Below are 144,179 nucleotides of genomic sequence, written 5' to 3' on the forward strand. Positions count from 1 at the left end.
CTTGAGGTCACATCTTTGACAGGGTCATTCAGGAAGCCTGTGTTCATTCAGTGGGTCCCCAGCAATGTTGTTGTAGGTGGCAGCCCTGTGCTTGAATCACAAATGCTCTAGTAGACAGAAGATAAGAAGGAAGTGACTATAAGACAGGCAACTATTATTCAGTCTTATTACAGTATAGTTGCTCAGTACGGTCTATGTGGATTTGCCTAAGCGGAAAAAATATGAAGCAAATGTTGATTGTACTGAAAAATAATAGACCTCATCATCTGATTGTACATGTGATTGTAAAGAAGAGCTCATTTTCAAGCAAGACTTTTCAGCTGCATACCAAAGAAAATTCTTCTTGGCACAAAACAATTCAATATTTTTATCAGGAACCTAAAATTAGAAATAAAATCATAGAATAATTTTGAGAGGTCATCTAAGTTTTAAAATGGCTGGTCACTGGCATGAAGAATTTAGGATCCTGAAGAGTAAGTACTGAGCATAGCAATATATCTGGAAACAAAGAATGCAAGTCATGACTTTAAAATAGGAATATTCTTTCCAGAGAAGCAGTGACTCTGAAAAAGGCTGTAAGGACAGGGAGAGGTTGTGGTGGGTAATCAGCTCATATGAGTTCCTGTTGTGATGCTCTGCCCAATAAGAGCTAAGGCAAGTTACATGTGTATTTTATGCTGCCATGAGCAGCATTGGAATGCTGTGTCCATCTGCAATATACACAGCCTCGAAAGGATTTTGATGAATTGGAAGAGGTTAAGAGAAGGACCACAAGAATAAGTATTAAAAAAATATATCTTTGCATAGGCTTAATGTTCTTATTGTGTTTTAGCCACCCAAAGAAAAGGTTAGAGTGCTATGACCACTATCTATAATTTTACTAGCTAGGAAACAGAAAAGATTCTTCAGACTAGCAGACAAAAGATTAACAAAGTGTGATGGCTGAATGCTGAGGTTAAATGAATTCAGACTAGAAGCTGGATGCAACTTTTTAAGTTAAGGTTAATAAGGGTCGGAACACCTTATCAGAGGCTGCCATGTCTTCCTTGGAAATATTAAAATCAGAATTGGAAATTTTCTTAGAAATGATATGTTCCAACTAGAAACAAAACCAGAGAAGTCCAATGGCAGTGGGTCAGGCTGAGCAACCACACGTGCTGCATAACTGCATTTTGGGTGTGAACACACAGCCCCTCTCAAGCCCAATACATGCACATCAACTCCAAACCATCCATGCACACATGGACACGTACACCTGGAGGCTCAGCTCAGCTCAGAGACCCTCCCAGGCACAGCAGGCCAAGAGGCTCAAGCACAAACTGCCCCTTAATATTCGGTACTACTTCTGCCCTCTCTCTTTGTGTGGGACATAAGACACTGACCAAAGAAGGAAGCAACAAAGCTGACAATATGCTGACTTACAGCTGCCAAACACAAACACGGTGCTAATACTTATCTTCATTATGCAACTGCAGCTGGATCCTTGTGGTGAACCAGGTGGCTGATTTTCCAGGATTAGAAGGGTGGGTTTTTGTTGGGAAGGGTCATGGGTGGGAGAAGAAGGTTTGTTTTGTTTCTTATCTTGTTTTGTTATGCTTTCTTTTAAAACATGTCATCACATGGTTTCTGTGTTTTGAAGTAGTGGACTCCTGCTCTGGGTAAAGGAGAATGGTTTTCTTACAAAGGGGATGGGTGAATTTTTATGAACCATGGAAAGTCATGCTGTTCGTTGGCGGGGCTCAAGTACACACATTTTTCAGTTCATATTGGAGAATATAAAACCCATTAAACATCAGGGAGGGAAGGAGGTTGCCTGTTGGGGTTGTGATCTGGACCGTGACATACACATTTCAAAATGTACTCTTGGGAAGAAAAAAAATCTGAAAATTTTATAGACTAGGGAGCAGAGAAATAGAAGGGATCTGAGAGAGGGGAGGTAATCTGGGAAACAGCCTTGAAATTATGATGAAATTTTTATAACTCAGAATAAATAGGAGAGCAAAGGTTTGGGTTGATTTAGAGGTTTCTTGCCCTGTTCTCCTAACACATTGCTTTTTACAGGATTTTGAAAGGTAGGCTGCCTCCATAGGTGTGTGTGTTTTATATAATGCTTTGTAAATCTATCTCAGGTCAGAAGAGGTAGGAGTGAATTTTTTTAGCGTGATGTGTAGTGGAGGTAGTGCAGTTCTCCTGTAGACCTGCTCTGATTTTTCTCTCACTGAAGTTCATGTGATTTGTGGATTTTGATAGGACCTGTCAGTGCTCAGACCAACTCAATATCAAGCTCCTCTTTGCTCTGCCAGATGCTACACCTGCTGGGCACTCCTTCTGCTCATTTCTTTGCAAATTTCTTTGCAACATGGCTGCCGAAAGTTGTCAAGCCTCATATTTGACCATATTCTGGGTGTCTAGCAGGGCGGGAAATAATTTCCTGTGGTACAGTATAGTATCATGTAATACAGCTCCAGGGATATTTATCCACTCCCTTTAACTCCCCTGGAACAATGGTGAAAATGGACTTGTGAATACTGAAGGATTTCCACCATTTCACTTCCTGAAATGGAAACCATAATGAAATACCATGCACACTATAGTACCATATAAGCAGGAAAACTAGACAAAGTCTTCCATTGTACCAATTTGGTTGTTGCTGGAGAGGATCTGCCCACTTCGGTGTAACAGGATGTACTGCATATTTTGTAGTTTTGCCCAGTGCTCCAACCCCTGTGGGCTAAACCTTTTCAACACAGAAGCAATAAAAGAAGGAAAAGTCTGAGGCCCTTCTCTTATACCACTTTTATTTTAGGGGGATATTAAATACAAAGAGTTTCACTCTCAGTGGAAATTGGCCAACTAACTCCAGGATACTGTGTAATCATTAGGAACTGGAAAAACTCAAACTGCCTGTCTATAGTGGCTTGGATAAGACCTGCTGGGTGCATTCCAGAAATGAATATTACAGCTGTGATGAGACTTATGATTGGTCTCTTCTTTCAGGGTGAACTGTGCCCTTATGCACAAGGCCAGCATAAGTCCTATGCAGACTTGAGACCCTTGAGACCCATTTTAGCCCTCAAAATAAGGCTAACATGACATTTAAATGTTATGTGGATCTTCTGACTCTTTCGACAGGAATGCATGCATTAAAGGATATGTGTTAATCATTAAAATGTACACTTTTCATCATTAAAGACAGTAAAATGCATTCAGAAAATGACCTCCCTGTCTTACATATATGTTCTTTTATCATTAATTTGTGCAGTATCCCAGCCAGCAGAAGTGTCTAAAACATTTGCATCTGAAAAGACATACAGTGCAGCGTTCAGCTGGCACTGCAGCCTGTTTGTGCCCTTCTGATGCTCCTCGACAGCCATATGATTGTCAGCGTTAGCAGGCAGTGCATTTCAATAGGAGGAGATACAGAGAGCAGAACAGCCAGCGGTAAGGACATGATATCCACTCTGTATGGCTTTTGGTGGACCTATTTGGGCTAGTTTTAGTCCAGGCCTGTGATTTGTGTGCTTGAAGACACCTACGTGGTGTAAACCAAAGCGCAATAAGTGGATATGATTGGGAGAGTCACTTCAAAAGTGCACTGGTGATAGATGTACCGTGTGTCCATCTATGGACTGTCTTTGACAAGGTGCAAGAAGACAAAGAAATGCTCACAAAATACTCCCCCGTGCAGATTACTGTTACAGAAGTGTCTGCAGGGAAAGCGAGTAGCAGGCTCTCCACCTTTCCCTTTCACAGCAGAGATTTCTGTTGCAAGTGGGGATAAGCACCACGAAGGTTTGTGCCAGGCAGTGGTGCCACCTGCAACCACTCCTCCTGCCTCCTGTCTCAGAGGACCTGCAAATTCCTCTCTCCACGAGTTTTCAGGGCAACCAGGATTCAGACGGAAAAATGTGTGCACATGGCAACCAGAACTTGATATCTTAAGTGGTGCAGCGTGTGTATTAATGCCAGGTGAGATCTGGCAATTGAATGTTTGTTTTAAATTTCTCTTTAATCACTCTTTCAGTTTTACCTTTGAAGTCCAGGGAAGTACATTTTCTGGTTTATGCCTCAGATGACGTGGAAAAAGATATTCCACCTACAGCACTGGAATATCATTTATAGATGTGTAAATTCATAAAGCTGTGCTTCTAACAGTTTGCCTCCTTGGAACTATCCCAATTTACATCAACTGAGAACTTGACTCATGGTTTAAAAAAAAAAAAAAAAAGATTTGAGGCATTTCTTTTATTATAATTGCTCCAGTATTTCAGTTCCAGCTTTTTCAGAATATATGCAAGAATATATACCCAGCCTATGTGCAGAAAAGAACAAACAAGACTTGGGTAGGGGTTAGGAGGAGGATATTTGGGTGCTAAATCAGTATTGAACTAGTTTTTGCTTAGACATGGCTCAGTAGAAATTTTAAGGCACATCACTGACTGAATGGGTAGATTCCTGAGCAGAGCAGGGAGGACAGGGAGAAGCTGAATATACAAATCTTTGGAAAAATATTTAAAGAAATAATGGTAAGAAGGAGTAAACTTTGGAGGGGTACAAGTACACTTGGATTTACTTAAGTTCTCCTTTTCCACTACAGATGTTCTGCTAACTAGAGCAGAGATGTTCAGAGACCACATATTGGCTGTAAAATCCTAGGGCTGAGATTAATTAAATGTCTGCTGCTCCTCATACAAACTAGACTCCAGAGTTTTTCAGACCTTCTAGTCTTCTGAAAGAACAGCTGTAGAATACATCATGTTCATATCTTGTACTCTTAAAATGTATTTTTATAACAAGTGTCATTTTTTTATAAGGAAAGTTTAACATCTTACCCTTCCTCTGATTATCTTGCTGCTGTTCAGAAAAAAATCATAAGGGTTCGATACTTACTATAATAACATCTGATACTTCCTGCAGAACATTGCCTCCACCCAACATGTGTTTTAAACAGAATTCATAGTAGGTTCAGTGGTCACAATTATTCATGTGTGTTATGGTTAATGTGAGTTCATTTCTTGTATCAGTTGTAGGAAAGTGAGGGACCCCCTTCTGTTCCATTCTCTGGGTCGACACCCAGGAAGTACAATTTATCATTCGTGCCTTCTTTTCCTCCCGACTGGACAATGTCCTAGCTTCTTTCCATCGGTGAACAAAACCCTCTTCTGGATCCTGCTATGAAGGCAAGTGATATATTTTTATTATGTGATATATTTTAATTTATGATTAATCTTACAGAAATCTCACTAGCTTTCCCTTTTTCTCCCCCATAAGTAGACACCCTAACAATTTGATTTCTAGCCAGGCCTCAGGTAGTTTCCCATTTTAATTTGATACAGTACTCATAAATTCACAATATTTTTGTGCTGCTACAATAAAACAATACAGCTATTTAAACTGTGCCCAACCAACTTTAACGCTGTACCCCTTAAGGCTGCTTCCTTAGCCCTTATAGAAAAATGAAGCTGATGTCAAACGTAAAATTTTCAGCCTGCTGGAACTGTTATATACTTGATACATTACTTACACATGCCACTTATAAAAGCAAAAACCCCAAGCCAAAGGTGTCTCCTTCGCTGCCCGCATGGCTGTAGTTGAAGAAGATGTCATTGACCATAAAGAGGCAAGTAAAACATTTTGCCTTAAAGCTGCAGTGCTTCACACCAAAAAGACATTTGTTACTAAGACACAACTATTTTAAGCTCGTGATTTTATTATACCTGAAGGCACTTGTATTCTAAAACTAGCCAATTACAGCAACTGCAGCTAGTGGTTGTATGTGATGGTGGCTTGTCGGGGCACAAAGTTACAGCCTCGCTCACATTATATAGGAGCTTGCACACTGAGGAACACCAGTCTATGCCTTTTCACTGTGATAATATCTTTTAATTGTTTGGGTTTTCTACAGTAGGCACTGCTTGATCCTTATGTAAATAATTTAGGGTCTACAACAACTTTGGACTGGAATCATCAGAAATGCTGGCCCCATACAGTCCAGAAATGAGAGAATGTGCAGCCCGCAGCAGCTTCCCGCTACTGCCTTAGCCACAAGCAACATGAGAAAGATGGGGCAGCTAGCCCAGTCTCCAGAAGCACTCAGTTCCCGGCCTGTCTGGTAAGAGTGGCGGGAAGGGTACACCAGTAATGGTGATGTTGGCTTGTTTATCAACCACAAACCTATTTCAGTATCAGTAAGCAAGAGTTAGAGTCACTCAGAACTATCAGGAGGCATCTCTGTCTGAATTTGTTTTCAAGAGCGTTTAAGCCACTTAAAGACATTGTCCTAATGAGAGACAATTGTTGACAAAACCCCTGTCCTCGGGTAGGGGTCAAAGGCTGTATAGCTTATTCCAAATGCCAGTGTGTCTAGTCCTTTCCAAAACACTGAACAAAAATATTCATCTTTAAAAGTTCTTTGCCAAATGACTTATAATGAGTATTTTATTTAATAATGAGCACTTTAGAAATAAATGTCTTCAGTGGTTTTAATGCATCACCATAGGAAAGCTTTAAAACCGGTAGACTTGAACATTATAATCATAATGTTTGGACTGTTAAAACTGCTAACAAGATCAATGAATCGAACCCATGGTGAATTTTAAAAGCTGCAAAGTATCGCTGATAGATCTGTAGGAGGTAAAGATTTGAAAACCCTCCTGTGATAAACGAGCTTGCTCTTGCTGATATGCATATTAAAAATGTCCCATAATGTTAGCCGAGGCTTCTGAGTCTCAGTGGAGACAAAGCTGTCACCCACTACGAGGCATGTTGCTACAGATATAGATGCTTAGATTGGGACTTATCAAAACCTGGGTCCAATTCCCAGTCAAAGGCCTTTGTTGATCACAGTCTTATCAAATGTTGTGTATTTGATATTACTTCAGTATAGTTACCTGAATATACTGAGCAGGCTATTTTCTTGGGTTTGATTTCATCTTCTTGGCCCTATAATTTTATAGAAATAACTAATATCTCCCCTAATAATTCATATCTCCCCTGTGCAATTACACAGAAATGTCAGACATTCTTAAAACCAGAATGGCAAAGCCTAAACAGAAAGTAATCCCCAAGGCAGAAGAGTTAAGCAAATGGTGAAAAACAGAATGTGTTGGGTAGGAACTCTCTATTAGACATTAACAGCTATCAGGGGACTGTAGACAGATACAGCACTAATCTGTTGATACCTTGGATTCATGGTTTTCCACTCCTAGTGATATGACTGAGAATCAAAAAAGGGGTGACATCAGACAGGACCCTTCTATAAGCCCATTTGAGGGAAATGTGGACAAAATGATTAACAGCTTTGTCACTATCTCAGTGTCCTCTCATTCATAAAAGTGTTTACAATGCTCCTCAGAAAAATTTCTCATGCGGCTAAAATACTATCTAATCAGGAATCCCCAGCTACTGGGGCTGTTACTTGAAGGATCCTAAAGCTTTTCATGGACAAACCCAAAGGGTGAAATGCAGCCTTAATGAAAGCGGCTTGCAGCTCCATTAGACTCAAGGGGCCTGGCTCTTTTTACATCAGGATTGAATTTGGCGCAAAGTGTACAAAACCTATGTTGTGCCTTAAAGCTAATTGAGGATTTGTGTCTCTGTATCTTTCAGCTGGGAAAGGTCAGTTCAGTGATTTCCAGGTCAGAACTGTTTGACAAGGATTTAGTGCCATCCACAACTTGGGACATGCTAACAGGCTTTCTTGTTTAAAGGGAGTGCTGTAACTGTAAAAAGGGGCTAAGAGGGCAAAACTGGGAGGACAAAGAAGATGACTTGTTTAAGTGATTTATCCTTAAACTTCAAGATTCTCAGAATAGAAGCATAATTGACCTATCTTTCCCTTATTGCACCACTGAGTTATTACAGTTTTGAAACATAAATAGGAAAGACTTCATAATCTATGGGGCAGTCTGTGCAGGCTAATTCAGACCTTCCCAGAAAGCCCAGATCCTTGCATGGTGAAACAGGGCATTGTGGAAACTTAACCAAGTTCTCCTGTAATTTGGGAAATCAAAGACAACAAAATAGACAAGCAGTGAGATCCACCATTTAATAACTGCTAACTCTTCTCATATTTTTCTTTTTCCTGTACTGGACAGTTGGAATTATGCTGTGGCATGGGAGAACATTACACTGGCCTCTTGTGTGCCATATTCCGCTTCATGGACAAACTAACACTTTTTTTAATGGGAGTTTCTGAGGTTGTTATCCAAACTGCATTCCTTTTCCCAGATCTGATCTTTAGCACATATCCCAGAGGTATCTGAGTGTTTGGACCCAGACATGCATGTGAATCCATGGCCTGACCAGGTCCCACTGAAGTCAGTAAAGATCTTATTGGTGGTGAAGAGATATCCACTTGGTTCAAATGAAAAGTAAAAGCTGATCAAGAAAAAGTGGGAGACAAATTTCTTTCTTTTATGAAAATATGCCTTCTTCTTCTCTCCTTCTCTCCTTTTCGATTTTTTTTCTTTATAAGTAGTTAAAAGTAACTGGGAAAATGTGTACATTTGAAAAATGTTGAGTAGTCCTGGAACACAGCACAAAAGGTGTCATGTGACCTTTCTGATGTAGAACTCTTAATTTTGCAATTTACTGTCTCCAGTCAAGAATTAAATTTTGGTGATAGTAAAATACTGAAAAGTAGAAAAAGAAGTACCAGGACTTTGAGAACGGAACTTTTATTTTCAGATATCACAGTTTCTGGAAAAATGGAAAAAGAAAAAAGAGCACCTGCGAAACTTTGGTACGTTAAATCTTCCACACTATAACCTCAGGCTGACCTAATTTAAGATTGGGCAGCTGCTAATGTAATCATTTACCTGGCAATATTAATTTTTGGAAAAGTCCGTGGCATTAGTTAACCTGTTCTTTACAGAAGCTTTAGACTCTCGGAGCAGCCTCCAGAAGTCGAGCAGTAACGTGTCATCTTTGCGTAGCCTGGCACTGTGGTCCTGACCCTGCGGCGTGTTGCAGGTGTGTGTGTAATTCCCTCGAGGACAGAGCGATCGGGCTGCGACGTTGTTTCCAGGCTGGGGCGAAGACTGGCCAGCGCGTCCCTTCCCGAGTCCTGCAGCTAGAAAGCACCTGCCTTGGGGGGACCTGAAGGGCGCCCGGAGGAAACACACCGTGCGAGGCAGCACTTTTTGCTTCCCGCGTGCCTCTGCTTGGCTCAACGAGGGAAGAGGCACCTGGGCCGCGCCGCTGCTGGGTCCCCGAGCGGGAGCCGGCGGAGGTGGGACTCCCTCGGGTGTCGCGGTCCCTCGGGGCCCAGCGGGACCTCTGCCCCCAGGCGAGGCTGAGCCCCTCGGGCAGCGGGCAGCGGGCAGGAAAGGGGCCGATGAGGAGGTGAATCCAGGCGCCTGCCCTTCGTGGTGCCCTTGCTGAGCCCGCAGCCGCAGGAGGAAGAGGGGACGGAGCGTGTGCCGGGCCGCGGGGGGACGATCTCAGCATCTGAAGTCGCTCGGGAGGTCAAAGCAAGCATTAACCCTTCCCCGCCCTCCTTCCTCCCGGGGAACGTGGGGGTGTGGGGGAAACTGCAGCCCGCCCCGACGGGGTGACAGCCCGCTGCCAGAGGGGACGCACGGGGCGCGCAGAGCCGCGGCCGCCCGCGCAGCGCCGCGGGAGCCGCCCGCAGCCCCGGGCTCCCGGGGACTTGTTGCCAGCCGGCACCGCGGCGCATCCTGGCGTGCCGCACACGCCGCTCTGCAGCCCGGGATCCCCGGGGGCAGCCCCGGCCGCTTCCCTCGCCTTGCTCCAGCGAGGCATAAACCCGCCTCTCCCACCTAAAATTGCAAAACGAGCGACAACGTAGGGCAGGAGAGAGGGGGACTTTGCGGGAGGTGAGGTAAGCGCGGCTCGGCCATCCCCGATCAGTTGAGAAACAGCGCACACCGGGTGACACTGTGGCTTTAAATGATTCAAAGGAAATCTTGTGTTTTTCATACACAAACATTTTCTCCCGGTCTCTCTCCCCTCCCCTCCTTCCTCCCTCTCTTTCTCTCTCCTGCCTCCCTCTCCCTCGCTCCCTCTCTCCGTTTCTCCTCCCCCCTCAGCCCCCCCTCTCTCTTTCCCCCTCCCCTCAAGTTTCTCTCTCTGTCTGATTAAATGAGAAGGAAGTGTGGGAGTGGTGGTTTTGAAGCTCTCCCTTTAAGAGGCAGCCTGCAGTGACGAATTGTTGAAATTGCCATTGCAGGATGGCATTCCGCTATAAATTCATTGTTCCACCTCCTCTCATCTTCACATTTCTCTCCCTTCTCCTCTTGTTCACATCGACGGACTGGGGATAACAACAACAACAACAACAGAAAAGATATAGGGAGGGGGCTTTTACAAAAATCCGGGACGTTTTCCGCTTCGTGGGTCTTTTTTTTTTCTTCTTCTTTTTTTAAACCCTCTCACCGGAGACGATCGAGGCTTTTTTTGGTGCTTGAATTTCTTCTCTCCCCTCCTCCTCCTTCTCTTCAAAACTAAAGGGGGCAAAGGAAGGAAAGGGAGCCACCGGAGCCCGGGAAAGTGCCGAGTCGCAGCAGAGCTGCCCCCTGCCTCTGCTGCTGATGGGGATGATCCAGTGACTACAGCAGAGAAGTGGACGAGGAGTGGGAAGTGCTCAAACTTCTCTGCCTGCCGGGTCCGAGCCACCTCTCTTCCTTTTCCTCTCCCCCCCCTCACCTTTGCCTCCCCGGCATCAGTGATTTGGGATTTCGCTCCTCTCTCTCTCCTTCCATGTGCGCCCGGCTCTTCCCTGCAGAGAAACACAAAGTTCACACGCGAGCTGCTTTTGTTGACATTTTTGTCTCTCCCACTCACACTTGACTCAGCCTCGGGAGGCAGAACTTTCTTTTTCTCTTTTTTTTTCCCCCTTCTTCTCCTCCTTCCCCCCCCTTCTCCCCTTCCCTTAACTACGTTGCTGCACGGGCTCTCTTCACCCGCCCCCCCCATCATCATCATCACTATTACTATTATTAATTGCCACTGACGGCGAGGCAAGCATGCTCCTGAAGTTTGTCTCCCTGCTGCTGGCCGCGGAGCTGCACCTCGCCCTGGCCCAGCCGCCGCCGGCTCCGGCGGCACCTGCCGACGACGAAGCGCCGCGGCCGCGGCCGCCGCCCCGCGGCGCCCCGCGGCGGCCCCGGCCCGGCCCTGCCCCCGGGCCGCCCCGCCGCCCCCCGCCGCCCCGCGGGGCCAGCGGCGTCGTGCGGCGCCTCGACCCCACCTACGCGGGGGGCGGCAAGGCGGGCTACGTGCTCTACGCCGGCGGGCAGCGCTTCCTCCTCGACCTGGAGCGCGACGCGGCGGCGGCGGCGGCGGCGGCGGCGGCGGCGGCGGCGGGGGGGGGCGGCGGGCCGGCGCGCTGCTACTACCGCGGCACGGTGGACGGCAGCCCCCGCTCGCTGGCCGTCTTCAACCTCTGCGGCGGGCTCGACGGCTACTTCGCCGTGCGCCGCGCCCGCTACACCGTGCGCCCGGCGCGGCCCCGCCGCTCCGCGCCCGGCCCCCCCCGCATCTACGGCGAGGGCCCGGCCCGCGCCCCGCACCTCTTCCGCCGCCACCGCTTCAGCTTCGAGACGGTGCCGGCCCGGCCCAGCTGCGGCACCCGCGACCCGGCCCGGCCCCCGCCGGCGGCGGCGGCGGCGCGGGGCGGCCCGGCGGGGCGGCGGCGGCGGCGGCGCTCGGTGTCGCGGGCCCGGCAGGTGGAGCTGCTGCTGGTGGCCGACGCCTCCATGGGGCGGCAGTACGGGAAGGGGCTGCAGCACTACCTGCTCACGCTGGCCACCATCGCCTCGCGGCTCTACGCCCACGCCAGCCTGGAGAACCACGTGCGGCTCGCCGTGGTGAAGGTGGTGGCGCTGGGCGAGAAGGACAAGGAGCTGGAGGTCACCAGGAACGCCGCCGCCACCCTCAAGAACTTCTGCAAGTGGCAGCACCAGCACAACCGCCTCGACGACGACCATGACGAGCACTACGACGCCGCCATCCTCTTCACCCGCGAGGTAGGTCGGCCCCCCTCGCCTCGTCCCCGCTGCCGAGGCACCCCCGCGGGCCGTGGTTGTCCCCGAGCGCTGTGTCGCGGCTGCCCCGGCAGCCATCTGGCTTGCCCAGTCCTGCACACTGCCCACGCCGGCAGGGACCCAGTGAGCCCAGAGGTTGCCTCTCCCATCGCCTCCTTGGCCTTTCGTTGGGTTGCTGTGCATCTTGGGGACGGGCCCCTTCATGTGGCTCTGCCGGGAACGGATGCGCGTTGAGCACCTGATAAACTGTGTCCCCCTTGCCTTTCCCCATCAGCGTCTGCAAGGTGACCCCCAGCACAGGTCTGTGGTCATCCTGGTGACTGCGGTGCTGGGACCTCTGCCAGGATTGTGCAGCAGTGTTAATTTGTCTGATCTAGACACGTCGCCACGAGGGACTAGGCTGAAATCGCCTAACTTATCTCTGTTTGAGAGATGACGTTGTTTCCTTTCCCAGTGAGCTGTTTCACACACATCCCCCTTCCCCTTGGGGAGGTGGTCCACACCAAGAGCTGATAGTGCTCCCCTGGCTGAATTAATCCCCCATATGTGCTGTGAGCAAAACTGATGGAGTACACCTTAAAAGAGCACACGACTTTCTTGTCGAGTCTGCTGACGTGCTCTTCCCAGCATGAAAGAATAGCTTCGCTGAACCGGAAGCCGACAACACTTGTGGTTCAAGGCTAGGACGTAAATGTAAACCTCAGGTAAACAGAGCTGTACCAGTTCAGTGCGTCGGGCGGTGGGAAGGGGATGCAGCCTCTTTCTTGTTCCTTGAGTGAAAAATGGGCATCCTGAGCAGCTGCAGATCTGATCCTGCCAGTCTTACCCATGCAGAGCCGTGCATCACTGCCTGCCCGGTTGTTAATTATTTGACTTGCCAGAGGTCGTTAAGGGACATCGCTCTAGCAGACATGTGACAGAGTTTATGCAATGAGGTTCTTCTGTAAGAATATCCCTTCGGTGGTTTGGGTTTGGTGGGTTTTTTTTCTTCCCCGAGTACGAAAAAAATAACTGCATGACTTTCCGTTAGTTTGAGTTATCCTGCTTTTCTACATCATAGGAGGCTGCCAAAAAGGATGCTTTGGATGGTTTGTGGAAGGAGTTGCTCCAGAAGGGGGAGAAGCTCCTGGCTTGCTTTTATAGCTGTAAATAGTTGAAACATTAGGTTCTGTGTCAGTCAGGCATCACTTGTGCAGCAGGAACCTTTTTTAGCAGTTTAAAACCTATCAGTTCAATTTGCAAGTTTTCATTTTTTTATCATTATAATCTGAATGAAAGCAGGCTACCTAGGCTGGGTAAGAATGCTCTTCCTTTTTGCTATAAACAATCCTTTTAATGGGTTATTAATTAAGCCTGGGCCAGAATCCATCACTCTTTCATTAAAAAGTGTGTTTCTCTGCCAGTATTCCCATTTATTTCCATGGGGTTCATTACAATTCAGAGACTCTTAGGGTGGCAGATTGTGAATCTTAACATTAATTAATAAGAATGAGTGTAATGCGTAGCTATTTAACAACACTTGAAAGTTAATTTGGATTAAGATGGAATGTGAATTTGAAGTGCACTTGCTTTACAGGTCATTATCTTTAATTCTTTGCATGGATGCCCTCGCACCAGAATAAGAGTGCACTAATCAGTAATTTACTTTCAGAGATTCCTGAGTAATGCTTCTTACGTGTGTAGGCTTACTTCATTTGGATGTAAACAAAATTAACAGAATGTCACAGTTCCTGTGGTCTCGTTCCACTCTTAAGATACCAATATTGTTTGCATAGTTACTTAACGACATACATGCTTTGCAAGAAAGAAAGCATAGGTTTCAATTTGCTTGGTTTATATCTTAACATGCTTAATTACTGGATTTGCTTGTCAAACAGCATAATTCAGTATAACTTAATCTACTTCAATGGTTTGCTGCGTGGAGAAGCAGACTGTTTGGCCTTGTATTTCAAACTCATTGGGGTGGCTTGAGAGGGGTGTTTGACTCCATAAGAGCAAGACTGTAGTTTCTTACTGCATGCATTCACAGATGTTCTTTGTAGGGAGTATGTGTGAATCCACACCATTTTTATATGCTTACACTCAACATGTCAAAATGGCACATATTGGTGCATATCAGAATATAAACATTAAAGGGGTTAAAGAATGAAGAAGGATCAGAGATGCTTCCCATAGAAAACAGCCCCATTTTGAGCTAAAGAGAGATTTTTTCCAGTTTAGCTTTTCAATGAGAGTAACAGCAACTGGCAGGAGGATTCAACTTTTACAACTATGTTTTGAATGTATGAAGTTCGTTGCTTAGCTACTAGACGCCAAGCCATGGCTCCCTCTGTGTTTTGATGGGCTCTGAATACCGTCAAGCTAATTTTTGTACATCCAGATGTCTTTTTCTAAATGGCTTGTTTTTCAGGCGTGGAGTTAAAGTGTGAGGTACATTTTCCATCTTTGTTTACTAACTGAGGCCACCTTGAACTTTGTGTCTCTGCGTCAACAGAATAATATTTGCAAATCATTTGTCAGCCGAACACATGTCCTCAGCTGCATGTAACTGTTTATGTGTAGTTAGAATCTAAATTATGCATGCCTGTTGCCATACAGGTCTCTAATATAATAATTATGTTCATTCTGGAGCAACATTTACTTGGATGCTATTTTTGACACCAAAAGATAAATTAATAAGCATTGATAGATTGAATATACTGGTGACTCTCTTTTGTTGTAAAATTAGCGCCAGTAGTTCAAATTGTGGTCATCATCATTCATATTACGAGTATTTTCCATGTAAAAAGACTTTTTTAGTCTATATGTCTTTTGATAAGGACTTTTAAGCAATCATGCTGCAGAACACAAAGTAAATAGTAAATAAATAAAGACATAGTTCAGTTTGGGGTAATGCAGGCAAAGTGTGTTAAAACTATTTTAACATTGATTCCCAATATATATAGCTATCAATGATGGCAAGGACCATATAACTGTATTCATTAGCTGTAGTGAGTCGTACATGTACTCTGTAACTACAAGAAAAACTACAGTAACATGTCAGCATTATCACTCTTATAGGAAATTGTAAAAACCTGCAATAGGCACAGAAGTTATATATCCCTAAATACTGCAGAAACTAAGTTGGGTTACATGATGATTATTTTAAATTCTCAAAATCTAATGAAGAGAAATGTATTTTCCCAGTGATCCTGAGCTGTCATTTTTTGCCCACTATGACCAGAATCAAGTTTGACAGAGGACTGGGTTATCAGTACCAAATTGTCATTGAAAGTGATATTTTTTCAATAAATCCTGTAAGAGCTCTCATGAAGGCAGGTTGGTCTTAACAGCCTCAGAGAATACATGAATCCCCTGCTGTTCAGTTACTTTATGGTTGAGTCCTTGACAATAGTTGTAAATCGTTAGGCCACATGCATCCTCAGTGTGTCTTACACAAACCTGAATATGGTGATGCAAGGATTTACATCATCTGGTGGCCAAGTGGGTCCTCCTCGCTGTGTGGAGGCAGAAGAGTGGCTGTGTGATGGGAAGGAAGAAGAAGAGCTTGTAGACCGCCTTTCCCTTGGAGATTAGCTCACTTTGTTCTCAATGTCAGTGAAGTCAACAGCAAATTTGGAGTTTGGTCCATTTCAAGCTTTTTGATTGTGAACAGTTCTTTGAAGCGGGAAGCCAGTTATTTTCTGCCTTAAGTTTATTTATTGACGCAAAAAATGCATGCCAGATTAATTGTCACAGTGAAAACATCCATTAGATATGAATTGCAAACTGCACTTGAACTAAAACTGTTCTTTCCTGAGGTCAAACCTTCTCTGTAATTATCCTGTAGAATTTACCCAATCTGTTTCATTAGTAACCCTTAGTTACATTTCGAGTGAACTTTTGAAAGCATTTGGACAAAATCCAGTTCTCTTCCTATCCATTCTCCCCAATTCTAAAGTATATGAAAATTAAAATAGTTATTTCTCACAGTAAATACAGGCAACAAGAACAAGAAAAAAAATACTTTCCTAAGTGCTTGTTAGTATAGTAATAGTACCGTCATGCCTGGATCTAACAAAAAAGCTCCCATACTAGAGCCAAAGGCCACTGTCCTGCCTTTTTCCACACAGTAATTATATGGGTCTTGTGTGTGTGATTTAGTTTAACTGTCCATCTGACAGTGCTGTTGAAATTTAACAGCAAGCTTTGGATTATCTCAGCTCAGTAGATAATAATTTCATTGATTAAAGCACATGCTTTCTTTGGCTCTGGTTCTTTTGGTTTTTTTTTTTCTTTGTTTTCCTTCCTAATATTATCATATCATCCCAATTATTATCCTGTATTAGAAAAACAGGTCACTGTACCAACTGTCAGTAGAATATATTTCACTAATATTTACTATTATTACTATGAAGAAATTATAATGTGATGTCCCTCCCGCTTTCATAGCTTTTTCACCAATCCTGTTGCAACTCTAACACATTTAGAAGATGTCCTTTGGGAAAATAATAAAGTGGGACTTTATTTGTGTGGGAGAATGAGCATGGTCCATACTAATCTATGGAGATGGTGTGGAGTTGCTCCACAAAAGAATTATGGGTTAGGCAAGTTAAATGTTTTTCCTTGTCTGTTGTCTCAGGGAGCCTGGCTGGAGTCCTTCCTTGCTTTACGATGATGGTCAGGCCCTCTCCCTGGTGCCATGATCTGGATGTCCCGATGAGCAAACCCACCAGCATTTCAGGAGCACTGCTTTTCACAGCAGGCTCCCTCCAGGGCAGCGTTCCACCAATTGGGCTCTTACGGTCACTCTTTAAGTTTCATGCTATCAGTTGAGGGATAAAATAGATCATTCCCTAATTACTTTGTTCAGTTAGCCCTAACTACCAGTATACGATTTTTGGACTGTTGATTTCAGTTTTGCATCCTTTTTGCCTTCCAGACATAAGGCACTCCTGGAGTGACATCAGTAATCCTTTCTCTTTGGATGAACCTTAGTCCTTCTATCTTCTTTTTATGAACGCTTTTCTCACAATGCACCATTTCATGTTTCTGAAAAGTTAATAAACTTTCACCTACTTTCTGCAGTTGAGCACAGGAGGCTAGATTTGTAGATCCCAAATACCACGCGACTCCACCCTCCTTTTATATATCTGTGGTTGAAACACTTGTGCAGGAAGTTGGAAAGTCGTATTAATTCCTTCCTCCGCTTGAGGGATTTCAAGTCTGTATCGCCCACCTCCCCAGAGAGGTCCTTAACCAAGAAGCTGGAAGCTGTTCCAGGTGTTAAGGAAACTTTCCACCCCTCCAACTGAAGCTGTGTCACTATTTAGCAAGTAATTCAAGATTCATTTGGTGAGAAAGAGAGAAATCATGGCCTGAAACTGCTGATTGGAGTGCCTCACTTAGAGCAAGGCCTGTGTTCCCAGTGCATAGGAAGATGACTGTTTCTGTAATTTGCCAAAGGACTGTTCAGTGTAAAATACAGAAGCGGTCTAGGGAATAAGGACCAAAAATGAAGTCCCCTCACCAAGTGCCGTAAGCAGTAGCTGCAGTCTGGTCCTTGGCAACCTTGGCACACGGGCAGCAGCAGGAGCCCCAAGCCCCTGCACGCACAGAGGTGCATGGACCTTCACAATAGACCTCGCCTGGTGGCTAGGACTCTCTTCTAAGGAACATGCTTCCACGTGCCCTCATTCAAATGAATTTGAAGCTAGATCACCGTCTTATTGGGCAACGGCTTTAGCCACTAGGCCATTGTAAAGAAACCAGAAAAAACAAACAAACAAATGCACTGAGATGTAAAAGCTGTTAGCTGTGCTTTAAAAGAAGGTAATGTACAACTGTGTTAGCTTAACCCTGCCAGTTTCTTTTAGGTCTGATCTGAAAATGCCTGTCGGTTTGGGTTCCCTCGGGGGACAAAGGCTGAGGAAACATCACCTATCGGGACCCTAATCAGGCTCTAGCATAAGCTAAGTGCTAAACTGCTCAGCATTGTAAAACTGTGGCACTTTCAGGCCTGTAAGGTCACACACTGCAAACCCTGTGAAGGATAGGTAGCTTAAAGACCAGAGGACATGTGAGCCAATTACTTATTGCTTCCATTCTACTCAACTGCCCCTGCTGGTGCTTAAATCCTGTTGTGGATCCAGTCCACAGGCTCTGGTCTAATATCAGGTTACACTGAACAATTTCTTCTTGTTTTTAGGCCTACTGCACAAATCAAAGAATTCCAGGTAAAATAAATGAACCACTTCAGTAGGGAGCCACGATAGTTATCTTCATTCACTGCAATGCCATGTATATATGGCAGACAGCCAGCTGTTCTTGATGCACTTAAGAATGCCAAGAAAACTTGGCCTTCAATAAGCTGTCTAATTAACTACCAGTCTTATGATGTACAGCTCATTTTCCCTAAGTCATTCCTTTGCCAAAGCTTAAGGCTTAACATCTATTGTCTCCTGTGTAGCAAATGCATTTGCTATTCATTCTTCTATTTTGAAACTACTGTAATCTAGATCAAAGGCCAGACTCTGCATTCCTTCTTCAGAAATATTGAGAAATGCTTATTCTTAGATGCTTCTACTGCTATTTGGAGACAATTAAATGAGATCTGAAAAAATGATTAACTCTGTAAATGGAAGCTATACACCATGGCAAAATAATGGTTGGAAACTAATTTTAAGTATCATGTGAGCCCCTTCTTTCTTAGTGCATTTGCTGGAGTTTGAAAAATTGAAGAGATCCACATGGACTTATTAGATGGCATCACTACATCAGGGCCTGTTATTAAGAAAAAAATGATTTTCAAGGGCAATAAAAACTTGTAACATACTCCCAGAAACTTTACTTCAGAGGAGTCTGAGACTGCTTTCCAAGACTGCTCAGGAAAGCTAAAAATGTGGTTATTGTTGCTGGTAACAAACCATCCATGGCCAGTAAGGTTGCAGGAAGAATAAGTCAAAAGAAATTTTACCCTAAAGATTTCAGTCAGTGGAAGTGTAAGCAGGTGTGGTTTTCGATAACATCGCTCAAAATCACGCTGTTGGGAAAGACCATATAACCAGGGAATGATGAGTTAAGAAGGAAAATACCTGAAAGCAAAATTTTCAGAATATTTGTCTCAGAGATGCCACTTGATACGCTTAAATTATGTGTATAATATATGCCATGCGATCCTATAAATAGAAATATATTAAGCTCAAATCATGTAGAGGGACGAGAAAAAATGAGAATAAATGAGACTATGAGTTGAGAACGTAATGGAGCTGACTCTTTAACGATCTGCCTAAGTGAATATTGATAATGTCAGCATTAGCTTAAAAGATGCATCCTCGCGCAGTCACTGAGCACTGAAGCCTGCAGAGAAAACCAGACAGCTCTGTGCACACTCTCTTTTGAAAACTTAGCCAACCCATTCCCCGTTCGGTTTGCAGGTGGGCAACCTGTAGACTTTCCTCCAGTAACAGCTGCATACAAAGAAGCTAAGACCAGAAGATATTTCCAGTCCCCATTTCCAAGATGCCGGCTCCTTTGCAACTCACCTGCACAGCTGCCCAGCTCGAATTCAGAAACGGAGGCTGCAAGGTCCGCCTGCGTCTCTCCCTGTTGGTGGGGGAGCAGTGCGGGTGTGCTCACTCCCCTGCCTGAAGGAAAGGCACTTTTCCCCTATCACCGTCCACAGCTCTCTGTACGCATGTGATTTTTCTCCTCTCTTCCCCCTTGCGGGGGATCTGTGGTTCCACCTTCTTCCCACCATCTGAGGACAGCTGTATTCCAGCTGCCCGGTGGGTGTCGGAGGAGCTAGGTAATTTTACAGATAAGCAGTTTTCAAAACCACTTATCTCCTGCTTTGGGATTTTCTTGTAGTGACCAGTAAGTAATACTGCCCTTCCAGAAATTCATTTCATCTGACCCAAAGTTCAGTTGTGCCTAATGAAGGACTTAAAGAAAATGTAAAGCTTTGTTTTGTCTCAAACCAACTGTTATGTAAATGAGTGCTACCTGGAAAGTTATTAGTACGATGCTGAGCTGTTTAGATATATGTCATACTTTGGGAAATCATGAAAATGGAGAAACAATTTGATGAAGTGACTGAAATTCTGAGAAAAACAGGGCATGTAGAGTGATGTAGTGTCAGTAACATATAACATGAAAAGTAACAAAACATTGCTATATCCTTTATTGCTTGCATATATACATAGCTGTCTTTTGATGTCTGATGAAGGTGGTGTAATGCTGCCTCTGTGCATAGCTTTGGGAATTTTGAGAGGAATATTATTAACAAGCCAAGATCGATCAATGGCTGATTACCGTTACCATCCCTGTCATAATTTTGCAGACCCAAAGATCCAATCAGAATTGGCTCTAACAGAAGTTTATGAAATTGCCTGCTTAGAAAGACTCTACCGTTTTAATTATTCTTGTGTCATCAAATCAAGGCAATCATTATGAGATCCAGTTGGGTCCATGTAAATGCTGGTTCTGATATTGCCATAGCTTCTTCCTGTATGTAGACAGAATTAAGTCATGCACTGGCCTAAGACTACTATGTGCTGATATAATTGTGCCCATACTGGGAGTAGTACTGATGAAAATATGTAAGTAAAAATGACACCCTAGATATAAAAGTAGCCCAAATGGCTCAGAAACTGCATGTAGAGAGAGAGCCTAAATTAATGTATTTTATACCATCCTTGCCACTATCTGCATGAGAGTAATTTAGACCTCCTCCAAGAAGCTGCTTTCTTTCTGATTTATGTGCTTTTTGGTACTAGTGTAAGAATTTCAGTTTAACAGCTTGTGTGGATTCAGTTAAAGTTACACTGGTATAAAGGTATCTTACTTCCTATATAGCTTACACTTATTTATCTAGAAGATCAGTAGTATCACCGTAAAAAATATTTATGTTGATATTATGCCCCTGTGGGTTTTTTGTGTGTTATTACCTGAACTATGTTGCTGTAGGTAAACTACTTAAAATTATTGTATGTAAAATGTACCCTTAGATTCAAATGGCCAGATTCAGAAGTGATGCATAAAGGGCTGTATGGATATGAACCTAAGCAAATGTAATAGGAATTTAAGTATTGCCTCTTCCCTGTCAAATATGCCCCAGATGATTAGACGCTGTAGTAACATAACCTCACTTAGGACCTCTTCCAACATTGGTCCAGAGATGTTAAAAATGATAATAATTATATTTGCCCAAATAAAACTTGAAAAAAATTACATCCATTTTAAAAGTACTTGAAAATGAGCATCCGTATCCTGTACCTTCTGATAACCCGTACAGAGCCAGTGGCAAAGTCTGGGGCAAAGTCTTGATATCCTACTAGGATATCAAGGGTGGGAGCTAGTAGGGTTGGAGAGGGCTCTGGAGTAAAATTCCTTGCGTATTATGTGTATTTTTACAGAGTGTAAGGGTTTTTTTTTAACCCATGGATTATACCTGTGAAAATTTGGGAATTTAAATATTTTTAAGCCTCTTCCTTCTCTTCTTGTTCATTGGTATTCCAGCATTTAAATCTTGGCATTAACTAGACTTACAGAATAAAGTTCCCAGACACCCCTATACCTGGAAGGCAGAAGAACTGATCCTGAAATTCCTGCTCTTTTTATGTAGTATTGCTAAATTACTTCTTCATTTTAGCTTGAAATTTCCTTTATTTCATCTTGAAAAAATATCCATTTAGACTTCTCTCTGTTATGTAAAGAGATGTTCTGTATCTGTGAACTCAGTGTGGTTTTTTTCAACTTCAGTGGGATTTCAATCCATGCATTTTCAAGTTGATCTAAATTTGAAATTGTCATGAGTGTGTCAGTGAACACTTTTGACCAAGAGCCTCATTTAGGCTATCTGTCATTGAGATGGATTAGTTGTGAAAGGCTTCATGAAAGAAACGCTTTCTAATAGGAGATCTGAAGAGAGGAAGGGAGTCTGAACAATGCATGGAAGCTATCGTTTGAGGGGAAAAAGGTAGTCCTCAGAGGGATCATTTTGATAAGGACATTTGATAATACTGACATGTTTTGAAAATGACATTTTCATTCAACCACAATGAAATGTTTAGGTATGTTCTAGATAGGCATGATACCTACTTTTCCCTCCCAACCAAAAAGCATATACATGTCCAGTCAATTATGACTAGTATTCTTCCTCTGCTTCAGGAGAAACACTGAGAAGTTATTACTGGTTATTAAAACATGGTATGTCTGACCCAAGCTCCTCTTTTATTTTTTTCTTTATTGTTTGTGTCCTGGAATGGCAAAAAAAAGAAAACCCTAATGTTACCTGCATGCTTTTTAGAGACATCCCGTACCTACTGGTAGAGAGCGTGTAATCCAGTTGTTGTGCCAGTAAGACTAGAAATCAAGGGACTTTTCATGCTCTGCCCTATCACTGGCTCTTAAGCAATCTTTGAAAACTGCTTAAATACCTGGTGTGTTGGGCAATACATTATTAATCATTTTACTGCTTTACAGGTGTGGTATGAGGTTTTACTATGTAACAATCTCACTTCTTTAGGCGCAAGTGTAAGATTAGTCTTTTGAAAAGAGAGGTAATGTTCTGGTTAGAGGAATCTGAAGCTTTCTCTCTGTGCTTTGGTTCATCTCCTGTAAACAGAGAGAATCCCTCTTCTATTTTTATCATCAGTGAAGAAATGTTTCTACTACATGTATGTTCAGTACCTAGCTCAATATGAGTTGGAGCCTGTGCATGCACTGCAGAAATACAAATCTAAATAACAATGATTAATTACAGGTTCTATCTGAATCCCATTAAAGTCAATGAGAAGACTCCCACTGACTCTAGCAGGGATGGAATTGTGTCATCATGCTTTTAAAGTGCACTGAGATCTTTAGATGGAAGCTAATATTGTTGTTTTTATCCTGGTCCTGCTGTTTGCAAAAGGCTGGTGACTAACTTGTTGTTACCTACGGGTGTAAAAATTTATTTTAATGATTTTTTTTTTCCTTTCCCGGACAGGATTTATGTGGGCATCACTCATGTGATACTCTGGGAATGGCAGACGTTGGGACCATATGCTCTCCTGAGCGCAGCTGTGCAGTGATTGAAGATGACGGCCTTCATGCAGCTTTTACAGTGGCTCACGAAATTGGTATGCAGTGCCTTTTCTGTTCCCTTGCCAAATTAAACACTTGTAACAGCTGCATTAGTAACCAAAATACTTTGCAATTAATTCCAGATTTCCCCTGGTCCAGATACTCACTTGGGGATTAAGGCTGTATACATATGCACTTCAGGGTTAACTAATAAGGGATCAGAAGGCAAGTGAAGGTGCACAGTAGGTGTTTCCTTTCTGGCAGTGTCATTTTTTAAGCAGTAGTTGAAGTGAAAATTCAAAGGCTGCTGCTACTGTCCAAAAGTGTCAATACATGTCCCTGTTGAGAAAGCATTCAGTCTGTCTATCTTAATGAACATGCATTTAGTTCATATATACTGGAAAATAACTCACCTTGTTGAACTACTTGCATGGTCTATTGTTTCAAAACATTTACTTGGGATGATATATTCCCTGCAGAGAAGTGTTTTGTGGAGAAAACAGCATTCTGATCTTTTTTATAAGTCTATTGAAATTCTACCTTTATGGTAAAATATGATACTAGTGTGAATCCTGGAGTCAATGAAACAGTTTTTAGATAGAGATAGAGATTTGGTCAAAAAAACTATTTAATTCTGTGTCAGTTTCAGCCTTGGTGGACAGTAATTTACTGTAGAAGCCTTGCATGTCCCCTTCAGAAGGATTTAAGACAGAATTAGTGATAGAAGAAAGCTTCTTTTCTGGGATATTACATCTGTCATGATATATTCCTTGAGAGAGGCTGCTGCCATCTTGGTTGTTTTTAATTTACTAACGTTTCATGAGCTGTGTTCACAAGAAATATGTATGAGGGCTATTCACTTTGGTGAGTGAATAGCAATTTAAAAGTGGAAAATAGTCTCTTTTTTTTTTCTAACATTCTTGGAAGGAAATAACAAGGAAAGGGGAACTTTCAGAGAGAGCCAGTTTCTGAATTGCCTTGTACCTCATGCCAAACCAAAGTAAAGTTTGCTTTGGGAGTATCATTGCAGTAGTTCAGTTTTCAAGTAGGTAGCAGGTAGAGCCCCAGAGTTCTGCGCTGTCCATATACCTGTCTCAGCAATCAGAGGTCACCAAGTCTGAAAAAGCAGCTGGCATCAACGTTCAGTGATCCTAACTCTACTACTCTTACGTTGCCACAAAGAAATGGAATCTGGTGGCTGGAGGGGTCTTTTGTGCATGAAAGTATAAAATATTATGGCAGAAAGAGACCCCAAACCTGAAATTTGCTTAATAAACAAGATGCTTTGGTAATAAGAGAAAGCCATCTGAAATCACTAATTCAGAGCATTTGCAGATAGGTGCAACCATGAGTTGAATATAACAAAATCATATGAGTTCAGTGGCATCAATGCTGTGAAGGTAATGACCCATCACAAACCTGGTCTTGAACTGGGGCAAATAGATACACTGGCAAATTTAGCCTGTCATTCAAAGGCCAGTCTGCCAGAGGGACTGCTTGTATCTTCTTACCTCCGGAAGTGGTACATACTGCTGAAGATTAGTGGATGTTGGCGAGGTTGGATGAGGGACCTTCTTATGATGCTAGTGTTGATGTACCTGTTGTGTGACAAGGTTGTTAATGCGTCTCGACTACTGTTTTATCAGCAATAAATACTCCTTTTAATATATCAAAAATGAAAGGACATAGATCAATAAAGATAGGGATGGGCAGTAAGTAGACATATTATTATCTTAAACTTCACACAAAGAAAATGTAAAATGCAAGTGAATTATTTTTAGTGATCTCGAAGCACATTTTTGAAAAAGAGCCATTTTCATACCTAGAAGTTTACAGGAATCCATAAAAGCTATAATTTTCAATATAAAAAAGGCAAGAATTGAAACAGTTGGATAAATAAGTACCCTAATGGACAAAAAACTCTAGTTTGAGGTTGTTTAAAATAACATCCCTTTTTTTTCTCCTCACCATAAGATTTTAAGAAAGGAGGGGTGTCAAGTCACAGAATGATCTTTGTGTGTGTGGCCCAAAGTGGGAGAAGTTGAGAAGAAAACACAGCTAAAATTGCTTATTTTGAGTACTTGCATTAAATTAAAGGTCAAGGAAGGATGAAAAATAAAAGTGTGGCATGGATACCCTTTAATTAAGCACTTTGGGAAAAGCCTTGCTTTATTTTGGTTGGAGACCAAATTTCTTCCTACAGTCCTGGAGTCTTAAAAGTCCCCCCTGTCCTGTGGGTAGGGTGTAGCTTTCATTTTACAGCAACTTAGTTATTCAGTGGAATTCACCTTGCAGAGTAGATGCCCTGCAGGCAGAGGGGACTCTAAGGACTATAAACCTAGCTGCTCTTTTCTGTCTGTAGGATGAGTAAGGGGAGCCGCTAAGCAAATTGGAGTCACTGTCTGCAGCTTTTTAAATAGCCCTGTCGTGTGTGCACCTGTAGTAGATGCAGCATGATTAATGTGGACTTGATCCCGAGAATGGTTGTGTGTCCTCCCTTTGACTTCAATGGGATCTGAACGTTCCTCTTTCCTCACTGAAGGATTCAAGAGCATTTTTCAAGATCATATTCTTTCTCTGGAAGACAACCAAAGTAAATGGAACTGGAGCTCAACCTAACAGGATGATGTACAACCCAAGGGTTCAGGTGGGATACATGTATAGGAAGCCAAAAAGCAGCCCACTACAGAATAAAGCTTGCCACTTCTGCTGCCAAGGTTTCTACCACATCATGCCTCAGATCTTTATTTTATTGCTTCAAATAAAATAGATGAATTTTGACCAGTGGTTTTTAAAAGGAAGAGTATGAGTGAGTGGCAACAGCAGGCAAAATCTCCAAAGAGCTATAAACAAAAGCACAGAAAGAAATAGATACACCTAATTCATTGTACACTGGTTAGCTGACAGTTGATAAGGTATGGAGACTCATCTGTAAAGACTGGCAAGGACCTGAATCTTGCCCTAATTGTGTGTAGGAAAATCTGGAATGATTTAAGTGCAGAAAATGGTGATAATACAACAAAAAAATGTACTGATAAGGAGGCCTTGTATCTTTGAAAGCGATAATCCAGTTTCTCCCCAGAGTAGAAGGAAGCAGTGCAAATAGCATGAATGTTATTTTTTAAATCACAGCCTATAAAGACGTTTTGCTACTAATGCTGAAGCCATAAGTGGTTATTTTCTTGCAGGGGACGTGCTGCTATCAGTGTGGACAGTAGCTCTACTGTCACAAAAATAGTTTTATTACTGTCGTGCTATACAAATAGAAAGTGAAATAAGATGACAAATACACATATTCCAGAAAGAATCAGGAAAAGGCCAAACCAATAGGTTATTGGTATGTCAATAGGTTAACGACATGTGCCTTGATGGAAGTGACAACTGAAGTGGAGTTACTCTTTTGTTGCAGTTTTAGAACACCTTGATTAAAATGAAACAATTCTGGGAGCAGTTATATAGTAGATTCTTTATCCGTAAGGAAAACAGTATTTTAGAAGTAGTTTCTATTGGAAAGGTAAGCGGAAAGCTTTTTATATATTAAGGCTTCCATGTTATTTTGGCTCTGTCAATTTGGAGTTCATTTCCTGAACATTTCTACCTTAATGAAGGTTGTCAAGTCTTCTGGATTCTTGCCTGAACTCCTGAGTTCAGCTCTGTGTTGTGCCATATTGGTGTTTTTTGTGACTTTAAGCAACTCCTTCAGGGTAGGCCTCTTTAGCTTTGCAAGGGTATCTGAATTAGCTTGGGCATGGTATGTAGACATTGTGTGAGTCTTTGTGATCATCAGTCCGTGGTCTGTGAGATAAAGATGCTTCATTACTTCACACACCTCCCTAGTTCACAGAGATGTCTGGAGAAAAACATTAAAGAACCCATGATTGCCCTCAGTCTCAACATTTATTTAACCTTTTTCCTAGGTCAATCTTCTGTTATGTGATCAAGCTGGTATATTGCTCTTCCATGTATTGTCTATTAAAATAACTGCCAGGAAATAAAAGTAGATAGGTTTAATACTTACTCCAGTACTCAATCTTTTTCTTTTCTTTTTTTTTTTTTTGCGGTTTTGTTTCTTTTACAATGTTGACGTATAAGCCAACCTGTGTGCTGCCTGAAGATAAGCATGATCTGACACCATTAAAAGACACAGGCAATCAATTTGAAGTTGATGCTTAACATCTCTTCTGACAGGATATACCTTATACATTACAACTCCATATTTTGTAGCCTCTTGCTGCCTTTGGGGATGCAGTAGTGCTCAGAAGCTTCTGCTGACTTCAGCCCCTGCTGTGCTGGAGTCCCGTGTGCTTCAGTGCGGACAGCCCACATCCTAAAGGGCTCATTGTCTACAAAAAAATGAAATGGGAAGAGTTCAAGAGGAAATAAGTGGAGCTACTGCTCGTTCTGTCAATACGTAACTGGAGTATGGAGATTTAGTGATTTGCCCAAAATCACATAGGAAGTCTCAGGGAGAGCCAAGAATTAAACTCATCTCTTGAGTTTCAATCCAGTCCTTAAATATAAAAGCATTCTTCCTGCAGTCTGTAAGCAGACAAAGTTCTGATTTAGTTCAGTGTGGGTTACGTGGGCCTAATAACTTGCAAAAGTATTCATAAATTACATGTATCTTTGTTCTTTCCATCAACCTCACAGAACATCTTGGGTTTTTTTGGGGGGGAGGGGAAATAAGAGATACAGAGAAAGATCTGCCTTTTTGCTCAGTCTTAGTGTTCATCTGACCTTTTGCAAAGTTCCTATTTCTCTGTTATGTAATCATGCTGGCATGCTACTCCTGCTTGTATCCATCTGAGTAGTGTGGTTTACTGATGTTCTTTCCAGTATGTTATTTTTAGAATGTAACTTAAAATTTGCTACACAGAGCTAATTAAACCTCTGTTTATTAGTTTTCTTTATCTTCTTTCATGTGATTTTAGTGTAGAGAAGGAAAGACTGAAGGGGGACATAAAAGCAGTCTTCAAATAGGTAAAAAATAGTTGTAAAAATGCAGGTAATAAATCATTCTCCATGTCCACCTGGGACAGTGCAAGGGAAAATGGCCTTACACTGCAGCAAGGGAGATTCACTTTAAACGTTAGCCAAAATCATCTAACCGTGAAAACAATTGGGGGAGACTGCCTGGGGAGACTGTGGAATCTCCATCGCTGATGGTTTGCAGGAGCAGCCTCAGTAAACGTCTGTCCAACATGGCTTGGGCGTACCTGATCCTACCTTAGGGTGGAGGGAACAACACGATGGCTTTTCTACACTCACAGCCTCATTTGTTATGGTTTTGTGATGCTATCACAACTTCATCTTCAGCTCTATTAGATACATGCATGCTTAATAGCCAGGAACTATACAGAAGTCAAAACTAGTGAATAATGTGTTTAATACTGAAACTTTTTCAACATGCCATCATTCTGTGGCATTTGCCATCATTGAAGACAAAAATATCGTGAGTGCTGTGCACAAAGTTTAGTGCTTTATTATACAGCATAATTTTATGTGAAAGGAGCCATTTGAGAAGGGAGGTATCACTCCTGCATCCTTACTTAGGCACTTCACTGAAATACACCATTATATTGAATTCTGAGTGGCTTGAAAGTAGCTGTTCAGAACCTGACCCTGAGCTGGTGCTCTGAGCCTTCTGTAGAAAGAGGGCCATGCGTATCATGTATAACCTTATATAATCTTTGTATCTAAACCACATAACTCTGACCGTTCTCCAGAAGGAACCAAAACCAAGAACAATGTGACTGGTATTTAAGTAGTAGTCTTGCTTTAAATTAACATAGAAGAGTCAAAAAATACTTTCTTTGTCTAGTTTCATGTTTTACCACATGTGCTTATTTTGTATACACTCAAAATTAAATTCATAGTCATCTTGTGTTTGCCACTGCTGAACAGGCAGCCCTTTGATTTTAGGGCTGTCAAGACAGAACAGATAAAAACAAGCTTCAGACTTGACAGGAACAAATCTTCTGTAGCCCTCCAACTCAAGGGGTATGCATTGCCAAGGCCACAGAATCTCATAGGCCCATGAAAAATGGCGAAGGTTGTCTGGCTTTCATGCTACTTTTCCTTCATGACAGATGAAGTTTAGACAAATATCCAGGTAGACAGAATGGCTTTCTTAAAAAAAGAGAGAGAGAGACTGTACTCATCAAAACCGTCTCTGAAGCCATACATCAGGAAAACTAATTCCTTCTCTTTGGACCTTTTTCAAAGTTCTGTTTAAAATTCTGCTAGCAAAAGCATTCAGATTAAGCCCTCATGAACATATCCCCTTTGGTTAAGAGGAGAAGATAAGCACTCATCACTAAGTCTTTGTGAGAGGTGAAGAGTAGGTCTGAAACTTTAACTGATGTTTCAAAACACAAACATGAGCTGTACAGATGGTTGCTGGTTAACGCCAGTTTAAATTTTGGCTAAAAATTCTTGGCTTACTCAAGGATATTTTTATTAACTTGTAATATTATATATAATATATAATAATTGTTCCACCTGCTGCACGTGTGGTATTAAAACTAATCTTTTCTTAGTGAAGCTGAGACAGTTTGTAATGGGCTTTGTATGGAAAAATGGAGAGATAGAAGGGTGAAATGGATATGATTTAGAAAAATTGGATCCCCAGGTTCTGAATATACATGAGCTTTTCTTTATCTACCACTTACTTTTAAGACTGAATAGATTAGGAATCTTTGCCTTCTTACAGGCTGTGAAGCAATTTTGACAGAGAAGTAAGGGAATTAAAAGCAAAATTCTCAACCAGAGACTTAAGGAAGTGACTCAGACATAGCAGCATCATTGCCTGAGTTTTGCTGTCTCAGAGGTTTTCTGGAGTTGTGTTGATCTTTGTATATGAGTAACCTCATGAAAGAGTACATTAAACAAGGGCTATGCTTTGAAAAGCTGCTATGGATCCTGAAACATAATAACATAAAGCCATATATACAGAGTGAGGTATCAGTGCCTCTGCAATCTTAAAGGAATTGAGCATGAAACTGGGTCTTGCCTCATGTTTTAGAATGATCCTTGTTATCAGTAAAAGTGCACTTTGGCCATGTGTGTCTGTACCCCTAACCTTCCATATTGCAGGGGAAAGCAGGGACTGCTTTCCTCCCTGACAGATAAGCATTACCAATATGATGATGTAGTTTTCATGCAGACAGAACTTCAAGCATAGAGAGAAAGGCTGAGTTTGCCAAGAAATAAGCAGCGGGCAATGCAATGTGTTCATTCTTGCACTCTCTACTCTCCCAGAGTTCATTCATTCACCGTGAGCTATAGCAAATGCTATTCTTTGTGAGTTACTCTGAGTTGGAGTGATATAAAATGGGAATCACCATATCCCACTTTTTCAGTAAATTGATACTCCTCTTCTACATGCCCCACAGATAAGGATAGTGGATGTAGCAAGGACCTCCGAGACCACATCTTTTAATGATTACTTGAGACTCTGTGGACATAATGGTCTCCAATTGCCTAGTCTGCATTGCTTGGACAGAGTTTTGTCAGCAAATCCACTCTCAGACAGGGTTTATGTATCTGTGATCTCCCTCAGAAGCCTGTTATAACAAGCCATTCTAGTAGAGGTTTGTTTCATATAAAGTCTGCAGGACTGGTATATGAATGTCTGATTGTGGCTTTTTTTATGTCTGCTCCTGAAAAGAAACTGCAATTCAGACTATTGTTTCATTCAGCCTGAAGAATTCTTTTCATCCAGAAATGCTAAAAAACTGCCTCTGGGCTGGAGGTTTAAAAGAGAGAGTGATTTTTTTTTCTTTTGCAAGTGATGGATAGCAGTCAAATAAGAGAAAATTGGAAGGAAAGTTCGAGTATGAACAAAGGGGAATAGCCAGTTTTAGATTCTGTGCATGTTTTTTGCAAGCTTGTGTAATTCAAAACATTTCTGTTATATAAAATACAACTTTATAAATCATTAGTGCTTAGGTCCATCATTTTTTATGTACAATTCCCATGACTTCAAAAGCTGACTTGAAAGTCCCATGACTTTCCACCTATGAGTGATATCAGGATGTGGTTCTTAATGAGGAACCAATTGCTTGCACAAGTTAGAAAAACAATACATGCAGAAAGAAGTGGTTTTATTTTAAACCACTCAATTAAAAATAGAAATAAAAAAGCGAGAGGATGATCCAGAATGTATGGTCTGGTGATTAGACCAAAGAATGTCGAGCAAAGAGGTTCCTGAGTCCTGATCCCCTGAGAGCAAGTGACTCACTGGCTAACCTTGGGCAAATCATTTGACCTTCTTTTGTACCTCAGTCATCCCCACTGGAAAATTAGGTGAAAGGCATTACCTCACTGAAAAACAGATGCTTCATCCAAGCTGAGCTTTTCTAAGAAAACAAATTACAATGCCTGTAGCATTTTTTAGCATGCTGTGTCACTTTGCATGTGCCCTGTGGTCAAATACAGTGCAAGAGCTGTGCTTTGGCATGCTATTCAGTTCAAGCACAGAGATCTGTAGATGTCCATAAACAGCTTTTTTTTTTTTTTTTTTTTTTGCTGAAGAGTCACCATGATGTGCTTTTTTTTTTAACAAAAGCTGAGTTTTGCTGCTATACATTGGGACTGCTTTTCATTTACTCCATTCCTATGCTTGAGACAGGAGTGGAAAATAAATATGATCAGAGTAATTTTTGCACGCTGTTGATTCAGAGAACCTGGCAACGTGTTTTAAGAAAACTTAGAAATATCCAAACTTCTGTTTTGCTTTTCAGTGCCCTGGGAAGAAAATAGCTGCAGCTCAATGTACTTTGCCACACATCCAACATAACTATGATGTGGTCCATATATATCCCCAGAGCTCTTTGGTGCGAATTCTCCCTTTGTGTCTTGGTATTTAGAGAGGATTTAAGTTTTAGCTGATTGTAATAAATGCTTTAGAGTATTCCCACCTTACTTCAAGAATACATGCCCCAGTCCTACAAGGTGTAGGAATTCCTGTTGATCCCATGGACTTACTATCTTCTGTTGGGCTGTAATAGATATTAGTCTTCAGTAGGTGTTGGGGGTATAGAGGCTTGGGTAGTCCAAGGTCCACTATCAGGAGTACAGACAGTGCAAGTGAACTGGGATCCAGGGCTTGGTGACTGATGTTTGACTCCTTTCATTTCTTGCTTCAGGATCTAAACAGACTGAGCCATGCCAAAAGTCCCTTGCAGGTGACATTCCAAAATACTGCAAGGCCCGAAGTCCACATGTTGCTTTGATGCTGGTTTTAACAGATTACTAATGTAGTCACACCTTCTCTCACCTCAAGGTGGGAAAGAAGGTTGCTAAGAAAGGCTCTCAGTCCATTTAGATGGTTGGTCTTTTTGCTGCTTAGGAAGAAAACAATTTACAGGAAGGTCAGCTCCTCTTCACTTGCATAAGGGTAAACCCTGCCCCCTCTACATCTGTTTCTTTTACCATTTTGTGCATTCCTACAGCATAACTTAACCAAACACCATCCTGCTGGTAAAATTATGTCATTTTCACTCAGTGGGAACTGTCAACGCCAGTAAGATGCTTCATTAAGGAGAAAACATCAGATGATCTACTAACTCATTCTCGATCAGACGTCATTTTACACAGCTGTTGGGAGCCTTTATTTCTTTTTTCAAGGAAAAGTTTGAAGTTCATAGTAGTACAAAATGGTGTGGTGCTAAAATTGGCAAAGTTTTTAAAAGCCTTCATTGTAAGATTCGTGTTCCTTATGTCTTAGTTTTTACCCATAGCTTTCACTCAAATTATGCTTACACGTAGGATCCCTTGAAGGATCACCTGTAATCTTTTCAGTTTGGCTCTTTTGATAGGAAGCATCCTACCAGCAACTGCCAGTAACAACTGTAATGTCCTGAGCTCTGTGTGGTAATGTCAGCGTGTTCATGCATGCAAGTGTCAGTGTGTGTCTGCGGGGGAAGCTTTCTAGACAAGAAGGGAAATGTCCTGTCTTTATCTCCTGGATACAGAAAGACAGAGGACACAGGTATAGAATTACTTTGTGTTGCTCCTACTCCTGTGCTAGAAAGAGCATACTTCAACTCGGCAATATTTAGAGATTAGAGATAGCTGTGATATTCTGAATTTTGATCAGTTTTAATGAAAAACAGAAAAGGTTTTGCAGAGTCATTGGAAGTCTGTCATATATTTTAATCTGTTTTGGTCTGGTCAGAATGTTTTAAAAGCTGAAATTAGGATGGAGAGAGAGGATTGTGATATGAATTAGAATTTTTAGTTCCATAAAATGCTTTGAAAATTACATTCTCAGTGTTTGTAAACACACATACAAAGTTTACAGAAAAATCTTTGTGGTTAGATAGAATACATATATTCAATGGCATGCACAGATACTGCACTCATCACTAGTGTCACTGATGGCTAATTTAGAAGCTTGAATACTGGCTGTCAGAATTGCATATTTTGTAAATCATTTGCTACTTACTACCTTGCTTCCTTGTGATAATTGTTCAAAGAAATTTTGATACTATTTTTGCAAATATAAATAATGAGAGATTTGCAAATGCTTTGGGAAGCCTCTCCTCAAAAAGATGAAGTATGCCAAATAAGTGACTAGTTCTCATCATGCATTGGAACAGTGGTCTAATTTAATATAACAAAAGTCCAGGCAGTTAATGAGGTATGCCCTTGGTTTACCCCATTTATCATTGTAAAGTACAGAAGTTATGCTGTACTCTAATTAAAGGTGAAGCTGGTAGCTTAACACTTTCCATAAGAAGACCCTGTTTCACTCTCCTGTGATTTTCTGAAGTATTTGGGCTAAAATGTTCTGTGTTGGATAGTTGCCTGAGAAGCATTTAATTTTATTTATTTATTTTGAACTTTTCTACAGAGACTCTCCAGCTATTTCTGAGAGGGAGATTGATTTGCAACCATTTTATTGAGAAATTTGCAGTCTCTATGCTGTAAGTGAAAAGCTTGAAATTTGGCTGCAGGCTTTCTTGTATGTGAGGCATGTTCCTTTTTCTGTGTGTACAGAGGGGGAAAAAAATGGAAGAAAAGTGCAGTTTCAGGCCACAGTTCAGCAGTGAAATTCTGTGCAGCAGCAAGTCTCAGATGTGCTGCAGCTCGGGGCTGGAGGGTCGGATCAGTGCTGGAGAAAGCACTTAGGAAAGACAAAGGCGTCTTTCCTAAGCCAGGACTGATGCAGTTGGTGCAAGGAGGAGACTGCGCCCCCAAAAACCGTGTTAAAAGTGTCATAGGTAGCAGAGAATCTCATAGATGTCAAAGTTGCACATTCAGAAGCATCAGCACTAGCAGGACCTGTGCAGATCTGCATTATATTAAGTCTTGTTATATGATCATGTTTATGTGGGATCTCTGTCCCATAAGCTGAACAAAATTGTGAAAAGTGAAGTATGGTTATGCAAGAATGGAGTTCTTATAGAGAGTGAGGTTGCATCTGAAATGGGTAGGTTTTGCAGAACGGTATCAGAGGGCGTTAAGACACTTGAGTTCTGCCCTACAAAACCAAGTCCTTCGTGTCAGAGTTTTGGATGGTTCTGAATGGTGCTATGAAATGTTGAGTACTCTGAAAAGCTAAGTTCTCAAACTGCTGATTCACACCCAACTATTGTTCATATCCTATGCTGAACATACATTGTATGCTGCATAATGTTAATCAGTTTTACTTTTAAGAACAATCCTACAGCTTTTATTATTCAAATAGAACTATTTAGTACCACGTCCAATGACTTAGAAATGAAACCCCTTTTTCAGTAACAGGACCTCATTATCTTATTTCACAAACATGCTGCAGTGAAGTAATTTCTTGCAATGTTACAACTATGGTCTGTCTTGAGACATTAGATATAAATGCATTCTTCCTGCAACCTTTAAGCATACAAGCTGTCTCAGTGAAGGCTGCTATGGTGAGACTTAGGTCTAGCCAGCATGATATTTCTATGCTTGCTGGGCTAATTTTGTGCAAATATTCCTGTTTAATTGATTGGAAATATATGCATATTTAAGTGCACAGATTCAAGTAAATCATAAGAAACTGGCTGAAACTCCTAAACACCTCTGCAAAGCAGTGTGTGTGCAGACCTGATTTAAATGAGGAACTGCACCATACATTCAAGGATTCAAAAAGAGCTAGTACATGTGGCTAAGGTGCTGTCTAGTAAATGCTTGTTTGAGTTAGCATAACACTGGTGAAACTGGCTACAAGGAGTTATTTAACATCAGCAGAAAGTGGTTGTAGTTATATTACTACTAGGCATGTGTTGAGGTTCATTAACACGTCAACTGTGCTTGTGCTTCTTCTCAGATATGAGGTGTGACCTGGTGCCATTCACTGCATTAGCATGAGTAGTACAAGCATGGAGATAACATCGTATAGAAAGACAGCCAAAAATAACATTGTCTTCATATTTCCTGAAGACATTCTTTGTTGGTGTGTAAGACTGGCAAAGTCAGAGGCAGTCCTCATTGGCAAGGGAGCTGCTGATTCATGAAGTGCTTAGCCCTATGACACTTTCAGAGGATTTGCTCTGTAGATTAGAAGTGGTGCACTGATTATATGGTTATTCTGTGAGAGGAATGTGGCTGTTTGAAATAATAATCGTACTAGGGTATTATTTTGTTCAACACCAACACTTGTCTTAAATAAAACAAAGCAGAGGTTGTCATCTATTCAGCAAGCAACTGTTTACATCGATTTTTACGTGATGTTATATCAGATTGAAACTTGACATTTGCCTACTGATATTCAGCTGTTTCTGAATGTAGAATAAAGGTAGCAGAATCTGTCCCATATATGATAAGTATGGCCAAAAGAAACTCTTTATACCTATTGGAAAAAATAAGCCAAAACCTTGCATATAAAACATGTTGGTAATTAGGCATGCATTCAGTGTAAAGGTTTGATTCATTACATTCTTGCAGCAATGTATTCGTGAACTTAACAATGCAGCATTGCAACAGCAGACAGTAACAAGGAAAGGGGTTTTAATTAGTTTGACTCTCATCAGGGTTAACCCAGGTTGCTTGAATAAATTCTTACTAGTATTTATTACACTGCAGGGCCTTTTCTTCAAATGGGAGCTGTATCTGAATGATACCAGTGAAAGTGTGCATGTGAGGGGAAGAGGGAAAAAAAGAGGCATGCTCTCTTCATTCTCCTTCCCACCTCCCGTCCGGTGGGGATTCAGCAGCCACAGAAGTAAGACTGGCTGTTCCCATTCTTAGTCATCACTAGCAGAAGTAGAAATGGCAGATCAAGGTCCTCTTGTCACTTTACTGCAGCTCCATCCTTAGGTCAGGGATCCAGCATCAGCAGGGGTGAGGCTGCCGGGTAACTTGGCTTCTCTCACAGGACAGAAACCCTCATCTCTCATCTTCTGCAGTTTTAACACTAATTTCTGGTCAGGTGGCTATTTCCTAATCTCAGATATTGCTAGACAGTGGGTGCTACCCCAGTCTCTTTCCTCTTGACTTCTCCCCCACACAGGTCAAAACAACATAACAGAAAGTTTATATACGGCAAATAGATATTTACTGATTTTCTTCTTTTCTGGCCTAGACTGTAGGTACTATTATTGTTATTACTGTTGTCATGGCTGTTACTATGAATATCAGTATATTATATCCTACCATCAGCATTCCTACTTTTGTCACCTTTCAGCTAGTCTACAGCAGTTACACTTAAACATGAAGTCTATGGTACACAGAAGGCTTTCAGATATTGCAGAATAGTTTGCATTTCTTCATCCACACAGGCTATTGTGGGGGCATAAGATTTATTTCTGTGCAGTGGCTTTCATGGGTGGTCTCTGTTCTTATCATTAAAGCACTTACGCTCTAACCCTGGATGTCTGGCTAATCATCTGCTGACCTCGGTTGAAGGCGATGAATGATAACTTCTGGCTGGACCTTTCTGCAGCTTGGTACGCATTCGTAGTCTTCTACCCCTTGGATAGTAAGCTGGCTGTGAGATAATCCAATATGGGAGTGGAAATTAAAGTTAAAAGAAGTTCGTTGCCTGCAATCTGTTATTGTTGCTCACAGGCTAGAGAAGGTGGGGACCACTGCTCTACCATAAAGATTGCTGTTGCCTTTCTAGGAGCTGGTCTGGCACTGGAATAAGCTCTCCTAGGTATTAAGTATTCTCACGAGCTTCATCATCTGCTGTTTTGTGTGCACATTTGTGTTTTGTAATATAAATATCTAATACTGTGTATATTTAAAAGTAAAAGCCCACAAGACTAAAACTTTAGCCAAAATAATAATAAAAAGAAAACCTCACACAAAATAAGACGCACTGCCATACATGGAAGAGACTATGTGACAAGGTTATTCTGATTGTTTGATGTATTGTAGAGGGTACTCACGCTTCAGGGTTGCGTACGGTATAAGAACCCTTGTACAATTTGTTTAGTCATGTAGGTACTTATTGCATAAATATTAGCATTTGTGTACACTTAGAAAGATATTGTAACACCTTTCTGAACAGTCACAGAATGTCTTTATAGAGTGAGGTATTAGTCTTTCTTGCTACAGATGATTTTGAAAGCAGTAAGAACTAACTTATTGACTAACAAAAGTGGATACAGTTCACTTTAGTCTTCATCATGTTTAAATCAGCACGGTTTGATGAAATGTCAGCCGATGACGCTACTTCGCTGCTACATGTAGTGGTGTAAATGGGCACAGCTCTTTTGTCTTCCAGCAGAGATACTGCATTTCAGGTGGCCTGCTTTGGATGGCTGTTAGAATGAACTACACAATTCATTTTACCTTGACTATGAGGTCCAGCTGGTAAATTCTGTTAAGGATAGCAGTATCATTTTATTTATTTATTTCATTCCTGTAGGACACTTGCTTGGACTTTCCCACGATGACTCCAAATTTTGTGAGGAGAACTTTGGCTCCATGGAAGACAAGCGCTTGATGTCCTCCATTCTCACTAGCATTGATGCTTCCAAACCCTGGTCCAAATGCACTTCAGCAACTATAACAGAATTTTTCGATGATGGTCATGGTATGTACTATCACTTCTGGTGTCAGCTACATGCCAGTTTTTGCTGTGAACCGTTTTTGGAATATTAACATTTTATATCAGCTTTTTCATTCCATGCTCATCTTCAGGACTATTTTGGAGGTGCTTGCAGAAAAAGTCAAAGGTCTCAAAGACTGGCAAAGGCTTTGTGTGGTTCACATGCAAAAGAAAAGAAAGAGTTGATACAGTGTGTATTGGCAAAAATTTGGTTGGGAACATGACGATGTTTTTTAAAAGCATGAAATTAGTTTTGTGTTTCCAAATGCCACAGAAACAAATTCAGAGATTACTTTAAACAGAGGACACAAGGAAATGCTTTGGTTCCTCACAGAAATTAAAGTGGGTGTTGTGGTCTACTGAGTGTTAGACTACATATATAAGCAGAGTGTATGCAGATAATTCTTATTACCATTAATGGCATTTATTATTTTTATAAGGCAAGTGCTAGAGGGGCCATAAGCAAGAATTAGACAAAATGTGACAAAAGACTTCTTCCGCCCCAGGAGCTTAGCTTCCAGGTCTTTTAACTAATATTTGTAAAATATGTCCTTTATTCTTTGGAGAATAAGCTCAAAACTTTAATTTTCTGAAAAGTTAATAATAAAGCATAGTCTGCACTTTTAAATGAATTTTTAAGTCTTCACTGTGCTCCCAAAGCAACTGTAGTTCTTAAACAAGCCATTCAAATTCCAAAATGCTGAGATAAAAATGACATAATTGAGTGAATGGACCAAGTTGTTATGGTAACTGAAATACTTATGGATAAAAAGTATGGTATGCCAGCTGAATGTAAAGGTTTTTTACTTTTAAATATTTTGCTGGCTAATTTCAGTGCTCTCCAAAATATTTTCTCCTGTATTCTCGTATCTGGAGAATTACTTCATTTTTTCTCTCAGTTTTATTAGACCCATTAATCTATGCTGTCCTATTTTATAGTCCATATTGCTCTGGCATTGACTTAATTTTAGCAAGTTGGTTTCCACATGTGTAAGAGATCTTTCCTTTCTGAGCTCAGTTACGTTCATTACCTTTTGTCTCACCTGGGAGTTTCACAATATATATTCTCTGGGGTGAGAAGGGCACCTTAGTGGCCATCCCTGTATGACCTCTTAGAGCAAGAAACTCTGAGCCACAATTCCTCCTCCGTTCCTCTCCTGCTGCAGGCTGGTACGAAGGGTGTTTTTGTCTTTCCCTTTTTTTTGTGATCTGGCTTCTTCTCCATACTGGGCATCCAGCCAACTACTTTCCCAACAACAAAGCAAGCAAAGACCTCACCTTTGGCTTGTGTGTACTGGGAAATAGTTGAAATTTGGGCCTTTACCCATGAGCTGGTCCCAGTCTTCCCAGTGAGGGGAGCTGTAACAGTCAAGCCTACAGTTCTAAGAATATAAATTCTGCCAATTTTTTCAGTAGAAGTAGGCAACAGCTTCAAATCTTTCTGAGTCACATTATGGTCTCCTTGTTCAGAATGAGTGTTGCCTTCCTGTACAAGAAGTTTAACGGTCTTCAGTGGCCGACAAGTCTCACCAAGTTATGTATATTATATTGCACATGGCGAGCTTAGGATCTATGAGTTTGTTAAGAGATGGGTTAGAGTACATTGCCATTTCTAATACTGATGAGTAGTTATCCTTCAGGCATATAGTCTCATAAAGTTACCAACATGATGAAATAATTCTTAGAAAATTTGAGCCTGTAGTCTTACGTGGGAATTGGTTTTATTATTGAGTCTATTGGTGTGATTTTAGGAAGATAATGTTTAGGGAATCTGTTTTCTTGATAGATCAGGCCTTCAGAGACCTGTTTTCAAAGTAGAAGTCTTGCTTTTCTGTGAAGTTTATCATTTTTCAGTAGCTATTTAAGTCAAAGATTTGTCTTAACAGAACACAACAGAACACAAACACTATCCATGAAACCAAACAAAAATGAAAGTCAATGATTTAAATTGCAGTTTCTCCAAATTATTGTGCTAAAATGACATGCAAGATTTTAGTTTTATTTTCTTTGTCCAGCCAATGAATGAATCCATAGCTCCATAATTCCCATTTATAATGTATACTGAGTGTACAAGACAACTACAGAATCCTAGTAGAGCATGAAGCCACCTTTCTAACTGCATTGTGCTGATAATAAAACAGTGTAAATGTGCCATATTTCCATGTTTCCTTCAGAATAAGTATGTGTCTGCGCATGGATTGTTCATTTTTTCCTCGGCTGGGACAGGTGTACTGTAGTGTAGTTATAGTGCTTTCCCTCCTTTTTTCTTTTGGAGACAGTGCTCCCCTGCAGTCTTCAAATAGAAAAAAAGAAAATCCTCTGTCTCCCAAATGCTGCTAGGCAGAGAAAAAAACTTAACTATTCATTCAGGTGCAATTTTGAGCACTGCTGTAGGTATAATGGAGATGAGGAGGGTGCAAAATAGCAGTTACAACCAAAGGAAGAAAGAATATAGCTATTCATATGCCTGGCTTTATTTTTTGTTTGTCTGTGACTTTATTTTATATAGTCACAGGAAGCTAGTGTGGGAAACATTGAAGAAGAGGAGATTTTTCCATTCTTTGATACACAGCATAAGTAATTTATATTGTGCTTTTGGTCTGAACAGACATGAGCTTGTGGACTGTGCCTTGTGACAAACAGGGCATGCAAGTATTGATGTGAGAAAGTAAATAAATTAAGTACTTCATCTGCTACTTCTTATGGCTAAGCATAATGAAACTTGAATGAAGTCCAGAAATTTGGATTTTTGAGTAGGATTCTATTATAAAAGAACAGTAAATATTTTATCAAAGCTTTAAGCTCTTATTTCTCATATAGCTTTTGATATTCACCCCAGACTGCTGTAACAGAAAACATCAGTCTTGACTCTTTAATTCTGTAACATCAATTTGTCAAGTTTTGTGGTTCCCATTTTATAAATTTGGAAAGTGATGTTAGAGAGGGATTCATCTTATTAAATGTGGGTATTTACTACGTAGATAGCCACACCTCAACTGGGTATTTAAGTTTCCATCACAGTGAAGAGTTGTCTTATCAATGGCATCAATGATTTGTTTGATCTTATTAATTGTATCAGTGGTGCCACATTACACTATAAACTCCTTTGCTTGTACTGACCAGTGAAAACTCTGAGAGCTGACTGAACTGCAGACACCAGCATTACATACAGTTAAAGTGAGATAAACAAATCCCAACATAAATGTCTCATCCAGGTCTGGGGAAAGTCAGGGTGCTGATTCCCTGTCCCCTGTGGCCCAGTCTGAGAACTATGATCATTATCATCATGATTTCACCATGAGATTTACACTCATGAGTTGACCTCACTCAGCAGTTTGACATTTAGGAAGAAATAGTTCAGTTAGTGTCCAGAAGACAGGTGACATTTATTTCCATCTGCTTTTAGCCCACTCTTTCCTAAGGTACTAATTGCCTTTATTGTCATGTCAGCCGCTAGCCTGTGATATGATTGCTTGCTGCTTACTGTGTTTAGTCAATGCGCTTGGTGCTCTGCGTATTCTGAAAAATAAGACTATTCCTATTTTAATTAATTTATATCCTGCTTATCTGCTTCCTGCACAGATTTTATTCTGCCTGTTCTTCCAGGGCATATTGCCCATAACACTGAGGAGAGATAATGAGGTGGCTTGATTAGCACTGTCATCAGGCAAGAATGTTGCTCTTTTCCAGGGTGCACAGATGTTCCTTGGGACTCAGGACATAAAATAGGAATAGTAATATATACATGCTCTGTATATTGTAATGTAGTGAATTGAAGCCCTCTCTGCCCTCTCAACCAGGGGGCCCAGGACAAACCATTCTCCAGCACTTACCTCCATGTTTTCTGACCATTACAAAGTAGGAGGTTAGACTAGCTGGTGGTGGAAGCACCTGCACTTCACTGGAACCTGTCTAAACAGAGATTAGCACTGTTGCTACCTATAAATGTAAAGGCAGTTTTTTTCAGTGCGGAAGCCTTAGGGGCCTTTCCTATCTTCAGTTTTGAATTTATCGTGTGAGATGAGCTGGAATGTATGGCTCTGTGGTGTTTGTGTTTCCTCAGAGCGATATCAGTTAAGGAGAACTTTGAAACTCACTCCCCCTCTATTCTGGGGGGGAAAAAATGCTGTATTTGCTACATAAGCTTGTGAAACCTGTTTACTATTCAGGGATGAAAAATACCCAAATGGGTGTTAACTAATGACTGACAATTCAAGTATATGCAAGAATGTGATTTTTTTTCTCTCTCTTTATATTCAGATTTTCCATCATGTCAGTTAGGGTGGATCATAGTTAGTGATGGGTGGCAGAGTATCTATCTGCAGAAACTATGTGTTATTGTCACGTTTTAAAATATTGAATAGTGGTTGCACTGTGGGAATTTTATAAACACTGCACTATATACTAGTAGTGTATACCTCTAAATGCTGACATGGTAGTGTCCTCTTGTCACTGCCCCAACGCTATGCTAGCTTCCTCCTTTGTACAAGGTATATGAAGTAGAAGGGCATTATCGTTCTCTGCTTTTATAAGATGTATTTTTGACAGAAACTGTTGCCAATTATTTCCTTTTCAGAAACCCCAGCAACCTACCTTTATGGAAAACATCTGTGCTTCCTCACTTTTCACCATGTCTTTAATATTTTACACTACGAAGAACTTTGAACAGTAGGGTACTTTTAATTACCTTTATTTCTTTCCACTTATCATCAGTTAGCATTGGCACACCTTGTCTTCATTAAAAAAGTCAGCATAATCCAGATTAAAGATAAAAGCAGGGTAAATCAGGGTCAGCAGAGGACAAATGGAACAACAAGTTTAACAAAGTAGAGGGTTTTCAGCAGTAAGTAATGATGCAGAAAGGATTTTTGGCTGAATATAGCTAATTGGCCTTAATCTTTAGAGGAAAAAAAAAGAATAGTTGCAGTAAATGTGTGTTCTGAAGGGAAAATGCAAGCCATTGTTTGAGTGATGGGGTGTTTGGTTTGTTTAAATACACTACTATAGCTCGAACCTCTATTCTATTTGCCTAAATGGTGAGATTTTTACAGTGAGCCTTTTTTACCCATGGTCCAACTGAATAATATTGGTGTGAGTTGCAAAGTGTGATAAATTGTGGTAAATTATTTTGGCCAAGGATAAGTGAAGCTTGTCCAGACCACATAACCCTTTCATGGGGTGTAAAAGAGGTTATATTGAATAAATAATTCTGCATGTCAACAAATAAGGTTTTCAGTAGTGAAAAAAAACTTTCAGTAGGTCCTCAAGAATCTGAATGTGAATTCTCATTTTTAGAATGAGTAGCAGACAAATTTTAACTTCTGCATTATTTCTCAACACATATATTCTCTTCTGTATTTTATGTATATGATCTTTATTCTTTTTTTTCTGATTTTTTTATACAATGTATAGTTCTCTTCAAAATAACTCCAAAGTAGAAGTATCATTCCTTACAAGGAAAGCCCAGTGCAGACTTACTGCCAACATTAACTTTGATATGTGGCTTATATTTCTCCTTTGATTCATTTTGTTTTTTCTTTTTATAAGGGCCTCACTGGCTACAAGTCTGTTTTTTTTGTGATTTTTCTGGCTTCCCTTTAGAAACTTTACCATTTCAAAAGTGGTACCACTCAAAATTCAAATGACAGCTTTGCTTACTTTGCCGTGCGTCCTGAACATTCCTTAAATCACAAATTGATAAACAGGACAGACTGTATTCCGAGTCAATTCAAATAAAGGGAACGGAATGAAAGGCCGAGGGACTTGAGTAAAATTCATTTCCAGTCTTGGACTGGAAATAAACAGACAGCTTGACACCTGGTACACTGCTGAGAGAGAACAGAGTTGCAATAATGCGACCTCATCCAAAACCTGATGATACCTCAGAGAGCCTTTCTGCTAGCGTCAGTGTCCTTTGAATGAGGTTCACAGTCATTATCAGCCTGCCTAACTTGAATGACAAATTTGCAGCACTGCAGAGAAACCTAGGAAGTGAGTAATAACAGACTGGCTTGCTCTTTTAGGCAACTGTTTGCTGGACCAACCAAGAAAGCAGATCTTGGGCCCCGAGGAGCTTCCGGGACAGACTTACGATGCCATTCGTCAGTGCAAACTGGCATTTGGACCTGAATACACGGTGTGTCCTGGTATGGATGTGTGCTCTCGCCTGTGGTGTGCAGTTGTTCGCCAGGGTCAGATGGTCTGTCTGACTAAGAAGCTGCCTGCTGTGGAGGGGACGCCATGTGGAAAAGGGAGGATCTGCCTCCAGGGAAAATGTGTTGACAAAACCAAGAAGAAATATTACTCGGTAAGTTACCAGCTGTGACCCTAGGGAATTTTAGAAGGCGTAATCCTGAAAGGCTCTGATTTCCATGGGAGTGAAAGGGACTTGACAGTGTCGGCTTAAGAGCTGCTTTATTTTTTAACATGTAGTTGGAGTTTTACTGGTGAGGGATATAGGAAAAATGCTGCTGAATTTGAGGAAGCATGTTTTCTTGTTCTTGAAGTATGAAAGCCTTCATTCCTGGCAAACTGGGAGCCTCCCTTTAAAACAGAGGAATTGCCAATTCAGTAAGTCAGGTCTCAGGACAAATGGAACGATTGTCAAGGACCTGTTCTTATCTCCCTGACTTCTTGGCACTGGACTCCAAAGTAAATTAAATCTGTAAATTTAATTTACAGCTCTCATCAGAAGGGCCCCAGGGACTTAATTTAGTGAAGAGAAAGACTGATGAAGCTCATCCAGGATGGCATTTCTGGAGCAGAAAAATTTGTACCCTCTGTCAGCTTTCTATCTCTGAAGAGTCTGCAGGCTCATGAGAATTGTCCAGTGCAGAGTTTGGATACTTTTACATTAACTGAGTGGACAGTCACCCTGCCCCTTCCATTATACCTAACTTGCAGAGCTTTGTGAAGATATTTACAAAATATGAGAATAGTTCAAATCAAGCTACAGCCTTTATAACACTCTTTTTATAAAATATATTTCTTCTTCATGCAATACTTGTAATTGGTGCACTGTTCTATTTAGGGAGCCAAATTAGCAGAGTTGCAAACTATATCTGATGGCTCCATCTCTTGCCAGTATTCTTGGAACTTTAACCTCTTGGTTCAGAAGCAATTTTAACTTCACTCTTGTCACCAAACTTCTTCATCTTATGCCTTCATTTCCTGCCTTTAGAAAACTCTGAAATTCAATCTTATGTTTTTTCAGAGAGAAAAATAGAGGCAATCGCCTAATCTTGGAAGACTACTAATGTAGTTTGGGCAGATGATTCACTTGGTGAAACTGGGGATATTGGCTTGTATTTGTAGCATGTGTGTGAAGTAGGTCTTTGGAAACAAAACTCATTAACATAAGACATGTTGAACTCTTGTTCCTTCAGAATGGGGATTCAGGTATGGTTATGAATCCTTGCATAAGTTGGTTAGATTGTGGTTAGATTCTGTAATACAGAACAATCCCTGAATCCCCTGTAGCTAGTTTAAGTGGGCCTGTTGGTGGGATAGCAAAAAATGAGAGGGCATATATGAGAATATAGTTAGTATTCCTGGTGCAGTGTGTGTATTCTGGGAAATATGCTGAAGCTGGCTGTGCAGAATGAAGCCTAGTGTTGCCCTAGCCTTACGTGCACAATGCCACTTGAAATGTCATCAATACATAGAAAAAAGGCTCCTCAGATGGAGTTGCCTTTTATCCCTAATGAAAATGGCTGACGAAACACCTTTTTCAATTGAGGAAAACATTACCAGTGTCTTTGATATTTAATTATTTACCCTTATTCACATTTGGATGATGCCCTTACTTCCCACTGTTCCATATGTTTCAGGCTTCAAACCATGGTAACTGGGGGTCCTGGGGACCTTGGGGACAGTGTTCCCGTACCTGTGGTGGAGGAGTTCAGTTTGCTTATCGTCACTGCAACAACCCAGCTCCCAGAAACAACGGCAGGTACTGCACTGGCAAGAGGGCCATCTATCGTTCCTGCAATGTCACACCTTGTCCAGCAAATGGTATGTTGCATAGCTGCCGAAGTGCCTCCGTGCTCCAGCCTGTGTGTGCCTAGATGAAAAATACTGAACATCTACTGAGTCCGCTATAGTTTCTGCAACACATAATAAGAATTACTTACCACAGCAAGACATTCAGCATTAATACAATACCCTAATTCTTCCCCAACCCCCACCCAGACCCCAAACAAAAAGGATAGAGATTGCAATGAAAAGAAATTTCACTCCTGAAAAAGGAACAGTAAAGCACACTGTAATCACTTAATTCTTATTATGTCTAGGGAAGGTTTCCAAGCTAAAACAGTTAAAGAATTTGAAGGCCTGTTAGGTAGTAAAGTAAAGCAGAAAAATGATATAACTTAAAAATTATGTTAAAACAAATCAAAAATTGGAATAATAGGTAGACATAATGATATTTGCAGCATGTTCTGAAATAATCACTAATGATACAAATAATTCTACAGCTAAATCTTTTCGACAAGAGCAGTGTGAAGCAAGGAATGGCTATCAATCTGATGCAAAGGGTGTCAAAACATTTGTTGAATGGGTCCCCAAGTATGCTGGAGTACTTCCTGGAGATGTTTGCAAGCTCACCTGCCGAGCCAAAGGAACCGGCTATTACGTGGTATTTTCTCAGAAGGTAATGGAATCTTCAATTATGATTTCAGGTCTCGGTTTAGAAGTGTCCTGTACCGTAAAAAGCTTTCTAGGTATATACTACACATAACTGTATACTAAGCTGTATACTAAACGTAACTTTAATTTAATCATATGATCCAAGGATTTTACCATGTGATTAGATATACTGGTTTGATCCTGGTTATAAATTAGGACCAGAGGTGGCCTCTAAATTAGGTATGTTTTTCCACATCTAAATTTGTAGGTTCATAATAATATGTGTCTATTAGTGTATTCTGCACTAATCTTTCAGTGGTGGATAAAGGAAAGGATTTCTGCCTGGAGAGTCATTTGTGACTCTGGGGCTTTCTGGAGGAGGGAGGATAACATGAGTAAAAGAATAAATTTTACCCTGAATTGTGTTATGGGAATCTAGAGTAACTCATGTGAAGCCAATTAGTTTATGTGGTCAGTTTATGTTACATCAGATGCAACTCAAACTGAAATGGCTCCCACACTTACTCTTGCAATTTTCTTCCTCTAAATGTTATGAGGATGAAGTAATTGATACTGTGAACTGAAATGTTCAAATGAAAGGCTGTCTAGAGGTACTGTTATTGCTATTATTAATAAGCTATGAAATCGTCATTAAAATCAGGCTCATTTTAGTGTCTTATGGTAGAGTTGTCTGTCATTACTTTCAGCCCTTCCACTAAATTTCGGCTGCTTTGTTAGAACAACTTAGTCTCAGCTGCCAAACTCTGTACTGGTATTCAGCTGGCTAAACACCAAACAAGCACAAATTCATTAACTGGATTCATACCTATGATGGAATGAAACACCTCTTCAGAAATGCTCTGAGTATTTGTTCATCTATAATATAGTTTTAAATGACTTGCAGTCTTTGTGATGTGGGTGATATAAATAAACTCTTTATTTGCCAATCAGCTTCACAAAAGCAAATCTTCTCCATGGCGGTTTTAACTAACAGTCAGTTGATTACCTAGGTAACTGATGGAACTGAATGCAGGCCGTACAGTAATTCAGTCTGTGTCCGGGGAAAATGCATCCGAACTGGTTGTGACGGCATCATTGGTTCAAAGCTCCAGTATGATAAGTGCGGTGTTTGTGGAGGAGACAATTCCAGCTGCACAAAAGTCATGGGAACCTTCACCAAAAAGAGGTATTGATCTTGAGTACTAGTACATATATGTTGCTGAGCAATTAGTAACTCGTCTTGTGTGACTTCTTTCTGTCTCTAAATGCAATTAATTCTAAATTAAGAAAGGCAGTCCAAAAAACTACATCGCCTGCGCTTTATTGCACTTTTTGGATGTGTAAAATTGGCCTCTTAACAACACCCTGGCTCTGGCAAATAATCACATGGTAAAACACTCTACCCAATTCATTTCTGACAGAGTACCGCTGATACAGGTGAGCACCCAATAATATGAAGTCTGCTTGGAATAAGTTGCAGCATCTTGTGCTATTTGCTGACCTTGCGGTGTCGGATGGCTTGTGGTTTCTGGAGGAGAGAGGGAAGGGAAGAGAAGGATGAACCAGGAAGTTGTTGGGGCCAGAATAATCTGGGAATATGTGAAACTGCATTTCCCAGATGGTGCTGTGTTAGTAAATTGCCCACTGAGAACGTTTCATCTCACCTGACTTTGAAAATGAATAATGAATACTTCCCACCTCATTTAGTGACACAGATTACCTATGCAGATAATGGAGAGAAGCAGGCAGCTTTAGAGCACTGCTGTAATGGTCTTCTACAGTAGGTGAGAGGAATTAATACCCTAAAAATGCCTTTTCATACTACTCAGTATATGTGGAGCTTAGATGACTAGATGGGATGTCAGAAGTATGCATAGGCTTAAACGTGGCATTTTTTTCTATATCCCTTTGTACTTACTGACATCATATCAATCTGCAGGTGAATTTTATTTTTTTGCAGTTAAAATATTTATAGCAATTTTCCATAAGAAAATTTTACTGTCAAGAGTTCAGTTTTTGACTATAATAAAAGTAAAACAAAAGCAACCACCCCACAATATTTGCCTGCCCATATTTCACAGCAGCAGTAAACTTCGTAGCTGGATTACCAATGTCAAGTAAGTCTGCCTTCTGTGTGAATTCTTGTTTCCCTCCCTCTTCACTTCTTTAGGCTTATAGATAAATAAGGATTTCCTTTACTATCATTTATGTAGATTCCATGGTCCTACAGGACTGTAATGATCTAATCTTAGAAAATTTCAGCTGATGATTTCTACTCAGTATCTTGTGACTGAATTAGCATACCATCTTTTAAAAAGCACATGACCTTGATTTAGTTTTATATTTTCCAAATTCTTATAGCATATTGAAAACTACCAGAAGTTGAAATCTGACTCTTGAAATGACCTTGCATTTCTATCCATTTTGATGCACTGATTAATAGCAGTCAAAAATGGCTTTGAGAATAAATTTGCTCTAAAAATAAACATAACTAATCTTCTTCCTGGTAAACCAGTGATTACTCACCTAAGCATGCCAAAACACTTCTGCCAAAAGGAATGACTTTCTATCCAATTCAGTAATTATATAAACCAAATGTTTTCCAAACTGTAAATATTGAAATGTCTGAGATGTCTAAATGAAGAAGACAGTGTGAGATATACCTCATGTGCTTCAGTAATGACCCTTGTGGTGGAATCCAGGCTCCAGCAAAGGTGCGAAGGGGGCTTGATGGATTTCCGTGAGGTCAAATTTGTAGCAGAGGTACACCTGGAAATGGTGAGATTCTGTTATAATTATTCACATGAAGTGATCATCTTATTCCTCAAGACGTGCCTTTAACTGAAATAAGACCAGTCAGAGAGTAAAATATTCTTCACTGTGTGACTGGATTTGGCCTTAGTGGATTCAGAATTGTCCCATTTAAAAAATAATAATCAAACTGTAAGTACCAAGTGTGTTCCGACTTGGTTTGGATTAAATTTTGGATTGAAGAGGATTTGTTTTTTACTGCAAATATTGATTGAGATTAATTCCTTTTTGCAAATAGTTGACATTAAAATAAAACCCTTTACTAAAATAGCAAAATATTATTGTCCATAAAATATTTTTGCCTATAAAAGGGCCATGGCTACAGTAAAATTATCTCTTGTCCACTGTAAAATAGCATCTCCATTGCATTGCTGACCATTATAACAGGAACTGGACTGACCTGTACATTAAAGTTAACTAATATTTCTCATTGCAGACAATTGACATAATGCCATTTGTTTGTTGTTTTTTCTTTTAGAGAAATCAAAAAAAAAATCTCCTGGAAAACTGTTTGCTAAGAACTTTTTTTAAAAGGCTGTGAAGTTAAATAGTCAGAAGTTGGAAAACATTAGAATTAAGGCTACACCTGCTTCTTTGTGCACATGGGGTGTTACAGTTGATAACTGTGATTACTGTTTTTTATGCATACCACCTGAATTCTCTAGCATTTCCTTTAACTTTTGAGCATGTGATTTTGTAACTTCAATAACATGTTTTTACAGATATTTTAGCATCTATTATCTAAAAATATTTATGCAGTGCTGAATAGCAGAGACCCCCAGCCTGATTTTTGCACTATATGTCTTCAGGTTTATGGAGCTGCTAAATCAATAGAGGTTTAGCAGTTGTCCCACAACTGCTGGAAAAAGTATAGGAAGAGCACAGTGCCATCTCCACTTGTACAATCAAAAGTTCTCAAAAGTAGCAGTCTAGTGTTTAAACAGTTGCCATAGAGACACCTTCAATTTTACACATTCTTAGTACACTTTCTCATTCCTTTTTTTCTAGAATATACTAACAAAGCTTTTCAGATATGAGATATTTGCAGAATGATTTTGCCATATCTTTATGAATGAAAATAAAAGTCTCCAAAGTCCAACTGGTATACCTATGTATAGGCCTTAAGATTTTTCAATATATTAGTCAAGTTAAAATAAATCAGATAGATAGATAACTTACTTGAGATAGTGAAAGTTCTAGCATGCCTGCAGGGTTTCTAATGTTTGTCACTTTCAGCAGAAGAGTTAAATATCTTTTTCTGAATCTGAATTAAAGTACTTCATAAGTAGCAACTGAGAAGACTCTGTAATGGTACAGGTTAACCATTTGGTTGCACCTTTTATTAGACACTTGGCAATTAATCTTCTGCTTTATGAATTTCAAAGTAAACAATTTTTTTCTGAGTGATCAAGATCATTTTTAAATATTCCCAAGGTACCTCTATCCAGCTGTTACTCTGCTCATGCTTTCCTTAATCATCATTATAGCAAAGACAGCAAGAAACAGCTGTAACCAATGCATATCTCATTATCCTTCCTTGGCAAGCAAAGCATGCATCGTATTTCATATCTCCTACCCTTTGCTGAAATATATAAGCTATCAGCTATTATTCATTCCTCTTGTATCATCTGACTCATATAAAATTATTACTAAAGCAAAAGATTAAGCAATTTGAAATACATGCAGTAGAAAGTTCTTCAAGAACATAAAGAACAAAATAAAAGACACCTGGTTAAATTAATTTTAGATGAGCCTCAAGACAGATGGATTCAGGGTCTGAACTAAACCGGAGCAAGATGTGTCTTACCAGCAACTTCATTAGGCTTTGCAGTAACACTTGAGGTTTGTTTCACACTAGCTACTGAATACTTTTTTTTTTTCCCCCCCTCATTCAGTAAGGGCTACACAGACGTAGTGAAAATCCCAGAAGGGGCAACTCACATCAAAGTTCGACAGTTCAAGATTAAGGACCAGAGCAGGTTCACTGCCTACCTGGCCCTGAAAAAGAAAAATGGTGAGTACCTTGTAAATGGAAAATATATGATCTCCACTTCAGAAACAATCATTGACATCAATGGGACTGTCATGAACTACAGCGGCTGGAGTCACAAAGATGATTTCTTGCATGCAATGGGACATTCTGCCACAAAAGAGATTCTTATTGTGCAGATACTTGCAACTGATCCAACTCAACCAGTGGATGTCCGTTATAGTTTCTTTGTGCCAAAGAAGCAAGGGCAAATGACTAACTCTGTCACCAGCAATGGCAACACCAACAAAGTAACTCTGCAGCTCATGCAGCCGCGGTGGGTTACTGGACCATGGCTTTCTTGTTCTCGAACATGTGACACAGGGTGGCACACCAGGACTGTCCAATGCAAAGACGGGCATGGAAAATTAGCTAAAGGATGTCTCCTCTCACAGAGACCGTCAGCATTTAAACAGTGCTTGCTAAAAAAGTGTTAACCTGTGGTTGTGATCTTCTTTAAAAGAGGTTTGATTAAGCCATTGTTGACATACTGGTATTAGGTCTGCCCAGTCAGAGAGAAGCCAAGGCTTCAATGTACTTACATGCAGTCTCAAATTATGGGCAGAATCTGCCTATTTGGACCAAATGAAGATGTGCACTGCTTTAAATAATAGTAGGGTGATCTTGATATGTCAAAAAACTAAGAATTAAAGTTATAAGCCCTCTGTGTCTGCAAAAATATAAAACAAAGAAAAAAGAAGAAAAACTAGTGAATGGAGGATCCTGGGATATTTGAAGGTTACAGAATCATCTCCCCTTTTTCACCTACCTCTAATACAGTATGTCCTTAGAAAGCGTCACATGTATCCATGATACCACAGTAGCTTATTTTATACTGTTTTGTAAATATCTTTCATTTGGTATGTCACTTTATATCACTGGTTCTATTAAAAAAAATCAAAAAACAAACTATATAAGTAAAGTGATTGACCAAAGTATATCTGCAGCCATTGGACTTGGTCCGTTCTTCAGAAATGGCTGCGGATGTTTTACTGGAAAATGAAAAGCTTGCTGCTGTTTTTAAAAAGTAATACTTTCCTTGTTTTTTGACAACAGGAAGTGCATTTACATTCTAGGAATTTCCTGACAGCAGATCATAATTCTATGACAATGTGTTTCCACCAAGAAATTCTCAAAAGGAGCATTGCAGCAGCTTGTGGACCAGGGATCCCCACATGTACATTGCTCAAATACCAGCATCATCAGCAACTCCTGACTGTGTGTCAGACATACACAGGAGGAGGCTTTTGGCTGCTTAGAAGGAATTTGTGTACACTTTGCTCATGTAAACCTTTCACTCATTCTGGGCATGTCACAGCTTGGGGACCTTGTTGTGGATGAGCGATAGCTGCTAGCTCCTTCTTTCCATAAAACAAAGGCATACTGTATTTTGTAGAAACAAGTTAGAGAACCAAAAATTACAGGTAAGATAACCAAGTGTCTTCTAACTCAGATATTCTGAGACTGTGTTCAACTGCTTTCTCTGTTATTTTCTCTATGGCTTCCACCTTGAATCTAACAATGTGTAACGCACCTACATCTTTTGAAGAGGCTATAAAGGTCAAAAAACACAGCAAGCAGTTAATATTTTATCACTGTTTTGTCCATCATGTCTAACCATGGTATTCATCTTGCCAGCAACTGTTTGTAACTATTTGTCTTTCAGGTTTGGGTTTTTTGTTGTTTTTTTTTTTTAAGTTGTAGAAGTCATTCATGTTTTGTATATCTACCGCATATGGGAGGACCAGGGGTCACTAGAAAGTCAAACCACATCAGGATGTGGAGGACTTACCCAATATCAATAAGACTGTTTCCACAGTACAGGCAGTAGCTGGGATCAATTTTTTTGGCAACAACTTCTGAGTCCCATTATTGCCTGGTAGAAGGTCTGTGACTGAGGAAGGGCATCTCACCGTATGCAGGTAGCAGGTGGAGGCCCGACAGGAACCCTACCAAAACTGCTTCCTTTTATTTCAGCAGGTTTTGAATTAAGCCCTAGAATAACACGTATTGAAAGAAGTGTGTATAACATGCTGCTGAAAATACAAACCTGTATTTTATTCCCCAGATGGTCCACATAGGAGAATATGAGGCTGCAGGAGGATTTTCAGATAAACCTCGCAGCTGCAAGTCGGTGGTACATGAGCACTGAAAATCCCTAGGGTCTTTTCAAAAATCCAGTTATGAAGTCAGTAAAGAACTTGTTGGTTTGTGTAGCAAAACGAGCAGATTTGGCTCCGAGCTGACACAAACATGTTTTTGCAACTGTGGCGTGTTTGTGTGAACTCTAGAAAGCATGTGATGATTTCAAAATAGCAGAGCATTGCTACATCTTCAAGGGTGAAACCTGGAGAAGTATCTATTTTTGTACTCTATTCTAAGTAAACAATAATAGGGACAGGGCCTCCTAGTTTGTCAACATGAATTACAAAGGAATGTTACTAGTTATCTTGAGCTTTCACAAACAGTATGCCTTCCTGTCAGGCGTCGTCCTATGCAAAACTGTGGATCTTGAGGAAATTTCCCCAGTTAATCGCTGATCCCACCCTCGCATCTTAGATCAAGGCTCTGAATATTTGCAGAGTTTTAGGAAGTTAGGATTTGTCCCTTCTCTACCTATTAACATAGGTGTCTTATTTTTAGTGTCTTATTTTCCTTTCCAGCAATCTGATTTTTATACTTAAAATATATATTACGCATGTTCTCAAACCTCTCAAAATTTCATAGCACAAAAGAACCATCATGAGAGGAAAAATAAGGAGACTTAACGTTTACTCATAGACTTAACATTGTCTCAGCATACAACTGCTGTATTAAGTGGCATTTATTTTACCTACATTTTAGCATTATAGAGACAAAATGTGCAAGTATGTGTTCACCTCATAGTAATAATTTATTATATATTCAACAGAATGAGTAAAGTTTTTGGATGTTATTCAGGCTCCAGAAGATTAATACCATAAACGGGTATAAGTTTAAAGCTTTCTTAGGTGAAGAGTATCTTTTTCATAGAAAGAGTTTATTTATAAGAAGTAAAGAAATATGAGAACAAACCACTACAGTGTTTTTTTTTTCCCCTTTTCACCGATGTGGTTATGAAGCACATGAACATGAGTGTAAAGAAGTTTATACAGTGAGAGGGCAAAAGGGGCAGAGCAAAGAAAGCAACCATAAAAGCAGATGGTAAACTAGGTCAGGGGGCTCTATTTTACACTTGCTTTTTAGCTGTTCTTTGTAATAAGACTCCAATTCCAAGCCTGGTCATTCAGAGCTGTTTCGTGTAACTGCTGAATGAAAAATTGGTGCACGGTGTGTGACTTTGTCCTTGAAGCTTGTGTCCTGAACTCGATTCCTCGTTACTCACACTGTTATGTCACTGTTTACATTAGCACTGCGGGTTGCCAAACAGGATTCATAAAATGCTTCTAGGGCATAGCAACACTGTTTAAGCAACCCACAGGATTGCTCTTTGCATGGAAGTAAACCATCTGCAGTGTTAAATTCACTGCTGATTCTTTGGGAGGCATCTCCAGTGCCTTGAGTGGAGTTTGACCCACTAGCATTAGTGTTTTGTAGAGCATCTGCCTTTCAGATAAGATGCTGTCGTTCAGAGAAAGCCTATTCTCTTTGGTTTGGCTGTAGACAAGCGATTAAATTTAGCTGCCCTCCTGTGGAAACAGTTTTATCACAAGGGGGAGAGGGAGTAATCTTGTGGATTAATCACAAATGTAAAAAAAAAAAAAAGCAACACAGCACTGAAAAAAATAAAATAATTTATTGTTTTTACAACTGGTATGTGAACGGATGTAATGAATTTATTTATTCTTATTTAACAAAAATACCAATTGTGCAAATTCTATATTTAAAATGTTTTTTGCTATCGTCTCTGTCTCTCTCTTTCTCTCTCTCTTTCTCTCTCTCTTTTAATTTATGCTTCAAATTTGTGTTGAAAGTATGCCTTGTGAGTTTACATAATGTATGGCACTGGTTATTTTTTGTATGTTTTTATTTAGAAAGCTTTCTGCATGAAACAGGAGTATATGTGTATACATGTGTACACACTGTATAGATGTATATTCTTTTTCTGCTACCATCTTTTTTAGAGAAGTTGTGGGTTTTTAATTTTGTGAAACCTCATGCTCAAAGCTCCTTGTTACACTTTCCTTTTAAAGTCTCTCAACCAGCAAATCACAGAGGTCTGTGAACCAACATACTAGCTCCTAAAGAAATCAAACAGACTGTTTTCACATAGGTGCATACAACTCATGCTATGTGCCTTGCTGATTTTCCATTGAAGTCAGTAGGAGTCCTCTCATTTGCTTCAATGGGAGCAAGTTCAGGCTTGTAGTGAGACCTCTATATGTGAATGAAGTTTCTCTGAGTTGTCAGGGTGGCAAGTAAGTAGTCTCTCAAGTAGTTTTATATTTAAGTGAAATAAGATAAAGAAACTCTTTTGTGTGTTTCTTTGAAAATATATCTGAAATGATACATGATTTAGTTCATGATGACTGAACTGTTAAAAAAAATACTTTTTCAGTCTTTCCACCATTTTTATATATATAAATATATATTTAAAAAAAAAAAACAAAAGCCCCATTTGGAAGGCTTTGCAATGTTTTACTTTGTTGTAGTCTAGCTCTTTGCACCCTGTCAGGCAAGCTAAAACACAAAAAAGCCAGCCAAGTGTGTGTTCCCAGTGTCTCCTGAAAAATAACAATATCTAGTTGTTCCTACTTTTCATCCAGTCCAACTTCTGTTGAACTCAAGGGAGCTCATCTTGGGCCCCATGCGAGGGGGAAAAAATGCAATATAGACAAACCTACAGCATTTCTATAGTCAATTTATTTAACAATACTGATTACTTCTCTAACCATTTCACCTTAAGGGCAGTACTACTGAGAGCAAATAACTGATTTCACCCTAGTGAAAGGTACCTTACTCATCAGTGCCCATAGTCACACAAGTTAAATTCCACCTCAAGCCCCTGTGCTCTGCGTTTGCTGCTCTCTAGGCACTACCCAAGACCCAGAGCCTGCTGCGAGGCTTTAGGTGAAATTATATTGTCTGGTGGCTGATGCTTCCTCACTTAGGATGCAAGACCCACGCCAGAATGCCAGGAAATTGCCATGAGCCTTGACTTTGGTGATCCTTAGGGCAGGCTCTAAATAGGATTTGTAAGGATGAAACATTATTATGGGTTTTCAGCAATATGTTTAGGTGAGTGTTTCTCCTCATGTTAACAAATGCTGTGCTGTTCTTTGTCACTGAGGAAGAAGGAGCACACAGCACTCGCCAAAATCAGATCCTCTTAGCATGGCCTGCACTTTTCAGGAAAAACACAGATTTGCTGATTTCGAGGGGTTTTGTCCTCCCCACACATCTTTTTTGTTAATTAACTGATCAGTTTTTATAGAGTTGCCAAAGTGTATTCTTGCGTTCATGCTTGGTAATATTTTCGAGAGGATTTTTTTTTTTTTTTACTATGGATACACTGAATACTAGCTTGCATAGTAAAACTAGTTTGACATTCTTGTTTCAAATAACATTGTAAATGCAAGTATTCCTCATTTTAGCGTGTCCACCTGTGATGACTCATGGCATGAGAGAAATTGTCAGGTTCTCAGCTGGCATCACAAAATGTAGCTGTAGGGTTTAGACCATTTTATTACCAGTGCGAGTTTTCAGTGATAGCATATAAAGTTTAAAAGACCCCAACAGATTTGTAGTCTTCCAAGTGAATGATGTAAGAACTTATCTCCAGATAGGCAGTACCGAACATCTAGGTACTGTCTGGCTGCTCTGTGTACAGCGGAGTTACAGGTCGAAACCAAAACTCACAAGGTTGTTTGCTCTCCAAGTCATGCGTAGAGTCTCATGTAGCTGTAAGGACACTAAAGTCATTTCTGCATACATCATCTAAAACCTTGCATAGTCAATATTGAAGTATATACATGGACATGTAGTACTCAACTGTGGCTATATAGAAATGCATATTTTTTGTGTGTGCTTGTGTATACATGTAGATACACACACACACACATGCACACACACACAAACGGGTATTTGGGTCTCCGTTACTCTCACTCACAGGGCAAAGTAGTTACACTGGTTTTAGTTACACCTGTGTATATTCAGAGTAACTTCATTTCATCATTTCACTTTTCAGGAGCTGCTTCAGACTTATACCACTTTAAGTGACAGCATAATTTGTCCTTTAATTTATAAGAACAGGTTTACACGATTTATCACATGAACTGTGAAATTTTCAGTGAAACAGTTTATCATATGAAACGTATTCATTGACAGTCAAGCATATATCCATTGCTACAATCCCATCAGATACAGGAAATCATGTACTGAATTCAAATGAGATGGAGACAGTGTGTACCCCTGTATAGCAATAAATCCATTTAATTTCTATTGCCAGGTCATCTGCCTAACATCAGGTAGGATAAAAACAAGAGAGGTATTGTAGGGAAGACTAAAGGGAAAGCACAACATTTGGGTTTGCTTAGTTTATTTCACATGCCTCTTTATACACTCTGTTGGTGTCAGCACATTCTGGAAAGTGTTACTTTGCATTATAGATAACTTGGCTGAAATACCAATATCCTTTGAAAAACTAAGATGTCTCACAAAACTTATTTTTGTTTTGATAAGTGTCTAATCAAAGAGAATTAACATTTTTAGAGCACTACTATGTCAGCCAGTTTACACCATAAATAATATGTTATGCTAAATATAAATTCATTTGAACTGAATTGTACAAGGTCTACACTGTACTATGACACATTGAAGGCCAATATTTTGTTTTGTAAACTATTACATATGTATAATTTACCAGTTGTAATCTTAAAACATTTGATTCTGTGATTTCAGTAAAAGTAATAAATATAACCTGTATCATAGGTCCAAATACTTGTTCTATATGGTATATTTGCGGGCTACCATTTGCCGTTTGTGTCCCACTAAAGACGCATGAGCTAGAAGTTGTTGAGCTGATCCCTAAATTAAGGCAAAAATATTCTTTATGTAAATACCACGCTTTTGCTATGGTGGGGTGGAGTTCTGTCAAAATGCAAGTGTTTTTTTTGAATCATGAGGTGTAACAGAAAAGTAAGCAGAAAGCAGCTTTCAGTGCCTTTTGGAGCCTGAGGCAAAGCTCCCATTTGCTGCAGTCCAGAAGCATGGTGTATACTGGGCATCTCCTGAGCCTAGGCAAAGCCCCCATGAAAGCCATGTCTAAAAGCGTTGTCCTGCAGAGTTACAGACAGCAGCTTAAGATGTTCAGAATGAGATCCATAATAAGCAATATAAACCAATCTAAGAGTAATAAAAACCTGCCAGAATGGGTGATAGAAGTGTATGATGGGTGCAAAAGTGGCGGTACTGCATATGTAGCAAAGGAAAGATAAAACCGGTAATTAGGGCATTGGGCTGGTGAGACAGAATTGCATACATGCTCTAAATCAAGGGTGGCCCTTATGAGGCATTATTACCAAGACTTACTTTTTAATACAACTGTATTATTATTTGTTAGAGTTCAATTTTCATGCTGTTTTCCAACTTATCCTTTCTCATTCCATGACACTAAGTTGGAGTATTTAATTGTTCCCTAAATGGTGTGCTTTTTCCAGAAGTGAAAGAATCTCTGTCTGCTTATGTACCTTACCCCATGTGCATGTTTAATCTATTGATTGATGACATTTTAATGCATTTTTATGCATTTTATGCATTTTGGATTTTGCCAAGATTTTTTTATTTGGCGTTTTTATTTTATTTTGTTTTACAGATCTAAATGAACCTGATTCTTGTTTACAGAAACTATTTATTTATGCCTAGGTTTAGTTTTTCTTCCTAGCTTGTACTTGCATTGGCAGTGAAGCTTTATGGAGCTGCCACTACCTATGGAGACTAGCCCAAGGTCTTTAGAAAAATGTAGTTAATAATCTGTTCCACTACATATAAATCTATTTGAACCACATTACAAGAGAACTGTCCTGCCAGTACTTGGTACAGTATCTCTCTCTATATATATATACATACACACAATATTATATATTTTTATATATTCTATACATACATAAAAGTGTTTCAGATTGTCATGTTTATACATTTACACTAGATGTTTATAAGGCTTGTCACTGCTCATCAGAAAGAATAACGACTGTGTTCAAAATCAGTAAAGGGTACAGTGAAAAACCTGTGCTAGAATACAGTTTTACCATTTATCCTGTTTAAAAGGTTTGGAGGCTTGAATAATTTGCTGTACACTCTCTTTGGTTATAAATTACTGTCAGCATTTTTTTCCCTCCCTTCATCTTTCCTCAGCCAGTGTCCTGGGACAGAGCTAAACCTCCACAAGCTCCATGTCTCCCCCTGCCCACCTGCAGGTAGAAATGGCAGTCAGACAGACTATGCCGCAGCTTGGTCCTCCCTCTATTCATATTTTTTGTCTATTAAAGAAACTCCAGAGATGTTAACACCTTGGTGATGCTTCAGTACCTCTTCCCTATTTTTGTCTGTGTAACAAGCTACAGCATCACTAAGGCAGTGATTATGGCAGGTTGCGTGTTCCCAAAATTCCATTTTTATTTCCCATTTTAGAGTTTGCAGTAGCTCAGAGAAAGCTATTACTGGGAACAGAAATCCATTCATATACAAATCAAATACAGCCGAGACAGCAGTACAGACTTTCTCAAACGTCCAACTATCTCATAATTCCATTACTGCGAAAGGACTGTTCTGTATCAGGAAGAACTCATTCTCTCTTAATGTATTTTCCATCTTTTCATAATGTGACATTTCACCTCTGCAGAAACCATACATAATTACACGATGAGGGAGACTTTTATTCCCAAGGGTCCGAACTTGTAGACCCAAATCTCATTTTAGTTTGGGATGAAAGATGGATTTGATCCAGTTTTAGTGTTCTAGCCAAACTGATCCTTTTTTAAAAAATATGCATGTTTTGAAACCTCAAAATATATCAAATAATTAAACTAGAAAATGTTCGAGTCTTTCTACATTGCTTACACTGCTACCTTACTCTCCTTATGCTACACTCTGTGAAGTTTAAAGCAAAAGATTAATCATACTTAGACCACTCAGCATTCTAAGCTGATCCAAGGATAGGGATGAAGAGAATGTGTGGGAAAATATAATTTAACAAAAGCCAAGGAAAAAGGATTATTTTCCATGCTTCCAGGAACAGGGTGGCAAGCTCTTTGCTTTCCATTGATTATCCTGGGCAAAGTATGTTTGAGTGAAAATGCATGGACTGAAGCAGCTGCTCAATAAAGCTTTGTTGGAGTGGTTATGTGCAACGTAAGGATTAGCTTATTAAAATAACCATTGTGGCCATTGCCACCATAATCTCACTACTCCAAGTGTTGCTAAACAAATGCGGTAAGACAGGATAGTTGCATAGACTGCTGGAGAATGCATATGCATTTAGGTACAGGAGGAGGAAGGCTGCCTCAGAAGGTCTAAGGGGGAAGAAGTGTTGTATTTTGTAATTTTGATTAGCTTTAATGTATTTTGCCACAGGAAGCCCATAAGTGCATATTTTTGTCTACCTGTAATTTGCTTCACTGCTGTTTCTTTATTGTCTTTCTTCTGTCTATTCCTCCTTCTTTGTAAGACTTTACATAAGAGACCTGCAGCTGTAGAATTAAAAAAAACCCAAACCCTCCTGCACATTTTTGATTGCAAAAGCCTAAATTCTGCTAAACAGGCTCACATGAGCAGCAGAGCTTCCAAGTAACTCTTGAATGCTGCCAGATGGGTACTAAAGGTAGCAAGTTCCCTGCCCTTGTGGCTGCCAGGAGAATATGAGGATAGCTGATAGGAGCCCAGCAACACTGCATGAGAGCTTGCTGGCAGGAACTGTAATACTGCCTTGATGAAGCGTGCTGAACTTTCAAAACCTGCTCATGTGCAAGGACATGCCTGTCTCTAGCTTATCTGAGTGCTTCACACAGGTGTGCATCATAAATTAATTCTTTTTATAGCTGCAGCTTTGCTAGTTACTTCCACCTCACCAACATTTGTAGTGTTATTTTGAGGCAGCTAAGTCAAAATGGACTGTACAGTTTTGCTCTGGAGGCACTGAGACATTTACTCCTTTTAAGAGTATCTGCCCAGAGTGTCTCACCTGTGGACATATTGAAAGAGCTCAGTCTCCCAGGCTTGTTTACCGGGCACTTGAAGGTGAAACTTTCCTGTTTTCCACAAAAATTCAGTAGTAGAGAGTGAAGCAGTTGCTCTGGTAGCAAGGGTTCTGCATGGGCCCTCTACTGAGGGCTGAACGTTTTCCTTCCGAATGATAATTTTGCTGATTTGCTATAATAATCAAAGGCCATTATGCCCTGACGAGGTTTGCAGATGTAAATTCTGCTCTAGCCATGCAGATAAATTCTTAAGGGCATGCACATGTGTTAGAATTGTTAAAGTGCTCATACTTGCAAAAAATGTGCAAATTGCCCTCAGCTGGTAATCCAACAGAGGCCCATTTGGAAACCTACACCATATAGCCATTAAGTAGTGAAGGGCACCACAGAAAGACATCTGCTTGGTAAGCAGAATGGTATATGAGAAGTGAACATTGCTGCAGTATCTTCTCTGACAGCATCAGGTAACTAACATCTTGAAACAGTTGAAAACTGGCAGAAGGCCACCTAGACAATTGCTTAAGTGGCAGCTACCCAATGGGTTGGCAAACAACCTTAGTTACCTAGTAAAGGTGGCCTGTAACTAAAGGGTAACAAAAATTATACTGGAAACTTTGAGAGTACTTTAAAGTGGTCAATTTAACACAGGGCCCTGCCCACTGGAAGTGGTCCTTAAAGGCTTTGCTGTACTAACAAATGTTTTTGTCCAGAAAAAACAGGGTTACATGCATTCTGTGTGGGCTGGGAGGAATGTTTTCACGCTAATATTTATGTGGCATGCTAAGATCTAACAGCCATCCAGAGGGTTTTCAGCCAATATTTTGTTTTAAATACATGTTGTATAAAAGTTCTTAGAGAAAAAAAAAAAAAGTATGTGAAATGGCATGCTTCTCAGAGGTAAACCAAAAGGCAGAGTGGCCTCAGATAGTGGAGACAGACTCTCTAGTAAATCAGTGGCTATGGATATAGGTTCTTTTGATAGGAATTTGAGCTATGAAAGGATTTGAGGGGAAATTACCAACCAGTCTGGCATGCAAAATGCCAAAATACACAGTCAAAATCTTGGCTGTACAGGCAAGCTGTAGTGCTCTTCAGCTTCACTTCAAAAGGAGAAGGGAAATTGCAGGACTTCTTTGTGTAAACCTCAGTCTCTTAATGTATGCAGGAAATCATCATCAAAATGCTAGCCCTTAATCAGGTTAAAAGGAAGCAGTGAACTGAGTATTATATATGAAGAACTCTTCCTTTGGAGGAGAGCAGAAAGAACCAAAGGATGTTTTATTTCTCTCTCCATCAAAATAATTATTATTTTGGGATGAGTTCATTATGTATTTTTGGCTTATTTTTTTCCCAAAATAGTTTCTTAGGGCAAGGGAGAGCCAGAGCCAGAACCAAAGACAAGTTCTGAGGCTACTGTGGAACAACTTTGCCTCCAAAAGGTTTCTGCCTGCCTCAGCCTGCCCAAGGCCTTCCCAGTACAACTCCAGTCTGAGGCTCCTATTCCCCAGAGCTTGCCTGTTCTACCCCAAGAGCCGTTTCCTTTGGCTGCATTCATAATACTTATTTAAATCACCACCTGGTTTGTTTTTTAGACCTACTTAGATTTCTAGCAACATCTAAGAGAGAATATAAAGACCGAGTAGACTAGAAACTGTAAAGAAAAGATATTGGCAAGAATATGAGGAGCTGTTTTTTCTTCTTTTCAACTATGAAAGAGAAAGAAAGCTGCTAGAAGGAACAGTATCTTTGATAAATTATTTGAATCTGGATGTAGGCCATAACCAGACAAAATTCAAAAACTTTGGAAAGTTTAGGGAGTTAAATGAATTTCTTAGAAAATGATATATGAGGGTAAACCTTAAAATACATAAAACAATGAAAAATAAGGGAATGGAGTAGCTCTAGAGGGGGAAAATGCTTAACTCCTCCATTAAATACAGTGAGGGACAATAAGTAACTAACTGAGAAGTGAGTTCAGATAGCTTAAGATAATTTCATACAAGACTACATTTATCTGATAAATTTAAAGCAACAAAAATTTTAGAATGTATAAAAAAAAAATCCATATTTCAATTAGAAATGGGAGGTGAAGACTTCATAGATATCCACACTCTTGTATATAACGAGGCTATTGTTACTAAAAGTCTGAAGATGACAACCCAGGTGTGTTAATAGGTTTAAGCCTTTTTAAAGCTTTAAATAGAGTCTTAGTTGATGTATTTAATCAGATATGCCAGGAGGTTCCTATTCTTGGATTGAAGCAAGGGTATCTGTAAAATTATATTACAACTCACAAAGGGGTGAGAATGAACAAATTCATCCTCAAGTAGATATGCTTTCTTTTAATGCAAAGTGTTAGCAGATAGGCTGGAAGTATGTACTTAGAAGTATGTACTCGGATCAAAAAGATGTTCTATAGGAAACACACATCACAGATAGGAGGCGTAGGCTTAAGCTTGCAGAACAAGTAGCCTCGGGCTCTTCCTGTCCTTACAGGAGACAAAGCCTCTGGCTGGACAGAACAGGACCACCACAGGAGCGCTTCTCCTTGGGGCTTGAGTGACAGTCCTGCTGAAGGTGTACAATGACCATGGACAGCCAAGGCTCGCTGAGGGACAGTCTTATAGGTGTTGACCCAGAAACTTTTTGCAACCAAAAGGATAAAGCCTGTTGGGGAACCAGTGTTTCGGCAGAGGCGGGTGTCCAGTTCACCTGACAAGTTCTGTAGAGGTACCATATTAAATAAATAGCCTGGTCATTCAGGACAAGTCTTGAAACACTGTGGGAAAGCAGCTAGAGGACCACAAAAACTACATTGGTATCCATATGGCAATAGATAGAGGTTATTTTAGCAGTGTGATATAACTTCTGATTCCAACAGCAAAAAAAATAAAAGCACCAAAGCAGTTTGCCAGTGACAATGTGTGGTGTAATGTTGTGAGGGTGAAAAAACCTTTTTTCTGGGTTTGGCCCAGTAAAAACCACCCTTGTAGAAAACCCTCAAGTCTACAGTAGTAATATTCAGTGTTAACCAACTATATTTGTGCATTTTATCAGGCTTGTATCTGTCACTTAACTAGAAACAATTATGTCTATACTTAAGGCAGAGTCTTTAGGGTTAACTTAAAAGGTAACTTGTGCTTCTAAATCATTTCAGTGAATTTGTAAATCCCATCTTTAGTGTGTCAAGTGTGTTCCAGCCAAGCTCTGAAATCCCATGCAAGGCAGCTTATGTTTAGTTCTCTGGCTGTCTACAAATTTTCCTCCCCTATGTACCATCCAAGCCAATGCCTCAGCGTAGCCCTAAAAGCATATCTTTAATATACACCCAAGAGACCACATTCAGTATGCTGTCACCCATCATACTGAACTGATTAATTCTACCAGGACTGTAATAAATGCATAATTTCAAAAATGTTGCTTTACTTAAAGACTTTTTTTTTCTTTTTTAATGGTATAATAGTTATGGCAACTGCTTCCTGCCGCCTCTGCTGCCAAAAGCCACAATCCATCCATGAAAAAGAGCTCCTCCATCCAAATACATTTTTCAGTGGACAGCAGCATTCCCTGGCTGGAGCATGCTCTTCCATTCCCTTCTGGCAAATTGGAAGCCAAACAAAATCTGTAACAAATGTGAGCTGAGTGAGGAATTAAGTGAACTTTTTACAAATGACTTTGTATTTTTACATGTACATACAAGAAAAACCTCTTGGGGGAGGGGGGGGAGTCTGCCACCCTCCAAGGCTATCCAGTGAGAGAAAATGTTTTCCTTTCCTAGAGTACATATTTGGGAATTGAAATAAAGTCTCTAAAAGTTTTGGCATAGTAATAATTTAAAAAATGGTGGGGTATTTCCCCTTCTCTCTTAGTTTTGTTCTGCCATAGAGGTCAGTGGCAGGATTTTTTTTGTCTGGTGTATTTTGTGCATGATGATCAAAATTTGCTTTATCAATTTGAAAATAAAATGTTCCTATTTTTTGCTAGTGCAGAAACTCTGCTTCTGTGAGCTGGCCTTTCTGGTCTTGACAATGAAAAATTCTTAAATTTCCCACTTAACAGTGTAGGAAAGCTTTAAAATTATTTTTATGGACTATAATTATAATTTTCTCTCTTTAGCCTTAATTTCAATAGATTGTTATATGTAGCTTGCTTGCCTTTCCATTCCCCCATTGGATACCTTTTTCCCCACGCAGAAAACAATTAGCACATTTTTCAGCAAATAGTTGGATGATTTCATGCTCTCCTATTATGAGAAAACATTGTAATAGACTACTTCAGTAAAAACTCTAATGTACCAATCTTTCAAACTCATGTATAGTGAATGAATAAAAACATATAAGAATGTCAAATTATGAAATGAATCAATAATAGTGACAACAATGAGATGAATAGCCATTTACAAAGCAGAAAATCTGTTATAGACTGAATCTGTAAGTTTTATTAAAGTGCAACACAACCAAAATGCAGTAAGTGACTTTGCAAGAATGATTTTTTTATTTTTATTTTTTAATCTGGGTGTGAGGAAGAAAAGTCTCTAGGTCTAGCACCAACTAGGCGTTACACTCATTGTTATGTATTAGTAATTTCTGTCACAGTAGCTTCAGCCTACAAGATACTGTGCAAATTGCAGATAAACAGTGTAAACACGCAAAAGCACATACAGTAGTGTTTAACTAGGCTGAACAAAAGACTGAAATAAATAAAAATAGAGGGGAAGGAAAAGTAACAGCAGGCAAGGGTCTAATGCAAAATTGTGAGACTGGTATTACTAAGGTATTGCTTCCAAGCTCAGCAACTGAATTGCATTGCCTAGTATTCTGTGACAACATAATTTTCATTAATTAGAACCCTTTTTCTCCCCCTTGGGGGTTATCTACCTTATTGAGTTGTTTTTTTTTAACTCTAAGGGAGGCAGTAAAAGTAGTTTTAAAGTGAGTTATTATATAGGTGTTCTAGCTTTTTTTTATATACAATAAACCTACCAAGCTATTGCAGTAGAACTTCAGAGAATTTAAAAATCCCTTTACAACAGTTAGCTTAATGGTAGGAGTCATCAAGTGGCCACACATATGTTCTTAGCATGTGAGCTGTAATTCCCAGGAAGACAGATGCCTAATGGCAGAGTTACACGAGGCCCCTCTGTGGAGTAGTTCCAAAAACGATGAAAATTGTACACCAGCAGGGATGTCTGCTCACTGCTTTTGTCTCCAATTCACATACTTGAGCCAAAATATATTTCAACAATGTATGACAGGTGAGTTGTCAAAAGGAATGTGAAGAAAAGGCAATGTGTATGTGTACAATGCTGCAGTTTACCTCCTGATACAAGATGATATGGCTCATACTGCAAAACAAAGTCAAGTTTGTATCTCCAAGGCCTCACTGAAAAATTCATTGCCTGGATTTTCTCCCAAAGTAGTTACAGTGGGTTTATCCCCAACAAGGTAGCTAAAAGAGAGGGTTGTCATTTGAATCGTAATCAAATATCCCCAAGTTTCCCTTAACTGAGAAGCTGAGCTGCTAGATTTTAGAATTTGCCTATGACTACACAGGTCAAAAGAAGTGGTGACAAACACAGAGGCACAAGAAGAAATTATTGCCTGGTTCCAAGCTGAAGCAACTGGAAGACATAAAAGTTGTAATTATCCTGTCTTAAATCACATAGTGCACAGAAGCACAGCCAGGAACATACCAGGGGCCTCTAGGCTCCCAAATAGCAATACAAAAGAATCGTTCCACCTTTGCCAGGATTTTTCTACTGCTGCTTGCAACGTTAGGTTGACCATCTGGGTTATTATCTTATTCAAGCCCCCTCTTGCAACTGGATCTGCAGAAGCAGTTCCTCACTGCAGACAGGAACACTACTCCTGCTTTAAAAAACTAGACTCTTAAAAGGTCTTTGAATAGTCAACCTGGGCACCTTTGCTAGTCAAGGGAGAAAAGTAGGCACTTTGAAGGTACAATACATCTGACTTTGGACATTGACCTTAGGATGAGATGAACCATGCCCTACCATCTCCTGTTTCTCTTCATTGATTGAGGCAGTGGAGAGCATCTAGATAATTAGCTGTAGTGTAGGCATACACCTTTGATCGGATAAACCCAACGCTGGCCTGAGAGCTCTATCGACTCTTTTGTGGTACAGCGATGACTTTCATGGAAGTTGGTCTATGAAGGCAAACAATGCCATCATAACTATTCCCAGTGGCATGTTGTCTGCCAAGAGTGTATTACAGTGTTCCTGTTATTCAGGAATTTTTTTTTTTAAGTCTAATTACATAAACATGTAACAACTATTTTGTAGTCTTTCAAAAATCAAAAAAATTGACACAAAGACCCCAGGGAGGGTGTTCATCTCACTGAATTTAAAATCTATAGGTGAAATAGTCCTTATAGATGCCTTTTAGATTGAAGAGAGAGAAAATGGGCACTCGCACATGCCATTTGTTTCGCTCTACAGTAGATGTTCATAATAGGTTAGATGAATTGCGCATTGTGAATGAGTATTTCTTTCCGGTGACAAAGGGATGTAGGGTAGAGATGCAGACAGCTACAATGCAGATGTCTGAGGCAGACTGAGATGAATCTCATTCCACGTCTCAAAAGGGCTGAAAGAGCTTGGGAGCAGTATCCTGTTTCCAAAGAGGTTTCAAGTAAAAACTCAATTCCAAATGGCTATATTCTTTCCTAAAGTTGAGTGGATGAAGGCAGATTTGTTCTACAGCAGTTTTTTCACTGAGCTACCATTATGAGAATTAGTAATGTTCCACTTCAGACTCTCTGTCTCTGTCATCCTGCCCTCTTACCTCCTCCAGCTCTTACTTCATCACAAAGTTATCCTTAAGCTTGTGTAAAAAACTACACATCCATCCTCTTTTGTATTAAAATATCTACAGTGAATTCAAAACCCCACAGAATGTGAAGGTTATGCATTTTGCACCAGCTGTCAGAAAAATGCTTTGCCTTTCCCGCCTTTAACGTATATTCCTGTGGAATGATCTCATTGTTTTTGCTAAGAATGCTACTTGCGGAATTTTTTACTAATAAGTTGTTTAACAGTTCTGAAAAATTCCTCCCCCCCCCAAAAAAAAAATAGAGGCAAGGGTATTAGTTTCACTTAGCCTTACTATACAATAGTTAAATTCTGTGTTGGTACAAACCTTGCTACTTATATACTCATCAAAGTAGACATTAGCACTGACAATTACAATTGAGTATTCCTATTATACAGCTAATATTGGTAAGCCTTTAGCATCAACAAGCTATAGCAATGGGGTCCAAAATATAACTGTGCACTACATGAAAACATGGCTTCTTTTATTGGTGTTGAACACTTGATCTTACCTTCAGTGAGCAGATCTCATGTGCTAAGAAAACAAAGAAGACCCAACTCCTCACCCATTCATTGTGTAAATACTTCTACCCTGTCTTCCTTTTTGGCTTCTTTGTCCAGTGGTGAATAAACCTAGTCAAGCCAATTGGTGGTTCCCTGTCTGTGTGCAGCTTTCTCACAGGTGCCACCAAATGCTGTTGATTATGCTCCAGCTCATTCCCTAAAAATCCTGACATCCAGTTTTCTTTTTTGACTCTAACTACACAATGAGCTAAATGCCTTGAGCTGTCTACCAAAAAAAAAAAAAAAAAAAAACCAAACCCACCTTGGATTGCTTTTCTGATCTGATACAGTTGATGTAAATGCCTTTAAATTCATGAGTGCATAGGGCTACGGAGGGCTCACCACCTCCTGTGCAGCCATTCTGGTTGTGGCAGTAGGAAATGCAGAAGTGAGCAAAATACTAAAGATCTGCCAAGGGGATAAGCTGTGGAGAGTGAAGTGAAGTGAAGTGAAGTGAAGCGAAGTGAAGTGAAGTGAAGTGAAGTGAAGTTTTTGCACCCAGGCAGGCTTCATACTGCTCAATCCTACTGCAGCTCTCCCAGTGCCTGGGAAGTTTCTTTTTATTCTTCTTTAGCTGTAGGTTAATAGGCAACTGCATTCAAAAGAGAAGCTTTGTAATTAATAGGAATCAACATTTGTGGAAGGTGTCAGGTCTCCCCTTCTTTTGGTACCCAAATGATTTCTGCTCTAAGCAAAGGTGGTGTATTTTCATTTGTATTGTTTATTATTAACACGTGGGATTTGGTTAAAATCATGAAATTGAAGTCATAGAAAGAAGTGACTCCTATAGGATGTGAGGTTTCCTCCTCCAGCACTTTTTCTGAATGCTCTTCTCTTCTTTAGGGCTTATTATAAATTCAACCCTATGTCTGACCTTTCAGAGGTTGTAAGTATGAAAAGGATTATTTTCCCATCAACTTTTCCATCATAAACTGGAAGGTGACTAGTAGAAACACATTTTGTTATTCTCATCACAGACAGACTAAGCTAATTTAAAAATCAAAATAATATGCTCTACATATATAAAATGTAGTGACAATAGGCCAGGGCTTCCCCTTGCTAACATTTTCATTATTCCACGTAGCTCTGTGGGCATTGGTGGAATGACTCCCAGCTGCACTCATAAATAAAAGCACTTCTGGCCCTATAACCGCATGTTTACAAAGGCCAAAATACAGTGATGGCATCAGCTCCTAAAGAATCAAATATTTTAAAGGCAGGACCTAACTCCTGAATAATTTTAACACATTTACACTGGTCACTAAATGTCATGTTGTCACATTTACAAAAATATGAATTTTTTCATGTGGGCCTGGAAAGTAATATTTACATTACAAAGTTTATCTGCGCACACAAATGTGTTTGCCCCAATTTTCCTGTTGGTCTAACACAGAATTATCTAAAAGAACTTCTACTTTTGCACAGAAAATTACAGAATTAAGCTAGTGAACTATTTCTTTGAGCCTTCTTAGCAAATTTTACGTGTGTGTGTTTGTGTTTTTAGATGGAGTGACTAAAGGTTGTTTAGTGCCATCTTTTGGGTGGTCCTAATACTACAGAGCAGTGCAGATGAATCAGGGACCCATCTGCCTTCATTCCCGTGGCAAGGAAGCCAGGTGCTGCCAGTCCCACAAACTTGTTTTGAAAGGGATGGGTTTTTTTTCTCCATAGATTACAGCTTTCCTTAAGATTTCACTTTCTTGTGTGTACGAGGGTTTCAGCTCCCAAAGGCAAGTGTGGGCACAGCGTGGGGTTGCAGCAGCGCCGGCTTCAGCCTGTTCAAGTTTGGGTGCAAGCAGGGTCCCACGTGGCTTTGGGGAGCCACCGGCCAGCCCAGGAAAACGCATGCGATGGGGCACAGCAACTGCCCTGGAGAGGTAGATTCTCCCTAGCTGGTGAGAAAATTCACCATTAGACCTCTCCCACTCTTCACGCAGGGGTTCAGCAGGTGCTGGGGATGTGAAGTGCCTTCCTCAATCTTGCACCAACTCTCAGAATTAAAGGGAAAATAGATTGGAGAAGTCTATCCCGTGCAAATCCTTTTGCAGAGGATTTTTTTGTAAGTATATGCAATTAATTATGAGATTTCCATCTTGTTCCAGCGACAAAATGCTTCCAGCCCTCCATACAGCCACAGCACAAGAAGAACGTACATGGCTGAGTGGCAGAAGTCAGATGATAAAGAATCGCAACATGAGCAGGAATCGCTGGGAATGTTTCCAGGCTGCATAGAGAAATCCCCTAACCCTTTCTTAGCACACAAATCCCCAAATCCCCAGCAGCTAAAAATTTTTCTATTTAGAAACACTGTTTTTTCTAACTTTGGCCAATGTTCATGCTATTTTACAAAATAATTATCTAATTATCCCAGCCATGCTCTATATTGCCAACTCTCTTCCTTCTGACTCCTAGCACCAGACCAACAGTAAACTCATTAAATTATTGTTTATATTTGGTCTTTCTTCCATATCGCCTACTAACTCTAAAAACAGATCATATGTCCAATTTAAAAAACAAACATCCAAAAATCCAATTTAACGCCTACACTGACGCCATAAAATTAAATGCGTACATGAAATATTATGCCCATGGTACCTGGTACATGGTAACTAATAACCAAATCTAGCCATAAAACACTGCTGTTCCTGGTCTAAAACAGGATTAGATGACCACCTCCCTTTGAAAAGGTCTGTAGTCAGCTGTCTTCAGCTCATGTAAGAACAAATTCAACTGAGTGAAGTATATAATTTTTTTAGCAGAGTTTCCTTTTTCCCTAGCAAGATGAGATAGGCATCTCCACCCCTTCTCCCATACTACCCTGGGACAAACAAGGTAACTGGCTACTTCCCATGGAAAAGCCTGGTTTCACATGCAATACGGACAATAGAGGACTTGAAGTTACCCTCTTGCCATCAGAGCACACAGAGCAGGTCAAGGTTCATACACGTGCTCCTAGTGATAGCACACACACAGGCAAAGGAATTAATCATGTGTGTAACAGCATTTATTGTTGATATTTACAGCATTTGGCCTTGAACTCTAGAGCACCAGCTGATCCTTTTTTGCTAGCTGTTATGCTTGAAATGCCATATGCACACACTGCAAAATTTTGGACAAGGCAGCCTCCCAAACAAAATGCTGATGCCTGCAATTAAACTTATCTCTGTGTGGAAATGTTCCCTAGGCACTGCTTCCAGGCCAAGTGCTTGTTGGAGGTTTTTTGGAGGTTTCAGAAGGTCTGCATTCCCCTGCTCTTGGATAATCAAACACTGCTCACAAGCTTGTTTGGATCTTGAGATAAGCCCTAGCAGGGAGTTTACACATGTATGGTTTGTAGTATTTTAGGCACATGGGTCTCAAAGGTACTTCCTTCATCAGTGTATCCCTTCCTCTGCTGTGGTAGGAGACAGATATGTGTAATTCAGTTTAGCAATATATCAAGTTCAGCTTTTCAACTGCTGTGTCTCTTGTGTCCATCCCTTCTCCTGGAAAGCAGGTCTATCCACGTACACCTGGAGTGTGGCCTCACTGTGACACTACACTGGTGAAGTTCCACATAGGCTATGGAAACAGGGGTCTCCAAAGGTAACGCTCTGGTGTCTTCTCTTTGGCACTAATGATGAAATGTCTGGCTTGTGGAAAAGCATCATTTACATTGACCACTGTTAGAGCTTTTAGTACTTTTCACATCACAACTGTACAATCAAATGATCCACATGCAAGTTAAAATAACACACACACACACATATATATATACACACATACTTTTCCATAACTCTTTGAAGAGCTGCAGTAGTCAAGAATAATGCAATGTGCCAAGAATGGAGCGGGTTCATAAAGGGATGCTCTTGTTAATAGAAGCTCAGAGATTTATTTCTTCCAGCCATGCAGATCAAAGAACTTGAAAGCAAAAGAGATGCTCAAATGACATGAAGTCAACGGACCTCTGTTCAAGCGCAGCTGCCCGCCGATATGTAAAAAATACTGTGGGATTGGGGCCACAGAGATTAACATAAAGCAACAAATGCTGGCAGTTTTAGCAGCTGATGTCCTCACCTTAACTGACTTTTATTTTTCTTCCCTCCCTGAAGCAAACAGCATGAATTAATGTTGTCACTTCTTCCAATTTCTGAGCTTTTAGTGTCTTTATGTCATAGTTATAGTGTTTATAGTTTTTCAGCTTGTTTCCCATATTATGTTTGAGTTCAAATTCTTTTAAAAAGGTAAAAAGAGAAAACATTTTTCTTGGAAAGCTTTAAAACGCACATTAATAAAGCTCGGTGGGCACTCTCAGTTAAATTTGGTACCATTTTCTGTCTTATTAGCAAATTGTTTACACAGCCTATTTTAGCTCACATATTTACCATACAAAGCAATGACAGCTCTGCTGGCATTACTAGAATTACATAAATGTATGGTTTTATAAAGTAGATTTTTTTTTACCTCTCTATTTGCTCAAATAACTGATGGTGCTTTGGTTTTAAAAGGTGTGTTACACACGATGGCTCTGCATATTTGCACTGTAGCTAGGACTTTTATATTATTCCCACTTCATAAATATTATTGAGCAACAACCTATGAGATTTTAAATGTTTAAGAAATAAAATGTTGGTGAGAAAAGCAACACAGAATAAAATATTCCAATTTTCCACTTTCTAGGTGATTAGGAATTGTGCTATTTTACTTCCTAAGTGTAAGAGCAAGCCCACACTCGGATCTGGAGGTCTCACCACAGGGGTTTCCCTAGCTGTTTTTGTTTATATCTTTAAAGCCACATAATATGCAAACAGCCTTCAGACCGTGCCTCCCTTTGGGATGTCAGCCTCAGAAGTCTTCTCAGGTTAATGCTCCTCATTAATTTCTAGAGGATTACACCCGGGCTGCCCTGGATCGTCCTGACAGCAGTTCTGTGCGCTGCCTGCACGCGACCTGCCCCAGGGGCTTCACCTGCCTCCCTGGACTGTGGCACTTGTCCTTAGGTGCTCCACAATGTGCTAAATATATGTCCCGGCTTCATTTGGGCTGGGGTGCTTTCCAGGCCACGGCAGCATTGCAGCACCGCGGGCCAGGTCCAGCAGTTGCGGCCAAACTGGTCTCGGCAGAGAGCCTGTGGGAGAGGATTGCCCCAGAGAGAAGGTGCTTGGCTGGGCACCTCCTGGGCTCTGCAGAAAGGTGCTGATTTAGCAATGCGCCGTTATTGCCAGCTCATCACTGAAACACAACTCCTAGGCAGCCACGTGGCTTTCATTGGTAACTTCTGAGTAACTGAGCCTGAAACAGCCGGGAATGGACAAAAGCAGCTCAAGGTCATTTTTGGGCCTCTTCACTCACTTGCGTTTCCTAAGGGGCACACAGCCGTCTCTCTCTCCCCAGCCTTCAGCACACAGCTGAGCGGAAGAAGGAGGCTGCTCTCCACGGTTCCTCCTCCAGGCTGGCATGGTAGTTGTTTCGAAGAATTTCGGGTTGCGTGTTGCCTCAGCTGCACTCCCTGGGGACCCCGGGGATCAGAAGACCAAACTAGACAGTGGACCCAGCTCCCTTTCACAACAGCACAGGGCATTACCAACAAGTAAGGATATATAATGCTTGCCTTCCAAATATGTCCAGCTTCTGAGCAGAAATGATGGCTGCCTTTCTGCAGGAATAAAATTACTTATTCCATAAAAAAGTTATTCCATGTAAAACTGTGATGCATTTTTCTGTCCACACTACCTTAATCAAGCATTTAAATATATTTTGAATTAAAACTAATAATCCTCTAAATAAACAGAAGAAGGAACCAGACAATGTGAGAATGGAAGTCAAAATACCGAGGTAAATTGGTAGACACAATATTACAGGAAAAAGTTTTCCTCATGCTTACCTTACCCCTGTCCTCCCCTCTTAGGCCCACATCTTCCTAGAAGACTTGAGACATTTATGAACCTGCAAATTTCTTATTGGTCACCCTTAATCATATACCCAAACCTCTACCTTTGCCTTAAGTATAACTTTTAACTTTAAAACATGTATTTGGCAGTCTGACCCACTCAATCATGCATGCTGTAACTTCCCCAAAATACTCATAGAAATAAGAATGAATGAAAAGGTTTCATGAACGTCCCATGCTCCCTGATTTTAGTTCTTTATGACCCAAAGTAGTAACATATTTTGTGCCATACTGCGTAAAAATGAGTTGGTGGCATAGCAAATGTAGCAAATGCTCGTCACACATCAACAGGGGTCTCAAGCCATTTTTGCAAGCATTTGTTCATGTGCTTAACGTTAGGCCCTGGAGACTGGAAATCAAGGGGTCTGTACATGCATACAGCAAGGCTTTGCTTAAGTGTTTCTGCCTTCAAAGCCAAGGGAAGAAATTTAGTGATGCTAAATGGAAATTAAAAAATAAAGTTTTGTTCATTTTTTTGGTGTTTGGCCTTAAGTGAGATTCCATCCTCCCCCCGCCCCCAAAGACCTGCTGGTAACAGAAGTGAAAGTGCATGAATCTGGGTATTGGTTTACCAGCATCTGTTTACTTCTTGCTGTGCTCTTATAGCCTCTATGGTATAAGCTGACATAGAGGATGGATGGAAGAATATTTTGTTTTAAAAACTTCCCTTCTTATGTAAGCAATTGCACATGCTCCTTTTATTATTATTTATAAATACAATATTTTAGCCAGCATTTTATTAAGGATTCAATCCTGCAAACACTCGGGGTGTTATTAAGACACTAGAACTTAAGCCTATATGTAAATATTTCCAGGATTGGGGCCTACGCATCTGCTCAAGTTCATTTTGTTAACATTATATGATTGAGCTGTGCATTACATCACTGCAATAGAGGTTGCTCATGTGGTCAAAGTGTATTAATAGTCTTAATATGGAGTTGTGCAAATAAGGTTATGTGCCAGAGGAGTAGCTCACGTGAGTTGCTCCAGATAGGCTGGAGAGATAACAAGTGTGACTGTGCACTGAACTATGACAGTAATGTAAAATCTTCCCAAAACTGGAGGGAGCAGCAAAGGATCATACTGCCCCTGTTCTCTTTCTGCTAATGGTTGCTGGTCTGATCCAGTATGTTGTTCCGATGCTCAGACTACTCAGTATTTTATCAGTTTAATCATTTCCATAATTTTAAGAGTTGTTGTTATGATCATAGTTTCTAGTAATCCTGTGGCAGTTTTTAAGATGAATGAATCCCCTCTTTGATTCTGTTTTTTCTGTTTTTTTTTTGTAAGATTCCTCCAAATGTTGAGGCATGTTGGCATCAACTTTTTTCAGAAGGGAAAATATTGAATGTAGTATACATTTGATGGAATAATGCAGTAACCACAGATAACAGAAACTGCATATGCACAGAGAGAAACAGAGGCCAGTAAGAGGCCTCCTAACCTTGGCTCCTCTCTGTTCAGAGGAGCAGAGAAAGTGTCAGCAAGGGACAACTGAAAATGGGATATCATCAATACAATCTATTCAAAATAATTATATCCCCTATTTTGTCACACATTTAATTCCTGAACAGAGAACCTGGTATTAGATTTTTGCAGGTTTGGAAAAACATGCACTGTATATAGTCAAAAGAGAAAAGCTGAGGATATTAGTTTCTCTGATAGCAGCAAACATCATACTATTTCAGTGATCTTCTTCACTGCTTCTTTTTTTTCCTTTCTGGCCCCACGAGGTTAGAAGGGGATTAGATGGAGGAAAAATACAAAAGGGAAGAAGGTGATAATGTCACTGAGGTCAGAGAAGAAACAATGGAAACAAGGAGTCCAAAAGTGAAAACTACACAATATAGTTCTATGTTGCCTTTCTGTGGCACTTTTAATCGGAGTACCTTACAGTTCTTTGATGAAGATTAGTGTTACAACCTTTGTTATTTGACCCATTTCATTGATAAAATGGAGAGATTTAGCAATTTGGCCCATGTGTCAGGCAAAGTCTGTGATGAAATCTTGTCTCCAACTCAGCTGACCTTGTGAGTAAGACTAACAATGTGTCAGCACTGAACTATGGATATGTCCAGAGGTGAAGGAGACCTTTCAGGTGTCTGCTCTAGCCAAAGACACTTAAACAACTCTTACTGACTTATGTGTCCTTGTACCTGTCAGCAAACAAGTATTTCTGGTTTACTTTCTCCCTAACATTAAGTAAGTGCAGAGAAGCACTCTGACAGTCCAGTCTAAGGTTAGAAGACAAGAAGGACGGAAAGCAGAATAAAAACACAATGTAGCCTTCCCCTGCCCTGTTCAAAATGTGGTCAGAACTATAGAAAAACAAGAGCAGATTAGCAACATAGTGAGCTCTGTCCTGAACATCCTAAATTGCTGAAGAAAGGTATGGCAGAACTGGAGGCTCTGCAAATGTGTATGAATTGCATCGATCTGCCAGAAGTATTTTGTCCAACTGTTAATAATCTGCTGAATCACTTTGTGCCTCGGTTTCCTAGCTCTTAAATAAAGAGAACACTTGCTAGGGGATTTTGGGATATTCTTTAATGACTGTGAGTTGCTTGTTTGAGAAACATATAAGCACAATGAGGGAGCCCAAAATACAGCGTTTGGAAAGAGGTAATTAATGAGGGCTCCTCAAAGCTGAGAAGATTTTTAAAAATGGAGTCTACCCAGCTACTGCATTCAATAACTGAATTTTTACATATTTATGACTTTTGTTGCACCTAAACTTAGGTAATTTGCTCCTGGTCTCTAAAGAAGTCTATAGCAGAGCTAGGTCTCCCAAGAACTACAAAGACATCTTACCCTATTTTGGTATACAGCAACTACTGAAGAAAGATACATAGAACTGCACTTAAAACCATGACTTTGCATTACAATCTCTTCCAGCATTTCTGAATATTTGCTTAGGTCACGGGATAAATTGATGAATGCTTGGATTAAAGCACCTAAATAAAGAGCATGATGCAAATCCCCAAATTTGCTGTTAAGGGAGGTTGCCTTTTAAGGTTCTCTCTCTTGAGGTATATATTGCTGAGATTTTTACTTGCTTACATGTTATTTCCATCAGTTCTGAATAAAAGAAATGCAGGCGAGAGTATTTCACGCTTGGCTGGCTAGCATTTCTCTACTCGTGATACAGGTCCAGTTTGGCAGCAAGACAGCAGCTAGCAGCTGATCTCCATTACAATTGCTTGCAGGTATTGCTGGGGAACCTAGGAACTAGCAAAATCTTTTGGCCTTATAAAAACTGCACAGACACATTAAAATCCCTCTTTTTAAAAGAGTAAAGCTCAGAGGTTGTGAGGCTTATTATGCAAGAGCTACATGCAGAGGTGCATAACTGTTGCTAGATTCTGTACCATGTTTCTCCCCAAAGCTTCACTCTGTTTTTTGAGTAATAAAGGCATTGCCCCATTTACTGCTCGAATGGCTACTGTTGTGTGTTGGTTTTAAGCCTCAGACTTCAGAGACAGAGCCCCAACAGTAAACTGAGGAGTCCCTAATGGTGTTTTCCAATTCTGATGCAAGGCCCAAGGAAGTCAGTGGTTGATCAGTCTATACAGTCTCCTATTTAAAATCAAAGCAGGAGTTAAGATGAAAATCATCAACCATGAACTAGTATGCAAGAGTAGATCATAAAATACACGTGGAAAAGGCTAAGAGTGCTTATAACATCCATCTCTGTGCCAACATTGACAGAAAGTGTAGCACCTCCTGGTCCCACACAGTCTGCAGAAATTCTGTTTTGTTTTTTCACAGTGTCTGCGAGTGCTGGATTTCCAAGTATCAACTTCATATACTTCATGAAGTACATAAACTTTATGAAACATATAACACACACATATTGTGTTAGCAATCTAGATGCAAGAAGACACAGAAGGAAAGCCATCATCATTCTCTCAAAAGACAAAGGCACAAGGTCAGTCCTGCACTCCCCTGATAACCACAAAATAAATTCAAAAGACTTGTCCTCAGCATGCAGTTACCACAAAGGCAGCTCACATGTTTAAAACATGACTGAAATTCTTCAATTTTTTTCACCCTTTCTGGATGACAGCAGAGGGCTTCTGGACTCCTTGTATAGCAACATCTATCTTCGGCTGTTTTGAGCAGTGCTTTAATTCTGTCAGGCACCGCTGTGGAACAAGTTGGGCATTATCTAGTATCAGCAAAGGTGACAGAGTAATTGAGGATATTAGAATATTAAAATGCAAGATATCTAACTATAAAGGATACCCTAGGGGCTTGTGTCTGGGGAATTCCCTTTCATTACAGAAACAGAAGAAAAACATTTTAAAAAATGTAGGAAGGCAAAACTCATTCTCTAAATTAAAGAGAAAGAGTAAAAAATTTGCAGTCAAACATTTTGAACACTACCATGATTATTGTGATTAGTGTAATATTGCTGTCATGAATACAAGTCTGTACTTTAAAGTCTGTACTTTAAACTATTTTTAGGTAACCTCAGGCAGTGTGTTGGATTATAACAGAAAGCAGGTAATACACTGACCCCACATACATGAACTTATAGCCACAATTAGAATGGCTCTAACTTCTTTTCTTAGATGGTAAGGGTATTCAAAAGGAAAAAAACTGTACCAGGCAAAAATGGTTTTGCCGGAGTGCAAAGGCCATTTACCCAACAGCAGTGACCTTCAGACCCAGGCAGGAAAGGTGAGGTTTTTTGGGAAAGAGAGAGGGAGGAAGAGAGGGACCCTTGAAGAACACAGAGACCAACAGAGACCAAGATGGGTCCCAGGAACTGGAGTTTGAACTGCAATTCAGGAGGAAAGCCCATCTAATTCAGCATCTATAAAAGCATGGATTACATGGGTCTAAACATGTATATAAATTGTTTGGGGAGCAGAGAGTGGTTAATCACTTTCCTTAATGTTTTGTGCCCTTTGTTAAATGCACTTACTGCCAACTCTTGTGGGGTAAAAGGGGATGAAACAAAAATACAGAGTAGGTAAAAAAAATAAATTAGGCTATCAAAAACATACAGGGAGAATGCAAGGAAGAAAAGGAAGGTTAGTAAAATGGATCTTCATATTAGTAAATCCACTTGCAAGTTAAGCTCCCTGCAAGACTATGGGTACATGGCAGTTTAGGTCTGGAAGCAGTACTGCACCGAGCTAACAAACCCAGTCATGGTAGGGCAGCAACATCAACTCATGGGCTTTCTTGCCCTTCTTCCACCTGCCAGGCTGAGCTGCCCATTTCCACCACTTGCTGCAGCGCATCATGCCCTCTGCAGAGCCAACACAACTGTTTATGCAGCTGTGCTAGAATTAGGGTGAGGGAAAGGACCAGGCTGAAATGTAGCTCTGCAAAAAAAAGGTTTCCTGTTCGTGTTCAGATTTGTTGATATTCTGGTATACAGAGTGTCAGCATTGTATAGGCTCTGGTCACAAAGACCAACCCACGTCCAGCTAGACCAAGAGAGCAGCAAGCAGAGCACAGTGCAGCAAGATGGAAACCTCCCTGCAGTCAGTGCATCCTGTACCCCTGTTCTCCATCTGCAAAGTGTGGAGAACTGTCTCCTACATCACATAGACATGTTGAGGGTGAAGAAAAGCATTAATAGGCAGGTACAGTGATGAGTTTTCATTATGAGGACTTTCATGGAAACTGTAACGCTTCTTGCAGTACTTGTGGAATCCTCTGTCCAAAGTACACTGAGAAAATGTGGTATCTATTGAAACTGCAGTGTGAAAAATATTAAAACGTCAGTGGAGCTCAGGGTATGCATGAATGTGCTTCATTCTCATTGTCAGTTGCTGAAGGACTTTGCAGTCAACGTTATGGTTATATTTAACTTCTGAAGCACTTTAGCAGGCGTCGAATAATGCAACTTTTTGTTTTCCTTTTACTTGGTCCCTTCTTTCTACAGAGATTTTTGTGTATTTGACACTAGCAGTTGTTTTGACCATGAAAATTTGGATTTAGGTCAGCTGTTCACAGGCAATTTAAATGGTGACACAAATTCTTCAGCAGGACTACTTCTACCACCAGAAAGTGAGATACGCATGGGTCACTCCCTCAAGAGCCTTTTAAACCATTTGCCAGTGGATTTGTGATACAGCCATGTCTGAATTCACATTTTTATGCAAACTTCCCTCTTCAGAATACTCTGATAAGAGACTTTTGCTAAGGTATGTGACTGACAATTGCTAGGGGGAGAAGTTAACATAAAACTAAATGCTAAGTCATCCCCTAGGGGTTGATCTAGCCAAAAAGCTAGTATTAAATATATGCACAGCTTTGCCTCCACTAGTCTTAGAATATATTACTTAAAATGCATTAGCTCACAGGTTCTAACAAGCACATCAATCAGCACAAGACCGGGAGTTGCTAACAGCCTTTGCAGTCCCTGATCAGATACGGATACTATAGCAGACAGTTATACATACTGTTACGCATGCGGCCTGCTCTTGGTCAAGACTGAGGCATACTCCTCACAGAGCCAAAGCCGCTCAAGCACATCCATCAGGATAAAGCATTAGCAATATATAGCCACCCTAGTTTGAGGGTACTCAGCCACAGAACAAACCGTGCACCACATCAGCCAGCAGCATCTTCCACATCACCCTCATTATCATCTGGTCTAACCCACTGTTAGTGGCAGTAGAAGACTAAGACGTGTGGCTATAACACTAGAAGGATGCTGAGAGCCACAGGTTACTATGGGATTTTTACAGCTACCTGATAAACGATAAAGCAATGTTAAGACCCCAGTCTGCAGTCCCTGTACATTGTAACTGACTTTTGCCCTCCCTTTTCAATTCTCCTCCACTCCTGCCTAATGATAACATGGTTGAAACATTTTATCATGGACAAAACTCAACATATTTTTCACCATGCTTATTTCAGAAACAGTCAAACAGATAAAATGCTAGCAAAAACTTGCTTGAAGAAGCCATAAGAAAAATTCAACTGAAAGCTAGTTTGGTAGTTGATAACATGGTCTTTAGGAGATATGTCAGGCAACCTGAATTACATATGCTCCTACCTGTGCCCAGTAAAAAAACTGTTAAAGAGAGAAATTATGGCATCAGTTTTAACACCTGTAACTGTATTAAAGTCATAGGGGTGGTATTACGTTAGAGCAAAATATCTGCCTAAAATATCTTTGTGATCTAAAAAGGACTGGCACCAAACAAGTAGATTTTTATTTCTACAAATGTTGATGAGTTTAGACTAAATCTAGCTTCCTTGCTGACCTTACCTTTATAAATTGAACTAACCTAAATCCTATATCCAAAATGTTGTTGCATTACACTTGCAGAATAACAAAATGTTTGACTGATGCAGCACAGAGGTAGACTGAGCTTCCGTTGAATCCAACTTTGATGAACATTTACTAATGGAAAGCAGACACAATTGGTAGCACTTCATTTTGAGGGCATACAGTCCTTACGCAGGCTATTTGGCACTAAAATTTGGGGGTTCCCAAAATTTCTGTAGCTATTTTCCCAGAAACATTGATTGTTAGCTCATGGAAAAGGAGAAATTTGGAGAAATTGATGATCATGTGGAATCACATGGTGACCCTCCTCCTCCTCCAAAAAATTTCTGCTAGATGTTAAAATGAACTTTGTTTTTTTTTTTTCTGTTATCGTTGATTATCAAAACAGTTGGGCAAAACTAGAGGTTTTTTTCTCTTATCCCAGGTTCTCATCTCATGTTACACTGTTTAATAAAAATCAAGTGTTAGTGATATCAAAATCAATAGCGGAAAAAAGTAAACTATGAAGTCATAGATCACAGAAAACATCATAGCTGAACAGTCTTGACAACAAATCTTGTTCAGTACATTCATTCATCATGAATGACAATGAATTTCCTTCCTCTCTACAAAGTCAAACTGCTCTTACTGCTCAACAACTAGTAAGAAAGTGCTTAGAAGTGTTGATCACAGGTGAAGGTTTTAGTAATCACCAGCAGCAATAGGAAAATAGTACTGCAAAATTAGATGAATTTCAGACAAAATATTTTGGTTTAAGCTTATTGGAAGGGTTCTTTGGGTTTTTTTTTTTAACTGCATCATCACCAGTCTTTCATCCCATTCAGTGGGCCTAATGTGCCCTCTGCTGTTTCAATTCTAAATTATAACAACTCTTGAAGGATGTTATCATTCTCTAGCATATCAACAAATAGTCTGGAAATGTGCTTTTTAATTTTGGAAACAGCAGATTATACAAACAACGGCAAAGAAATTTAAACTTCACTACTGTTAATACTACTTAGATATTGATAGCACTTTTTATGTTTAATCCATAAAAAATCTATTCTTGCAGTGTAGAGTAAAATATGATGATCTATTAGCTCCACCTGGTGGAGCTTTTGTTCTACAATTTCTTTACACATTTGATTGGGTTTTTTTCCTCCAAGAAGCTCTAGAAATGTATTTAAAAAATGAGAAGTTTTGTATGACTTTTCTAGGTTTTCATCCCTTTAAGTGAAATTCAGCAAAAGTTCATAAGTTTTAGAATTCTAATATAACCCTTACAAAAGTATAACCAGGCTCTTGATTTAGACAAAACATGATTTGAGTTTTAACCCCAGTCCTAAAATTACATGTACACAGGCTTTCTTGTCTTGAATAATACAACTAAACTCACTAGGGTTATTCACCTACACAACTTTAAGCACTTCCAAGGCTATACTCATAGTGTGTGGCAACATTACACATTCATTATGAACCAAATGTTTTACTTGTAATTTTAATTGTTCATCTACAACCTGATTCATGTTCACTTAGTGCAGATCCTTTATATGCCTAACTGACATTTATAGCAGTACATTAGCAATAAGAGGAAAAGGGGGTAATTGCAGAGAGGGTGCCACTTTACTAAAACATTTTCTTGGATATTATATAATAAGGACAGGAAAACTTTAAACTACTTGTGCTAACCATAGGAGTATTGAGAATGGGATTAAAACACAAGCATTTTCAGCAGAACATAGATTGAAAACCTAGGAGATGAACTGTGAAACATTTTTCGAAAGAAATTTTTATAGGCGAGTGCCACCTGGTGGAAAACTGGGAAGACTTTTCATACAAAAAAGCTGTTTTAAGGTGGCCAGGACCTTTTCAAATTAGAGATTTAAAATCAAAGAGCAACAAAAAAAGTATTGCCACAAAGCCACAGGTACTTTGCGAAGGTTTTGCAAGCGCATCCCCAGTGGACACTGAAGTGGCCGAGCTCTAGACCCTGCTGATCTATGCATTTTTATCATTATACTGCTATACTGGATGGCTTTCATACTTCTGCTTAATATCTTTGTAAGCATAACTATTCGGAATCTAACAGAAGTTTTAAAATGAATTAGAAATATGTTTTCCTTTTTAATTCTGTTTTATATACCACATTTTGTTATAGACTTTTGCATTCAGAATTAAAAGACTTGTAATTCCTTAAAACTTCAAAATATATATAATTGTTAGCTATGTATTATATGCAACAGCATGAATGAGCTGTAGCTCTATTGTGAGTTTTCTGTCCTAGGAAAAGCCTGACAGAGTTGGGTACACATTACCAGATCTCAAAGGTAGGGTTATAGATTGTTACACATCTTCAACTCTCAAGTGAAAAATTAGGTCTCTGTTTGTAACCGATGTATATTTCTGTTCTTAACTTATTAACAGATGGCAGCTGCAGTCATCCAAAGCCAAACATTGTATAAAAAACAAGTAGAGAAACTTGCTGCAATATACCAACTAAAATCTCTCATTTATCACCATAGGCCCAATTCTGATATTGCTTATCCCTGCATAGAACTACACAACACTTATGTGGAATAAGTAAGTGGAAAATCACATTCATGTCTTCACACTCTTTACACAACTTTATAAAATGTATGTTTCTAAAAATGTGTAATTTGCAGAACACTGGGAAATAAATATAGTATCCGACCATAAGAGGTAATCAGACTGTGCAAATGGCACAGAAACATGGATCCATGTTTATGTGATATTGTTTAAAATAGGATGGAAACCCTTTGCTTTAGATTTTAGTTGCAAAAATGGGACCTTGTATCTTGAGAGAACAGTGGATACATAAAAATTTATAAATGTTTTCTGTATCATCAAGATGTGGTAACAAGGATAATGTATTTTTCTGTTTCTTACCCTCTGAGTTTTATCTTTGTATAAAACATAGTGCCAATTGACACTAAAGCATTTTTTAAATTCAGAAGTCTAGGAACAGACAGCAATAGGTACAGTCCTTCTGGTTTCATTCACACATTTGCTTACTGATTCTTTGCCCCATTCCACAAAAAGAGGCCTCAACAAGGATAAACAAGCACTTACTTAAACTGTGCACATCTCAGATAAGTTGCATATAAAGAATTAAGTGGATTAGCTGCACCACTACGGTTTGTTACAGCTTTAAGGAAAAAGTATTGGCTGCACCTAGGCAAATGTCTCTGTTTAAGTGATTTAAGAGGAACCATTTCCCAGAACTACAGGTGCACAGCAGAGTGTAGCTATTGCGGCTGTGAAAGGGTTGCTTAAAAGAAAAAAAAAAAGAAAAGAAAAGAAAAGAAAGAAAGAAAAAGCGCGACCTGGAATCTCCTTCCCTTCCCCCTAGGAGCTCCCCGGCTGGCCACCTGCCCGTGCCCCAGCCCCGCACGGCCACCTGCGCCCCTCGGCCCCGCGCAGAGAGGGGAGGAGGGCGCCCCGCAGCCGGCCCCGACGGCGGCTGTGCCCTGCGCGGCGCCGGCACGCGGTGCAACGGGGCAAGCGGCGCCGCAGCGGCGGCCCCGACACCGCGAGCCGGGCCAGGCTCCGGGGCAGCGCACCCCGCCGCCGCGGCAGGGCCGCGCCGGGAGCAGCCCGGGCCCCGCCGCCGCCGCCGCCGCGTCCCGCCCCGGCGGGGGAGGGGGCGGGCGGGGGCCGCCCGCGGCCGCGTTACGCACGCAGTGAGCTCAGCGGCGGCCCGAGGGGCGGCGGGCCGGGCCGGCTGAGCTGCGCCGGGGGGGGGGGGTGCTGCCCGCCCAAAGCCCATAAAGGGCGGCCGCGGCCGCGCCGCCTGCCGCACTCACCCCGCAGGGCGGAGGCGCCCGGATCGCAGCGAGGGGGCTGGCGAGGCGCTTTTTATTATTATTATTTTTTAATATTATTACTTTTTTTTCCCTCCTCCTCCTGCTCTCCGCCAAGAAGGGACGTTTCTGGCTCCTCCGCCCTGCAGCCTGTGGAGCGGGGCCGGGCTGTGGAAGTGCACGCAAGGCTGCCGCGGGCGCCGCGAGGAGGAGAGACCCGCCGGAGCTTCCTCCCTGACGGCTGCTGCTCGGGAGAGTTGAGGAGGGGCGGGAAGGAGAGAGGAAAAAGAGAGGGAAGACAGACAGAAGGAAAAGGCGTGCAACAGCCTTCCCTCCCCGCTGCGGCGCTCCGGCCATGGGAAAGTCAGCGCCTCCTCTGCGGTGATCGCGGGACCCAGCGCCCGCTCGGTCCTCCCCGCCCCTGCGCGCAACTGCACAGAGAAACCCCCCACCCAACCCTGAAAGCAGAGACACAGCCACATAAATAATAAAATAATAATAACTAAACAAGACTCCGCCGGCGCACAGCGACAAAGCCTCCCCGCCCCGAGCTCGCCGGCGGCCGCGATGAGGACCGCGGGGCGCCCGCCGCCCGCCCTGCCGCCGCTGCTGCCCGCGCTGCTGGGGCTGGGGCTGGGGCTGGGGCTCGGCCTGGGGCTGGGGCCGGCGCCGTGCGCGGCCGCCGTCGGCCCCGCCGCCCGCGGGGCGCTGGTGGTGCCGCGCCGCCTGGGCGCCGCCGGCGGGAAGCAGCTCTTCCGCCTGGAGGCCTTCGGCGAGCGGCTCACGCTGGAGCTGGAGCCCGACAGCAGCTTCCTCGCCCCGGACCTCACGCTGCAGTACCTGGGCGGCCCGCCGTCGCCGTCCCCGCCGCCGCCGTCGGGCGACGACCTGGCCCGCTGCTTTTACTCCGGCACCGTCAACGGCGACCCCAGCTCCGCCGCCGCGCTCAGCCTCTGCGCGGGGATGCGCGGCGCCTTCTACCTGCGCGGCCGCGAGTACCTGCTGCAGCCGGCCGCCGCCGCCCCCGGCCGCCCCCGCGGAGCCCACCTGCTGCGCCGCCGCGGGCCTCGCCGCCGCGGCGCCGCCCGCTGCGCCGTGGCCGAGCGCGGCGCGGAGCCGCCGCCGGCGCCCGCGGAGCCCGCGGAGCTCGCAGGTACCGTCGGGGCGCGGGGGCGGCGGGGCGGGGGTGGTGCCTCCGCACCTCGCCGCGGAGCCCCTCAGCGGCCGCGCGGTGGTTTCCTTGGGCGCGGATCTTGCGCGCTGGTGAAATAGCGGTGATTTTCGCGGTCTCGTAGAGCGACGTGTCTCTCCTATTCACGTGCGCTTCCCCCCCCCCTTTTTTTTTTAATACAGAAAGCAGAAGCAGAAGGAAGAAAAGGTTCGTGTCCAGCCCACGCTACGTGGAGACCATGCTGGTGGCCGACCAGTCCATGGCCGAGTTCCATGGCAGCGGGCTCAAGCACTATCTCCTGACGCTGCTTTCGGTGGCGGCCAAGCTCTACAAGCATCCCAGCATTCGCAACTCCATCAGCCTGGTCGTGGTGAAAATCATGGTCATTTACGAGGAGCGCAAGGGGCCCGATATATCTTCCAACGCCGCCCTGACTTTGAGGAACTTCTGCAGCTGGCAAAAGCAGCACAACCCACCCAGTGACCGGCACGCTGAGCACTATGACACAGCGATCCTCTTCACCAGACAGGTACGGGGAAAAGGGGCTGAATCCTCCGCTGTACCCGTTACTCCACACCCCAGGGGCCCTCTCTGTTCGTAGTCCTTTAAAAATCACTCAGAATCAGTCTTTTGCCACTATAGGTTCCACTAAGCAGGCTAAAAATGAAACGAGCCACTTTTTATTTATTCGTTTATTTTACTATTTGTGCTATCTCAGGTGAAGCTCACAATATGCGCAATGTGTTTCTGCCATATATTTTTAGCGGATTTAGTCTGGAAATTATGCATTTTATTTCTACGTGTAACCCCTGTGTATGTTCCAAAGACACATTTTTGCCATCGTACCCATTGAAGTACTGAATATTTATGCTCTTTCCATAAGTAAAGGCAACCTGCCAGGGTTGGATTTTTCTTGCCAAGGTTAAGTCTCTGATCTGATTAATAATGAAACTGCCTTTTTCTACAGGACCTCTGCGGTGCCAAGACATGTGATACTCTTGGGATGGCTGATGTGGGAACAGTTTGTGATCTAAACCGCAGTTGCTCTGTCATAGAAGACGATGGTTTGCAGGCTGCCTTTACAACAGCCCACGAGCTAGGTACTTGAAATTTGAAATGAGATTTCTGTTGATTAATTGAAACCAGCCTGATGCTGTAAAGTGAAGAACTCCCGTGTTTGGGGCTTGCCCTGTAGGGCTCTGAGCAGTCCGAAGGAGCCAAAGCATCCCCCATGCACCCGGACTGATCTTTGGAAAGCAAATCCAGTCTACACAGCATTGTCTGCAAGAGCTGAATATTTGACTGCGGTTGCAGAAAAAAGCATGTGTATTAAATTAGCCTACGAGAAGGGCAAAGATAACTTGTAAACTGTTTAAAATTTGGCAGTATTCAGATCAGGATATTCTTTCAATATCTAAAGACTAGCCTATGATTAGCTCTAGAGTAACATTTAAAATAATATTGATTATGCATAGGACAGACTTCGTAAAATCAAAATCACAAACTTTTTTTTTTTTTAAGGCCACGTGTTTAACATGCCTCATGATGATGCAAAGCAATGTGCTAGTATTAATGGAATAAGCCGGGATTTCCACATGATGGCATCTATGCTTTCCAATCTGGATCGAAGCCAGCCTTGGTCTCCATGTAGTGCCTACATGATTACAACATTTTTGGATAATGGTCATGGTAAGATTATTAAGCTTTCCATTCATGTGGCATTTAAGTCCACGTGTTTTACTGCTTTTTGCTTTTCTTTTGGCTTGCTTTTTCTTTTTTCTTTTTCTGTTTTTTTCTTTTTCTTTAATGGAGCACTTTCTGCTTTCTGTTAGCCTTTTCCATGCTGCCAATAATTTTATAAGACCCCTGGTTTTACATAATTGGTGGCACAAATTGGCTTGAAGAACTATTTTATAAAGCAAATCCAGTTCCAGAGAGGGAAATACGATTTTCCCTGTAGAAACTGAGCTCGCTGACAACATGGTCTGCATTTTTTCCCCTTCTTTTTCAGGTGAGTGTTTACTGGACAAGCCCCACAAACCAATACAGCTTCCTTCTGACTTGCCTGGCACGCTGTATGATGCCAACAGGCAGTGCCAATTTACATTTGGAGATGAGTCCAAACACTGCCCCGACGCAGCCAGTACATGTACGACTTTGTGGTGTACTGGCACTTCTGGTGGACTGCTTGTGTGCCAAACTAAACACTTCCCTTGGGCAGACGGCACCAGTTGTGGAGAAGGGAAATGGTGCATGAATGGCAAGTGTGTGAATAAAACTGAGAAGAAGCATTATGATGTAAGTATTAAAATCAGACTATATCTTAGGTTGCAGAGTAGCATAAATAATACTTAAGTACGAGTAATCAAAGCAGACATAAGAACTTAGGTAAATTGAGGCGGATAGCAAATAAAACAAGCTTGCAGCTTTTTTATAGAAGAGGCTTAGATAAAAATGTGTATTTTTTTGCATTTGTTGTATTGTATTGTGTTTTTTTACTAGATTAACTATTTTTCTGCCCTCGCTTGTCATTCCAGACACCGGTGCATGGCAGCTGGGGCTCATGGGGGCCCTGGGGCGAGTGCTCCCGGAGCTGCGGCGGCGGGGTGCAGTACTCCTTCAGGGAGTGCGACAACCCCGTCCCTAGGAACGGAGGGAAGTACTGCGAAGGGAAGCGGGTGCAATACAGATCGTGCAATATCGAGGACTGTCCGGATAACAATGGTAGGCTATTCCCGTTTCTTGATGTGCAGGAAGGGGATCTTGTGGAGAAAGACCACGTAAAGAGGATGACCTCATGTCTACCTGTCTTTCCTCTTTCTGCAGGCAAAACCTTTAGAGAGGAGCAATGTGAAAAGCACAACGAGTTTTCGAAGTCTCCCTTTGGAAGTGGACCTGCAGTGGAATGGACACCAAAGTTTGCTGGTGTCTCTCCAAAAGACAGATGCAAGCTGGTCTGCCGAGCAAAGGGAACGGGATATTTCTTTGTTTTACAGCCAAAGGTATTTCAAAACTATTTCTTCTGTCTAATCATGAAAAGGATTTTTATTTTCTCTAACTCTCTGCATAAAGTTAGAGTCAAGGGCAGTGGCTGAAATTACTTTTAAGTTTTTGTATATTTAAGCTAGATTGTTCCTTTTCCTCTCCCTACATGTACAGTCTGATCTGTACAAGCATGCTTCAAATATTCTGGCATGGTTCTTCCAATTATTTCACACATACTGCCTTTTCTACCCACTCCACCCTAGTTTCCTTTCCTCTTCTTCCACCAAGTTGATTACACTGAGATACATTTGGAAACTGTGGAGGTTCTTTGCCAAAACAGCGGCGATTTCTCATACTAGTTACTAATATGCTGACAGCTTAAAATAAACAAAAGGAAAAATATTCCTCTTGCATAGCTGCTTGAATTCGCTGTCATAAGATGTCGAGAGCCAATAACTACCAGGGTGACGACACAGATAGTTTTTGTAGAGAAGTATTCCTAGAAAGAAAGGATGGATTGGATACTCTTGAAAGCAATTTTGGTCCTTGCACCTCAAGGCCAAGACTACTTTCCGGTGACATTATTAAAAAATGTCCTTCCTTTATATGAAATTAGTAAAACTGTTTGTTTTTATAAAAAGTAAAATTGGTTGGTTTCTTCTGTTGCTGTTGGGCATCATTATGTTGAGAGTGAGATGAACTAGCACTACATACCTCCGACTATCTACAGGCTGCTCTTGTTTTTAGTTTCAAAACCCTTGAAAATACAGGTGCTGCAGGTCTTCCCCTGTCCATGTTTTACATTTCTAATGTGTCTGTCTGTATTACGCAATTTCAAAGAAATGTGCATCTTCTAATCAAGCGCCCTCCTGCTCTTCCCATAAAGGTTGTGGACGGTACCCCGTGCAGCCCCGATTCCACCTCGGTCTGTGTCCAGGGGCAGTGCGTGAAGGCTGGCTGTGACCGGATGATAGGATCCAGTAAGAAGTTTGACAAATGCGGTATCTGCGGTGGCAATGGATCCACTTGTAAGAAAGTCTCTGGCACGCTTGTTAGAGCAAAGTGAGTGTATAACTGCAGCTATTGTTTTGTCGTAGGTAACATCTTGTGGGGGTAACCTTTTGGTTTCCAAGGCAGTGAGAGGTCGTCCTTGGAACTGAAATTTAATCGGTCAAAAACAGTTGATTGGTTGAGATCCCAGTCAAAGGAAGTCCCTTACACACGGGCACACCTCTACGGTAGCAATGCTGGGCGACGTGACTTGGCGAATCACTTCATCCATTAATTCCATTAAGTCCATAGCTCATGGACTTAATGCTTCAGCTTCAAATGAAATTAGGCCTTGTGCCAAACAACTGTTTTGCTCTACCAGGGAAGAGCTGAGGACTCAGTATGTGTGTTTTCTCTCCAGCAGACCCGGCTATCATGATGTGGTCACCATTCCAGCCGGAGCGACCAACATTGAGGTCAAGCAGCGAAACCATAGGGGTGCCAGACATGACGGCAGTTTCCTCGCTATTAAAGCTGCCGATGGCACGTACATCCTCAACGGCGATTACACCCTGTCAACACTGGAGCAGGACATCACTTACAAAGGCAGCGTGCTGAGGTATAGCGGCTCCTCTGCCACCCTGGAGCGGATCCGCAGCTTCAGCCCTCTGAAGGAGCCTCTGACCATCCAGGTCCTCACGGTCGGGGACCTGCCCCAGCCTAAGATCAAGTTCACCTATTTTGTGAAGAAGCCTGTGCAGCCTGGCTCCGAGAAGGCGCTCAGTAAAAAGAAAGAGTCTTTTAACGCCATCCGGGAGATCATCTCATCCGAGTGGGTCATCGAGGAGTGGGGCGAGTGCTCCAAGTCGTGTGGCTCTGGCTGGCAGCGGCGCTCGGTCGAGTGCCGGGACCTGCGGGGACAGCCGGCCACGGACTGCGCCAGGGAGCTGAAGCCCAGCGACATCCGACCCTGCGCAGACGTGCCTTGCCCGCAGTGGCAGCTGGGGGACTGGTCGCCTTGTTCCAAGACGTGTGGGAAAGGTTTCAAGAAGAGATTGTTAAAATGTATTTCTTACGACGGCAGCGTACTGCCGCAAGAAAGCTGTGAGCCTTCCAAGAAACCGAAACACCTAATAGACTTCTGTAACGTTACGGACTGCAGTTAAATAGTATAAGTTGGGAAAGCTAAAGATTTTTATTTTTTTTTCCTTCAGAACAATGCACTGAAAATAAGAGGGCTAGAGGTAGCACACGTGATTTGTGTACACATTCATGGGAGGATTCACTGAGGTGGGACAGTGCAAATAATTTTAGTTGGTGTTGCATCGTAAAAATATCCTGCCGACTGCAAATTTGATAGGATAGCAGACCAGTGTCACTAACTTGTCTTCAGCAGATAAGGCCCTAGGGCATTATAATTTCCTTTTTTAAGTATGTTACAAATTAAACAAAACATAAGCAGTGGCCAAAATATGGTTAAGCAAGCATTTTGAGATTGGGTTATTTTTCCCTTCTTTTGGATTTGTATTGTGGTACTGATCAAGTCCCCAGGTTTTTTAAGGGGAGGGACAGGGGAGTGAAAAAGATAGCTTAAAATAATTGGTCAGGGCTTACCTACCTCACGAAGGGCAAAAAACAGGATTAGAAAAGGAGCTTTAACTATGTCATTCATGGCTGCTATTGTTTCAGAGAATAGTTTTATATAAAAACAAAGCCATATTCTCTACCTGTAAGGAGTAAAAAATAATCAAGAACAGTCAGTCAACTCCACAGATGACTAAAATGTGGGGGGGGTTTAAGGATCTTTATGTCATCCCAATGTGCCTGTCCATTTCTCTCATCCACCCTGATGCCTTTCTAGTGACATACATAACCCAGAGGCTAGAAAGAGTGTAAATCCTCATGGAGCAGGTAGTGCCTATGAGTAGTTGCTCTTTGTGCCTTCTGCATGACTTCCACTGGCTTTTTGATTCAAAGTTGGTCCTACCAAACTGTTACCAGACTCGTGACAGTGAGGGTTTGAGTCATGCTTTCACGCTCAGATCTTTTACCTTATGCCAGCCAATAGTAATTATTTGCATTTGGGTAAAAAGAGATCAAAGAAATCCCCACTATGAATGGGAACCTCTCCCATGTGGCCTCTGATAGGTTTGTAGTGCTCAAATCACTGATAAGACAGGAAGACAAAGCTGAAGGATAGCAGGTCCATCCACAGCAATACGCCAGCATTTGCATAATTAAAGTTTGTGCCAGTCCATAGACAATGAGAGAATATGGCTTTCCATATGTATATAGTAAAATATATTACTATAGATTTTATATACTTTATAAGTATTCTATATTTCTTTGCCTTCTGGGAAGGGTTATAATTTGTAATAAGTACATATAATGAGTGTATTTATTTTTATACTTCTTGTCTAATGTGATCTTCTAAGTTATCGCTTTTTTAAAAGGCATATAACAAGGATAGAGTATTTATACAGTATAATATGTTACTAGAGGTAATAAATGAACACTATAAATTTTGGAAATGGAGCGTCTTTATTTCGTTGGAATAAAACTAGTCTATCAAGCAGAAAGAGCTTGGACTCTAAGGCAATGGTTAAAAAAAAAAAAAGCTCAGCCGCATTTTTCGAAAGTACTGGTAGCTTAGGCTTCTCATTGACTGTTAGTTAAGGGCTTTGGAAAACTCCACATGTAATGTCATATACCACGTTACAGGGGTAATTTTGTATTTTTATTACCTAACCACTAACAGGGTGCTCAACACTGTTGTTTCATCTTTTAAGAAAATTGGAGTGCAACTGGGGTGATACCACTGACTTTAATAAGGGCTTAGAGAGGGAGTATTACTGTCAGTGGTGTTTATAACGAACCAAATATGTACAGAAGTAGCAGTTTTACCTGCTCCGCTTAACCTTAACCCTACTGGGAAAGATGCATTTAAAATTCAAAACCATTGACTAGCAGTCAGAGGTTTCCCTCACAAATTTCTGGAGGGCCTCATGACCATGCTTTTCTAATTAGAAGTACTGTATGAATGAGCTGTTCTAACGTTGTTGGTAACACGTTTTGTAATGTTGAAATCCATACTAAGCATCAAGAAACTGATTTTTGCTCCCTCACTTCTGATCTCATGACCACTGAAGTCGAGGGAAAATCTTCTCTTGAACTCAGTAGGATTTTTGCCATGGAATTTGAGACAACAGTCATATGTGAACATTTTTGGCCTCATTTCATGTAAAAGATCTATTAAAACTTCCTTTGCCAATGTTTGGACTCTGTCTTGCAGAAATAGTTCCCACTTTATTCCATGGATAAAATCCTGGCCCCTTTAAAGCATCTAGAAAAATTTTCATCGCGTCACATTTCATCTGAGTGTTACTTTGTCTTTGACATGCGAAAATACTGGGGAACAGTTTACTTCTAACATTATTTAGGAGGGAACCAATCACTTTTTTTTTCCATAAGCACCTAAGAATGAGTACTTCTTAATTTTTTGTATACGTATATATTTTACTACAGCAGGTAGTCAGGAATGTATACATTTGCAAGAGAAAGAAAATGAAATGTTTTTATTTTCGTTTTCTACTGCTGCTTTTTTCCTTATAGACTTCATACCCTACTGTGTCACTGTTGGTTGGTGTTGCCTGAAACACTCTCTGTTTAAGAGCCAAAGAAGCTCCAATTCTGAAACTCCTATAAAGTTGGTGAGGTCCCCCAGCTTCTGGGTGATGCTGACAACCCAAGTTTGCATTTATCAACCTAGAAGAAATGTTCGAGTCGGGGCTAAGAAAATAGAGAAAACAGCTTCTCCCAGACCTACTCATATCAATTAAAGCCAGCCCAAGGTGCTGACATAACCTCACTTCTTCCAGCAGCATTTGAGGAGGCTCTTGGGAGAGGAAAATTATATTTCACAGGCACCGCCCCCCATGCTGAAGGGAATTTGCATCAAATTAAATACAACAAATTCCTTGTTTTTAACAAAAAGCGTGAAATGTTCTGTATTTCCAAAATGCCTAGGCCCGAATCACCTAGATTAGATTCGTCAGCCCTGTAGTTAACTAGATCGAAGGGAGAAGTGAGAGGTTGTGAGGGACGGTAAACTCATTTGGTATGTTAGAATAAAAAACAATAAAAACAACAACTTTTTACACTTTTGCAAATGATTGCATAATAAAAGGAGCGTTGCACTAATAAATAGTCATGATGTAATTACAGCCTATTTTCTGTGATGACATTCATTTCTTTAGAGTGTAAATGTAGCAGCAGCAAAGTCAACTCATTACCCAAATTTGCAGCTCAGTTGGCCAAGACTGCATTTCTGAGTAGCAGTTTACTGGCTACATATTTTTCTTTGACCAGTTTATGAATTCTCAGCAGTTGCATCTGTTACACAGTAATACGGTTATTGAAATCATAACCTATTTCTGATAGAGACAGGTTATAGAGAACATGCTCCAAATAATGTATTAATTAAACAAGGCAATCAAAGAACTGCTCCCTTCCAAAAAGCCATTTAATTATAACAAAGTCTGATATCAAAATAGTGCTGCTCTGGGTGACCCAGCAAAGGGAAACCTGCAAAAACAGTGGCACGTAGTTTAGCTGTGTAGCAGTCAAGATCACATGTCAATTAAACATATCCCCCTGCACCAAAAATCTGGCAATTTATAGCTTTTATTACAAAGGGCTGGTTTGTTAAATGCTTTTTGTGTGAATGTTCCTTATTGTGAGCAGCAATTGCAAAATGTTATTACTGGTTCATAAAGAAAACATTTGAAAGTAGAAATGGCTCTGAAGCTTCTGTTGGGACATACATGAATACAAGCGCTTGCACTTTATGCCGGCTGCAGTGCTCTCTTATTGCCGCCTGCTCGCTGAAGTCAGGGCAGCTGGTTACACTGGTGCCCAAGTGGGCTTCAAACCTCAAAACTTCTGTTAAACAAATCCAGAAGACTGGTGCTTTTAACTAGGTTTTCTTAGCTGTCCACCCTGACAGGTTGAGAGTGAGGTTTCCGGTGGCCGGTGTTTCAGTTCAGGAAAATCTCACACCAGTTTTGATCTAGATGTGCCTGGTTTCCCTTTCAAAGTCAGAAAAGACAAATACAGTACAGCCTTTTTTTTTTCCTGCCCCATTTTGGAGTCATAAACTGAACAGGTGTATCTGAGTTGCGTGGGCTTGGTAGACGAAATCTGTACCTTTAAATATTTTCGTGGGGAGAGGCACATATCTATATGAATTAAATGTGTCGTCCTTAAACATCCTCTGTTTCCTTATTTTCAAGGCTGTGCTATCTTCCACTTCCTGGTAAGGCTACAAATCTTGCCATTAGCAGAGTGGGGCAGATAAAAGCTATGTAACTACTGGTGGTTCTTTGCCATTTCGGGCACTGTGAGTCTGAGAAAAACTTTCAGTGGCCTTACAGAGCTTGGGCACTAGGACTGAAATCTAGTCTGAGTGCTGGATCTTCAAAACCCATTTTTCAAACTTCGGCATCTAAATTTGGAATTGACTGGGAGCTGAAGGAGGAATGTAGTTACATGGGAGAAATGCCTTTCAGGTTAATTAGGATGTAAAGGTGTAGTATCCATGCTGGTTAAATACTGTAGATAGTGCTACTAGAAAATTTGGATTTGCTGATTTCCTGATATACTGTTAAAATCAGAAATAATCTGATTTACTGCTTGAAACTACATTAATAGTAAATATGAAATATGAAAAAAACTGTCTGTCATAGAAATTTTAAGCTGCTTTGTTCACCTCTCTTCAGTCCAAACATTGCTGTGAAAACAAGAAATGTTGGTGTTGTTCAAATAATTATTTTACCACTAATTGTAATACATATGGTTTCAGAGCAGAGTATTAGAGGTTTGGTTTTGTACAACCTTTTGCAATAAAGAAATAATTGTATATATGTGGTGTGGAAAAACCGTGAAATTGTCTAGAGCTACTGTATACTTCAGCAGCTGATACCTGCATTTTAGAGCTGTCAGTTGACTGATTACATTTTGACCAGTATCTTTAATGTCAGGGCATCGACTTAGAGAATAAAGATCTCCAGAGTGCACAACACCTTTGATTTGCCTGGTACTTAGGTAGCGGGCTTTCACCTTCTGAAATGCAGCTCCATACAGTTTGTAATGTGCCAACTAGATTCATTCATCTGGAGGTTTACAGCAGCTTTCATTCATTTCAACATCTCCAAGCACTATATATGTTTCAGTAAAAGTCTGGAACATCTTATGCAGGAAAAACAAGCAAGACCTTTGCTTTTATTGTTGTCACGTTCAAGTGGGTAAACAGATGCAAGGTAATGTTACTTGGTTTGCTGGATGTTGTAGGATGAATCATTGATATAGTCTAGGTGGGGGGAAAAAAATTCAGACAAAACATCTTAACCCGCTAGCTTAGGTCAGGAAATGGAGAACAAAAAGTCCTGAAGAAATTTAGAAAGGCAGACTGAGAAGAATAGCTCAGACTCCTCAGCAAGCCTAAATGATATTAGTCATCAAGACAAGGCGGGTATTATTAGGAGAAAAGCTTTCCCTAATTTAGGGCTGCACAGACATAGCAACCCCAACTCCCTTCCTGCTCCAAGCAGCACTCATCCTTGAATTTTGTCCCATTTTTCATAGAGTACGCTATCATACTATGTGGAATCAGAAAAAAACAGACTAAGATATTGACACCTTTTCTAGCAGTATGAGGTTTGTACCCTCTTTGTATCTGTTCCATTGCAGTTCAAAACCTTTATATTTTTCTGGTAAAACAATAGCTACCAATATGTACTCAGTCAGGATATTCACCCTCAAATCACAAAACAACTTACTTGTATTGGCAGAAAGGGAGTCAAAACATAGTTATCAGGTGCACAATGAATGGTGTTAAAAACATCGTAGTTCTATAAATGTTTGTGCTCCCAAAGCCTGGGGCAGACTGATTATTGCTAGAGATGAAAATAACATTGTTTGGACTCTCTGATCTATTTTATGCTACCCAGAAGTGTAAGGGGGCCCCATGCAAAAGAAAGTTAACAATGGGCAATAGAAGTTAACCTTTATACAGCACTTTGTTTGTAAGCTAGCTATATTTGTTTGACAGCTTTAATGTATAAAAGGATAGTCCTATGTCATGGTTCAATCTATGACCATGAGCTAATCAGATCCCACATGCTGGACAATATTTAAATTTTAGCATCCCAAATCCAAGTTGAACTGGTTCAAAATCTATCATCCTTTGTATACCAGTTTTGTGTAAGAATGTGACAAGAATCATTTGAATTTCTACCAGCTCGTGATTCTTCCCACATAGTCCGTTTGAAAAATAATATCTTTTGCAATATTAGTTGTGCTTGAAGATAATACAATTTTCCTACAAACATAAGAAGGAGCTACTTGCTGCAATATAGAGGGAACTGTTGGAGGTAAGGAAAGAGAGAAGTCATAAGGTGGAGACTATAATTAGTAGGGTCAGGCAAGGTGAGAGCAATGGCCATTTCAATTGTGCACCAATATATTTTTCAGTATAACTAAGACAATATTCCTGTCTTCTCCCAAACAAATTAAATATATTAAACATATATTGCCAGTTCATAAGATTTTCACGTACAAAACTGGAGGTGGAATTAGGGATAAGAAAACAGTTGAAGTTCAGTTGTTTGGATTAAAAATTTCTGTGTCAAGCAACACATGTTAAAGGGGAATCATTTCAAATTTTTTTATTATAATTCAAAACAAATGCCATCAGAAATTATTAAGCTCTAAACAATTCACTTTGTTTTTCTTATTCTGTTTACTTCAATTTTCTGACAGCCAGACTCTGGCATAGAATCTGGGCACTGCAATATCATGAAAGAGGTATACTCAAAGACATACTGAAGGCGCAGATAAGAAAGCAAATTTGGATCATTCTGCAATTTCCGGCACATGGACAGTGGCTAAGTCTGACATCACCAGGGCTTCATTTGTATTAGAAATGATTGGAAATGGCTTCAAAGTTGGATAGGTATCAGCCAAAACCTATTAAAGCCAATACTTCCTATGCTTCCTACATATGTGATCCACCTTTGCAGACTAAGAGGTTTGAATAATTTGTTTATGCAGAGAAAACATGAAGTACTCTTTAAACTGAGTCACAAAACTGTTGGGCCTTGTCTGTAGCTACTTTAATTAAAAAAAAAAAAAAAAAGCATTTAAGTGCATGCTTACACCTATCGTAATCTGGGACAGCACGGATTAAACCTGAGCTAGACAAAACAAAAGCTTGTGTTCTTTTGTGGAATCTGGATCTTAATTACGTGTTGAATTGACTGGATGGTACTGTTTGGAAATTTATTCAAAGGCTCATGTTTAGGCATGCTAGCATCTAGACACTTTGGGATGACCAATAGTGCTTAATGTAATTCCTTATAGTTTAAATATTTGATATTTTTATTGCATTGCTGTGTATTTTAAGCAAACATGCCTGCCTATCAAAAAAAAAAAGAAAAGAAAAAAAAGAAAAGAAAAACCTAACAACTTCTGGCCATGTCTTTAGGTATATTTTTGAATCCTCCCATTATCTGTGAAATGAATTGAATGAAGTACTGCCCTAGTGTCCCTCAAGGGATATTTGGATGGTGGAACTGGGATGCTAAAGACAAGTTTTCCTTCCTAAACTCTTGAGGCCAATCTTTGATTAGAAGTTTTTAACATAAAAATTTCAGGTAATACTGTGTTATTCACAGATCAAGATGTCAAGAAAAGAGTAATTAAAAATAAAAGGCATTGAAAAGAAGAGGTAAGTAAAATAGATTTTGTTGTGTTTAATTGTGGGCTCTACTGAAACATGTATCAGAAATTGGATTTTCCAATGAGGTTTGAGCAGACTTAGAAGTGATTTAAATGCAATGCATTGCTCATCCCCTTTCTCTTTGCCAGTGAACCAATATATACATTCAGGGAGATGCTAAGGTAATGAAGACCGATGTTTTCCATTTCGCTTTGTCCTTCTGCTGGAACAAGTGCAGAGCACAACACAGAAGCACTAGAGGGACTCAGCTGCCTTTGATGAATCAAAAAAAAAGATTTAAAAAGAAACCTCTGCACATGTTTCCTCTTGATTCTTTTAATTTATAGTTTTATTTATTTGCACTTTTAGATAAATAATAGTTGATGTCAGAATGGAGAGCCCCCAGAGTGACATCTGAATCCAGCTGCAGCTGGAGTGGATTCAAGAGGGCACTAAGCAGCTGCCTGACAGACATGAAGTTTGGAGGTATTAAAGAATATAAACGTTAAAATCTTGTATAAAATAATGTTGAATCTGATATAAGCTAGCAAAAGCCAGGAAATTCAGTGTTAATGCTTCCATTTGCATAGGGACAAAAATCTGTGCAGCCCTGTGTCAAAAGCTCAGTCTGAAGTAATGGATGGCATGACCCATAAAAGGACACTGGCTTTGGTGAGGCTAAGTCACATATTTACAGTTTTATTCCAGGGTTTTAAATCAGATTTCTCTTGGTCTGACTTCTCAAATCAGTAGATTGTTATTATTTATGTCAGTGCCACAGATGTTCACAGCGCTGCATGGTGGCTTTAACTAACAAATGAAATGGGAGAAGTCCTGCCTTTGGGGTGCAGCATGCTGAAAGCAGAGCAACACAGAAGTAGAAAACAGCCCTGGTGCCAGAAGAGGAGCAGGGGAGGCTTTGCAGCTGCAATGTCCTACTGAGAGATGGGCTCCTGTCAGTTTTGGAAAGCTGGCCATGAAGGCTGTGGCCATAACAGTTGTTGGGAAGACGATCTTAAGTTAGAAGGCCCAAGACCTAGAAAGGTAGGAATTGGAGATGAAAACTGGGAAGGCAGGTATGTGAGTGCATCAAACCATCTCCAGGTTGCTTACAGCAGTCTGAAAGTTTCAGTTTCTAAGTTTGAGAGTCCTGTAAAGACTTGAAGGAGAAGGTGAGGACATTGGCAATGGCAGCTAATTTAAAGTAAGCTAGTAACATCATCTTGGTGCCAGTGGTACTCCGGAGTTTTGCAAAGCAGCATTTCTACCCAAATTCCCCTTCCCCCAACTGCAGGTACTTGCATTTTCTTTGTGTACAAATGCTGCTGGTGGACCACAAACTAATTGAAACCCATTCCAGCACAAGCTAGGCAGCCTGCTAAACATTCCTGCAATCAGGATGAAACCAATGTGAGCTCAAAGCTACCAAAAATAATTTCTGTATTTGACATTCTTGGTTGTACACATCACTGGCTTCTTGTAAGTTCCGTATTCTCCTTGATAGCATGCACATTTTTTTATTCGAAGGAGAACAATGAATAAAGCCAAGGTGGGTGCACAACATTCCCATAGGATACCACGAGAGGGTTTCTCTTTGGAAAGGGCTGATCTGATGACCCTCTGGCAATTTCCTCATGTGTAGCAACAAGTTGCCTGTGAGGACGAACGGGCATAGCTTTAAAAAGTAGACATAGTAGCTCCCAGGCATTGAGCTCAACTTTGCAGTGGCCATGCTACAAAGGACTTTGCTAAGTCAGGCAGGGACAAAACCTAGTTTATTGTCTCAGGTAGGGGGTTGGTTTAGTGAGTTGGCTTGAAGAGGAGCAATGTGTCAGAGAACACAAAATATAATTTCGTAAGAGTTATTGCACTTGTCTTTGTCCAGGTGTTTTCATCTGTCAGTTTTCAAGATAACACTTTTTTTATTGTCAATAACTATCAAGGGGCCTTTGACAGAACTGGGGTGAAGAGTGAGGTTTGACCTACATTAGTGTTTTCAGGCAGCACCAGCTTTGCAGCTGTGAAGATCTGGCCCATTGCAGAGCAGTGACGGGAACTATCTAGTGGAGAACAAGAAGATAGTGGATTTTTTCAGTGCCAGGAAAATGGTTTCTAAGATTTGCATTCAATTTCATTTGGAGTCCAGAAAAGAGCTTCAGAGAATGGAAATGTTTTGTTACTCCAGGCCTGAACTACTGAAAGATAAGTGTTTGGCACATACGTTTTTGAGACTCCAGAGGGGAATTTTTAACATACAGGCATGCTACTTCCCCACTTTTCACACAATTCACACATCCATGGTTTTCGCATCTGCTTGGATATCTGACATCTTGAATGTCAAGTGGCCTAAATCTACTTCAAGTTATCCTTCAGTGGAGCCTGATGTATATCTTATCCAGCCAGTTCTCTTCTTGCTTTGGGCCTGCCTACACATCTGACTAGTGAGAGCTTGCCTTTGCTATGGGATGTTTGACAGACTCCCTCAAGACCTGCCTAAGTAAGGCTTGCTCTTAAAAGCATTGCTGGCATAGTAATGTCATTTAAGAACATGGAAAAGAAACACACAACCCAATTTGTTATAGTTATAACAGCAAAAATCCTAATGAAGATGCATTTATACTGGCCAAAAGTCTTTTATTCTATTCTGAGAACTGATCTAAGCTGTACCAACAAGGAAATTCATTCGACAATCTAAATTAGGCTTCTCCTTTCACATGTACAGAAATAGCTCCACTCGTTAAAGCCATGTTGGCAAACCCAGTTACATATAGACAAGTATTAAATAGCTTTCTCTGTCTTGAGTGCATTACGAAATCAGTTTACCTCCCTTGCCCTTAGTTTTCATGCTGGGAGGAGGCAGTAACTCTATTCTATTACCTCTCTTTTCTGGTCTGAGGAGCAGGAGACTGCAAGGCCAGTGCTCCTGTTTGTTTGTTTGTTTGTTTTTTTTCCTGCATTTCAAGCTACAGTGTGGTGGGTTGCAAAGGAGTTTGGGTGTTACATATCTTCTTGTACATATTCCTGTGCCCCTCCTAGTTTTCCCCTACCTTTAAATCAGAAACCTGGGGGATTTTTCAAAAGAATTCAAGAACTGGGTAGCGTACAAGATTTTTTTTTTTTTTGATATTTTTGCTGATGCCTCTGCCAAAAAACATATTAATTGACAACTTCACACAAATAGGCATCCAGTACCTGGGAGAGTCAGTTTCACCTCATTTGCCATTTCATCTGGCTGGAGTAATAAATCCCAACTTTTCCTTCCACCCCACACTCTTCTCAGCATGGTTCGTGATGGAAAAGCTGACAAAGCCACAGAAGACTAAGCATAGTCAGCAGCGTTTTAAAATCTGAGGATGGCAGCATTATTTTTGAAGACAATAAATGCTATTTTTAAGCAATTTAATGTTACAGTCCTTTGAAATAGAAATGTGAAGACATTGTCATGCAGAAGCAACAATTAAAGCAGTCTTGTTGAAGCTTAGATTTAACATCATATAGTCATTACAGGCAAACTTTGTTCCCTAGCAATAAGCTGTCTACATATTACAGATGCACGACTTCTTCAAAGAACTGCCAGATTATGGGATTATTCTAAGGAAAATTTCACAACAACATCTGATTCCTTTCCCATGAAGCGATTTTCCACGACACTTTGCTCTTATAGCACACTGGCAGATGAAGAGAGAGTGGGTAATGAAATGCATTTGTTAACAGCACACATTAATGATAAATGCAACCCCCAATGTCTTGTTTAAGGAGTCCAGTTCTACAGATATGCTTATAGCAATAAAGCCATGATAGGTCAGTGAGATGCCTTTTACAAGCAGAGTTCATACGATCAGGTCCACTTCTCTTAGCAAAGTCGCCGCAGGGAGGTTTGGACCCACAGCTGTTAAAGTCACAGTTATCACTGGAAATACTTATCAAGCATAGTTTGAACTATTCCAGATCCCTTAATCTGGCCAAATTGCATGCAGACCAAGGACGGCACAACTAAAGGGAAAGAGCAGGAAGAAGCAGTGCTAAGCCACTTTCCACCATAATGGGTAAATTGAGGCAAGAAGCCAGACAAACCTTGCTCTCACAGGGCTGTGCAGGAAGCAAGGGCCTGCAAGGGACCCCTCTTTGGGTAAGCTTCCTTGGCACGAGGGGCATGGGGCAGCTTGGGTGAGGAGCTGCTCCTGGGATTCTACGTTGCCAGAGGGTGGGAAGTCCTTGGGATGGAGAAGAAAAAGGTGCAGCAGCTTCACACCCTATCTTGCCAAAGGAGGGAAAGCAGCTGGAGCAGGGGTCAGGATTCAGCCTAGGACAGCATGTTTATTGCCTTTAATTGTTCTCTACTATTTGATTATGGGCTAGTCCAGCTGAACAAGACCGCAGAATCGGATAAAGCTTTCGACTTGAAAAATTATCTCCTGAGTGGCTCTGACCAGAGAAGACGTAAAGGTGAGAGGGACGGTCTCCAGCAAAGCAGTTCTTCTGACTGGCATTTTCTTTTGCAATAAGTACAGCTCAGAGCCTTTTTCTCCTCTGTCACAAAACCAATTGCTGTTTCCAGGGTAATTCCAGTGCTTTGAGGGAATTACCATTTTCTCCAGCCCAGCCAGCAGCGTGGAGGGGAAGCAGCGCACACAAGCGAGGTCAGGCTTCCCGGGCCACGAGCCGCGTCTGCACCTTCTGCACTCAGTCCACACTGATTAATTTAATGTGACCCAGATGGCAGATGCAAGAAGTTTGCTTTGGAAGAAAAGACACAGGGGGACCTGGTGGCTACGGCCCTTGGAAACAGTTGCAGCCGGTTGTATTCAGGGGCAGGGGCTTTCTCTTCCTTTGTCTGTAAAATACCTTGTACTACAGTGCTGGAATAATACAGCTTATTACAGGCAAAGGTTTGCTGTAAGGGACTGAGGTTAAGATGTATTATGATGAAGTCTTTAATTACTCAATTTCCTGCCTTTTGGGTACTTACCTTTACAGCCTGCATGTTCTTTTATGAGTGTAATAAAGAGAGAAATGATGCTGTTAGCTAGTTTAAGATTGAGAGGCAGAGTATTATTTTAAGTGGCTTTATCAGAACCAACTATTTTCGAGAGCTGGAAGCTTTTCTTTTCTGTTTTAAATATTGTGCAATGGTATGTGTACTGCAAACATAAAAAGGAATTCCAAAAAGCTCTTAATAGGACCTGAAAGAAATGCTGAATAGCCTGTTTGTAATGACTGGAGTACTGGCTGAAGATAATTTATCCTTTATCATTTATACTAATTTATAACATTTTTTGAATCTCTGCTGCACAAATAAGCAAATATTTATTTTTATTGCGACTTTTAGTTTAAAATGGGAATTGAGAATTTTTAAATTGCTAGGGTTGGGTAGGTCTTTCAAATGCTGTGATGGGCTGGACAATAACAAATGTGCTTGTGTTTTTCCATCATAACATAAAATCCTGCTTCTACATGTTGTACAAGAAGCTATAGTATCTAGGCCATATGATGTCCTCTTTTCCCTCCATTCTCTTTCTGTGTTGAAAAGCTTGCTTTCTTGTTTTCTCTTCTCCTCAGTGAATTGTGCACTTTGCCAGGGTGGAAAGAACGCTAACAATAAAAGGAGAGAACAAGTTAATTTATAAGGTGAAATAATGTGATATCACTTCTGAAGCAAAACTTGAACTCCCTGATGAAGTTAGTGATGAGTTCAGTTTTTGGTTCAAAATCAATGGCATGAAGTTAGTCCCTGCAGCCTCCTTAAAAGAATGAAGCTCTGATTTTCTTTTCATCACAATCTGTACTATCTCATGCCCTCCTCTTTCTTCCATTTCTAAAAGGAGAAGAAATAGATTCGTCATGTAGCTGTCACAGTTTCAGGGCAAGCTGTGCTTTTCAGTGCCTCTCTGCGGTGCTCCACCAGCGACAGCTTTCACAGCTTTCAGACGTGTGCAGGCAGAGCCCGTGAGCCTCATCACCTGGCGCCTGGCTCTGTGGTCTGCAATCCTCCTCCTCCCCTTCCTCCTCTTCCCTAACCATCTGCAATAAACAGAGCAGCTTTATTGCCCTGGCACCCCTTGGCCCTCTCCTTCTCTGCCCAGCAGTGGACTCGGGGATCGCACTGGTGGAGCCATTAGTGAGGGCACCACTGTTTTTCGTGATCTTTGTTCAGCACAAGCACCCTAGCACACAGCCCAGGGAAAGGCAAATGTTCTGTCTGCTCGGTGTTGGTGTCTCAGAGGCTGATTTGCAGCTACCCCAGCCCATGCTTCCCCTTTCCTCGCGGCTGGGGCCTTTGGTGCTTTGCAGTCCCTTTGATCCAAGCTTGAGGGCTGGGACAAATTAACATGCCGGGCTGGTTGGAGCTGGTCAGGTAGCCTCTTCCCCACTTAAGGGAGCCTTCATCTTCCCTTCCTGTTTGCTGTGGAGATAATTTATCTCTGTCATGAACTTGTCTCGTTGGTTTTTCCCTAACAGAAGAGGGTGGAAAGCCTGGTTTGATATAACTCTGCACAGTCAGGAAGGACAGCATTAACTGAGTAAACAGAGACATGGATGATGCTCACAAAAAGGAAACAAAATGGGTAATACCTGTTCCTGAATATTCTCCACATCAACCAAACCAGATAGATCCCATTTTTCAAACACAGGCAAATGTACTTTATTTTATACGTGAGCAGCACCAGAGAAGGCAGTGAACATAAAATATAGTGTGTGCAGAAATGTTTGAAGGCTGGTGACCACAGTTAATGTCTTTCGTAGCTTGTGGTAGAAGTGTAAGTGTGGCTGAAGAGCCGGGAGGTCACGTCTCCTCTCGGAGGTAGGTTCCTGACTGCAAAAGTGGAGCAGAGAGACCCGGCAGCAGGCTTACGACAGATTTGCATTGCTCTGCTGTATTTATCTTCTGCACAGTGTTTACTTAGAGCAGTAAACAGAACATCCAAGCTCTTATTTACAGAAACCAAACCATTAGGATAGAGGAAATGCTGAAGCAAGTATCTTTCTGCTACTTCTGGATGGAGAACAAGGCAAGTTTGTATTTTTGAGAAGGGGAGAAAGATGCTCAGATGGTTTCTAATAATTCTGCTCCTAAAGAGAACACAAGTTTAGATGATAACACAAGGTAATGAAACCCAGTGTTCAGTTTTCTTTTCAGCTGATAGTTCCAGTTCAGATATGTTGAACTGAAACGGAGTTGTCTGCTTCTAAAGCTCCTGAGCAAACAGCTCCACTCGGCACTGCTGAGAGCAGAGATACCTCGTAGGGGTGAATGTAAAAAAAGCTAAGGCTTAAAAAAACCCAATCATCTGTTGGACAAAAATTTCCACAAATGCTCCAGAGCAAGATATGAGGCCTGCAAAGAAACAATAAATTCATGGCAGGGAGGGGAGAAATGTTACCCCTCTTTACACAAGCACTAAAAGGAAGATCTAACTGAATGGCTGCTTGGGAAGCATGGAATAGAAAATGCTTTGGAGAAGTCCTATTTATATATTTGGGGTAATAGCACAGGCTGGGCCTTAATGTACTGCTTTTCTCTCAATTTTTGTCGATGTTATTTCTTTTTCCTATTACCAGAACTTTCCGTGAGGAGAAAAGCCATGTTGACAGTGATTATATTTTGCTTTTTCATTCTTCATTTTACACTATCCAGACGGCTAGTTGTCATCACGTCTGAGATCTCTTGGAGGTTTAGCTTTGTGACTCCAGTCATCTGCTACGTGGCCTACACAGTAAGTTTATTTGAACTTGTCACACAGTATTGCCATGTCTCAGGTTTTCTCTGCAGATGTGTATACTGCATTACTGACATACCCGCCATGGCTCTGAGTGGTGTGCCTAGTGCACTGACAGCTTATATGACCACTCTGTCATAAACTAAATGATCCGGTTCATCAACCCTAGATTGAGCGGTGGTGGTATGCTCATAACCTTTAGACCAAATGCCAAGGTCTTTGGGTCAGAGAAAGTCCATTCCTGTGACAGTACTGTGCATAGCACCGAGGTGCCTTGACCCATAGCTGGGACTCTCACGCATTAGCACACTGTGATCAAGGGACCTCTTGGAATATTGCTGTTGTCACGCAGTAGCAATTTGGGTAAAATTAATGAAAAATGTTGGTGGTGCTGCACACCGTTAGGGCTGCTGCAATGATGTGCAGCAATGAACTGAGCTTAAAGCTTATTGCAACAGAAGTAAATCAGACTTGATAACTCACACATAGGAGCTTAATGATGCTGGAAAGAGAAGTCTGTGTGCCCAAGCTGGTGATGAGGACTCTAGGGCACTTGTAAAGTCTGTGCAAAGCAAGGAAGATCTAGTGCTTCTTAGAAAACATAAACTTGCCAAATATCCTCTGGATAGTCCTGACTGTCAAGGAGATGCTGTGAACACCTAGGCAGTGTATTTCACTGAATCATGGAGAACTCAAGGTCCCAGAATGCTCAGTGGAGAGAGATGGGCATGCTTGAAGAGGATGGACATGCCTGAGGAGGTGAAGCAATTCAAACCATCAAGACTCCTGCTTCCCGTCACCTGGGGTCACACTCCTCAGGCTTAGTGTGACAAGTAGCTTCCTTCAGTCAAGTTCAGAAATGTAAGTCCCTGCCTCCTTTCATGGAGTCAAACCTTGCTGTCTCCATGAGGTGGTTGTACCCCATCCTCCTGCCCCACTGCCATTGAAGGCATGGTACCAGAAGCAAGGGAGAGAGAAACCTGGAATTTTAGGAACTCTAAGAACAAAATTAGTCATTAGTGTCTTTAGTTTCCCTTCCCTAATTCTACTTCCTTCAAAAAGATAAAAGTTTGACAAAATGAATCATTCTGGAAACAACAATAGAAAGAATGATCTCACATCCATGTACAAAATCCAAGTTTTAAAATTTATGTGCCAAAAACTCATGCAAAATACTATGGCTCTCTCAGTAGTTAACCCCAGTTCTGTTTCTGGTTCAGAGTTGCCCGAAGGTCTGACAAGCCCATAGAAAGATTGCGGACTGCTTCATGACAAGTAGCGGGGACAGCATCATTTGTATGGTTAGACATATGTCATTTTCCAACATTGGCTTCTCTTTCCAGTACAAAAGATATATATGGAATATATTAATCTTTGTGAAAAGAAACATTTAAATGACATAGGAATCTTGGAAATAAATGAAATCTGGGAAAGGGAAATGAAAACAGTTCTTCACAAATTGTATAATTTGACATGACTTTAACATTCTGTCACATCAACCCGCTAAGTAGTCTTAAAATAATACCTACTGATTTTTACACTAGAAACTCTTCAGTTTGACTTTTCTTTTTTTTTTTAAGTTAAGAAAAGTAAGTAATAAATAAAGGAAATACATACATGAATAAACAGCCTCTGAGGTAATCTTATAGATATGGGTTATGGTCCTAGACATCATTAATAGTATATTTGCTTGATTTTAAGCAGTTCTGTCTCCATACTTTCAGATTTAGTTAAACAGCATGAAATCCATAGCATATGCAAAGCCAGATGTGAAGAGAAGAAAAGTCTTTTAATGGTTCTCATAAAATCTTTAACTTGCGGTCTCCATGGTGTTTTTCTCCTTAAAAGGTATCAGCATTTCCAGTTACAAAGGTTTGTAAAGGGCATGCAGGCAGTATAGTTACATCATTTTTCCTCCTTACCAGTGCTTATATGAAATTCTAATTATTTTCTTCATCACTTATTCTTACACAATTTGCCAGTGCATTCAGTTTCAACTAAGCCTGTATCCATGAAGTATATCAAACTGATTGTTCAAGTCTGTATACAAGCATAGGAAAGTTTAGGGCCGCAACATTTATTTATTAAAATTTTGCTTGGTAGGCTAACATAAGTGAATGGAAATGAATCTTCTCAGTTTCAAGCAGGTCCTAAGGCAGCAGCTTGCAGAATAATGTTAAGCATGTCACTTATTCTAATTTCAGGTAATTGAGTACTTGTTTCTTGGGTTGAGCATCTGGCTTGTAGAAGAGAGTCCTGGTAATTTCTTATTCCCAGCCTAATGCTTTCTCCCACTTGGATGTCTCTTAGGACACAAACAAGGCTCTGCCACCTCTGTTCATTGTGGCTCCCCTCTGCAAGTCCTGCGTACTGTAAAGTACCATAACTTCTCACTGTTTGATGGACAACATTTTGATAGTAACCTCTCTCATGTGTTCTTCCAGCTTGTGCAGTGACAGACCAGTCATGTCAGAAGTTTCATTTTTACCATGTGTTTCAGTTAGCCATTCCCATTTTCCATCCTGGATTCTTTGGAGATAAAGTGGCTGATGACTTCTCTGATGGGGCTCCTTAGGTGTTGTGAATCCATTCAATGTATGATCTGATATTTTTATGAAAATGTGTTTCGGAGTTTCCACATCTGTTTGTTGAGATGAAAGAACATATGAGCTGAGGTTTTCTGCTTATGAATCATCACAATAGGTTTTCAGTGACCAAACCTTGCTTTAGTCAATGAACAAAGCTGCCACCTAGAGACTTCTCTCCGTCCTAGATGTACATGTTGGCTTTCATGTTATTGTTAATGTAGAAAATTCACTCAACTCTTGCGCTTCAACAATTTCAAATATAATGCTAGAGGCAGAGTTGTTCTGACCCAGATGTAGTTTGAAAAGGAATTCCTTTCTGTCCTATCCTCTACAGCAAAATAAAACAAATAAGATAAGGAATCGGCAGATGTATTATTTATGCCAGCAAAGAATTGTGACCCATCAACCTCACAAAAGGAGCCCTCAATCTTAGAGAAAACAGTTTTAGTTCATATTGGAGCCAAGTGAAGATTTTGTTGATGTTGGTTTATTAGCTTTCAGGAAGGAGATAAATCCTGCCCTTGCTTTAGTGTAATTAAGGTTCACAATTTTGGGAATTACTATCACATTTGAAATATTTATAGACTTATTTTTAATTTTTTCCTCTCTCATCTCCAAAAGCCCTTCTGGGTTTGTATATTTTTTCTTTCATGTGAAAGATTCCAGGAATACAATTTTCTATCTATCATGTAGTCCACATAATACTCTTAATTGATTTGGATCTCTACAGCTTCTTCAAATTTTCAGATGACTACACATTGCTAGATATTATTTCTAATAATAGAAGGAGTAATAAGCTGTCATCTCAACTTGTTGAAGTATGACTGCTATGGACGCCTTCTTAGAAGAGGAAAACTGTCATAACAGCAAAGAAACTGAACTTGAACAGCTTGGTTCAAGCTGATATAATTGATTGATAAAATAAGGATGCAGATTCATTTGGAATTTGCCTTTCCCTAAGAATATATGGACAATTTGTGAGGCATGAGAGTTAAGAAACAGTATTGCCATTGACAAATATTGAGAAGGAAGATGCAGAATATGGCATTCTCCCTTCACGTCTCTTACTCAGCTTGAAATCATTATTCTATTCTCTCTTTTGTTTCTATTCATCACTGACCTTCATTTGTCGGTGACCTCAGTGTGCTGAAGGGCGTAAGGAGGGAATGGGGGACGTTGGGCTCCACAGGACAGATGTCCTTGTGGTTTTTCACTGCCTTCACTCTCTTCACCCATTTCTCTGTCAACAACCTGGAATTCTTAGATTATTTCTTTCCCCTTGCAAAGCATCAGAAAAGATTTGTAGTAATTGATATTCCTCTAGAGTCTCAAATTTCCAGGTAGAAGATAGGCCTATTGTATACTTCAAAGAGAGAGTAACTTATTATTTACAAAATCAACTTCATAGATGGCATAGCAAGTGTTTCTTGGCTCAGATGCTATTTTTATAATGTTTTTGAGAATAATAGTTGCCAGTCATAAAATCTGAGGAGTCTCCACAGATTGCATTTATTTTTTAACAGGGAAAATGCATTCCAGTTCGATGATTTTCTTTTTCTTTAATTTTTGGTGCCTTAGAGGGAGAAATTCCCTGCACCTTTCCCCATTACCTTTCCATAAACTCATCGCTTCTCATGTCCAGCCCTGCTTCTGAACATACACTTATATCCTGTGATATAATGTGAGAGTAGTTGTGGTCATTACTCAGCCTGGGTGAATTTCATGGTAATTAATGTTTGATTTCTTTGTTTTTGAAAGATAAGTTGACTAAGAGACCATATCTATTTATAAATTTCCCCGCCCCCCCCCCCAAAAAAGACTTCCTGAAGTGATTAACATATGGGAAAGGCTTTGTTTTTAATGTAGTAGTCAATTGTGGGGGGAGCATGGGGGTGTAGTTCTGTGTTTCCTGGCTAGTTCCTGAGCCACCTAAGGGTGTCATATGTAAAATAAATAATTAAAATGTATATTTTAAAAGGAGTGAGGGTGTAAAAAGCCCCACTGTTAGTTAACCCTGGAAATAATTTCACATAGATACAAGGAAAATAAATACTCTTTTAGCCAGAAATATATGTGCTCAATTCATGCACTCGCTGGGCTCATATGCAAAACCCCACCACCATAAATTATTGATCTCAGGAGTTCACCATTCTGGGCAGGATTGCAGGACTGGGCTTGCCATGACTGATACTCTCTGCTCACCTCATTCTTAATTTTTCTAAACAAAAGATGTGTATGCCAGCATGCAGATGACACTGAAATGACTGAAGGGAAGGATTTGACTCAGGGGAATACAGGCTTGAATAAGATCTGAAGTTTGTTAGGTGAGGTAAAGCTAACTAGGTAAGGTAAAGCTTACTTGAATGCAATTTCCTTGAACACTGTGACTGCTATAATTCTATTGCTAATAATGTTACAAAGTTCAGGACCCAGGTGAACTAAAATTGTTAAAAACAAAAACAGAAAAACCCAGATGAACAAGTTTGGGGCTCATAAGGCTTAGGAAGAGAAGTGATCACTCAAAATAATTCTTCTTTAGATATGGAAATGCATTGCAGAAATTTGTTTATTCTAGTATTTCTTAGAGTGTTTCTAGTCAAAGGGCAGAGGGTAACAGTTCCAGTCATGTTCTGCCTGACATAATCCATCTGTGCTAGCTAGAAGGGAAGTCCTATGTTATTTACGATTCTGGTCTTTTTCAATCACTGCAAGGCTGGTGGTGGCATCCTCAAAATGGTATTAGTTATATGCTAATATAATATGTTATATGCTGTACTACAGCAAAAGTCAACCTGACTTTAAGGGCTAATTGTAATTGTAGCTGAAAACTGAAAGTTCTCATATGTCACTTAGGAAGCAAGCGGGAAAGAAGACTGGAGCATATATTAAAAAGATAAATGGCATTTGGTTGCATTTCCTGAACAGTAAGAGCCAGAGGACATCTCTAAACCAAGATGCCTGTCAAAAAAATAGCCACTCTTAAATTAAATGACAACTTCCAGATAAGCTCTGGCACAACGGTCTGTACTGCAGTAGTGTGGCATCTCAATTCATTACTGTCAAGAGAACTGTATTTATTTCTTAATGACCCCATGTTATTAAAGTTGTGTTCTTTCAGTAGTAAAATATGGCATCTGCTGTTTCATTCTCATAGCACAATCAATACTCTAATCTGTTATGGTCCTTTTAGAGTAGTGTTATTGTTTTCAGAATAACCATATTGCAAAAATGGAGAGGAAATGGAAGAAGGGAAGTGTTCCACAGAGGGAAACATTTTACAAACAGCAGTGGATGATCCAAGCATGCTCTCTGCTGTGCTTCAGGAAAACAAGTCATTTACCAGATGTTTCAAATTGTGTGTAAAATATAAAAGAGCATATTGGGGAAAAATGTATTTAATGCTGGAATACTTGTCTGTCTATTGTAAGAGTACTAAACGTGAAACAAGAGCTAGCTTAAAAATATTAAATTGCATCCTATTTCACCCTTGAAAAATATAGCTTTATCGTTGTCAAATTATTCTCTTTACTCTCAGGATCTGAAGAGATTGGTTTGAGTTTGATACATTTTTCTGTCAAAGACACAACTGAACAAATTCTTCCTTTCTTGTTCTTTTTACTCTCTTCTTAGTGAATTTTATTTTCCCTATTATTTTGCACTTGTTCTTTAATGGATCTTTTAAGCAGGATGTGGTCATACACAATAAATACTAGGTGAATGTCAAAAGACTCCCATTCCAGTATGCATAAACAGAGAAGAACCCATACTGTGGAGACTGCAGACTGAGCCTGCTAGAAGTGAGATGGCAAAACTATAGTGTAAAATAGGTCGGTCTAAGAAATTTGATGTTTAACGACTTGACATTGCTACACAGTGGAGAGTAATATGGGCCACTAGGAAATCTCAAAGCAAGCTGGCAAAGAGTGGGAACATATGCCTTGTCACGCACATTAGTGCTTGTGGCACTGGCCTTTTGGTCTGTGATAACGGAATGCAAGATTTTCGACTCTGGGCTTGGTGGAAAAGGAGATTGCAATCCTGTGCATACCTAGCCTACATCACTGCTGATTGCATTTCCCAGTAACAAGCAAGGTATAGCAGTGCGCAGCAAAACCTCTGAAGCCTGTTTTTGTATGGATTTGTGTCTTGAAGGCAAGCTGTTGTATCCCCTGATTTTGATAAGGATGAGTAGAAATTTACAGTGTTTTGTCAGTACATTATGCATACTGTAAAAGAATGGGGAAAAAAGAAGAGAAAGACAATATTGTCTCACTTCTCAAAGTGCTTAAAGGATTTCATGAACATGTTCACCTTGTTCCCACCAAGCAAAACTGTACCGGGCCCGCACCCATGAAGGACATGGGCATAGCAGGGGTCTGCACATGAGGGAGCTTGATGCACGGTCTAGCCTTCATGCTCCACAGTCCTTTTTGAAATGAAGTCGCACTGACTTGAGTAAGCACATGCTGAGGAAAGGCTCGAACAAAATGCAAGCTTGTCTAGTTGCTTTAGAGGTGCACTGAAAGAGCTGTCCTAAAATAGATGAGACAGACAACATGCGGTAATCATCATGACCTGAAGGGGCCTTATCCTGCTTAGGAAAGACATAACTGCAATTGTGATTGGGAGAGCAGAAAAGGAGCAGCTGGAGGCATTACCAAGTGTCTTCTCATAACATGTGCCAGCTGAGTTCTTTTCTCCTTAATCTTTTATAAGCCTTTCCTGAAAAGACATTACTCAAAAAATGGCTAACATCTCTTGAAGTAATGAACTTTCTTTTTGGCTATCTGACTGAGGTATAACATTTGGGGTTTGTAAATTTTCAAGAACTGGCTGATTTGCATAGGCACGTTATTTCTTATAAGCAGAGCTGGCAGCGCTGCCAGTAGTTACACTTGGCCAACAATTTCCCTTGTAAAATCCTGCTTCTGCTGTGGTAAATTATTTTTCAGTGTTCTGAAATTTCTTATGCCAGGCCTCTGCCTCAGGGTGAATACTGGCAGTTTTATTTTACATTTACTCTTTTTTTTTTTTAAGTTTCTGCCAAAAAAAAATCATCTGTTCTCAAGATAATTGTGGCATGATGCTTTTCCCATGTCCCCAAATTCTTACAAGGGCTCTCTGCTGGGGCAGGACAAGATCGTCATGCTTTGTAGCAGCAAATTGACATCTCAACAGGGAGAGACACGTGTCGCTGTGGAAAAACTGCTCTCCTCGTGAAAATTTGCCAAAATGTGGTTAAATGCATAAGCCTTTGAAGCATTTCTGCTCCACTGTGCTAATTTGAGATTCATGAGGGTTTTTGGTGGAAGCTCTGAAGCTCCATGTCTATGGGCTCAGAGCTTCACAGCTCAGTGCAACACTGCATCCAGCAGTTTCCAGGGCTGATGCAGCAGCAGCAGCGCCAGGGCTGGGGCACCTAGAGGCTCTCCCGGCTCTTGTGGTGCCTCTGCTGGCCCCAGGGCATGGAGCAGCAGACACCATCTGACCTCAGCGTGGGGAGCACAGGCACTGACTGGGGGGGGGAGCCTCTGTTGGCTGAGTCCTGCAGTTGTCATGGGGGAGAAAAAAGATGGAGTTGGTCTGGCTGGGGGAGGAGGCTGAGATTTCTGTAACTTTCAGGGAGTTGTACTTTTTTGGATTCAAACCAAGCCTGGAGGCTTTTGAAAAGCTCTAGAATTTAAGAAAACCAGGAAAAAAAAGTCCATCTCTTAACCCTCTGGAAGGGCTGGGTCTAAAACTAGACTCTGAAAATGCCCAAATTTAGGATGGCTCAGTTAGATGACCAAAAATGAAACATGGTGCTTAGTCCCACATCAGATGCTCTCCCTGTCCCCTGCCCCAAAAAAGGTTATATATTTTTTTCATTTGCAATTGCTGGAAGCATTACTTTACAATGCTGTCAATTTAATTTAGGACTGTAAATTAGTAAATCTGATTGTACTTATCACAGTTGCAAGGCAGACTTTACAAGAGAAACTTTCTTTTTCTTTGAGGTTTTAAAGGACCCTGGGGGCTTTTAAGTGAAGGAAGGGCAGGAGTAGGAATATTCAGCAGAATGGTACTAGTCTATGAGGTAAAACAAAGATGCTAATAAGATCTTGTGGGGAGTTGAAGACCTTTGCCTTCATGCAGGTATGATGAGGGAAGAACATTGTCTGTCTTAGGTAACTATAAACCACTGAAGAGAGTTCAGGCTGAATATGCAAATGCTTTCTAACATCCATCAAAGAGATACATCAAAGAACTTATCCAACTTATCAAAGAACTTATCCTCTCTCACTTAGTCAGAGAGAAATAAGCCTTGCATTCGGAGACACTCATTAGGACAAGCAGAGAATTTGTTCATTTCAAAGTCAGCTACAATAGTTTACCATGGGTCGATAGCCATGGTCCTTGTGGTCCCAGAAGAACCTAATGTTTTACATTTGAGGTATTTTGAATACAGTGATACTTCTCCTAACAAATGGCAAATATGTGAGAGGAGGAAGTCCAAGATTTTGGGTAAGGGAGCTTAGAATGGCTTGCATATCTGGGTTTTTTGAAAGGGAAGGCAAGATGACTTGTGGAGAAGAAAAACATTTGTAATAAAGGGAGCTGCTGAAATGGCCAGCAGAAATAGGACTTGGGCAGTCAAAAAAACCACCCGTGTTTGCCTGTTCAGCTGGTCATCTTGGACAGTGCCACCACTTGCCCTGTGGTCCTTGACATTCTTTCAGGCAATGTGAATCCTGGATGAGAAATGGGTGTAAAGCATTGTCCTGTGAAGAGAATAATGCAAGAAAACAGGCTCTGGGCACAAATTTAACTTTAATTTAGCTGTTGTAACCCATTGTTTCAGAGGACACAGGAACTGCTGTGTTGCGTACTGAAGAAACAGACCTGATCTATTCTGATCACAGTCTGACTGTATAACTCACACTGATAAATAGCTTCTTTTATACTAACCATCTGTGGGAAAGACTGCTTTCCATGCTGGCCACATGCCTGTTAAATAAAACCCAGAGGAAACTGGGCAGGCAGTTCTGCATGCCATTGTGAGAGAGGTTAAGGTTCAGCAATGACCTCTGGTCCCTTACCCCTTGAACTGATGGGGCTAGATGCACCATGAGGTTGACTTGCTAAGCCTCTTGCAAAGTTTTTGCTTTGCTATAGCTTTACTTTGCTTTGCTTTGCCTTGACCGATTAGGTTGTTCTTGAATGGCATTAGCTATCACAGGTTTGGAAACCTACTTTAGGTGGCCAGAGTCCTTTTCCTTCCCCATCTAAAACAAAGGTTAAAAAAATACAGAATAAAAAACATTAGAAATATTAAAATGCAGAAGCTAGACTAAAATATTTTTTCAAGATGGTTGATTTGTGGAAGAGAGTTCTATTAATAGTAATTTACCATTTGCATAATTGGTTGCATGCAGAAAAGAAATCTGTAAAATTATAGTCCCATAATCATTTTAATAAATGTATTCATTCCCCTAAAATAACCAGTGATCAACTGTGAAGTAAATACTAGCTGCGCTCTAAAGACAGATTTTGGTGATGAATGGTTCAATTAACCAGACTACAGAACTCCTGTAAAACACTTGCTTAACTCTCAGTGAAGTATCTTGGTCCTTTCAAAATGTGTCCTATAGCAATCCTATCAAAGGGACTGCAAATAGAAAAGTCACACTGCAGTGGAATTTTGCAATTTAGTATTTGGTGGTGGAGAACAATGCAGGCTCAGATACACTCAGTATACCAAGGAGGACAGAAAGAATTTCATAGAAGTAATGAATTATTATTATGAAGTTAGGGGCAATTTATGCTTCTGATTCTGTAAACGGGACCCATTTACTTCCTTTTTTGGGTTAATTAGTCAAAGACAGATATATAACAGTTAAAGCTAAACTTCTGTATAAATGTTAACAAGATTGGGTATTCATTTGTCTGTGGTTTCTCCTAAAGTTGGATACTTGGAAGTGGTAAAAGAGTAATTCTGTTTCATTCAAATCAAAGGATGCAAATGGCATTTAATAGCTTACAGGTCTTCAAAGAAAGGAGGTCAAAAATTGAGGAAGGGATTGTCTTGTTTGAACAAAGCAGAGATTTGCTTTGCCTGCCCCTCTGCACATTTCCTTGATGCTTGATATTAGCAAATTATTTTTCCTGCACAGAAGTGTGAAGGAACAGGAAATTTTTAAGAGATTATTTGTGGAAAGTAAATATTGAAATCCTCAGTGCAAAAGCTTTCTGAGATGCCTGATTTTAAATGTCACTCAGCTCTTAGAAGAAAGAGCCCGCTTTATATGTCAACCTAAATACAGACCAAATGGGGTTAGGGATACTGAATACTTAGCATTAGTCACTGCAAGTAATCTGCTAGGAACTGTTCACTTATATATATAATAAGGGATAAATTTTAGTCATGTAGGTAAAAAAATCATCCTATTTCAGGCAAAAAAAGTCTAACTTGAGCAGTTGTAGATCATCATTTGTCCAGATGCAAATGTAATGTCTCATTCAGCAGTTACCCAATTTGTAAGATATCAGAGAACGTACAGAAGTAGGAGTCCTCTTGTTCTACCCCAACTGTCCTTATTTTTGTGGGCATTAGTCAGACTTTAAACAATGTCTGTGTTTTTCATCAAAGATAAGCTCTCAAGCAAACAAGAAGAGGGTGTAGTGAAAAGTGAACATAAACCATACACTGCAACTGCTGGCATCCAGAGATTTTTATCAGCCTTTTCTTTTTTATTATGTCTATATTTGCAATATATCTATCCATTGTTTATTCTTGTATTGATGTCCCTTGTTTCTACTAAATGTTATTATATAACACAGGGTATTTTCATGCCCAGACTCAAAATTGTTACATAGTAATTCTTTTGTTTGCCTGTCCTTTATGAATTTGCATAGTTTGTGTCAGATATGGATGATTTGCAAGTGATGGTTTCAGGGCTAAAAGTATCATGAGGAAGAAAATTCAGGCTTTCTATATATTTCTCTAGTTGAGTAATAACAAAAAAATCCCCTCCGTGTGTGTTTCGTGTACATCCTTACAGTAAAAAAGCCCTTCAGTCAACATGTGTGACCTGAGGTTTTCAAAGCAAATCAGCTGACATAATGGCAATTATTTCAGCTTCAAAAAAGCCAGTGATACACAGAAGCATTCGCTGAATCCTTCAGCCAGGCAGCTTCACTGTTGCGCTCTCTTACAGAATATGGATACTGTACAATAAACCAATTCCCTTTAGAAGCCAGAAATAATTCAGCCCTCTGGAGAAATCACTTGGGTAATGGAGACATTCAGCCCTTTGCCGTCTCTTAATTTGTCTCTAATTTTGTCTCACCCTGTTTCTCTACAAACAAAACTATGCAGTCTCCTGGAAGCTTTTTTATTTTGATGCAACACAGTCTCTGCCACAGTTTCTTTTTCTGCAGAGGGAGCATATTAATACTAGTTTTTGTGTGTCTTGTTTGTTCAGACTTACAAGCTTTTGGAGGAAGACTGCCTTTTATTCTAGGCTGTGTTTTGTAGAGTGTTTAGCACAGTAGTTCCCCAGGCTCGGCTGAAACCAGCAAACAATATTGTCACATAAATAGAGAGTTCTGTTCTTTCATCTGCATAGCAAAATTACAAAAACCATATTTTAAGCTGCATTATGATTTGGTTGTTTAAGTTACTGGCACCTCTACAATTGTATTAATAAGGGTACCAAAAATACTGCCTGCCTTAGCTGCCTTATACCTGTCTTGCTGTCTTGTTTTACACAGGCCCTTTTCTTCTTGGTGGGAATTGCATTGTGTGACAAATTGCACTTAGAACCATCTGGAGTGATCCTGTTGTCCTGGACATGATTTTGCTCTCAAGGACGTGAGATATTTGCAGGGCAACAGAGCTGCGCTAGGGTAAGGCCTGAGGTCAGAGCTTACATTGCCCTTCATTTTCTAGCAGATGCTTTGCTGTTTTCTCCATGTTGCCACTGCCACTTTAAAAACAAGCATCCCAGGAATTTTCTTTGGAAACAGGCTTCCCCTTCCAAATCCAATTATACTACTTCAGCTGTGTCATTTTCAACTCCCGACACATTATTGGTTTGCACCAATTTATTAAAAAACCCGGCCCCATGGTGGGGAAAGCAGCCGGCATTTCTGCAGCGCTGCTTCCCCACGTTGCTGGCGTGAGGCTCGCTGCCCGTGGCCGCAGGGGCCTTGCAGGTCCCCAGGGAGCCACCAAAGTGGTGAGACACAGGGACCCCGGGCAGCTGGGGAAAGTGCTGCTTCCCGCCACTGGCGAGGAGCCGCCAAGGAGCTGGGCAGGCCTCAGCGACCCGGTGGGTGAGGCAGCCCCGAGGAAATCTCGTATTTCCATAAAACAGGCCTGGGCTTGCAGCTTGTGGCATGTGGCCGAGCAGCCACCCAGGGCTGCTTGTGAGGGGGCTGGAGAATAGCGACAGTTCGTAAGTGCTGGGTTGGCCACCCTGGCCTCTACAGCACCCTCCCTATGCACAGGTAGGGATGAAAGCTGGGAAAAGCCTCCTGCAGCAGAAAGGGGGATATTGCAGCTGGAGAAAGGAAGAGAATGGAGGAAAAAAACCTTACTTTATTATGCATGCTAATGTAGATAATGTTGTATGTATGGAGGAAAAAATCAGCATCCCAGATGCCCCAATAATGTTGCTACTACCCACCTACATCTTTAAATCAGCAAAACCATTTAGAGTTTTGGTTAACATTTAATATTGCCCTTTGATTCCACCTTGCCTAGTTTTTGGGTGGAAGGCATGGTGTTAGGACAGAAACCGTGGCATCAGTGATGCCGCACAGTGTGCCCAATGAGTGGTGGCCCTATACTGTGATTTTAAAATGGCCTGCCTGCTTGCTTGAGGTGTGTGCTCCATAAGAAAATGCCTTGCTTTGTCATTGAATTGCATAAGAAATTGTTTCAGTTTGAGGGGAAAAAGTACAGAAGACTTCATTGATTAAAAAAACTGTGAAAGACTTGTTCTATCCAATACCCCCCTCTAGCAATACTACTCTCGAGTGTTAATTAACATTTGTGCTGTAGCCATGTATAAAGACCCTCTTGTTACTGGTATGGAATGAGGACAAAAATAAATCACATTGACTTCCTCAAAAAAAAAAAGTGCACAACTGTTCTTGGAAGATATTAGGAAATTTTCAAATACTGTAGTATTAAATGTATGCCCTCGCTTCAGAGTAAAGTGTAACATGGTCTTGAGCAATTTGTATTTTTGCCATCTGCTAAACATTGTTACCCAGGTTTTGTGTGGATTATTTAACATGGATTAAAAAAAAAAAAACCTCTTAAATTTGTCTTTCAAAGCCATCTTGGTCTTTCCCAGCTGCTGTGGACGTGAGCGCAGCACTGCACGCCGCCGCACATGAAGGCCCTGGTCAGCTTCCCGCGATTCCCTAGAGACGCAGGGTGACACCAAGCACCACGCAGAGTGAGATATTGTGGGAACGTTTTGTTAAGCTGAAAGGCACCAGTCTGTTCCTGCAGAAGGATTCCTAAGTTGGGAGGATGCCATTTCTCTACTTAGGTGTCTTTTTGTTGGAGCACTAGGCAAACTGTTGTGTAACATTTTGCATTGCAGCATAGCTTCGCAGTCAGCACTGCGTTACTCAGCAGAAACAATGAAACAAATCAAGTGGAGAGGCTTTCAGCTCTGAAACGCATTTATTTCTGTTGTGAAATACTGTATAAATTTTTTTAACAGTTGTGCCACACACAGCGAGGGAGGGCAAAGATGTCCATTTCTGATGGCTATCACTGTTTCTTGCTTCAGCACAATGCTTTATCTCACTGCAGCTGGAAAGAGCCTTGAAGTTTCTAAAATGCCTGAATCCGGGTCAGGAAATATTTCTGCTTATTGCAAGCCGATGGCCCCATCTGATGTAAGCTGGAGGTGTTGAGAGCAAGACGTTGCTGCACAGCTGCAGAGTCACTGCTCTCCCTTCCAGCAACAAGGTGCTCGGAGGCCCAAAAGCCCCAAACTCTGGGGCAAAACTGCTGGGCAGACATGCAGCCCACTCTGTGAACTGAGATTTTCCTGTGCTCATATTGTCATGTACGTGTGTAACGCAGAGGAAATGAGGGTACAGCACAAACTCACACACCTGAAGGGGCACCAGCCAGCATGCAGGAGGGAATATTGGCAGCACCATGCATGGGGTTGATCACTCAGTTGTAGGTAGGGATTGTCGTTCCCATTAGTACCCTTTCTTCCGATGATACTGCCATGCAGCAGCATGGATCCCTACCAATCCTACTTCTCACTCTACAGGGAAGAGGGAGTTAATGTGACCCCTTGCAAATCCCACAAAATGGTGCATTAAGTAGGTCCAGCTGAGGAGCAGGACAGCAGGAAGAAGATAAGGGCTGAGCTTCAGCTAGATGGTGCCTTGGAAATGTCTTTCAGGTCACAAGCCCCACCCTCAGGCACCCTGGTTGCCAGGGAAGATTCCTGCAGATTCGCCCTCTGAACCTTGGGGAATAATCCCTGGGTGTTTTTGCAGGCAAATGCATGACATAGTCTTGCACTGTTCCTGAGCATTTAATCCCTACTCAATTCCACTGGTGCTGGAGCAGGATTCAGATGAGTTAGAAGAGGCAGTGGCACATGAGGAGCAGCATTTACCTCTGCCTCTACACTGTTAGTGTTTCAGATTAGTGTTGGGCCTAATGGAGTCATGCTCAGGTCTCTACCATGGAAGTAGGAGTTACTGCATAAGACACTTAAGGTCATCATCCTTCTTGTCTTCTGATGTTTGTTCTTATTGTTCTGATTAAGATTTGTTGCTTCCTTTCCTAAAGGCATTTCACTGGTGGATGAGCTGTGTGTTTTTATTTCAGTTCCTTTTGTAAAGCACTTTATTATCTCTTGAGACTAAAGATATGCTAGAAGTCAAGATTTGTAATGTTGTCATGTTTGTTTTCCTTTCTATAAATTGCAAAGAGTAAATCACTTAATCTCATTTAATAAACCATGTTGTCTAAACATCTAATTTGTTTATGCTGTTTCTTAGTTCACCTTGAGTGTCTTTTGTTTCTTATCATATGGAGAGGCTCAAAATTATATACTGTCTTGAAAGAGGACCTTTTCCAAAAGGAAATCTTTATTACTTAGCCTAACAAGAAATAGTCCTGCATATGGGTGTTTGGTTGCATATATATTAGAACATCATGTTGGAACAGACAATTTGAACACAAGGTAGTTTAGAGTCCAAGTCTCTGATGTGTTTATGACCTTTTTTTTTTTTTTTAAGCCGAATTATTTTTTCAAAAGCTGTGGCCTAACTCTGTGGATGGAAACTCAAGGAAACTGTGTTCTCTTCTCTTCCTTCTGTTCTCTTATTCCCCCCCAGTCTTGGATGTGGTCACACAAAATCTCTCTTTGGCTCAGACCCTTTCACTGATCTAGTGAGGTGGTGATATAACACAGCATTACCAGTGTGAGGAAGAAAGCCGTACCTCAGAGCAGTCGATAGATAGTTAGGAGACCCTCTAGAATACGGAAAAGTCAGACATACCACATCTGACAAAGGTATTTGAGCCCCATCTCCCCACATGCCCTGCTTTAAGTTACAGAGGATGGATGTCATTTTGTGAATGGAACCTCAACTGTGTGCGTGTGTCTGTGTCTGTGTCAGGGTTTTTGTTTATGAGCTCAGTCACTGTTTCCATTTCAGAAAAAATAAGATAAATCCTTTTGACGTTCCAGCTTTTTCTCCTCTTGGCTGTAACTCTTGGTGAATACTTCAGATTTGGCAAAGAGTTTTGTCTGCCCTAAAACTATGTTTTTGACAAATAAATGATTTGCTGGAAGAAGTTTGCCAACTCTAGTCAGGAGTGCAAAGGCTTTTTTGCATTTCAAACCTGAAGAAGAGCCTGTGTGGATTTTTTCCAGTTCTCTGTTTTTCTAGTAAAAGATATGACCTTTTTCTGCATGCCTTTCTCACTGTTATAGATTGTCATGGTTCTATATCTGCATATAAATAATATTACGCATGCCTTTATTTCTGTAATGTGACTTTAAACTGTTTATCATGTACTTTGCTTCCACATCTGGTATTTCAGAAAAGATTTTTTTGTTTTTAAATTTAATTTATAAAAAAGGAATAAATAGATGATAGTGTATTACCATAATCTATAAGTGTTAATAAACAAATGTCTCTTAAAAAATATCATTACTCTAGGATATGCATGCATTTTAGTTTTCTCTGTGCCTCAGAAAGTTAACATAAGTGTTGTTTGCATCAATAAGGAGTCGAGACAGGACCATTTTCTCACCTGTGTTAAAATCTTCTACTCTGGGCAGCAAATTCTCAAGGTAGGAGCACAACCGGGAGATTAGGTCTGTGTTATCGGTGTCTCAGTTTTGGCTTCTTTCTACCGAGAACCCTCATTAGTGTCTTTATCCTCTCACACATGCAGCATTTTCAAGTTCCATTCTTCATGAGGTAGAAGACAGTATGCATGTGATAGGAGTAAGCTTTCAGCAAGGAAGCTTGTGAGTTATGCAAAGCCAAGGAATCTTCTCAGAATTATGATGTATTTTATGTCAGCTGAGAAAAGCCAGAGGTTTACTTGCCCTTGCCAAACCATTTCATGTAGCAGGTACCAGGACATGAATGTGATGGATTCGGTACAGCACCCAGAGACATATCTTTCACGGATTTCCAAGGAACGTCCTGCGTCATCACTTTTTGATTGTGACAGACTAATGTCTCGCTCATATTGCAGACTGGAAGATGACCCAGTGCTCATGCAGGGTTTTCAAAAAGAGGATCATTATAAGCATATTTGTGAAAGGAAACAAAACTAAAAAACAAGAATAGCGTGAAAATAACAAAGCTGAATAGCTGACCCCTTGGATCAGTTGAGAAATACCTGCGCATGTACCCATTTTCATTCTGTTGTTTCTTTTCCTTGCTCTTGTGGTAACAGGCTTCTTCCAGAACAGCCAGTCTGTTGAGATCATATTCAGGGGTTCCCTCTGCTGCTGTCTGAGAAACCTGGGCTTAACGGTAGTAGAACTCTTAGGAATGTTAGATATGTGTCCTTAATATAGGTTATCTGAAGTTTGGCACTTTTTTTTTTGTGTGTGTGTGTGTGTGTGTGTGTGCCTTAAAGGGAAGATTCTGACTTTTATATTAAGAGTCTTTGAGAAGTATGCTTCTTCTGAACAATGTTTTATTAGACTTCTCTATACAGCTATTTACCTGAAGCCAAAAACAGCATTGTGCCTATTTTGGATGTGAATAGCAAGAGTTTTGAAGGAGCAGGATAGGACACTGAAGCTTCTGATTGGAAAATTTTTACTGGAAATAGAATCAGCTGCTTAAGCAGAAACTTTGAGTTCTCAATTTTGTAGATATAGATGCTTATATACCAAGGACAAACAAAGTCATCCTGCTCTCTTTTCAAGAGAGAGACAAAGAGTGAGGGCTGCCATATGGCTTTGTGGCAGTTCCTGTCATCTCTTTGCTTTTGCTTGGTGATGTTTGTTGGCCATGTTACCACGCAGTCAATATTGAGAGAGGCTGCAATGTCTCTAGTACAGAAAAGTTCAGCTGACATAAAGCAACTTGTCCAATAACTAATGGATATTGGGTTGTGAGTTGTTAACCCAGGTCAGACTGAGGAAATGTCTGTGAATTATTGATAAGCAGTTTGCAAGTCCCTAAGCTGTGTCTCTTTATTTGGATGTGGGAGAGGGAATGACCTTACTTTTCTTTCAGACTTCAAAATATTTCTCAGAAAGAAAGTGTAAGGAAACTGCTCTAAAAATTAGACTACGGCACAGGGATTCAGGTAACTTTGTGTTAGTTTTCAGATCACTTATGATAAACTCCAGTAGTACTTAAATGGCTTCAGCTCTATACTCAAAAGCAAGCTGAGTATATTTGGAAATGTTGGTTGGTCTCCCCTAGGCAGGACTGAGACAGCAGTACCCTCCTTAACTAATGAGTGAAGGTGCACCAGGACCATCATTATCTGTTTATGCACAGCACCTTTTCCAGTAGAGCCTTGGTCTCGGAGGCAGGTAATACTAATGCTGCTGTGAAGAGGTTTGCAGGTTATGAAGGGATCCTCTGGGGTTTCTGAGACAGCTTCCTCTGCTATAGCAACATAGAGGGGGTTGTCATACTAATCACTACCGCTGGTGGATGCTCTTTCTCTGTAGCTATTTTGTAGCAAAATAGTATGAACACTAGATATTTGGTAAGCATCAGCATCTGATGTTTATTTTATCAGAGTAAAAAAAACTCCTGTGTGGTTTGTAAAACTGTAAATAAAGTAAAAGGATCCTCTGCATTGAAATTCTGTTCATTATTTGGTTGAATGACTGCACAAATAACGCAAAACCCCCGTGCATGAATATGAAGCCTATGATAAGAAAGACAGATGTTCTATTCACTGCTGTTTATTGGCATCTAATCACTGAGCTCGTTGTTCTTCAGCCTCTATTTGAGGTAATCGTGAGGGTGAGTTCATGGTAGCAGTATGGCTTTTAAATCAAATACAGAAACACTGTACTTGCGAGGTGGGCATCTAGATTTTTCCAGTGAATTTTCATGTAGGCCCCTCAAATTGTTGGATAGTTGCATAATTTGACTAGTCTGTTGCAATGTAAAGTAATGGAAAGAAGAATCCAGATGCAGTTCCTTTCTGTTGTTTTTGACATGTAACCAATAAAATATGTTAGGGCAACATTTGCATGGCAAGGAGTAGAAAAGTCAAGTCCAGGGAAGTGCTCGTGACAGACAGGCAGTGCGCAGGTAATAAATGCTGCCCCAAGGCACCTACAGGCAACGCAAAGAGCTCCTGAGCTGGGCCCGGCTGTTGTCCTCTCAAGCAGGGCTGCAAATGGCTGCAATGTGTTTTGCTATAGGACAAAAAAAATCCACAGAAATAGACAGATATACACATGCACGTGTGCACACACGCACCCTTCTAGTGTTGACCCATTTGCCATTTTAACCTTCTGTGGTCTGTAGAAGCAGCTAGATATTACAGCAAACTGAATCCAGTCATTTCTCTTTCTAATTAAGTCCAGTGCCAATTTAATTAACCATAAGCAATTATAAAATACAACACTTCTGTGCACACCAAACCTCTTTAAGTAACAGTGTCATCTTAAAAATGTGGCTGCTTTTTAACAGTAACAAAAAGTGCATATACAGCATTTTTTTTATGCTCCAAAAAGACTTGCTGTAGAAGGATATTAATTCAGAGTGAGGGCATTGATTTCTCCAGCTCCATAAATCTGTCATTAAAATATATGTAGAATAGTTAATTAAAGAAAAACAATTTCAAAAATTTAGAATCAGAAGATATTCGTTAAATCATCATTAAATGTGTATAAAAGAAGAGGATGAAGAGAGAGGACAACTGATATCTGAAATATACAGATGCAGCCTCTGTCAAGGCTAATGTAGTGATTAATGACTCACTCCATGGAGGCAAAATATTGTCTAGAATTTAAATAAACTATCTCAGTAATGATTTTATAGTAATGGAGTGGGTAACAGTTTGGTGTATTGCTGCTCACAGCCACTAGGTGGTGTACAATACTCAGTTACAAATGTCAGCGAATCAGTTACTGGCAAGGCTGAATCAAATTATTAGCATCTGCCATTACAACGGAAATCGATGGGTCTCTTTAATCTCAGTTTTAAATAAAATCACATGTGAACTGTAATGGTCTTTAACTTGCCAACATGCGCTACATTTCAAAAGCTTTTGAAATGAAGGCTACAAATAATTTTAGTTTAGTTCATGTAGAAAGTGATGATAAACTTATTACTGTAATTGAGTACATTTAAGTGTACATTTGTAAAGAATAAATAAATGAATTTGGGCTTTCAGTTGCATTAAAACTTTCAATTTTCTTGATGATAAAGCAATCCACTCATCCTATTCATAAATACATTTTTCCAATAAACTTTCTCCCTTATTACTAAAAACTATGATTTAGTATCTGACACTGCCACATCTTTGGGTATGATAACAAAATCTGATTTTTTTATAATACTACCTACCTATGATTTAAATTAGTTTTTTTTTTTTATGACAAATTTACTGCAGAGGCCTAAAGTTGCCTACCTCCTTACTCAGCAAAATCACAGAAACAGCACGTTGCTTCCTCCGAGCCTCACGTGTTCCCACCAGACAGATAAATCGCCCTCCATGTCTCCTCCTGCTCTGAGTGCCATAAGTGTGGTGATTTTTCTCTCATTCCCTGCTGTTAATGGTGGTGTCTTGCCATGGTTTACTCCTCTGCTTGGCTGGGGTGGGTTTTGGGCCAGCCTGGCAGCTGGCTGCTGCACCAGGAACTCGTGTGGCCACCAGTGCTGCGGTTGGCGATTGCTGCAGGGGCCGGTGTCTCGCTTAAGTCGGCGTGGCTGTCAGGCACCAACCTTTGCAGAAAGGCAAAGATGGAAGAACTGCAAAGCCCCAACTTTCTCCCCGCCTTGTCTCAGAGACCAGGCGCCCTGCAGGGGCGAGCAGCCTGCGTGGTCCCTGGCCATGCCGTAGGCTCCCGTCCTCCCCGCTGCCTATCTGGGCCATGGCACCAGCATTAAATTAACCTTGCAGGGTTTCAGAGCGTGTCGAGATGCTTCATGCACTCCCTTCTTCTGACCTTCCTCCTCTAGTGTCACTTACTGACTGCTTTTTGGATGCTAAATAATTATCTTTTGGGACAGGGACTGCCTGGCTCTATTGTAGAGAGACATGTTCACGCTGCCCTTGCAGCACTAGGGACTGATCAGGCTGCAGCTTTAAAGAACTGCTTCAAGAAAAATGTTATTAATAATAGAATAATGATAAATGTCGAGGTACATTGATTTAAGATAAATTCATAGATGTACATTTTTAATACCAACCAGGACTATTGTGATTAAGTAGTCTGGCTTCCCGTTTAACACAGCCATTGAATTCCTCCGAACTAATTTGTGCATCAAATTCAAAATGACGTATAATAAGATATAAAAGTGTGTAATTAGGTGGCCTGTTTCATCTTAGAAAAGCCGGTCCTATCAGCTTCCTTAGCCTAGCCTAGTGACTTGACTCATTAATAGCTGATCAGCAGAAATGTACATTTAAGGGGACTCCTATCTTGACTTGGGTGCTGTGACTGCTCTCTACAACATGGAGGCTCAGGAAAGTGCTTAGAGTAAAGGATCTTCAGAGCCGTGAGCCAGCTTTTCCCCCTTTCAGTTTTGGGGTAGATTATGGATTTTATTTACTTATTTATTTATTTTTGGTGCAGTTGTATTGCAAAATAATGCATGGTGGCATGTCCTAGAGTAGTTATAGTTATGTGAAAGGTTATGTCTTTATGCCAGTTTCTACACACTTTTCAAGTTTGCCTTTTAGGAATAGCCTACAACAAGAGACAGTTCCATAAAATTTTCTCATGGTGAAATTCTGTCCTAAAATCTTGTATTCTGCCTCTAATCTGGTGTTATATATGTATTTGTGTGTGTGTGTATAAAAACATATTTACACATATACATTTGTACATGTGTATATATAATATGCATACATATGTACATATATGTACACGTATTTGTAACCATATATATATACATTTGCTTTTTTCCTTTTAAAAAATCTTTTTTGAAAATGTAATTTCCCTGCCCTTTTAGACTCAGTCACCATTTGTGCCAAGTCTTCATTTTGTGTGAGCATTCATCACTGCATATAGGCTAAAGAAGAAACTAGTTGTATGATAGTCCTTCTCCACACTTGTAAGCAGTGAGACAAAATGTTACCTTTCCATTACTTTCCAATAGCTGATAGACATCCTGTGACCTGGTAGCTAGCTTCTAAACAGTTATAGTTCATGGCCATCTTAGGTGTTACTGCATTTTTTTTAACTGAAGTAAACAAGTAATGAAACATATTGAGATTGCGCCTTTATTCTAAAATACCTGCAAAACTGCAGTAATGATTTTTGTTCTTTGGTCATCTAATCCTCAGTCTGTTTCTAGCTAACGTGTGAATTGGCTTTCAAAATACCAGTTATTGTCAGAAGCAAAAAGGACTAAGTAAAAATACATACATCTTTGTAGCAAACTTCTCCATCTCATGAAAAAAAGTATTTCATGGAGACTTTAAATATTTCTGAACTCAAAGGGAGAAAGGAGGAATTTATATTCTGCTTTGACAAACTGAAAATGAAGTATTCTGACTTTTCAGTTTGAAATGATATTTGTTGAAATAACTGCAGCACATTTTGCTTTCACCTTCCCACTGGGATCCCAAGCTAACTAGGTGGTAAGGCTGCCTGCCAGGGCAACCCCCTCCTTCCTTACCCAGCATCTACTCCGGTTCTGCAGATTATCTTCTCTGGAGTTGTAGGAAGAGGTGAATGGTTGATAGATGAGAGCTACTCTGTTGCTGGAGTGGTCATTTCTTCAGTACAAAGATGTTCAGGAATAATTTAACATCGGAATAAACAGCTAATCTATCAAGCTCCTACTTAGTAATCTATATAAGTGCTGTCAGGACCACAGCAATGAGGGGTGCAGCTGCAGAAGGAGCTGTCACGTATTGATGTGAGGGATACTGAAAGCTCTTTGCTGAAATATAAGCTTGTCCAGGGATAGATCTGAGTGTCCCTGGTATACACCCAGCAGTGGTAATATTCAGGGAACTAATGTATTCTTCCTGCAGAGCTACGAAATCTTTGGAAGAAAATTAGCAATAAGGAGGATGGTGGTGAAATGCCTGAAAATATTACTGGTCTATGGGTAGGCACCTTTCCACCTGTCCACCTCTCCACTGTGAAGAGCAACACTAGTTTTGATCGTCAGTTATAAGAAAAATTTATAACAAATTTAAATACATTCATAATTTGTATAGTATTTGATAATTGGAGTGTACAGCTCCAAGCTTACTACACAGGAGATGTGCCTACAGAAATAAACTGCACAATAAATTACGCCATACTACACTGATAGGCAGGTAGTGAAGGTAAGGGGATGTGAAGCTATCTCCTTGCTTGCCACCCAATCAAGACAGTTCTGCTCTTCTTGTGCACTCCCAAACACTCGGTCCAGCCTGCATTTAGGTGACTTGGGTAATGCATCTGTTTCTTCTTTTGGGATAGTTTGATATTTTAAGTTTTCTTACAATGACCGCTGTTCTCTTCTTGGCGCTCCAGCTGTTTACATCAGCAGATCTTGGAGAAGTCCTTCTGAATATTTTTATAACTTAACAAGTGAAAAGAGGCAACTTCATTCCAAACTGGGAGGAGAAATAAGTGCATTGTTTACACAAAATCTCTTTGCTCAAGGAAGAAATTGGCAGTTTGAAACCGTCAGGTCACATCTAGTCCCTTTCAGAGGGTTGCTTAAATGACTTCTAAACAAGCGGAGATGTAAGATCCCCAGTATAAGATTGAAAGGGATCAGAAGGGATCATTTTAAAAGTAAGACAGATGTTAAATTTTGTCTGGAAAGAGAATTTGATGGGATTGTGGAGGAGGGAAAGTTAAAACTAATTAATTTGATTCAAGTAATATTGAAAATGAGCAAGGATATTTTCCACAGCTGTTTGTTAGTAAAATGGCTGATTAATTTAATCAAAAGGGGAAGCATGGGAGGGGAATGAAAATGAAGCAGTGTATTGAAATGGAAAAAGCAACATATACTGCTGGGGTACATTTCCTGAGGACAGTTAGCTGGTTCTTATGAAGAATGTTGCAAAACTCCCATGTGTATTTCCGGGAATTTTCCCTTTACATGGTTTCAGAAGAAGGCTGACTTACTATCTTGAAGCTTACACGCACAAAAAAATTATCCTTGTGTTAGAGGAAGGTGATTTTTATAAACTGATCTCTAATATTCAGCTGATCTGCAGTGCTGAGTCCCAGAGCCTCCCTTGCAGAACACTTACTATCTGCAACTTTCTTCTAGCAGAGAAAAGCGCAGCTGGAAATGTGGATTTAATGCTCACTGAGACTAATGAAAACCCTCCCGCTGATATCTGGACTAAGGATGAGGCCCTAAATTAGTTCACTGCAATACAAATGAACCCATATTACTAGGTGGATATTATAAATTTCATGCCATATCAGTGGAGATAAACAAAATCACATCTCTTTAATTTCATCAGCTTTGCTTCCTGAACAATATACCTTTTCCAGCCTCACTGCTGAAATACTGTTTTGCTGTAATCAGTGTATTACACACACCAGTGGATCAGTATATTTGCATGTTAAGGCCACAATGTTCAAACCCAGATAAATACTGTGAAACACAACACCCTCACTCTCTTCAGAATGAGACCTGCTGCCACCGCAATCAGTAGTATATGCATTAAATATCACCTTTTATTACACAGTGAATGTTCAATAAATACCAGGAGTCTAGTGCAACCTAGACTCCTAAATACTGTGCATTGAATGACTTCAAAAGAAATGACTGATTTGAGAGACAGTTTTAATAAAGTGAGGAGATGACTGTAAGTGGTCAGGGGAAATGGCAACACGGGTAAATCAGAAATGAGCAGAGTAGAGAGAGGAGTTTTGCTGAGCACGGGTGGGGCAGGGTGGGTGCCTGCAGCACGTGCTTGGCCGGCACGGGCACAGCCCTGGACCTCCAGCAGATTTTACGCTTGCCTCCCAATGCGGTGGGAGCGGGAGGTGCTCCACATCCTGGGTCACTGAGCCGAGTTGGAAAAAATTTCTGTAGAAACAGAAGGCTCCAATGGTTTTAATATCTGCCTTGCCTTCTGGGAAGGGTTAACTACAGAGACTATATCCCAATGGCCATGTGTGAGCAATGGGGAAGTATGCATGCATGCCTAGCTCGGCCATGCTAGCGTTTCTGTACAGCCAGTCCGCGTGACACAGCTTATCCCTCACTGTCCCCGTGCCTTGTGTTACAAAGATATTTGCATTCAAGCCAGCAGAGCTCTGTTTTCTATGTTTCTACAGCTCCAGTTTATCTATCTTAAAATGGTCTCTTCTGAAATTATTGTAATTTCATTTAGAAATAATTAGATCGATATTATTAATCACTCCAGTCATACGTCAGCATATGTTTGGAGTTTGACACTCACTGCATTAAATGGTTGCATTTAACAGTCCAATTGTTGCTGAAGGTGGAGCTATTCTGCACAACTATTTCTTTTAAAGAGTGAGTGTGTTTCTTTGCTTTCAACTCATATACATGTCTCATAGTAAAAGATAGCCTGTAAGTAAATGCACGTGGCAGTTTGTGCAATAAGCACAAAAAGCCCACTGTTCTTAAATACTGGTACGTAGCAAAGCTTCTGACTATATTAGTTAATCAAATATCTTCTTACAGGTATAAAATGGATCCCTTGTAAAATGTAAAGGTGTTTTTCCCACTACTGAAATGTTGCTGAACGCTCAACATTTCCCAACGCTGTACTGCAGTGGAACGTTACTGGAAATTTCAGAGAAACTAGAGATAGACCAGACTGCAATGCTTTTGAAAAGAAAAGAGAGAACTATCATATTAATTAGTCCATCTATGGCTGATTGCTAGAGTTCAAAAGTTACTGCTTAGAGAGGGGGTACACCACAATCAGTTTAGCTCCACTTGTTTTATGTACTCACTGTTGTGTTGAGCTGTTTACAATTGCCCTCCCCAAAATTAAAAAAAAAAAGAAGATGAATCTTAATATGAGTCTAGTTCTTCTCAGTGATTGTTAATGCTGTTGAGCAAGATGATCAGGGCACTAGGACAGAGCCCTGGGCACCTTTCCCAAGGCAGGGGATAGCCCTGAGCAGGGCATTGGTCCCAATGCTCTCCGGACGTCCCTTCTGACCCAAATTACTCCATGATTTTATGGTCCTATGTTTATTTGCCCCATGACAAAGTTTATTTACAGATTCAGACCTCTGATTTTAGGATTTTGTTTCTATTTAGGCAGCCTGATGATTAGAAACTTTTTTTTTTTATTTCTTGCTCAGTTACTCATTTTCTACAATTTGAGGAGAAGCTAAACAGCTTCTAAGTATAGGTGAATTTGACATCTTAGATGTAGATGATATTTATTAATAAACTTATTTAATATAATTCTTAAAGTAGCTAAATTGTAGAAAAACTGCAGCTGAAAAGTCCTAGCTGCGAATATTAAGTCAGAGACCTTTTCGTAATCTGTTGCATGTCAAAAAACTTTAAATGTTTTCCAGCATATTATAATATTATAGAGAGTGACTTTTACAAATCAGATACGTTACATAGGCACAATGATAGTCTATTAAGAGAGGAACTTATTGCTGATATTCGTTGAGATTAAAACTACCAGAAATTTCTCCTGACAAACACTGAGAATCTTGTACCAAGTTCCTCCTTCCCTCCTGCTTGGGAAGGTGATGCTACCACCAAAAGCCCTGGGGAAGTTTTCCTGAACCTGCTGTTACTCTGCCTGAGAAGGCAGAAAGCATGGCACTAGCCACTCCAGCTGGGAGATAACAGCTGGCAGAAAGACGTCCTGACTACTATTCATTCCCTGGATCTCTTGCGGGTTATGTTTCAGAGACAGCCTTCTTCTCTCTCTACTTCTTCTCCCCCCCAAGGAGGGCTGAGGGATAGGTGCAAGAGGCTGAGGGCCCACAAACCAGAGCAAATACCCTGGGGAGGTGGCAACTCTAAACTCCTATCTGTTACACTGCATTTCCTGCCAAACCTTCTGATGAACGTGTTGATTTTAAAGCCTGACAAACACCTATGCTGGCAGAGAGAGACCCGGCTTTCTGACTTGCAAGCCTATTTTTCTGCAGTGGGTTGGTAAGCTTCAAGCATCGGAGGCTGCAGGCCACAAGGCCACCCTTACGAGGTTGCACGTCAAGATCCCTGACTATTTTTATTAATTATTGGGTAATTACATTGTAATTTCATTGGTGATCCCTAGCTCTTCTTGTGTTTTTTTTTCTTTTGCTCCATACTCACTTTGCCCATATCACCTGCGAATTTACAGATTTTTATCGAACCGTCTTCCAGTCATCTCTCATCTAAGCTGAAGTGTCCTCTCTCCAGTGTTGTAAAGACTAGCGTGGCAGCATTGTCTGGTTTTGTTCTCCATCCTTTCCTAAAATTTTCTGACACTGCGTTTGCTTTTGGTCACTGCTCAGCAGAGATGTATTTAGAAAATCATCTGGATCTAGAAAATCATCTGAATCATCTGTAAAGTCCCTAAGAAATGATAATATTTCTGTCCTGAGGACCTATCATTGTGTATGTATTGTTGGAGTTATTTTGTTTTACATGTGCTTTGCTTTATTTATATTGAATGCCATCTGCAATTTTTTTAATCTCTGTGGTGCAAGATCCTTCTGCTGCTTTTTACCTTGAAGTTATAGTGAAGTGACAAAGTTCACTGAGGATATGAAAGTCAACTGACCCCTCCCGGGTCTGGAGGGAAACCGGAAAGCAAGAATCTTCAGGACACATTTCAACTTGTAAAGGGAAACAGGAAGACCAAGAAGTTACTAATATATTTAAAATAATGACATTTTCCTTTTGAAGGCAGTAAGGGAATGTGGCAGTAGGAATGCACAAATTCGTAACTTTGAATACCTGGGACTGGCAAGACTGATAAAAAGTCTTTCTCAGAGTTGAGTCATTGTCAGTTATGAGTTATTGTCGGTTGGGAAGACAGAGGAAAAAGAAAGATATTTGGCAATTCGTGGCTCTAGTATGGAAGTTTTTTGTTTGTTTATTAACAGTGCATGTCACATTCTTATGCAGGTAGCCCAAGATGAATTATAGATAGGATTCCCCCCACCTCTGCAGTGAGAGATGTATCTGAGGAGACTCGAGAGACAGGTACCTCGGGAGGTTATAGGCAGAGAGCAGTGAAATGCCTATTGATTGATGACCAGTCCAGGAAGTAATTGCACTGAATGCTCGTAAACCTCCTCAAAATAACACTTGGAGAGGGGAAAGAAACCATAATGATTAGGATCTGGTTGTCCAGACTGTTACTTCACTGTGGCTTCTTCAATATTTTCACTGGAGCTCTTTCCTGTATTGGCTTAGGTTAAAGTGTTGAAAACGTTATTACTTTTGATAAGGGTAAATTGACACTATTATTTGAAGGCTCCTTATTATGACTTTTTTTTTTACAGTCATTAAAGAAAAATACAGGCAGAATATAAAGAAAAATACTTATGAATACAACACCAGAATACAAAACTGAATCTAAATAGTTGATTGAACAGAATCAGATGTTATGATCTCATTTTTCAGCTGTATGTGAATTTTTCTGTAATACATAGTCCATCAAACAGTATTCAATCCCTATCCTTTTTTACTAGTAGTGTGATATAGATTTTTTTTTTTTTGAAATGAACATGCTGGCACTGGAATATAATCAAGTGCAGAAATATGTGTAGAGTATCAAAGGCTTTTTATAACTGGGCATAAACAGAGCTTTTGGAGAGAATCAATGGTGTCACAACTATGTCAATAAAATTCACTGATCTGTCTCTACAATTTTATCTAAAAATCAATTTTATAGACAATAAGAAAATCTTTGCAGCATACATTTCTAATAGAATGTGCACTGTGCTGGCAGTGAAAGTTAGCCTCCAGTCTTGCAGTAGGACTGTATCAGAAGTATTGCATGACTGTTCAGAAATGCCTCTGCATATTATTCCTTGATGTCTAAATCTACCATAGCCATCTATGCTCCTGCACACTTTTCCAGGAGATATTTTTTCTGCAGAGAACTGGCATTACAAAGCAATGATGATTTAGTCATCTTCCAGGGTGTTTCTGCAAGTAAATTTGTGGAAACTTGTCGTTGCTTTTTTTATGAAAGGTTCATAGTGGGGGTGGAAAAGGAAAGAAATGGAGTATTTGTATGAATGCAAGGCAGGGACTTGAGCTATTAGTTTTTTTACTCAATTCCGCCTGTAAACTGATGCAAAAGATATGGGTGCTCATGCTTTGTGTGGTCTTATGTTATTTAATATGACTTAGCCAATCTCTGTAAATAGTGTTGTACACGCACCCTGCATTTCTGGTGGCAACTGGTCATTTTTTGAAATTTGGGGGTTTACTCCTCCTGTGCCATTTCTCCTTGCTTTCTTACCCATGTCTCTTTTGTTTCTTATTTTACTAAAGAAGTGAAGGGAAAGAGAAGTGGAAGGGAAACCATACAAATAGACCTTTGGGTAGTTAGCATGAAAAACCTGATAACTTGTTTTGGTTTGCTTTCTAGTTCTGATAGAGAGAATTTACCTCCCCAGAAGGTTCACAAAGATTTGATTAAAAAGGATTTCTTTACGTAAGTATAAAAAAGTTGGCACTCTCAGTGCTGTCTATTTTGGTATTGAATACTGATATTATGAACTTGCTCCAGATGCTAACTTTTCATGTGTCTTTCTCAAGCCATTTTTCAGATGGGTTTTGACATAAATTCTTTTATAATCTACTGCAATCAGAAAGGCATGTCTTTTCAGAAGAGAAGGAGGAATACAACCACTGTGACTTTGTTATGCTCTTACAGTTCCAGTTCCCTCCTCCCCAAACGATTCACCACCATTAAACAAAGAAAGTAAGATTCAGAAGGGTGGGGGGGCGTGGACTTTCTAGCCACTGATATCCACATCTTTTTACCTATCCCCTTCAGAGGTCTAATGTGGAGACCCACTGGAAATCGCAAAAAGGTCTGAATAGACCTACAGACCTATCAGTCTTCGATTTCTTGCTGCATTGAAATTATATAGGAACGGGAAAGCTTCTCGTTCCATACTCTCTAGAACAGTGTTTCCCAGACCCATCACATGTGGGGAACTCTTTTCTTCTAGAGGAAAGTTCAGGTCTGCCCAAACCACTGCCACCCAGGCGCTGCCCACAACAGCTGATGACAGCCCCAAGGATAGCAGCTGGGTCTGCTACACATCATGTCCTGCCCCTTGTCTCCCTGGGGTAACTCAGACCTGCCAAACTTCCCAGGGTGGTTATTGAGGGTAAATGGCAGAACATCTACAGTATGTTTGGGGGGAGTCATTGGCCAAGAAGCACCGTTCCCAGCGCCAAGATACAGTTAGCTGGGAGTTGCTGCAAATATTTTGTAGAGGTAGATGTATACTTTTGTATCCTTACTGAATGCTCCATGACTTAGCAGTGGTAGAGCAAGTCTGTGACCATATAGGCCAAGACTATGACACTCTTAATTACACAAAAATGACAGGATGTGCTGTGCTTTAGACGATGCGTTGTTCCACTGCAGAGAGATATGACCCAACAAGGAATAGGTAATGCTACTCTGACCTGTGAGTTATAGCTTAGTGTATACAAACTAACGATGCTTGTAAACAACTCTTGGCTTGCTGGGATACAACTCACAAGTTACATATATCTACCAATCCTTTCCTGGGCAGTTCTGAAAAGACACTTCTGAGTTTCTTGTACTTCTTCCCCATCATGAAATTTTTGGATCCTCACTCTGCATTTCACCACCCTTCCTCTGTCAGACATGCTAGCTACTGCCTCTACATCCATTTACAAACCCAAACACTATGAGCACTCTGTTTTGTGTTGTTGTTTTTTCATCTTTAGAAAAGCTACTGTGTGGCCCTCTGTCTCATTCATTCACTGCTAAGAAAACATTGAACAAAGGGAAATTGAATGAAGGGAAATGCTAGCTTTGTCCTCAGCCCCCTTGTCTAGTTAGAATCACAGAGTCAGTCAGGTGGGAAGGTCCCTCAGGAGGTCTTTAGTCCAACCTCCTGCCCAAAGCGGGGCCAGCTCTGGAATCAGACCAGGCTGCTCAGTGCTGTGTCCTGTCACGTCTTGAAAGCCACTAAGAAAAAGCCTCCTTGAAAACAGTTCTTCCTTATTGGTGAATAGTAGATCCAGCTGTGCATCACCCTTTGATTCAGTGCCTGCAACAACAAGTTATGCATGACACCCTTCAGAAATCTTCTTAATTGTTTGTGTTGCCCTTCTGCAGGGAGCTTAAAATCCCCCATATGAACCAGGATCTGTGATTCTTGACTTGTTTAAAGAAGGTTTCATCCACCTCCTCACCTTGATCGGTGTAACACACTCCCATGAAGCTGTCAGCCTTACCAGCCTCTCCTATAATCCTGACCCATGAAGTCTCATGATTAAGATTACTTCTAATTGTTTCTGACACCCCAGCTCAGAGGACAGGATTCCTGTTGTGAATGGTTCTGTAACAATATGTGGCAAAAAAGTGGGACCCCAGACTATTGTCCACCCAGAGAGGAGCTCCCTACATCCGAGCTGCTCCTCCACATAGAAGGCAAGTCCCCCTCATCTTCCCAGCCTGTATCTTCTGAAGAGCTGATATCTATCCTTTGCAGCATTCCAGCCTTGCAAGCTGTCCCACCACATCTCAGTTATTCCAAAGATGTTGTAGTTTTGGGACTGAATATGAAGCTCTAGTTCCTCCTGCTTGCTTCTCAGGCTGTGGGCATTTGTGCACATATGCTTAAGGCAGGCATCCTTTTGACCTGTTTTACCACTCCTGAGATCTCCCTTGTTCATGCTACCCTGCACTCTTGCTTTTCACTCCTGACCACCGCTAGTTTACTTGACTGTGGGTCTTTTTCTCCCTCTCCATCACTCCTAGTTTAAAGCTCTCCTCACCAGGCTGGTTGGCCTTTTTGCAAAGATGCTCTTGCCCCACTTTCTCCAGTGTATCCCATCTACCCCTCAGCAGTCCTCGATCCTTGGAGAGGAACCAAATCCCTGTTGACAGCACCAGCTGTGCAGCCAGTTATTGACCCACAGCATGTATCCATCCTTCCCCAGACTTTCTCCGCACCAGCAGAATTAAGGAGACACCACCTGGGCCCCCTAGTGCCTCATCCCCAGAGTCATGTAGTCACTCATGATACATTCTAGGTCTCCCTTGACAGTATCATTGGTGACCATGTAGATCAACACCTTGTAATAGTAATAGTCTGAGGGCTGGACAACCCTTGGCAATGTCCCAGCTCCGAATCCCCAGCAAGCACCAAACCTCCCTAGAAAGCAAGTCAAGTCAGCAAATATGTGCCTCTGCCATTAATAAGTATTACTAATTTGCATGACTAAAATGTAAAGTTCCCAAAGCTCGTAAAAAGCTATGGAAAGAGAAACCCTAGACACTTACTCAGTAGGAGTCAGGAAGTGAAGGGAAGTTTCCTTACACAGCAAGGATTTTTTTATTTTTTATTTTTGTTTTTATTGCTTTTAGGATAGGCCAAAACCTGGGACAGCTACACAAAGCAAAAATATTCAAGGCCGCCACAACACAGATATGAATACTAAAGCAGTCAGAAAAAACTACTTTTTTATCTGCTTTTTTTATCTGATTACTTTCCTTCCTCCCCTCCCCCCTCAGCTAGGTCAGATATTCTCACTAATTCTGTTCCTCTTTTTCTCTGCCTCCCTCTCAAAAAAGGGCCTTTGCTGATCACGTATGATTGGATGATCAAACTTGTGATACAGAATTGTGCAAATTATGCTCTTACTTGAACTTGAAATGTTTCTTAAACAACTTCAGAAAGTCAGTAGACACTGGATACAGATAGGTCAAAAAAGATTTAATAAGATTTCATAAGTATAAAGAGCCTAATAAACCTCATTGTTATCACATAGATGAAGCTTGATCTCAGACAGAACTCTTCTTCCCCTCAAGCAGAATATTGCATACTAGTCCAATAACACTTCAGTGAAAATCAGCTCTTCCACTCCTTAGGTGTTGTTCTGTACTGAAAGCAAGGCTGTGTGGAAAATGTAAATTTTCTTTTCAAGTCCTGCTATTAGCACATCTCAAGTGGCAGAGTTTCAAGAAAAAACCATCATGTTTTCCCTTGCAGCCTCACTATGGGAACTCATCAGTGCTTGAAGAAATTCACAGGTAACAAGTACTTAAAAGCGGAACTGAAAGCTGATTTGAGGCTTCCAATTCGGTTTCTTAAGAAGACAAACTTTAAGTGAATGCCAATTGGCTTGAGGGTGAGGGAGTTGCTGATAAAATCTATAAAACATTGAATAGAAACATATAGGCTTTGGTGGGAGCTTGTTGTTTTTATTTATTTATATCTGCTCCTCATACTCAGAGATTTTCATATTCTCCCTGTCTGGGCAAGATGACATATCTTCGTCCCATGTAAGAAAAAATGAAGAGATATTATAGAGCCTTACCTCTCTTCTGTTCCTCCCTTCCTAGGCCAATAAACAGACCAAGGAAGAGAGAGAATAATCACATCAAATGCCACAGATGATTAAAAAGAATTTATGAAGAGGGATTGATGATCCTGATGTGAAACCAAGTGCAGCTAAGGTAATTTGCAAAGCCAGAACAACCAAACAGAAAGATTGCTCGAGTGCCATTTAAAGTAAAGCAACCTGGTTTCACATTGTTCAATATGGTGCCATTTGGTTTGGGTTTTGTTTTTCCAGCCTTAAACAGCCCACATGTTCTGTTTGAAATATCTAGGGTTTTTGTTTTGCTTTTTTTTTTTTCTTCTCATTAAGAGCCTTTAATTTAGGTCATTTGTTATAGCTCGTACCAAAAAAAAGGTACTAGGAAATGAAATGCATTGTTGCTGTAGGCTAGTGCTTGCTCTGTGATCTTTTCTGAGATTAGTACCATAATTATTATTTGTGAGATCATGTCATGTTCAACAAATGACTGTGTTTTAAGAAGTAATTGCCTGCACAACAGTGGCATAAGTGAGTATCAGCCACCATGGTTTTTTACTGCATATATGAATACAGCAGAAAGGTAATGAATATAACCAGGGTAGAAAAGACACAGATCTGAAGCTGCAACATTATATTGTCTCTTCTTTTTTCTTTTTCCGTCTGAATCACTGTGACAGAAGCTATAACACTGGCAGTTTTCACACAGCTATCTAGCCTGTGCAAGGCCAAGCTGCATTAGAAACAAAATTTTAGATATGGTCATAATGAAAAATAAAGATTAGTTACTTAATGTCACCTTTGTGCAAATTGCTAACTCTTTGCCAACGAAATAATTTGGCTGTTTCAGAGATGTAGCCTGCTTAGCAAGAAAGGGCAACTGATAAACAGGCATGCCCGTGTTGTTCCCTGCACCAAAAATGGCACATAGGAAAAGCAGTGCTAAGCACCATCCTGCTGTTCCTCTAAGTCCTCCTCAGAAGTCCCTTCTTTCACTCTTCTTTCTCCTCCTCCTGTTCATTATCCCCATGCTACCCTGGCTTCCTGTTGTTCCATCTTCCTATTACAGGAACCGCCCATGGGCTCTAATTGGTGGTAGCACCTATGGTGTCAGGCAGGACACAGACACAGACAAAGAGCAGTATTAATAAGTTAGTCCTTGCACTGGAGAGCTTTCAGCGTGTAGGGCTGTTCTCACCTTCTCTTCCCAATTTTGCTCACTTCCTGCTGGCCAGTCTGAGTGCATCAAGGACACATCTCACTGCTCCTGCGGTGCCAGCTAAGCTCACAACGAGGCAACCTTACCTTTGGCTACTGCCTCCACCCTTTAGGGAGCAGCTGGGATGCCTCTCAAGCAGGGGTCACAGCAAAAGCAGATAAAAGTGTGCTTAATTAACTCCAGCTTCTGACTCCCTCTTCCTACATCCAGCAGGTGCTGTGCTACCACCATCAAGCCCTTCCTACCTGAATGACCTTCTTGCCACAGGAGATCAGCCAGACATCCTTACGCTAAGGCATCTGCCTGCCTGCACAAACACCTCCCTCAGCCAGAGCTGTTGGCTTCTGTAGAGCTTCTTGCCCTCCCTCCTCAGCTGCCTGTGGATACGATGTGTTGACACTGAGATTTGTTTTTTTGCAAATAAGGAAAATAGGTTTTAAGTAATTTTCATGAAATGTCACACAGAACCAAAGAAATTTGCCCAGCATAAAGCCAAGACACAGCAAGTGAACAAAATGAAGCGGTAGGGATAGAGGAGGAGAAGATGACAAGGTGATAATACAAATGTGTTATCAGCAAGAATAGGTGTGGGCACAAAGGGACTCTCCTCCTGCCTTGTCCTGGGGAAGATCACCTTGATGCCATGCTTTCCTACTGCAGTAGGACCAACACGTGCCTGCCTTGCTCTAAGGTTAGAGATTTAATTCCGAGCTATTGAGTAGGATCCTTTAAGAGATTTGAAAATCTCAGCTCTTGTGTTTCCTAGATTGTTATTAAAAATCTTGTGAAAGAAGTAAGGTGAGGGTCATCAACCCTAATGATGACTTCCCTACCATCTTTCCTAATGTTGTACAGTGCAGTGATTGGCACAGTTTACTTTATACAGATGGCTACCTTCCAGCGACAGTAAGAGATTAGCCAATGGTAATGGTCTGGGACTTTCTAGGACAATAGGATTAAAATAAACCATTGCAAGAGGCACATGACACTGTTCTAGAAAATTGATATGGCCCCTTAATGATTTTTCTGAGATTCATCAGTGATGCCACCGTGGTCAGCAACGTAAAAGAAAGAAAATTAGATTTGTAAATGAGGTCATGTTTTGGAAAAGGTATCAGTATTCAACACTGTGTTACAAAGTCTGTGGTAAAGTCCGTGCTGAACTAGGACTTATCTACAAAGGTGACTATAAGAGAAGACCAAGAAGAGAGGAAATTTAGTCAGCCTTACAACTTTCCTCAGTGAGAAACACCTTAGGATACATTCAGTTCTGTAATTTGCTGGGGGTGGGAAACAGGTTTGAAAGCAAAAGTCATCCTAGCACTGACTGCCTGACTGATACTCAGATTAATTTCAGACATAGTGAGCCTGTGGGAGAAGAGATGAAGTCAGGTATGACTAAACTGAATGCCTAGAAATAATAACTTGTCCCTAGTTAGAGCAGTGCACTTTATCTGTTCCTGCCTACGTGA

At 40.7% G+C, this 144,179-nt stretch overlaps 2 protein-coding genes and 1 long non-coding RNA gene across 3 annotated transcripts; 2 read left to right on the plus strand and 1 right to left on the minus strand.

The window, feature by feature from the left end:
• The first annotated feature begins 10,981 nt into the window (after nucleotides 1-10,981).
• On the plus strand, nucleotides 10,982-52,416 carry ADAMTS5 (ADAM metallopeptidase with thrombospondin type 1 motif 5). Its single transcript, XM_067299506.1, has 8 exons — nucleotides 10,982-11,990; nucleotides 22,978-23,110; nucleotides 37,894-38,061; nucleotides 44,100-44,383; nucleotides 45,906-46,089; nucleotides 46,551-46,726; nucleotides 47,712-47,887; nucleotides 51,408-52,416. Exons 1-8 carry the CDS (start codon nucleotides 10,989-10,991, stop codon nucleotides 51,976-51,978), a joined length of 2,694 nt encoding a protein of 897 aa, XP_067155607.1. The 5' UTR covers nucleotides 10,982-10,988; the 3' UTR covers nucleotides 51,979-52,416.
• On the minus strand, nucleotides 47,900-87,006 carry LOC136992413 (uncharacterized). Its single transcript, XR_010884642.1, has 3 exons — nucleotides 86,937-87,006; nucleotides 49,365-49,470; nucleotides 47,900-48,229 (listed from the first exon to the last, which is right to left on the minus strand). It is a non-coding gene; the product is annotated as an uncharacterized lncRNA (long non-coding RNA).
• Nucleotides 86,103-93,773, plus strand: ADAMTS1 (ADAM metallopeptidase with thrombospondin type 1 motif 1). Its single transcript, XM_067299499.1, has 9 exons — nucleotides 86,103-87,249; nucleotides 87,450-87,796; nucleotides 88,235-88,367; nucleotides 88,789-88,956; nucleotides 89,279-89,565; nucleotides 89,805-89,991; nucleotides 90,094-90,269; nucleotides 91,139-91,314; nucleotides 91,667-93,773. Exons 1-9 carry the CDS (start codon nucleotides 86,664-86,666, stop codon nucleotides 92,406-92,408), a joined length of 2,802 nt encoding a protein of 933 aa, XP_067155600.1. The 5' UTR covers nucleotides 86,103-86,663; the 3' UTR covers nucleotides 92,409-93,773.
• The last annotated feature ends 50,406 nt before the right edge of the window (nucleotides 93,774-144,179 follow it).

Source organism: Apteryx mantelli, chromosome 1 (assembly GCF_036417845.1).
Source record: "Apteryx mantelli isolate bAptMan1 chromosome 1, bAptMan1.hap1, whole genome shotgun sequence".
NCBI classification, from domain to species: domain Eukaryota; kingdom Metazoa; phylum Chordata; class Aves; order Apterygiformes; family Apterygidae; genus Apteryx; species Apteryx mantelli.

Coding starts and splice junctions, on each gene's coding strand:
- ADAMTS5 (XM_067299506.1), top strand. CDS start 10,989: ATGCTCCTGAAGTTTGTCTCCCTGCTGCTGGCCGCGGAGCTGCACCTC. Junction 11,991..22,977: donor CCATCCTCTTCACCCGCGAG/GTAGGTCGGCCC, acceptor TTTCCCGGACAG/GATTTATGTGGGCATCACTC. Junction 44,384..45,905: donor CCAAGAAGAAATATTACTCG/GTAAGTTACCAG, acceptor CATATGTTTCAG/GCTTCAAACCATGGTAACTG.
- ADAMTS1 (XM_067299499.1), top strand. CDS start 86,664: ATGAGGACCGCGGGGCGCCCGCCGCCCGCCCTGCCGCCGCTGCTGCCC. Junction 88,957..89,278: donor ATTTTTGGATAATGGTCATG/GTAAGATTATTA, acceptor CTTCTTTTTCAG/GTGAGTGTTTACTGGACAAG. Junction 91,315..91,666: donor GGCACGCTTGTTAGAGCAAA/GTGAGTGTATAA, acceptor TCTCTCCAGCAG/ACCCGGCTATCATGATGTGG.